Source organism: Capra hircus, chromosome 1 (assembly GCF_001704415.2).
Source record: "Capra hircus breed San Clemente chromosome 1, ASM170441v1, whole genome shotgun sequence".
NCBI lineage: Eukaryota > Metazoa > Chordata > Mammalia > Artiodactyla > Bovidae > Capra > Capra hircus.
The window spans coordinates 1,276,081-1,420,259 of NC_030808.1; the positions used below are offsets into that span (position 1 = coordinate 1,276,081).

At 42.5% G+C, this 144,179-nt stretch overlaps 2 protein-coding genes and 1 pseudogene across 14 annotated transcripts; 2 read left to right on the top strand and 1 right to left on the bottom strand.

Moving 5' to 3' along the window:
* SYNJ1 (synaptojanin 1) lies at positions 5,981 to 100,480 on the top strand. 13 transcript variants are annotated; one of them, XM_018047483.1, is made up of 33 exons: positions 5,981 to 6,063; positions 7,110 to 7,255; positions 33,580 to 33,666; positions 35,520 to 35,787; positions 39,244 to 39,469; positions 40,182 to 40,265; positions 45,494 to 45,555; positions 47,102 to 47,198; positions 48,668 to 48,837; positions 49,576 to 49,657; positions 52,413 to 52,565; positions 54,948 to 55,104; positions 57,353 to 57,376; positions 61,141 to 61,332; positions 63,650 to 63,734; positions 66,771 to 66,911; positions 67,959 to 68,151; positions 68,385 to 68,543; positions 69,703 to 69,859; positions 70,443 to 70,560; positions 70,660 to 70,875; positions 74,360 to 74,438; positions 76,767 to 76,929; positions 80,672 to 80,881; positions 82,043 to 82,186; positions 82,744 to 82,782; positions 84,606 to 84,653; positions 85,901 to 85,939; positions 86,074 to 86,144; positions 88,970 to 89,078; positions 89,357 to 89,574; positions 94,694 to 94,717; positions 97,537 to 98,342. In XM_018047483.1, exons 1-32 carry the CDS (start codon positions 5,981 to 5,983, stop codon positions 94,712 to 94,714), a joined length of 4,041 nt encoding a protein of 1,346 aa, XP_017902972.1. In that variant the 3' UTR covers positions 94,715 to 94,717; positions 97,537 to 98,342. The 13 variants fall into 13 exon arrangements, with proteins under 13 accessions (XP_017902972.1, XP_017902584.1, XP_017902992.1 ...); XM_018047503.1 differs by lacking the exon at positions 5,981 to 6,063 and adding an exon at positions 6,070 to 6,206 and having other exon boundaries at positions 54,939 to 55,104; positions 94,697 to 94,717; positions 97,537 to 97,623; XM_018047095.1 differs by lacking the exon at positions 94,694 to 94,717 and having other exon boundaries at positions 97,537 to 100,480.
* LOC102190169 lies at positions 21,510 to 21,890 on the bottom strand (annotated as a pseudogene).
* C1H21orf59 (chromosome 1 C21orf59 homolog) lies at positions 108,086 to 120,965 on the top strand. Its single transcript, XM_005674692.3, has 7 exons — positions 108,086 to 108,971; positions 112,108 to 112,275; positions 113,980 to 114,047; positions 117,164 to 117,322; positions 118,618 to 118,749; positions 120,257 to 120,352; positions 120,654 to 120,965. The coding sequence occupies exons 1-7, from the start codon at positions 108,833 to 108,835 to the stop codon at positions 120,762 to 120,764; spliced, it is 873 nt and encodes a 290-aa protein (XP_005674749.2). The 5' UTR covers positions 108,086 to 108,832; the 3' UTR covers positions 120,765 to 120,965.

Sequence of the window (144,179 nt, forward strand, 5' to 3'; positions counted from 1 at the left end):
GATGGCTGGATGGCATCACTGACTCAATGGACATGAGTCTGAGTGAACTCCGGGATTTGGTGATGGACAGGGAGGCCTGGTGTGCTGCGATTCATGGAGTCACAGAGTCGGACATGACTGAGTGAGTGAACTGAACTGAATCAAATTTACAAGTTTTTATACAGCAAAGGAAACCATAAAAGAAAAAGACACCTACAAATTGGGATATTTGCAAATGACATGACTGACAAGGGCTTAATTTCCAAAATATGTAAACAAAAACCCAATCAAAAAATAGGCAGGAGGCCTAAATAGACATTCCTCCAAAAAAGACAGATGGCCAACAGGCACATGAATACGATGCTTAATGTCACTATTAGAGAAAGGCAAATAAAAACTACAGTGAGGTACCAATTCACACTGGGCAGAATGGCCATCATTTAAAAAATCTACACATAACATGCTGGAGAAGCTGTGGAGGAAAGGGAACCCTTCTACACTGTTGGTGGAAATGAAAAGTGGTCTAGCACTATGGAGAACAGTACGGAGTTTCCTTAAAAAACTAAAAAAGAGTTGCCATTTGATCCAGCAATCCCATTCCTGGGCATATAGGGACAAAACTGAAATTCAAAAAGATATGCACCCCAATATTCATAGCAATGAAGTAAGTCAGAAAGTCCCTTGGACTGCAAGGAGATCAAACTAGTCAATCCTAAAGGAAATCAACCCTGAATATTCATTGGAAGAACTGATGCTGAAGCTGAAGTTCGAATACTTTGGTTACCTGATGTGAAGAGCAGACTCATTGGAAAAGACCCTGATGCTGGGAAAAATTGGAGGCAAATGGAGAAGGGGGCAACAGAGGATGAGATGGATGGCATTACTGACTGAGTGACATAAGTTTCAGCATACTGGCCATGTGATATCACTTATATGTGGAATCTGAAATACGGCACAAATGAACTTAGCTATGAAACAGAAACAGACTCAGAGAACAGACTTGTGGTCCCATGGTTTGGTGGGGTTGGGTTGAGAGTTTAGGATTAACAGTTGTAAAAATCCATTCTTTAGAATGGATAAAGAACAAGGTCCTGCTATATATACTGGCTTTCCAGGTGGCACTAGTGGTAAAGACCCTGCCTGCCAATGTAGGAGACTTAAAGAGATGCGGATTCAATCCCTGGGTCAGGAAGATCCCCTACAGTAGGGGATGGCAATCCACTCCAGTACTCTTGCCTAGAGAATCCATCCCATGGACTAGCTCAGCCTGGTGAGCTACATAAGTCCATGGGGTTGCCAAGAGTTGGACATGACTGAAGCAACTTAACACACAGAAAGGATAAAGAAAAGGTCCTACTATATAGCACAGGAAACTATTAATATATTCAATATGATATGTAAACCATATTGGAAAAAATATGAAAATATTGGAAAAAATATGAAAAAATGTACATATAACTTTGCTGTACAGCAGAAATTAACAACATTGTAAACTGACTTAATAAATTTTAAAAAGATATTTAGGCAAATGTACCTTTTACCCCATGCTTGACAATTAAAAATACATGATAAAGGATAAAAGATTTGACAAATCCTGTAGAAACCATTTTAAGCTACTTCACAAAAGCAGTTTGACCATGAAAGCTTACCTTTTACATGTACCTTTAGATGCTGAAATTCCACAGTGCCTGCTGTGTAGCCAGCAAGAGCCAGACGAACAATGAACATCCTACCACTCTGATCTTGGGAAGGCCAAGTCCTGTTATGGCTCTGGTCCTTTGATTTCCACAAGAATCCTTGTATATCATTAACACAAACCACTGAGCTCCCTTGACTGGGTCTCTTTTTTCCAAATGAAAACAAGTGTCACATACAAGTTCCCTGTATGCTCCAGTGGCAATTTCCTTAACTCTGGTATGTGTGAACAGTTTTTCAGTCTTTGATGTTTTTGATTTTATTCTCAATGATTCTGCTCTCAAACTTACATGTTTTCAACTGACAAAATTTCTGTCTATTTAAAATCTTATCCTTCATTTATTACTATGAACTTGTTCAAAGCAAATAGCTAACTAATGCTATTTGCAACTTACCATTGTGTTGCTCTTCAAGACCATTGTTTTCTCTTTAACAAGGAGTCATCCATGCCTTTATAATGGATCTTTGCAGATCTTGATACGGAGATCTGTATCTGTCTCCATAACCTGAAAGGAGCTATTAAAGATAACAGAATCAGGCTGTTAACATTCCCCAAATTTACCAAATGCTTTCTAGCATTTTTGGTAAGGAAATCCAGGAAAAGTAGGCTACTATTAATATATGTGAATATGTCAAAATTCATAGCCTTGTAACATGGTATATTTTTTATGTTATTGAGATAATCAATGATTTCTAAAGAAACAACAAATGTATGTTTCAACCTGGTACAGAGAATTGTCCATAGGAGACTAATTTGGTCAAAACCCAACATTTAAAAATCATGTTGTGGTTTTTTTTTTTTTTTTTGCATGTGGGATCTTAGTTCCCTGACCAGGGATGGGACCCATGCCCCCTGCACTGGAAATGCAGATTCTTAACCACTGGACCACCAGGGAAATCCCTAAAAATCATAGTGTTTGCCTTCAATTAATCAAAGCTATGGGAGCTGTTATCTTAAAACATCTATCAGGTTGTTTCACTGAGCTCAGTTTCTCTCCTGATGGAAAGTTACATTGTCTTTTATTAGTTGTCTGTGGCTGCTGTAACAAATTACCACAAACTGTGTAGATTAAAACAGCAGAAATTCATTTCCTCACAGTTCAGGAGTCCAGAGATTTGAAATGAAGATATTTGCAGAACCGTGCTCCCTTCTAAGACTCCAGGGAAGAACCCTCCCCACCTTCTGGTGGCCACTGACATCCCTTGGCTAGTGACCACACTGCTGCAGTCGCTACCTCTGTCTTCATGCTGTCTGTGTGTGTAAGCGTGTGCATGTATGTGTGTGAAGTCTCCCTCTGCTGTCTTATGAGGGCATTTGTGATTGCACTTAGGGAATACCCAGATGATCCAAAGTAACTTCAAAATCCTTGACACAAACATCTCTACAGAGACTTGTTTTCCCCAGAAATTAATATTCACATGTTCTAGGGGTTCAGTTCAGTTCAGTCGCTCAGTTGTGTCCGACTCTTTGCGACCCCATGAATCTCAGCACGACAGGCCTCCCTCCATCACCAACTCCAGGAGTTCACTCAGACTCACGTTCATCCAGTCAGTGATGCCATCCAGCCATCTCATCCTTGGTCATCCCCTTCTGCCCCCAATCCCTCCCAACATCAAAGTCTTTTCCAATGAGTCAACTCTTCGCATGAAGTGGCCAAAGTACTGGAGTTTCAGCTTCAGCATCATTCCTTCCAAAGAAATCCCAGGACTGATCTCCTTGCAGTCCAAGGGACTCTCAAGAGTCTTCTCCAACACCACAGTTCAAAAGCATCAATTCTTTGGTGCTCAGCCTTCTTCACAGTCCAACTCTCACATCCATACATGACCACTGGAAAAACCATAGCCATAACTAGATGGACCTTAGTCAGCAAAGTAATGTCTCTGATGTGGATATCTTTAGGAGGTAGTATTTTTCATCCAACCACAGGCCTCGCTGTTCATTTTCAAGGGTCAAGATTGTGTCAGCCCATCTCCATAGGCCCTTAGGACTTCACTGAGAAGTTTGTGTATGCCATTTAACCTGTATTTTAAAGTCAGCCCATTCCAAACTTCAAATTTGGTGACAATTTGGCCAGCTATTTTCAAGTGTTGTAATATAGAAGTACAAATAAAAGAGAGACAAGATAAACAAGGAGTGACAGTTTTTAAAAATCACTAATAAAATGGCGCTTATGTTTTTAAAGAATCTGCCTGCAATATAGGCAGACCTGGGTTCAATCCCGGGGTTGGGAAGATCTCTTGGAGAATGGCTACCCACTTCAGTATTCTTGTCTGGAGAATTCAATGGACAGACCATGGAGTTGCAAAGAGTCAGACAGGACTGAGTGACTAACACAAGTATGTTTTTAAACCCTGAGCATGTGCTTATTTCATGACTACAATGATCTGTTTTGAAAAGATTTGGTAAAGCTGTGGCCTTCTGACAACTCTTGAAAAAGAGTCCAGTCTAATTCAAAGAAAAAAGCAGCAATTCAGACTCAGAACCAAGAAATGTTGACCTAAATTTCCTTAGTTGAAATCCAAAGGAACCAGGAATAAGCAGATCATTGAAAAGAGCCTAGCACTGATATGGAGTGGGTAAGTTTGGTGGTCCCAACCCTACTTCAAAGTAATTTTTTTGTTTGTTCTTTTAATTATTTTTTTAAAATTTATCATCACACTGAGTAACTTTTAACAAGTTAACTTTTCTGGGTCTCAGCTGTCATAATAAAAAGAACAACTTGCCAGCATCATACTCAATTACATCAACACATCTCCTGAAGCCATAATCTTCCATAAGTTTTTCTGGTGCCTATCTATCTGCTATTCCTTTGGGGCTATACAAGTAATATACCTAGAAAGGCAAAAAAAAAAAAAAAAAGTCCATTCTCACTCCCATTTCATTTTTCTCTGTCCAGTGGAACCTCCAATCCAAATGGATTCTTCTGGTTACTTCCCTGGTGGTTCAATGGTTAAAACTGGCTGTGGTTTTAACAGCCACATTCAGTTCACTCCCTGATCTCAGGGAACTAAGATCCTGCATGCCACAGGGTGTGGTCATAAAAGAAATAGATTCTTCTGGAGAGGAAAAAGAAAATAAAGCAACCATAGACCAGTAGAGTGTCTTAATGAGTTTAGTTCTGAGGCTACTGTTAGAAAGCACTACAAAGAGCAAAAAGAGTTTTTCTAAGGAGATGGTACTAAACGAGAGAAATCCCCTCCGGTCCTCAAACTAAACCTGTGTCTTTGCATATTTCCTTCCAGAAAAGAAGTGGTTTCTTTGCTAATGAATTGTAGCTAGTTTGGTATACTGAAATCCGGATGGTTTCAGATTCTCTAAAATGCATGAAAAAATGTTAAGTCACATGACAGGGCCTGGAGGGGAAAATGATCTCGTGCAATACACTAAATTTAAATTCTGCTTTTGTTGTTAATAAAAGCAAGAAGGGAAAGAGGCAAAGCAAGAGGAAATGATTTCCTGAGGTGGAGTTCTTTTGAGTTTATTCCAATTCCTTTTCACCTTGTGGGTTTTGACTTCATTCCCAAGTTTAGGTCTATTAAGTGGAAATGGACTGAGAAGTCCATGGGACAAACTGATATTATCCAGGAAGCATGCTTTGTTGGAAAATGAGGATAGCGTGAAATGATACGATGCCCTGAGCTGTGAAATTACACGGTTGGCGAGAGCTATTCGCCATCCGGTGACGACCCAGAGCTACTGCCTGGGCCTCAGTACGGCCGTGTGGAAGTCTCGAGATCCTGGCTTGTGATTTCAGACAGCAGACAACTCTTTTACGGTGCTCCTGAGAGCTCCAGAACACACAAGAAAACTGCAGCGAACAGAGATGTTCCAAAGCGGGCAACCAGCTCTTCTGCTACCTACCCAGACGCCGTGAGACACCATGGACAGCTCTTCAGGCGCTGCCCGCTTGTCTGGCGTGCTGCCGTCCCCAGGCCTAACCCCGAGCCCGTTAGGCCGGTGCGGGTGGCGGGGGTAGTCCTGACGCCTTCTGGGCCAAGCCCCCGAAGTTTTCCTCAGAGTCCCTCCCTGGCACCCTAGGGGAGGGTCGGTAAGCTCTGAGGAGACCACGCGAGGGGAGGCGGGGGAGGCCGCATCTAAGCTCTCCCGGCATCCTCAGCGGTGGGACCTGCAGCCGCCGCCTGGGGAAACACGCCGCCCGAAGCGAAGGTCGCCGCGCGCGGAGGCGGCGGGCAACTCATGGACAACCGACCCACGGCGCAGTCAGGGAGTGGGGCGGGACCTCCCACGACGCCCCGCCCCTTCCCCGCTAAGAGGGCGGGCCTTCCGCCCCTCGGCCGCGGCGCAATGCGGAAGAGATGGACGCGCCAGAGCGGAAGTGACGGTTGCGGCGGCGGCGACCGCGGAAGGAGGAGGAGCCGGAGAAAGAGGTGAGACAGCCGGCCTGTCGGGGGGCGGGGAGCGGCCGCGGCCAGACCCACCGGCGGCGAGGCTCGCGGGCCGGCGCTTCCTGGAGCAGTCTCCTCCTCCGCAGCCCGGCGGCAGCGGTGAGCGGCCACCGCCGGCAGCCCGGGTATGGGAGGGCAGGCGGGGTGGGTGGGGGATCGCCGGTTTCATGCGGGGCGCCGCGCCGGGCGGAGGGGGTACTGAGGTGACAGCGGCTGTCAGCGTGCCTGCCCGCGGGAAAGGCAGCGAGTCCGTCTGGGAGCCGGGTCGTCTCTTCTGGCGTATAATGGAGGAATGGGGCTTCTTAGGCGCTTGCGTCCCCTCCTGAGAAGGAGCCGCTTTCCGGGCTGTCGACGGCCCGAGGAGCCCTGGTCCAGTCCCGAGTCTTGACTCTTCTCCCCACCCCGGTGGCCATTGATATTTACCTGCCCCCGAACCCGTCAGCCGGCGGTGCCCAGGGCTTGGGCGGCTTGTTTTCACTGCCGCTCCCCGCCCCGGGAGCTCCTGTGGTGTCGGATAATCCTTTCTCTTCTCTCACCCCTAAGGAGCTTTGAATCAACCCTGTTCACCTTTCTTTCCACCTTCGTCTCCTCCTCCGCGCCCCCCAGCCCAGGGGATCGGTTTGAAGTTTCCGAATCGTTTTCCCTTTCAAACGGCAGTGACAAATCCCGAAGCAGAAAGCGGATAAACCACTCCCGAGCGAAAATAGACTCAATTTTTTTTTTCGTTTTTGGTAAACGGAAAGGGGAAACTCATCTTAACCAAACCGTTCTTGGAACTTGGAGTGATAAGAGAACCCTGTCTTGCCTTGCTATGAGACCGCTTTCCCTCTTGCTTTTCGGTAAAAAATTAAGTGACGACTTATCTTTTGGAATAAACCATTCTGTCCCCTAGCTCTCTCCGCACTCCCTCCGCTTTTTTTTTCACCCCCCCCCTCATCAAAACCTGGCAGGGAGGGACTTCGTGATGGCTTGCAGTCCTTGCTGCAGAAGGAAACGTTAGCTTCATTTGCTTTGCTTGGTTTTCACAGGGCTGCCTCCGAAGAAAGGAGAATGGCGTTCAGCAAAGGATTTCGAATCTATCACAAATTGGATCCCCCACCTTTCAGCCTCATAGTGGAAACCAGGCATAAGGAAGAATGTCTCATGTTCGAGTCTGGAGCTGTAGCGGTGCTCTGTAAGTCTTCTCTCGCAACCCAGCTCATCAGGATCTGTTTGCTTGCAGTAATTCAGATTCAACCTTTTTTTTTTCTTTTCTTCAAAAGAAGATTCTGATAACCCCCTCATTGTATTTCACCTCACAGGTCATGCTTTTATTTCCTTTTAAGCAGACCGTATTGTTTTTCAAAGTTTTCTTTGCGTGCTGAAGGTTTTTGATGAGAGTGGGGAGAGATGCCAGTTTGGGTACAAATTTTTGCTTTCTTGGGTTCTGCTGCTGCTTCTAAAAGTAAATCTTTCTTTCCAAAAAAATATGGTTGCAATGTATAGCATATCATGTAAACCTGTAAAACAGTTTGCCTGACATTTTTGCGGAATGAACAGAATTTCTTATAGCTCAGGTATAGTCATGGACTATAAGAATATTTGTTTATTATTTTTGGAATATCTTATGATGAGTCTTTTATATTTTCATTAAGAAAATTTTAAACCTTTAAAATTTCATGTAAGGTAGGTAGGTGCTTGATTTCATATTGGTTAAGAAATTATTTTGATAGTTTATTATAAAGGACTACTGCAGCACAGGAAAAATAGTAGATTAGTAAGGTTTGGGTTATTTTGTGGGCAGATGGATGAGATTAAAAATATTAATTTGAATATTACATTTCTTAGTGTAAGATTTTGACAGGTAACTTCAGTTTGGGATTATTTCAAATGTGATTATTGTTAGAGGCTTTCTTGTGATAACTACTTGTCCTGTATTATGTTTTTGCTATGTAGGATCAGTTTGAGTATTGGTCATATTTTTAAAAGTTAAAAATAACATTTGAAAGGCATACTTACAACTATAAACCCATGAGCATTTGAGTTTCTCCAGATTTGGTAGGGAAAGGCTGAAGACCGTAATATCTACATACAGAATATTAACATACAGAATATTATGATCAGTTAAACCTGATCTTAATACTCAAAAATAATAAAATTTTACCCTGATTGTGGAAATAGTGACATAATGGAAAATCTTAAGCAAAGAACAATGTATAAGAAATACGTATTTTTTGGTAAATACAGTAACATGGTTTGAGTGAACAGGAAGAGGTTATATGTTTTCTAAGAAACAATTAGTAGCATGTGTTATAAGCAGTCAGGACTTAGTTCGTTTACATTGTTATTTATACTTAAATCAACCAAACTGTCACTTGCTACAGTGTTAATTTGCAAAGTATGTTTCTTTGTACTACAAATCTCATACTGATGAATTCTATCTAGATCAAAGACTGTGTATGGGGAAAAGGTTTGTCTTAGCATATGAAACACTATTCAGCTGCTTGTGTTTTGGTGGTTTCCTAGTTTGTCTAAATTCTAAATGTTTCTTTAATGGTGATTGTTAGTAATACTAGGAAGTCAAATTTCTGGCTGCAAAGTATTTATTACCTATAGGTCAGGAAGCCTGAGGATAATCTTAATTCCAAACCTCCAGAGGTTCTCTTTTATGCCAAATAATGGTTAAAAAAAAAAAAAAAGTAACTCCCCAGCTATCCATTTTGGCATTGCTGCCACTGTACTCAGTTGTGAATGACTCTTTGTGACCCCTTGGACTAGAGCCCCCCAGGCTCTTCAGTCCTTGTAATTCTCCAGGCAGAAATACTGGAGTGGGTTGCTGTTTCCTACTCCAGGGGATCTTCCCCACCCAGGAATCAAACCTGCATGTTTTGTGTCTCCTGCATTGGCAGGCTTATTCTTTACCACTGTGTCATCCAGGAAGCCCATTTTTGAAGTTAGTGTTCATGTTAAGAAAATATTAAGAACATTGTCTCTACTACTTATTAACTCTCTTTATTTTCATTAGCTTTAGACTGTATAAGTAATTGTTTTCAGGAGAAGAAAACTTTGAATGTTGCCTCTCTCTATAGAGCTCACATAAATGGATATTTAATCTTCTGAGTATGTCATTAGCTTTTCTATTATAAAAGTTAATATTTAAAATATTAATATTTAAGAGCTAACAGACCTTTTTATAAATCATTTGACTTGTAAAATTAGTTTGACATTCTAGTCTGAATGCTACCAAGATGTGTACTGTGCTGTAGAATGTTCATTTTTAAAAGCCTTCACTTTTTTTTTGAATACAAAAAAAATGTACTCAGGGAATTGTGCTGGGAAAATACTGAGATGTTCTATTTATCTTCATCTATCTCAGTCCTTTGATTCAGTGCATCTTGCATGTTAATCTACCAGAAGAATCTTCTAAAATCATTTTTTATATTTAACCAAAGTGTTACCCCATTTTTCAGTAAAAGTTCAAACTCCTCAGCCTGTCAGTTGAGGCCTTCCATCATTTGGGCCCACCCCATGATTCACTGTTGACCTCCTTTAAGGGAGACTGGTGTTACCTTAGCACCCTCCCAAAGTATTTTTCTTTTTCCAACCCTCATCCTTTCTTCCTGGAATGCTGGAATGCTTTTTTCTATCTTTCCAGTCAAAGCCAGTCAGTTCCAGCTTCAGGAATCTTCTTCCTTCCAGAAGAATCTGCCCCACCCACCCCCTCCTTCTTATTCTTGTCTCTTCCTTCCATGAATTTTGTGGACTTTATCTCAAGGTGAATGCTTTTTTTGTGCTGCCTTCATTGTTCTCTGTATGCTTGTATCCAGTGGTGGAAGTGATCCCAGCAGGACTCAGCCTTCTAGTACCCAAAGTTTGTGACTTCTATAGGCTCCAGTTGTCCAGCTCTAAAGTTTAAACAATTAGACATCTTAGGCCATACATGTCATTAAAGATTGACAGTCACTTACTTTTCTTGGCATAGGCCAGAAGTGCCATGAGACACTCACCATGAAATGTTGTCTTTCCAATTACTGGCATATGTTAAAAAATAGGGTGCAAGTGAAAATCAGTTCCTGGATCCTTTTAGGGCCTGGGTATCCACTAATCAGTCCAGTCCTGTCTTAATGTTGATAAAGATGTTAAATCAGTCCTGATACTATGATTTAGTCAGTGAACCAGTGTCTTTCAGCTCTGGATGCACATTATAATTTCCAAATAGTGATGCCTGGGCTCCAGTCCCCCAGAGGTTCTGATATAATTAGATTGCGATGACTGTTTCTGAGCATGGTTTATGTAGGCTTTCTTATGATAGATTATGGCATAACTTTTCTGGCTTGCAGATTTTATCCAAAAATAACCATGTTTCCAGGATCTTAGTGCTGTTGTTGTCTACTGTGGGGTCAATATGGCAACTCCCTCCAGTATTCTTGCCTGGAAAATCCCATGGACAGAGGAGCCTGGTGGGCTACAGCCCATAGGGTCGCAAAGAGTTGGACACGACTGAGCACACACGTACATGGCGTCAGTAATGAATTTTCTGAAACCCTTAGCCTGAACCAAGTGCTGGTGTTTCCGTAGCACTTTGGGCCTACGGGAGCATCACAGAATGGGAAACTGTTTCTGTGTCTCAGTGCTGCTCTCCTCGAGGGAAAGGCCTGTATCTCATTAGAATGTTGTATCCCTAGTGTTTAGTTCAGTGTCTTACCTGTAATGCAGAATAAATGATTATGAAATAAATGGCATGGGGGAAGATTTGCCTAATCTAAATTATAGTATTCTATGTTGAAAGTGTTGTACCTTTTCATATAAAATTGATTCTGTATATTTTCAAGAACTGCTGGTTGACCAGTTGCTGATTTAAAACACATATATTAACACGTTATTTGGATTTGTTACTGAAAAATTCTGTTGGAAGTTTTAAATATTAGCATTAACTATTAACCACATCACTAAGGTTTTTATGAAATGCCAGTTAAAATCTGTGATGAATGTTGTTTATAACTTCATAAGTATGATTAACTGTTTTAAAATTACTTTTCTTTAGGTAGAAAAAAATTTGGTTATTTCTTTCATTGCATGTATTTAACAACCTTCTGAAACATTCTTAGATAATAGTTAATATGCTTTTTAGTAGCATGCTCATTTTTAGTGTTAGTCATTTTTGAAAATTACTAGTTCAGAAAAATGTTCAGTTGAACTGAAAATTTGGTGTCTGTGGAGCAGTGACCCAGGGTAGTGACTGTGACTAGTATACTGTACTGAAACAGCATAAGCAGCAAGTGTGATGGTCAACAAGTTATAACACTACATATTTCTTCCTGGAACTGATGTCGTAAGAGATAAAAGAAGACACTATCAGTTTTGTGTAGAGTTCAGTTTTTCTCCTCTCTATATAGTTGGGCACATGAAAAGACCATCACGAGGGAAGGACAAGCAGCCAGTCAGACAGACAGATGCATAAAACGCACAGGCTATCTCTTTGTTTTTCAGCCCATCTCATGTTTCTGTAAAGGGAAATAATTTGCTTTATAATTGTATCCTAAATAGAAGATGGAGTAAAGAGAAGGTCAGCCCAGGGGAAATGGAGGATGATGCTCAAAATAGAATTTATGAATCACCTGTTTAAAAGATGGGGATGTAAACTGTTGATATAAATTCCTAACTCTTAAAAGGAGAGCTTCTGTTCTTTTCGGTATCACATGCTGGTGTTGTAGGAAGGATTAATTGCTTTTATCTGCCTAGTGGCAAGATTATTTTCAGGCCTTAACTCTGGACCTAGTTTTACCCCAGGCTGTTAGTCTGTTTTTTGTCTACCTCATTTTTTTTTTTTTCTCTCTTTTGTCTTATCATGGAAACATGAGCCATAAAACTTTGGGACAGTATTCTCTGTCACAGAACATGAAGTGAAACTGCATGCTGTGAAGGAGTCTTAATTGCCATTTACTGAAAGTTACTCTGCTAGTCCAAAATTAAGCCAGAGGTGCCTAAACTCTCTTGTCTCATGGCATCTTGGGGTTTCATTAAGTTTTTAACAGCACCCTTAAGTCACTGTTACGTTCATTAAGTAGTTAGGTCCAAATAATAAACATTTACATCCCAACAACTTTAGTAGCTGTTTGGAAAAAATGATGCCAAGAAATTGAAAATAATTTACTTTGTTCATAAATAACCACAGTTATTTACTTAAAGTTTGAGGGTGCCTGCTGAGCACTCAACAGCTTTTCAGACCTTGGCACCAGATTGAACTGAACAGCACCACCCTCATTGCGTGTTCCACATTAACTTTGAAGTGGAAGTGTTTTGCTTTGTTTTTTTTTTACCACTGAAAACCCAGCTGCCCAAAGATATGATGTCATAAAAGAATGTACTACAATCAAATGTTAAAAACTCTAAACCACCCCAGTTTAATAGTTTGGGCAGTTCTCAGCACGTAGTGAGTATTGCCATGTTTCCTTCCATTTAAAATATCCTTCATCTCTCCTGTGAGTTTGCTGAAGTGTCCTGGACCTTCTCAGCATAGAGTTTAGACTGTGGCACTAGACTTGCTTTATTTCATTAAATTTTGTGGGTTGTACTTTTGTCCCTGTTTCGAAAAAGTGGAAACTGAGGCTTGGAGAGATTAAATAACTGATCCAATGACATAGTCTTAGCATTTGCTTTTTCACTGTAATTATTATTTGGGCTGCTGTTAGGGTGGTGGTTATTGTTTGGGGGGGTTGAGGAATGAATAGCAAAAAGACAAGAATGCCTGTAGAATTTTAAAGTTGAGTGAAATGGGCAGCATTTTCTAATGAGGGAGGTGTTAAACTTGCTGTGTTTTGCCTACAAATTATTACTATATAAGGGAAAAAACATGGTTTGATTTAGCATTGGGTCATTAAAAACCAGGTTTCTTTGCCAGACCAAGTTAAATGTCAGCTTTTAGAATTTTGGATGACAAGTGTGGTAGGTGGTGATGACAAGCAGTATGCATAGTTTTTTCTTTTTTTTTTAATTGCCACATGCTACCAGTCACCATGATTGCCCTTTAGATAAGTTACAGTGTTTTATCTTTTTTTAAGAAAAAATTTCAAGCTGAAAGAAGTGACTTTTTTATAGTTGACTTTTGCTGCACAGAAAAATGAATGTTAGACTTGTTAGATATGACTTTATGTTAGGGTTGCAAAATTTCACTTTTTTTGTAAATAATTTTTGGAATGTTCGTGACCCAGAGAGATGTTATGGGGAGGGAGGAGGGAGGGGGTTCATGTTTGGGAATGCATGTACACCCGTGGTGGATTCATGTCAATGTATGGCAAAACCAATACAGTATTGTCAAGTAAAATAAAGTAAAAATAAAAATTAAAAAATTAAAAAAAATAAGAAAGTAAATAGCAACTTTTAAATATCAATGCTTAAAAAAAGAAAATTACCCTTAATCCTCCATCCTGGGCAGCAGGGTTGTTCAGTGGCTCAGTCGTGTCTGACTCTGCGACCCCATGGACTGCAGCACGCCAGGCCTCCCTGTCCTTCACCAACTCCCGGAGTTTGCTCAAACTCTTGTCCATCAAGTCGGTGATGCCATCCAACCGTTTCGTCCTCTGTTGTCCCCTTCTCTTCCTGCCTTCAGTCTTTCCCATCATCAGGGTCTTTTCCAATGAGTCAGTTCTTCTCATCAGGTGGCCAAAGTATTGAAGCTTCAGCTTCAGTATCAGTCCTTCCAATGAACCTTCAAGACTGATTTCCTTTACCATCGACTGCTTTGGTCTCCTTGCTGTCCAAGGGACTCTCAAGAGTCTTCTTCAACACCACAGTTCAGAAGCATCAGTTCCTCGGCGCTCAGCTTTGTTTATAGTCCAACTCTCACATCCATACATGACTACTGGTAAAACCATAGCTTTGACTAGACTTTGTTGGCAAAGTAATGTCTCTGCTTTTTAAAGTGCTGTCTAGGTTTGTCATAGCTTTTCTTCCAAGGAGCAAGCATCTTAATTTCATGGCTGCAGTCACCATCAGCAGTGATTTTGGAGCCCAAGAAAATAAAGTCTGTCACTATTTCCATTGTTTCCCCATCTATTTGCCATGAAGTGATGGGACCAGATGCTATGATCTTAGTTTTGTAAATGTTGAGTTTTAAGCCAGCTTTTTCACTATCTTTTTACCTTTATCAAGAAGCCCTTTAGTTCCTCTTTGCTTTCTGCCATAAGGGTTGTATCATCTGCATATCTGAGATTATTGATATTTCTCCCTGCAATCTGAATTCCAGCTGTGCTTCATTCAGCGTGGCACTTCACATGATGTATTCTGCATCTAAGTTAAATAAGCAGGGTGACTATGTATAATCTTGATACATTCCTTTCCCAACTTGGAACCAGTCCGTTGTTCCATGTCCAGTTCTAACTGTTGCTTCTTGACCTCCATACAGATTTCTCAGGAGTCAGATGAGGTGGTCTGGTTTTCCCATCTCTTTAAGAATTTTCCACAGTTTGTTGTGATCCACACAGGCAACGACTTTAGCAGTCAATAAAGCAGAAGAAGGTGTTTTTCTGGAATTCTCTTGCCTTTCCTATGGTCCAGTGGATGTTGGCAGTTTGATCTCTGGTTCCTCTGCCTTTTCTAAATCCAACTTGCACATCTGGAAGTTCTCAGTTCACATACTGATGAAGCCTAGGTTACCCTGTTATTATAACATAGGGCTCATAGTAGTTCCTGGGCTTCCCAGGTGGCTCAGTGGTAAAGAACCCACCTCCCAGTATAGGAGACACAGGTTTGATTGCTGGGTCAGGAAGATCTCTTGAAGAAGGAAGTGGCAGCCCACTCCAGTATTCTTGCATGGGAAATCCCATGGGCTTAGGAGCCTGGAGGGCGATAGTACATGGGTTTGCAAAGAGTCAGATACCACTGAGCAACTAAACAGCTATAGTAGGTCCTAAGTGCTTTCATTTTTTGCCAATTAAGTTTGCTATAAGAAAATTAAGGGTGAAGGGAAAATTTCTGTCTCACTGAATAGTAAAACCTAATTATGTGACCTTTTAAAAGAATATGTATTTATTTATTTATTTGACTGTACCAGGTCTTAGTTGCAGCATGTGGAATCTAGTTTCCCGACCAGGGATTGATTCTGGGTCCTCTGCATTGGGAGCTCAGTTTTAGCCACTGGACCACCAGAGAAATCCTATGTCTCAGATTTTCTAAATTGTCCTTAAAATATAGCTTAATGGCGTAACAGGATCTGGATTTGTCCTCCCACTTTAAATAATAACAACAAAACCCAAAAATGTGAAACAGTTGTCAGCCATTGAACCATAGGCAGCACAAGACACTGATCCCTGAGAGAAGAAACAAATGAGGTGAGCCTTGTTTGTGGGTTGCTGCCTTGAGAGTTTCCAGGCTACAGTAGCATCAGGAGGAACCCAGACAAAGCCTGGCAGTCTCCCTGAATTGAGACAGAGTAGGGACTTTGGGGAAACAGGGGCATCTAGAGTTCTCAGGACTGAGTAGCAGCATAAAGATATCTGCACAGAGCTCCTGAGATGCATGGTGGGTTGGTTCCATGTGGTCCCTCAGTTGAGTTATGTTTGGTGCCAGTATGAGAGGAAGCTACCAAGACCGGGAAAGAACCACCCAAAAGGAGCCAGCAAAAAAATTCCTGGAGCTCACCCAGGTCTGGGAATAGGTCATGGTCCAAACAGCCAGAATGGAGAAAGCTGTTTGGTTTGAGCACCGCAAGAGGGGTATATATTGCTTCATTAGTGGGGCCAAGTAGCTCTCGACCACATGCTGCTCTGATCCTGCCCAATAGGCTTCAAAGCAACACCCAAAGGGATCAAACTGTTCGCAGATAATTTCCAAATAGCTCAACTGTATCACAGAACACAGTTTAGCACTGTTCACAGGAACACAAAATGTATATACATATATCCAGCATTCAACCCTGTAAATTTCACAATGTCTGGCATTCAATTAAAAATTACCCTGCATGCAAAGAAGCAAGAAAAATATGCCACATAACAAGGAGAAAAGTCAATCTGTAGAAACAGATGCTCAAATTAATAAGAACATTAAAACAGTTATTATAAATATACTCCATATGTTCAGGAACACAGGAAAGAATGAGCATGTTAAGGAGAGGTATAAAAAATGTGAAAGACCCAAGTCAGACTTCCAGAAATGAAAACACAGTGTCTGAAATGAAAAAAATACACTGATAGGGATTAATAGATTAGACTCTGCAGAATAAATGAGTGACAGATTTGAAGATGCAATAATAGACAACTCAAAATGAAACATGGGAAAAAAGACTTAATAGATAAACAGAACATCAGAGGGCTGTGGGACAGTCTCAAGTGGCCCGATATATACACATGGGCTTCCCTGATGGCTCAGCTGGTTAAGAACCTGCCTCCCAATGCAGGAGACACACGAGGTGCAGGTTTGATCCCTGGGTTGGGAACATCCCCTGGAGGAGGGATTGGCAACCCACTCCAGTATTCTTGCCTGGAGAATCACATGAACAGAGGAGCATGGCGGGCTGCAGTTCCTGGGGTCGCAAAGAATCGGATATGAATGAAGGGACTGAGCACACACGCGTGTATACATAGTTGGAATCCTAGAAAGGAGGGGTGGAGCCGGGAAATATTTGAAGAAATTGTGGCTGATAATTTTCCAAAGTTGATGAAAACTATAAATCCACAGATCCTAGAAGCTAAATGAACCATAAGCAGAAGAAACATGAAGAGAAAGAACTACACATGGTCAAATTGCTTAAAACCAGTGACAGAAAAATCCTAAAAATAATCCAAGAAAGAAAAAAGACATGTGTATAAGAATGAAGATACGAATCATGATAGATGTTTCTTTAGAAGCAATTCAACCTGGGACTACCTGGTGGTCCAGTGGTTAAGACTCTACGCTTCCAGTGCTGGGGATGTGGATTCGACCCCTGGATGAGCAGCTAAGATCCCACATGCTGTGCAGCATGACTCAAAAAAAGAAAAAAGAAACGGTCCAACTCGGAGGAGAATGAGCTAGATCTTTAATATGCTGAAATGGAAAAAACAGAACAATAATGAAAAAAACAAAACCCCAAACCTGTCCATCTAGAATTCTGTACTCCATCACAAAGAAAGGTGATATAAAGACTTTTTAGATGTTCAAAAGCCAAAACAAAGTGAGCTAATTATATGAATAGCGGTTTAGATTAGTATTGCTTTTCTTTATATCTAGTGCCAGTATTTTCAGAAATTCTGAGGTTATAAAGACTGAGTCAGTTTTGTTACTTGTGTATATATGTGTGTGTGTGTGTTATTTGCTTAGTTGTGTCTGATTCTTTGTGATCCCATGTACTGTAGCCCTCCAGGCTCCTCTCTCTCTGGAATTTTCTAGGCAAGAATACTGGAGTGGGTTGCCATTTCCTTCAAGGGGGTATTTTCCGGACCCAGGGATCAAACACACGTGTCCTGAATTGCAGGCAGATTATTTGCCACCTGAGCCTCCAGGGAAGCCCATTTTGTTACTTAGTTATGTTTAAACTCTAAACTTGAAAGATGCAGAAAGAGTGGAATGGATTTGTGCAGTTGGGGTTAGCCTTGTGAGTAGAGTGTCAGGAGGAGGTTTATCTTTAAAAATTCTGTATCATGTTTTAATGGTGACAGAGTTGCTTGAGGTTTTTAATAGTTGTTAATAAGAATTTGTGTTTTATCTTTTTCCACTAAAATAGGTTTTGCCTGTTTGCCTATAATGTAAGCCACTGTTATCTCTCTGTGGTGTTACACAGTATGAGCAGAGCATTCATGTTGGCATATATTTTGTAGCCACTGAACTAATAGAATTACTGTGAGTGCATTTGGAGAGATGCATTAACTCTCCCTCGTCAACTGGACACTATTTAATTACTCCCACATTTCAGGTTGAAAGAATGTATGTGCCCTTTACACTCCTAGATGATTCTGAGATAACTTAAGTCAGTTAAAAGTGAAAAGAGGGACTTCCCTAGTAGTCCAGTGGTTAAGAGTTTGTCTGCCAGTGCACGGGGTGAGGGTTTGATTCCTGGTCGGGTAACTAAAATCCCACGTTCAGTAGGGCAAGTAAGCCTGTGCACCAAGACTGGAGAGCCAGCACACTCTAGAGCCCAGCCCATGCACCGTAACAAGAGCAGCCTGGCGCACTGCAGGCTGTGGGGCACAGAGCCGGATATGACCAAGCCACTGAACTGCGCTAAAGTCCGTAGGATGGGGTTTCCAGGTGGCTCAGTGGTAAAGAATCCGCCTGCCAAGCAGCAGACGCAGGTTCGATCCCTAGGTCTCGAAGATCCCCTGAGAAGGAAATGGCAGCCCATTCCAGCATTGTTGCCTGCAATATCCTGTGGACAGAGGAGCCTGGTGGGCTACAGTCCATGGGGTCACCAAAGAGTTGTGGACACAACTTAGCAACTAAACAGCAACAGACCATAGGATTACTGTAGTCTGTTGACTACCTTACTGAAATGTAGATAAACAAAGTCTTTTAATATCCTGTGGTTCATATTCTAAGCATAGGCAGGATGAATCATTAAGTAAATTGCTAGCTGCTGGTACATTAGTGCTTGTTAGTGGTCTGTCTTGGTCAACGCTAGGGAAATGACGTTGGAGAATGGCGTAGAGATGTAGTTACCAGATGTGTAGATGTTACAGCACTGTGTGGGATTGATAGAGAGCTGGGTAGAATAATTACTGATTGTGGATGACACAGTTGAGATCCAACCTTTTTAGACTGAGAAAATGGGTTAGAACCTAAAAAATGAAAAATGCACTTCCCCCTTGTGTAATTTTGTGTCCATTCCTGAACCATGTGCTCTGTCTGTAGGGCCAGCAGGGCTGCTTGGGTCAGACAGATGATCGGCAACAGAAGACAGAACTGTCTGTAGTTGTCTGCGTTCCCATAAAGCCCCCACCAGCAGGGTGCTACATAGTAAGGAAGGGTTGATGCAGGTACTGGGTTGATGGCCGCCTTGACCGCTGCGTTCCTTCAGACCTTCTCTTCCTTCAGTCTTCTTTACTCGGGGAGGTGCCCTCCGTCCACCTGGCTGTTTAAACCAGAATTTAAGAATCACCCTCTACCCCTCCTTCACTCTAGTTTTACACATTCACTCTATTACCCAATCCAGTCAACTCAACCTCCTAATTTCATTGAGAATCCATGCAGTTTACTATTTTAGCTGGTTTTACACCAGTAATGCCACTGCATTCTTTTTCATGGACTATTATAATTGCCTCCTTAACCGGTCTCCCTGCTTCCACTCTCCCCACCCAACTCTTCAGCATTTTAAAATGTGCAGTTTACTTTTAAAGTCTGTTTATTTTGGCTGCGCTGGGTCTTTGTTGCTGCGCCTGGGTTTCCTCTAGTTATAGCAAGCAGGGCCTGTTGTGTTGCGGGGCATGGGCTCTAGGCGTGCAGGCCCAGTGGTCATGGCGCATGGGTTTAGTCTCCCCATGGCGCTTGGAATCTTCCTAGCACAGGGAACTCTTGAGCCCTGCATTGGCTGGTGGATTCTTAACCACTGGACCACCAGGGAAGTCTTAAATACACAATGTAGATCTTATTATTCGCCTGCTTAATACCCTTCAGTGGTTGGCCACTGAACTTGAAATCCAAAGTCTTTAAAATGACCTGCAGTGAAATGGAGCCCCTGCCTCCCTCTTCACTCATACTGTGCTGTCTCTTGGTTTCTGCCTTCCAGCCACATTGGCCCTTTTTTAAGTTCTGAATGTCTCAAATTCTTTCTGGTCTCAGGGTCTTCACATATGCTGTTGCTTCTGCTCAAGATTTTATTTTTAAAAATAAACTTGTTCACACATGTGGAAAAGTACATAAGCCATAAATGTTCAACTTGCTGACTTATTACAGAGTGAACATATTAATGTTACCATTACCAGATTGAGAACTAGAACATTATTGCTGGCTCTCCTTTCCAATTATTATCTCCACCATGATATGCAGAGATCATAACTGCACGATTTCTTGCATCATAGATTAGTTCTGTCTGGTTTCCAACTTAACATAAATGAAATCATTCAGCAAGTATTCTCCTGCACCCAGCTTCTTTCATTCAGTGTTAAATATGGGAGATCCTGCTTGTGGTAGCGTGTAGCAGTAGTTTATTCATTTTCATTGCTATGTAGTATTCCATTGTATGAATGTTCTGGTGTTCTGCTGACATTGGCTTTATTTTCAATTGTTTCTATTACAGATGACTCTAGTATGAACATCCTTCTACATGTCTTTCGGTGCACATACTTTAATATTTCTGTTGGATATTCTTAGGAATGAAATTTCTGGTCTTAAGGTATATGGATGTTCCTGGAACACTCTTAACTCTGCTCTTCATGTGTCTAACTTCCTGTTTATTCTTCAGATACCAACTAAAAGGTCACTTCCACAGGCAGGCAGGCGGGCAGGTCTGCCTCCAACAAACAGTTTTAAATCAGGTTCTCATGTTGCAGTCTATTGGAACTCCATCATTGTACTTAATATAATTTTGCACTTGTGTGATTATATAATGCCTGCTTCCCAATGGAAGGTATTAGGGCACTGACTTTTTTTATTCCTGGAATAGGCATTCAGGACAGACTTATTGCACCAATGAGTGAAAGGTTATTTTGAAATGCTCCTAAGATTGGGATGTATAATTTATATAGAACACCCTAATTTGGACTGTGGGTTATCTTTCAGCTGAAAGTTTAGTTATTTAACAGTACAAAGAAAACCTTTTTTTTTTTTTCAAATAATTTTTTTCTTTATGTATGATAAAATGGAAGGAGGCTTTCCTGCCAGCTGCTTACATGATCTTAGATGAATCACTTAACCTCTAGTCTTTTTCTTCTGGAAATGAGTAGCTTCGCCTGCAGACCTCGAGGATCCTCTGACTTGAGGCTCTCTGCCTGCATGCAAATAAGCCAACCACAAACTGCGGTGCATGCAACCTCAGGCAAATTGTGATTCTAGGCAGGGTATGCCTATTTGTCATCTTGTTTTCATATTCTTATCGGCTTTCTTCAGCTTGGTCTTCTGAATCAGCTAAGGAAGGACATCTGTTCCCACCTGGAAAGCTTGAGCCACAGCAGAATGTTGACTTTGGATGGCAGGATCTTCACTGAGTAGTGTAATTATTTAGCTTGAGGGCTTCCCTGGTGGCTCAGAGGTTAAAGTGTCTGCCTCTAATGCGGGAGACCTGGATTCGATCCCTGGGTCGGGAAGATCCCCTGGAGAAGGAAATGGCAACCCACTCCAGTATTCTTGCCTGGAGAATCCCATGGACGGAGGAGCCTGGTGGGCTACAGTCCATGGGGTTGCAAAGAGTCGGACACGACTGAGCGACTTAACTTTTCACATTGTAATTCATCAGAAGTTAGAGGAATCTACATTTAAATGTAATCTTCAGAAATACCATGTAAGTTTTTAAAGAAATGACAATTTTTTTTATTACTCAAAAATGCTTCATTTTTTATTTAGCTTTCTGACTCTGCTTGTGCTTGTGCTTTCAACACTTCCACAACGATCTGCTCCTCAGTAAGGAAAGTGTGCTTGATTCTGTCACGGACACGTTTAGCACACATGGAACCACCATAGGCTTGGCTGACATGTTTCTTTGTTTTAGACAACCTCATGAGAACTTTAGGTCTCACAGCACGAACACCTCTAAGTCAGCCTGGACACACACCACATGCAGATTTTGGTGCTTTCCCAACCTTCTTGGTATAAAGGTAAACAATTCTGTTACCAGGGGTTCGGGACAGCCTGGTTTTGTTAGAGGCGATATTGTAGGACAGCCTACGATGGTATGTCAGATGCTGCGCCATCCTGAATGCCTCTACATGCCATCCCCGCAAGAGGAAAAAGGAAGTCCTTGCAGGTTCAAGAAATGACATTTTAAATTGTCTGATGATCTTAGATAATATGATCTAATTTTGCTTCTTTGCGTTCAGATGGTGGAGTTAGCAAGGCGGGTGTGACCACCATGTCACAATTATCCTGTTTATTAAGCCTCTATTTATCCTCATAACTCACGAAAGTCAAGAAATAGGTGTATGATTGTTTTCATCTGAATTTCTGTACCTGATCTTTTTTTAAAGTTTATTTAATTTCAGTTGAAAGATCATTGCTTTATAATATTGTGTTGGTTTCTACCAAATATCAGCCTGAATCAGCCGTAGGTTTACCCATGTCCCCTCCCACTTGAGCATCGCTCCCACCTCCCTCCCCCGCCACCCTTCTAGGTTGTTACTGAGCTCCAGTTTCAGTTCCCTGCGTCATACAGCAAATTCCCATTGGCTCTCTATTTTGCATATGGTAACATATGTTCCATGTTACTCTCTCCATACATCTCAACCTCTCCTTCCTCCCCACAGCCGTGTCCATCAGTCTGTTCTCAGTGTCTGTGTCTGCATTGCTGCTCTGCAAATAGGTTCATCAGTACTATCTTTCTGGATCCCATATATATGTGTTGGTATACAATACTTGTTTTTCTGCATACCTGTGTTTCATTATTTGCCATAAATTCTCATTTGAAAAGAGAGGTATAACACCAACAATGCTGAGTAATGCCAGTCATGTCATATGACATAGTACCATAAAAGTAAGCCAGTCGAACAGAAAAGGTGTTGAATATTGTGATAGAAAATAATTGGGAGGTTAAATTTTGATAGAGAACAATTGAAGTATTTATACACTGAGTGTTTTCTGTAGTCTGTAAAGAAATCAAAGAGTCTATAAAGCTGTATATAGGTTTATAGCTTCTATTTTCATTACTTTCCTGTAGCTTAAATAGGAAATGTAGATTAGGCCTACCTTCAGACATTAATTTGTTCAATCCAAAAACCGTGAAACACCCTCGGAGTGAAGGTAATGACTACAGTTGTAGGACATCACTAGCTCATGGCTTTGGTAGTTTTAAATACTTCCTAACTACTCCTCTGAAGGCAAGCTTATGGTCTTCCAACTATGACTTTGACAGGGGGCTCCCCTGGTGGCTCAGTGGTGAAGAGTTCGCCTGCCAATGCAGGGGACACAAGTTCCATCCATGTGCCAGACTGCGAGGCCACAACCACTGAGTCACCTGGGAACCACCATCAGCATGAAAAGGACTGTTTTTGTATGAGAAATAAGCAAAAGATTTATGACAGAATATTAGCAATATATTTCATCCTTAAATATTTTTTGGAGAGTACGTGTTTATAGCACATATTTTATTTGCTTTAAATTCTTTTCTGTGACCTGATTCCTGTTGGCATATTCAGTAGGAATAGAATCCTAGGGCCTTCAGATAATCAACCCTAATGATACGAGATTATATTTAAAAATGTAACTAAAGTTATAAATTTACAGTGAAGGTAGCTCTGTGTTCTCTGAAAATGCACATTTGTATTTAGAGTGAAGACTAAGATTTAAAGCATGAATGAAAGATTGTTTCAAACATGAGAAGAAAAGTTTTGCCTTTAAAAAAATTTTTTTTAATTTATTTATGGCCACATGGCTTGTGGAATCTTAGTTCCCCAATGCGTGATTGAACCTGTGCCCCGCTGCATTGGAAACACAGAGTCTTAACCACTGAACCACCAGGGAAGTCCCAAGTTTTTCCTTTTAAAATAAGGAAAGTAAGAATGGAGTTACATACCGTTGACGCCCGAGGTGTCATAGCAGTAACTTCAGAAACAGGGCTCTGACTTACCTTCCTTGCTTAATGTGTGAGCTGAAGAGGTGGGGCCTTCTTACTTCAGCTGAACTGCTCAAGATCCTGATTGGCTCACAAGGACTTGGAAAACAATGGGCTTCTTGGCCATTCATTCATACCTACTTGTGGTTAGAAACCAGTCACTTGTAAAAAGGAAGGCTTGACTTTCCTAGCATTTCTTTTGTTTAATAGCAACAACATGAAGAGGAAAGGGGAGAAAAAAACACCTCTCTTACAAAAAGCAGTCTGTTTGCCTCATGGAAAGCACAGTGGAGAACCTTGTTATCAGCAAGACAGCACTTCCTGGAGAATGAGCGGCCTGAACGTCTGCACCAATTCGCTTCCTGGACTTTGAGCTCTGCTCCTCCTCTCAGTTTCCTCTGAGCTCTCTGCCCCCTCTGCCACTGAATGTGCTCCACAGCATAGATCCTGGTTTGCAGTCATCTAACGGTGCCCATCTTTCCCACCTCTGCTTCACCCCTCACCACAGACATCACATTCAGAAATTTCCACACTTTACTGTGAGGAATTGTTAAACTTCAATGATGAAGGTTTTCAAATGCTATCAGTGGTAAGATGTAATGTTTATCTTCTTTGCATATTATTTTAAAATTAGCAAACCATTCCCTTTTACGCCCAAACCTCTTTTTTTTTTTTTCTTGCGAGCTAAGTTTTATTTGTTTCAAAATGAGGACTGCAGCCCAGGGAACAGTGCCTCAGATAGTTCAGAGGAAATGTTCCTCTCAATTTTTTTTTTTCTGTTAGATGAAAATCTAGTCAACAGTTGCAGTATTCAGAGGCTCTGGGTTAGGTGGTTATCGTGTTGAGATATAAATCAGTAAGACCTAGTTTCTGTTGCTATTAGTAGACAAGAGATTTCCTTCCAGCCAGAGTACGCAGGGAAAACTTTAGGAAGAAAGCAGCATTTTTGCTTAGGTACTGAAAGGTGACGGGCTTCCCTGGTGGCTCAGTGGTAAAGACTCTGCCTGTCAGTGCGGCAGACCAGTTTTGAGCCCCGATCTGGGAAGATCCCACATGCTGAGGAGCAGCTAAGCCTGTGCGCCACGTCTGCTGAGCCTGTGCTTTGGAGCCTGCGGGTCGCAGCTACTGAGCCAGTGCGCCTAGAGCCTGGGCTCCGCAGCAAGAGAAGTCACCTCTATAGCAGCCTGCGCACCACAACTGCAGGGTGGCCCCACTCGCCCCAACTAGAGGAAAGCCTTTGCAGCAACGAAGACCCAGCACAGCCAGATAGACCAGTGACTAACAAGTATTCAGGATAGAAAGAACGCTGTGAACAAGGAAAAGGTTGCGGGGGGAGAACACAGAGCCTGTAGGAGGCGAGCACATACTGGTTTTGGCTGAAGCTGGGATGCGAGGGTAGAGTGTTAAGCAGACAAGAAAGATGGGGATGGACTGAGTAAAGTCGTGACAAACGCTGCATTTTATCTAAAGGTTATACACATTATTTTAAAGTGTTATGGCTTTCCTATTTTAAGTGATCTCTTTTATAGTAGAGATTCTCAAATTGTTTTCTAGAAATTAAATAATCAGAAATGGAACAATAATTTAGTCAGGTCCCTCCTAATTATATATTTCTCAGTATTTCATAGAGTTTCATAAAATGTGGGAAACTTTTTTTTCCCCTCAGTTAAAAAATACATATATGAGAAGGAAATAAAATTGTATTATAAGTAATTATCTTAATGCCATTTAGAGATACAGACTTCTTAATTTAGGAATATGCACATGTATTTCTAACAGCTGTTTTTGCTGGCTACATTAAAATTAAAAAAACATTAAATAATGTTACATGTATGGAAAAGTTGAAGTTCAGCACAAAAGAACTTTTTTTTTTTTGAACTATTTGAGGCTACTAAGTTGCTAACATGAGGTAAACAGGGTTTATCTGTTACCCCTAAATGCTTTATTGTAATATTTCCTAGAAAGGCATTCTCCTGCATAACTACCAGGTAACCGTCAAAAAATGAACATTGGTACCTGCTGTCTAATCCTCAGACTCTATTTTAGTTCATTAGTTGTCTGAACAATATCTTTCATAGCAAAAAGATCCAGTTGGATTGTGTATATTATATTTAGTTACCATGTCTCTTTAGTATCCTTAGATGTGGAGAAGTTTCCCAGTCTTTGACATTTATGACCGTAACATGTTATGGCTTTTGAAGATGAGGGCCAGTTGTTTGGTAGAAATGTCCCTCACTCAGAATTTGTCTGATGGTTCTTCCTGTTCAGAGTCATGTGGTGTTGGCAGGAATATTACAGAGCAGTGTGCTTTTCATTGTATCCTGTCAGCTGACACAGTGTTGACTTGTCCCATTTACTGTTGGTGTTCACTTTGATAACTTGTGTTGATGTGGTATCTGCCAGGCGTTGCTGGCCAGCTCTTTTTTCCTTTATAATTAATAAGTGTTTGAAGGTGGGGTATTTTGAGACTGTGTATGATCCCATTGCTCTTCAAACTTTAAGTTTATGGGTTTATTCAGGGATTTATAATCTGTTACTCTTAAAACTTGTCTTGATGCTCAAATTGTCCCAAATTTTGCCAGTAGAAGAAGCTGCTTTAGGCTGGCTTCTGTATTTTTGTGACGTGCCTTCATTGTTCTTTGAACACTCCTGTACTTTCTGGCACAAAGATTTGTTCTAGCCTTGTCTTGTCCCTGCCGTTCTCCTGGAATCAGGCATTTCTCCATAGAGTCCTAGTTCCTTTTAGTGGAGAATGTATTAGAAAGCAAGATCTGAGTGCTGACTGTGTTGTCTGTTTTTGAGTATTGCTGATCACAGGTCCTGTCAATTGATAGTGAAGGAAAATGTGTAAGCATGTATGTCTATGCAAGGGTCTCCCCCTGCCTCAGTGGTGAATAATCCGCCTGCAGGGCAGGAGACACAGGAAGTGAGGATTTGATCCCTGGAAGATCCCCTGGAGGAGGAAATGTCAACCCACTCCAGTATTCTTAGCAGAAAACCCTGTGGACAGCGGAGCCTGGTGGGCTATAGTTCACAGGTCGCAAAGAGTCAGACACGACTGAGCACAAGTGGGTCTATGTGTGTGAAAGTATAATTGTGCCCACCCATTTCTGTCTTTGTCTGTCTCTCTAGAAAACTGAGTCCACAGTGGTGACTCCAGCTCCAGTCAGCACCACAGTGTCCTTTCTGGCTTTCTCTCTGTGTTGGTACTGCCCTTCTCTGACAGTGAGAAACCTGCTCCGTGATTCTTGGCTGTCCCTCTGTGTGTAACCAACCACTCTCCTGTTGCCACCACAGCCTCCTCCACCCCATGGGTGGCTTCTTTGCCCCACCGGGGCTCCAGCACCCTGCTTGGAGCCTCCGTCCTACGCACTATACCCTCTCTACTCTCTCAAGCTTCAGCATCCTGTCGCAGGCCATTCCCACCATCCCTGGGTGGACACTACGCTCCTCACTCCACTCAGACTTCATCACCTCCTGCCCACTGCCTCTCCCCTCAAATGGAGTCTTTCTTTCCCCACCTGTGGCTTCAACTCCATGAGCAGGGACACCTTCTTACTCTCCCTGGACTCACAGCCTGCGAAGGACCTCCTTCCATTCTACCCCACACCTTTGAAGCATAAATGAAACAACAGGTAATCATCTACTGTCCTTTTGAGTAAAGATATTTGAGAAGGAAACACAGGTTTTCTTTTATAAATTTGGAAGGATCTAGAGGTAAATGTTCATATGGTTCTGAAATCGCCTTCACCAGTTCACTGAACATAAATTACTGAACTCCTCCTGGGTGCCAGGCACTGAGCTAGCCCACCGGGCACAGGCCAGTGGACTAGACAAAGCCCCTTCCCTCATGAAGCTGCCTTCTCTGACTGTTGGAGTATAGCAGGGTAGTAAATTAGTAACCTCCCCAAGCCTGTTCCTTCCTGTCAAATATTTGTCACTCTAAAAAGTAATTTAAAATTTCATTTAATATTTTGAGAAGAAACCAAAAAATTCCTGACAGGGAAAATGACATCTCATGTATTGTTTGAATCGTTTTTCTTTCCTCTATCATTATTTTAGTTAAGAATATACACTTTAATTTAAATTGTGTACGTTTGTGTGTGTGTCCTGTTCCCTGAACAGCACGACATTTGTTCACATGTTTGAATCGGGTGACAGTCTAATAGATGGGTCTTCACTGGGCCTGAAAAACAGGGTAGATTCATGTATTTGGAGCACAGTTATTGAAAAGGTAATTATTATGCATTATTAGAAGAGAGCAGATTTTGTTACATGGTAATTTAAGTTATAGAATGACTTTGTCTTTTCTAAGGGAAGGTGTATGCTTAGTTGTTTGGGCATGTCTGACTCTTTGTGATCCCATGAACTGTAGCCCACCAGGTTCCTGTGTCCATGGGACTTTCCCGGCAAAAGTACTGAAGTGGGTGGCCATTTCCGTCTCCAGACGGAAAGTGATGACTTAACACTAAAAATATATTTTCTTTTTAACCCTATTACTGGTATTTGAACCTAAATGGTTGGTGATAAAACTGATAGATATATCTGGTAATTTCTATATTACTCTACTAGTGGGAGTGTTTGAAATGTATATAACGTGTAAACTCTAGAATAGTATTTGCCCTGGAAACCATGCCTTCTATCATCAAAGAAATAACAGGCCTCTCTAAGGTTTGCTTTTGTACATTTTGTAATTGTAACAAGGCAAGATGTGAGAGAAGGGGTTCCTGTGTTACTTTAAAATTAAAAATTGTGTTGTGATATTTTCTAACTCTGTTCCTTGTCATTGAATGTTAGGAGTAACTTCTATAAATATATAGTGTAACAAATAATAATGGTAGGACTCTAGGAATGAAGACTGAAATTCACATCCCCATAACTTTAATGGCTTGGTGAAATCGTCCTCACTCCCTTACTTCATACAGGTGGTTTGATAAAGATAAAGGCCCACCACAGTAAAGAGCATACTAAAGAACTGTGACATCATCAGGTAATTGAGTGATTGACTCAGTCTTTTTTTCATATTTATTTATTTATTTGGCTGCAGCATTCCAGATCTTTAGTTGCCGCACATGAACTTTTGGTTGCCCCACATGGGATCTAGTTCTCTGACCAGGAATCGATCCCCGGCCCCCTGCATTGGGAGCTTAGGAGTCTTAGCCACTGGAACACCATTCAGTCTTAGCCTCTGCTGCCAACTAGCAGAGCGCAGCTCATTCAACAGCACAAGTAGGGTAACCAGGAAGAAGTCTAAGAGTCAATGGTCTGAAAAGAGGTGAGGCAGGCAGGGAAGATGAGCTGTCTGGAGAACCCTGGAGACGAGCTTCGAGACAAAGCAAAGAGCTTTAATGCAGAATACATGGCAAACCACTTCAGTATTCTTGCCTTGAGAACCCCATGAACAGTAGGAAAAGGCAAAATGATAGGATACTGAAAGAGGAACTCCCCACGTCAGTAGGTACCCAACACGCTACTGGAGATCAGTGGAGAAATAACTCCAGAAAGAATGAAGGGATGGAGCCAAAGCAAAAACAATACCCAGTTGTGGATGTGACTGGTGATAGAAGCAAGGTCTGATGCTGTAAAGAGCAATATTGCATAGGAACCTGGAATGTCAGGTCCATGAATCAAGGCAAATTCGAAGTGGTCAAACAAGAGATAGCAAGAGTGAATGTCGACATTCTAGGAATCAGCGAACTAAAAGGGACTGGAGTGGGTGAATTTAACTCAGATGACCATTATATCTACTACTGCGGGCAGGAATCCCTCAGTAGAAATGGAGTAGCCATCATGGTCAACAAAAGAGTCTGAAATGCAGTGCTTGGATGCAGTCTCAAAAACAACAGAATGATCTCTGTTCATTTCCAAGGCAAACCATTCAATATCACAGTAATCCAAGTGTATGCCCCAACCAGTAATGCTGAAGAAACTGAAGTTGAATGGTTTTATGAAGACCTACAAGATCTTTTAGAACTAACACCCAAAAAAGATGTCCTTTTCATTATAGGGGACTGGAATGCAAAAGTAGGAAGTCAAGAAACACCTGGAGTAACAGGCAAATTTGGCCTTGGAATGTGGAATGAAGCAGGGCAAAGACTAATAGAGTTTAACCAAGAAAATGCACTGGTCATAGCAAACACCCTCTTCCAACAACACAAGAGAAGACTACACATGGACATCACCAGATGGTCAACACCGAAATCAGATTGATTATATTCTCTGCAGCCAAAGATGGAGAATCTCTGTACAGTCAGCAAAAACAAGACCAGGAGCTGACTGTGGCTCAGATCGTGAACTGCTTATTACCAAATTCAGACTTAAATTGAAGAAAGTAGGGAAAACCACTAGACCATACAGGTATGACCTAAATCAAATCCCTTATGATCATACAGTGGAAGTGAGAAATAGATTTAAGGGTCTAGATCTGATAGATAGAGTGCCTGATGAACTATGGAATGAGGTTCATGACATTGTACAGGAGACAGGGATCAAGACCATCCCCATGGAAAATAAATGCAAAAAAGCAAAATGGCTGTCTGGGGAGGCCTTACAAATAGCTGTGAAAAGAAGAGAGGCGAAAAGCAAAGGAGAAAAGGAAAGATATAAGCATCTGAATGCAGAGTTCCAAAGAATAGCAAGAAGAGATAAGAAAGCCTTCTTCAGCGATCAGTGCAAAGAAACAGAGGAAAAGAACAGAATAGGAAAGACTAGAGATCTCTTCAAGAAAATTAGAGATACCATCATGCAAAGATGGGCTCAATAAAGGACAGAAATGGTATGGATCTAACAGAAGCAGAAGATTTAAGAAGAGGTGGCAAAAATACACAGAAGAACTGTACAGAAAAGATCTTCATGACCCAGATAATCACAGCGGTGTGATCACTCATCTAGAGCCAGACATCCCGGAATGTGAAGTCAAGTGGGCCTTAGAAAGCATCACTACAAACAAAGCCAGTGGAGGTGATGGAATTCCAGTTGAGCTATTTCAAATCCTGAAAGATGATGCTGTGAAAGTGCTGCACTCAATATGCCAGCAAATTTGGAAAACTCAGCAGTGGCCACAGGACTGGAAAAGGTCAGTTTTCATTCCAGTCCCAAAGAAAGGCAATGTCAAACTACTGCACAATTGCACTCATCTCACATGCTAGTAAAGTAATGCTCAAAATTCTCCAAGCCAGGCTTCAGCAATACGTGAACCGTGAACTTTCAGATGTTCAAGCTGGTTTTAGAAAAAGCAGAGGAACCAGAGATGAAATTGCCAACATCCACTGGATCATGGAAAAAGCAAGAGAGTGCCATAAAAACATCTATTTCTGCTTTCTTGACTATGCCAAAGCCTTTGTGTGGATCACAATAAATTGTGGAAAATTCTGAAAGAGATGGGAATACCAGACCACCTGACCTGCCTCTTGAGAAATCTGTATGCAGGTCAGGAAGCAACAGTTAGAACTGGGCATGGAACAACAGACTGGTTTCAAATAGGAAAAGGAGTATGTCAAGGCTGTATATTGTCACCCTGCTTATTTAACTGATATGCAGAGTACATCATGAGAAACGCTGGACTGGAAGAAGCACAAGCTTCAATCAAGATTGCCGGGAGAAATATCAATAACCTCAGATATGCAGATGACACCACCCTTATGGCAGAAAGTGAAGAGGAACTAAAAAGCCTCTTGATGAAAGTGAAAGAGGAGAGTGAAAAAGTTGGCTTAAAGCTCAACATTCAGAAAACGAAGATCATGGCATCTGGTCCCATCACTTCATGGCAAATAGATGGGGAAACAGTGTCAGACTTTTATTTTTTGGGGCTTCAAAATCACTGCAGATGGTGACTGCAGCCATGAAATTAAAAGACACTTACTCCTTGAAAGAAAAGTTATGACCAACCTAGATAGCATATTCAAAAGCCAACTAAGGTCCGTCTAGTCAAGGCTACGGTTTTTCCAGTGGTCATGTATGGATGTGAGAGTTGGACTGTGAAGAAGGCTGAGCGCCAAAGAATTATGCTTTTAAACTGTGGTGTTGGAGAAGACTCTTGAGAGTCCCTTGGACTGCAAGGAGATCCAAGCAGTCCATTCTGAAGGAGATCAGCCCTGGGATTTCTTGGGAAGGAATGATGCTAAAGCTGAAACTCCAGTACTTTGGCCACCTCATGTGAAGAGTTGACTCATTGGAGAAGACCCTGATGCTGGGAGGAATTGGGGGCAGGAGGAGAAGGGGACAACAGAAGATGAGATGGCTGGATGGCATCACTGGCTCGATGGACGTGAGTCTGAGTGAACTCCGGGAGTTGGTGATGAACAGGGAGGCCTGGCGTGCTGAGATTCATGGGGTCGCAAAGAGTCAGACACGACTGAGCGACTGAACTGCACTGAACTATGGGATGTTAGGCAAAGCAGTAGACTGAGACTATGGCTGTTTTGTTGGCAGTAGAGATCAACAGAGAAGACTGTAAGAATCTGCTTACAAGCATTTGTAAGGTGGAACACATACATATTGTTAAAACATATTCAATACTGTGATACTATATCAGAATATAATATTAGAATACTTATATTAATACTGTATTTTATGTGCAAATCTTGAAGAAATGAGAGAAGGGAAAAGGACAAGAGATAAAAGGTAAATAAGGAGTGAGCCAGTCATCTGAGAGGTGAACTGGGAGCTATGGGGTAGGCTGTGGATTAGGGAAGGCAGTGAAGAAGGAAAGTTCTGGAAAGGAAAGGATGGAACGAGAAAGAGGCTCCTGTCTTTCCAGATTTGTAGGCCTTAGAAGGTCATATTTGTAATAAGTGTGTTTGCTAAGAACTCAGAAGATTTTCCTTTAAAGCTTCAGGATTTGTTTTTGTTTTTTCTCAAAAGAATGACCATCACAGCCTGTCTTAGGGCAATTGTTCTGTAGGTTGTAGTGGTTAGTGGATGACATTCACGTCATAGCAGAAGAAATAAATCCAGACGAAGGCCAGACTGACGATTTCCCTGCCCCTGTGCTTGACTCTTGTGGTCAAGCATTGCCATTCACTTTCATAATGTAAGCGTTAGTAGTCTTACATGTGTCAAGCTCTGTCCTAAGTGTCAGCGATTAAAGAATGAGATAGACTTCGAGGTCCACCTTCAGGGAACAGGTTGGCTAATGAGAAAGACAAATGATGAATGTATTTTAAATGTTTTGGCAACATGAAGAGGAAGCTCTGTGAAAGACTTGTGCTTAGAGAAATAAAGGTTTTCAGAAAGTGACTTTGTGTCTGTGTTTTTCTAAGGTGAGTTCAGTTTTGGCCAGAGGCAAAAGTTGGGTCACGCCTTGCAGGCAGAAAGCCAGATCACTGTGCAAAGGCACAGAGACGTGGAAGCCATGTCTGGGCAACAGTGAGCGTCTGATGTGACTGGGGCATAAGGTGCTGGGCTGGGGAGGGAGGGGAATAATGAGGACGGAAGCAGAAGGGCTGTTGAGGCTAAATTCTGGAAGAGTCCTTGTTAAGGAGTTGGGTGTTTTCCTGTAGGGATATCAGGACACAGTGTGTTCCTCGTATTAAGATTAGCTAAACAGATCAAGGGGACAGTGGAGAAAATTCAAAAGCGACCTCGAAAAGATAGGAATATTATTAAAGGTACTTCAGGATCATTAGGCGAGGATGGATTCATGAATAGATGGTGCTGGAATAACGTTACTTCTTTGGGAAAAACTATTAAAGTTACAGGTTCGAAAAAAGATTTTATGCAGTACATTTATGTTAAGAATATCAGACTTAGATTCAGACTTTAGATTTTGGTAGACTCTGGCTTTATAGCTAAAGTGAATCTGATGTTTCAGGTCCTTTTTCTTATACTAAAGCTTTTTCTTTTTTTTATAGCATCAGCAGAAAAAGAGGCAATCAAGGGTACATACTCCAAAGTTCTAGATGCCTATGGACTTTTAGGTGTTTTACGATTAAATCTTGGTAAGTATTCAGTACAATTCAATCTATTTTTTCATTTCTGTTTTTGTAATTTTGAAGATTGATAGAGATGATTTCATAGACTCTGTATTTGATCTGTGAGTATAGAAGCCTCTTAACCTTGAGGTGATTGTTCCCTGAAAAGCCATGCTACATGCTTATGCTCTCCTGATATTAAATTCCAGAGGCAGCGTCCTGTCTGAACACTTGAAGAGATCAGTAACATTGTTAGAAGAGAAAAATAAGCGCATTGCCCTTTCTTTTTTTGCTTCAGTGCACTTAAGGAAAGATGTCTTAGAACACACACTGTTTCCCCTGGTTTGTGGTGGAAAACACATCTGTTTCATACTCAGAACATCTCAGCTTGAGCCTATCTGCCATTCAGTGTCACCATGGGCTGCAAAGTAACATTTGTGATCACCAGTTCTACAACAGTGTGACTGAGAGTGTGGCCCACGGACAGGTTACACTCCATGAGCTGTTTTGTTAGCAGTCTGGATGAGAAAAGAAGCTGGCGCCATCATGCAAATCAACACATGGCTTCCTTCATTGATAAAGTCTTACTGTGGAGAAAAAAAAGAAGTCAGCTAAACCAAATAGTGAACTTAGTGACGCAGTTTTCAGTTCTGGAGCAAGCACCTGTTCTCACTGAACTGGTAACTGGACTAGTTCATGGGTCGTACTTTGAGGAGTGCTGGTCTTGTCCAATGGAGATGCGCCATTTGTTATGACTGTCACACGTAAAGCACTGTGTGTGCGTGCGTGCTCAGTCACTCAGTCATGTTGACTCTTTGTGACGACGTGGACTGTAGCCCACCAGGCTCTAATGTCCATAGGATTTCAGGCAAGAATACTGGAGTGGCTTGCCATTTCCTCCTCCAGGGGATCTTCCCGACTCAGGGATCAAACCCGATTCTCTTGCATCTCCCGCATTGGCAGGCAGATTCTTTACCACTGTGCCACCTGGGAGCGCTTAACTAGTATTGTCCTGGATCATCCTCACAGTCCAATGAGATTTGTTTTAATCTCATTTTCTTTTTTTATTTATTTTTTGGCCACCCCTCGTGGCAGGTGGGATCTTAGTTCCCTGACCAAGGATCGAAACTTGGATCCCTGCATTGGAAGCAGAGTCTTAACCCCTGGACCGCCAGGGAAGTCCCTTAATCTTATTTTCTAAAGGGAGGATATCTCACGTTACATATGTTAACACAGGAAGTTGGTTCATGTAATAAGTAGTGGAGAAGCCAAGATGCAGGGCAATTCTGCCCATGTCAAGCCCCCACATGCTCAATTTACCACTGCTGAATTTCACCTTCAACCTCACTGCACAGGATTTTTGTCAAAATTAGCTGAAAAAAATCGCTATGAAAGTTTTTGTCAGCCAAATCACTTTATAAATTGTTACCAAAGACGTTTTCTTCACATAGCAGCAACAGCAGCAGCAGTTCACATTTAAATGCCATTTTTTCAACCTTACTGTTTATGAAGAACTCTCAATTCATTGTCTTGTCTGAACTTCTTACAATCATAAAGGAAAGATAGGGAAGATAACACCTACATTTAAAAATTTTGATAAATCTTACTTTTAGATTAAGTAGAGGAATAATTTCATAAATGTAAGATTATTCTGTTAATGTTTAAATGTTTCATCATACTAACTGTATTTAAACAAGGATTTTTTTCCCCCAACTTCTGCCAAAATCTAGTTGTGAACTTAAATATGTCTGTGATAAATTTAAAATAACCACACTGTCAGATTTTAAAAGGCAGAGACACGAGAAGAAAGTTGGAAGAAATTTTGAATAGTTTGTAGAATATTGGGACTTCCCATCCCATTAAGTCTTTGGTTTTTGCAGGTGATATTATGTTACATTATCTGGTCCTAGTCACTGGATGTATGTCCGTTGGAAAAATTCAAGAATCTGAAGTTTTCCGAGTTACTTCCACTGAATTTATATCACTGCGAGTTGATTCTTCGGACGAGGATCGCATTTCGGAAGTTCGAAAAGTTTTAAATTCAGGAAACTTTTATTTTGCATGGTCTGCATCTGGAGTCAGTTTGGATCTGAGTCTTAATGCCCACCGTAGCTTGCAAGAACACACAACTGACAATAGATTTTTCTGGTGAGTTTGTATTATGTTTCCCCTTGTGATCATGTGCAGTGCAGCCACTGGGTGAGCTGGAACATGGAAGGCACACCAGTTATTTCTAGAGCTGGCAACGGTGGGCACGGCCAATTGAGAACACTGCTCTTTACTGTTGTGGGATCCTCAGTGGAGCATAGCAGATATCTGCCATCATTTTATTAAAGTAGTCCTGTGATGTGAAATCCATTTACTCTTCCTGATCTAGAAGGACCTTCCATTTCAGACATATATTTAAAATATTTATTTTTAAATCAGGAAGGAATTAATCATAATAGAATTGTGTTACTCATATGTACGGTTCTTAGTTTGAGATCTCATCTCTGGCAACATTTGCCTTTCTAAGCCTGCATTCCCGTATTGTTTTTAATTGGAAGGTTGTAAGTAGATGATTTTGATTCAAGAGCAACCGACTGCAAGGAAGTAGTATGCTGGGATCAAGTTTAGTACTGTAATAAAATGAGACTTAAGTAGGTAACTGTGACATGTTTCAGGATTATGCAAGAAGGTGCTGTATTGTAAATATCCATTAATGGGGCAGCAGGACCCATGTGACTGTAATTGGTATCACTTTATTGGAACAGACCAGATCTCCAGTGTAGTCATTCTCTTGTCCACAGTCAGCATCGCTGTTGAGTTTTTTCCTTAACACAACGGACAAACTGTATTTCAGTTGTTTACCTACATTATAAGGCCAAAATCCAGGACTGTGCTCACAGCTTCCCTCAGTAATGCAGACTCTGGGGGTTCCCCACTGTATACTTTCTCTCTCTCCCACTTTCACTATCTGCCTGAATGGTCCTGGAGAAGGCCCTGGGGGTCAGAGGGCTCAAGGTCAGCAATACTAGGACTGGAAACTATATTTAGAGCAATAACTTGGTAGCTTGTAGCTCCCATAGAAGTGTCTTGGCCCAGAGTGGCATGGGGGAGCCAAGAGCGCAGAGGGAAAAGGGGCTTTGGAGCGCTGTAGCTGGAGACTTGGAGCCTAGCGGAGGGTGAGAGGATGGTGGAGGGGAAGGGAGGGCGTAGGAGAGACAAGTGGCAGTCCCGTCTGCTCATGTCAACCCTGCACTTTTCTGATGGAAGAGACACTGATGTTTCTGAAGAAGGTGATGGTGTTGCAGCCGGTCTTAGGGCAGCTGTCTTTACCTTTCTTCCCTCTGCTCTTTCTAACCCCACATTTCTTAGATTGAGAGAGAAAAGTTTCCCTGCCGTAATCAAAGTCCAGGCAGGTGCAGATGCATTGGCTAAATGGCCAGCAGTTAAGAATATCACGAAGCTTAATCCTTGGGAATAATTCTTTTATCTTTTCATTCAGTTATGGGTGGAGGTGGGGGCCAATTTAGATAACAGATTGAGGTTTATGGGCTGGAAACAAGGCTGAGCAAAGAGGAGGCTGAAATGCCAAAGGTGAGTTTTGCTCACTTTATAGTCTTTAAAGGTTTGCTAAGGATTAGAGTCTGGAGCTTCACTTTGCATAGAAAAAGGAAAGCTTTTAGAATTCATTATGCAAACCCTTGCAGCTTTGTAGAAATATTTCCCAAGATACAGCCAGATAAGTTCTGTAGCCAGAGACTGGCAAACACCTATCCCAAAAGCCCGTGTAGTTTTACTCCACTGGGGATTTGAGGCTGCTGCCAGTTGAGAGTCGAGTGTAAACTTAAATAGAATTAAAACAGCAAGGTGTTGACTGTGAAGAAAAACGAAAACTGACAGCAGAGGGAGAAATTCTTTCTGAACAAATACACAGCTCCCACTGCTATTTAAATGGGGGACAGTCAGTCTGTCCTGCCTCTGCTATGATCTGGGCCTCAGCTGTGGTGTCTGGACGAACTGGGTCACAGCCAGTTTGAGCTTTGCCAGATCAGATCAAGGTAGATAATAAGTAAAGTGTGGAAGCTGAAGTCATGTTTTTAAATTAGTAATATTCATCGGATTTAACGTTATCCCAGGAGTAAGCCTACTACTCGCTGACTTTCCAGTATGCTTTCTTGAATGGATAAGAGAAGCTGGGGTTATCTCTGGTTTATCAGGATTGCAGGTGGCTACCACCTGTTTGCCGTCCCCTGCAGCATAGCCTGAAGTGATGGGGACTGGGGAGACTGCTCCAACAGCATTGATGTAGATTCTTAACAACTCTAAGCCTTCAAGAAAATGCTGTCCATTGTTTTTATACCTCTTTAAGACAAGATAGTGCAAAGCACTTAAGATTTCCTCTTAAACTGGTAGTTTGAAAACCCAGAGAACCAAGCTTCAATATTCTAGCAACTTCCCTTTTGTAAGGTGCCTTTATTATCTGCAAGTCCCAGAGAGGAAGTTTTTCTGCACAACAGCATATTTTACTTGGTGGTGGCTCGGTGAGGAGTTTGGGAGGCCTGTGGTTCCAGCCTCCAGCCTTCCTTTGGAGAAGGAAATGGCAACCCACTCCAGTACTCTTGCCTGGAAAATCCCATGGATGGAGGAGCCTGGTAGGCTTCAGACCATGGAGTTGCGAAGAGTCGGACCAACTGAGCGACTTCACTTTCACCTTTCACTTTCATGCATTGGAGAAAGAAATGGCAACCCACTCCAATGTTTCTGCTTGGAGAATCCCAGGGACGGGGGAGCCTGGTGGGCTGCCGTCTGTGGGGTCGCACAGAGTCGGACACGACTGAAGCGACTCAGCAGCAGTGGTTCCAGCAGAGCCCCTGAGGCAGGCAGAGGGATGTAAAGATGGCCAGTGTGGCAGGTCCCCAGCCCCCATCCCAACTTTGGCCATGACAGCTCCACTTTTAGTCTGTTTTCTGATCATCAGGTTTTTCTGTGTGTTCATTTAAACAGAACTCTCTGCCCTGAAAAAGATTGGAAAGTAGGCCCTCTCTGTTACCTAGAGTATAGAAGTATTTGGAGCCCTGGGAAAACACTAGATAGGCATTAATGTGGTAACTGCTAGCTCATGTAACTATTTAAATTTAATTAAAATGGAGCCTTATAAAAGTCAAGGCTTAAGAAAATCTGTATATGAATTACCTGGAGTTGTGTGTGGAAACGCTTTTTGAAACAAGTGGTAAATACATTATGAAGAAGGACATAACAAATGGGCCCAAATGCTAAAAACATAGAATATGTGCTGCTTTTGCATGGCCCACCGATCACATGTCCGAGGGTCTCCCTGTCTGGCCCTATCCGCCAGTCCCTGGCACAGTGAGTGTAAGTAGGTTGATTTCCCTTTGGCGCCTCTGAAGTCCCAGGGGCGCTGTCTTAGAATGCACACCGTGCTGTGCAGGTGCTGCGTGTATGTGCTCATCGCTCAGTGCGCAGTCACGTCCAGCTCTTTGCGACCCAGTGGGCTGCAGCCCATCAAGTTCCTATGTCCGTGGAATTTTCCAGGGAAGAATACTGGAGTGTGTTGGGGAGTGCTTATCATGCTAATGCAGTCCTTTCTTTTTCTGTTAGGAATCAGTCTTTGCACTTGCATCTCAAGCACTACGGTGTGAATTGTGACGACTGGTTATTACGCCTCATGTGTGGGGGAGTAGAAATCAGAACAATTTATGCTGCTCATAAACAGGCAAAGGCTTGCCTCATTTCCAGACTAAGCTGTGAACGAGCTGGGACCAGGTTTAACGTCCGGGGAACAAATGATGATGGTCACGTCGCCAATTTTGTAGAAACAGAACAGGTATATAGTGTTTATCTTGCTTAATTCATGTGTTAGAGGGAAGTCACAAAGAACAGTTGCAAAGCAGATTTTTATTTGATTCAGAACTCATTTTGACATCTGTAATGCCATTTTATGATTACTCTTGGCTACTTGCGAGCCTTAAGAAAGGCTTAAAACAAGCTTATTTAGGTATGGCTCTTCAAGTAAGTAACAATTTGTTCTAATCAGCATGACGTCATCAGTGCCTTGAATTGAAAATCTTCATTTACAAAGCTAGACAATTTAAGAAAAGTGGGTTTTGATGAAATTAAGTCAAACTCAACTCTTAAAGTTAGGCTGAGTACCATCTAAAACGAGAAGTTACATTATTTTTGGCTATGTAACTATGTAATTGTAAATTCAGGCCTTGCCCTCAATCCAGTTTAAGTCTTCAGATTAGTTTTTAAAAATTAGAAAAAGGTAAAGAAAAACAACTAAATGAATTCAAAAGGATTCCTTTTTTTAAAGTTGTAATGCTAATGCTTATATTTTCACTATTTTCTTGGTTAATGTTTGTAGAACTATCACTAGTTGAAAAAAATTCAGCTTATTTATGGCCTATTTTGACTATTTGGTTAGGATAATTTGTTTATGAGAGGCTGGTCAAGAGATATAACTGTTAGTAGATTTGTCTCCTGATGTAGAGGTAACAACTTTGTGGAAGTACTTTACCCAGTACTTTTCTCTATAGGTTGTGTACTTAGATGACACTGTTTCTTCCTTCATACAAATCCGGGGATCTGTCCCATTGTTCTGGGAGCAACCAGGATTGCAGGTATGTGTTTTGATGTTTAGTTTTCTTTCTTTTTCTCTTCAGAACTTTTCATATTTTTTTTAAGCTTTCAGGTTAGCTTATTAGTTCCTTGGATAATTTTGTTACTCAGTCAAATAATGTTACCTGGATTTATAAATAAATTGTATACAAATTCTGGAACTGTCCTAGTTATTCTTTCCTTCAGTGTTCTTTCAAATATCCATAGGAGTTCAGCTCCCGTATTTCACATTAAAATTTCAGTGTTTTCATGGCTCGTTGATTTTCAAAGTGTTTCTGTATTTACTATCTCCGTATATAACAATTTAGTGTCTGTAGGCAGAAAAATGTAGTAGTTAAAACAAAGCTTCTGAAACTAAGCCTCTCATTTTGAATCCTTACACTGCTAGGCTGTGTGATCTCAGGCAAGTGATTTAACCCCTTTGTGTCAGTTTTCTTATCTGTAACATGGTAATATTAGTAGTTCCTACTTCTTAGTTGCTTACAACCCTTACCTAGTTCTGACCGGCCAGAACTAGGTAAGGGTTAGCTGAAATGACACCCCACTGCAGTATTCTTGTGGGAGAATCCCAGTCCATGGGGTCGCAGAGGGTCGGACACAGTTGAATGTCTGAGCACATTTGTTGTTATTAAGAATATATCTAGGAATTCCCTGGCAGTCAGTGGTTAGGACTCCATACTTTCACTGCTGAGGGCCCAGGTTAGGGGAACTAAGGGGAACTGAGATTCTGCAAGCCATGCAGTATGGCCAAAAAAAAAAAAGAGGAACATATCTGCTGATGAAATTTTACTTTGCAGTTTGTAATGACTTGGAACTTGTCATCTTGAACATTGTTTTCTGTTTTGCTTTCTTATCTTTTTACCCCCAAACTTTCCTTTTGTTTAGTAAATGTCTAATCTTTAAAATGTAAGATTTTTTTTCACATTAGTTCATAATATTGGATTGCCCATACTAGTGTGATTTTTGCATTTTATTTTTATTCAGACATGTTTAGTCCCTAAAGTATTCATTTTGGGCTTCTGATATATACTGCCTAGTAAATTCTGTGCCTTAATCTATACTATTGAGAAAAAATGTACAGGAAAAAGAAAATTTTGCCTTCATTTACTTTCATTTAGTTCACAGCTGGGTCTCTCTTACATTCTAGGATGGTTATTGTGGAGAAATTGCACACCACTTGAATCTTTTCAATAAGGGAGTTTATTCAAGACAGACTAAGAATTAACAAGGATTAACACTGGTGTTGCTTTGCTAAAATTCTCGAGTTCTTGTCAATACCAGTTTGAGTCATGTGGGTTTCATTTTTGGCATTTTGGCATAACTTAAATAGATACATTTCTTCCTGGGTCTCCCTTAGGAAAGAATACCAACCCTACCCTATTTCTGTTTTTGTTACCAGAGAAGGGTGTTTGGAATATTTGCTCTAAAAAATTTCTAAATCCCTGCTTTGATGGGAGGTGAATGCTTTTGGTTTAGAGATAAGCTAGTGTAAGAGATTCTTCTAGTCTATTTATAGACCCTCTGTTTTACTGCTTTCTGTGTTATTTTCTTAAGAAGTTCAGAATTACAGTGTTTGGTTATTCAGTAATGTTGGGTCCTGAGTAGTTACATGGAGGGATCCTCCTTGGATGGGACTTCCTTCTTTGTTCTGTGGCCTGTGCACACAGATAATCTGGCTGGATAATGTCATTTGATTATGGGCCGACAACTGTAGATTTGAAAATTGTGCCTTTCTTGATAGCGATAGTAATTTTTGAGACCTCAAGACAGTCCAGCAGTTCTGCCAAATCATCACTGAGCTGGCCTGTCATCTTGGGTTTGGTTGAGGGTTGGGTCAGTGGTTCCCAGGTATTTAGCGTAGTAGTTTTTAAAGCCAACCTTTCTTTGACCTGAGATGGGTTAGTTTCATGAGTATCTTTTATCATTTTCCCTACCACTCTAAAAGAGCAGTTAACAGAGGAATGAAAATAATAGAGACTGACTTTTTAAAATAAAAATACCAAGGCCCTAAGTTCATTTTTGACTTAGAGCAGTTGTTGGGTGTCCTGAGTGTTCTTAGGGCTGGAGTTTATTTTCAGGGCTCCTCCTTCAAGTTAGTCACTTAGTGAGCTGTTTCACTTCAGTGGTCACAGACAGAGAGTCCTTCCTTGGCAGTTGTCCCTTGTTCTACCTCTTTTCCTCCATGATACATTCTTCTCAGGTTCTTGAAATATTTTAAAGGAATCTTTGAGAGTGATTTTAAAATACAGATTCATGGCCTCAACTTCCCATCAGCTGAAGTAGAATTTGTTGGAGTAGGGCCAAGAAATCTGCATTTCAATCAGCTACCCGACCACTCAGATTAGAGAGCTTGCTGGTAGTGGATCCTGCCAAGGTGGCAGTGGATCAGCTGCTTTCGCAGCGTATGCAGACCGCCTGCTCCAGCGGCCAGCCTGAGCCAACCAAGGCAGCCCTGTGATGGGTAATCCCTGTGCTGTCTGAGGTCTTGGACTTTTCGTTCCCACTTCTGTCATCTTGGTTAAGATCTTCATAGTTTTTTCTTGCCTGAAAGATTCTTACAGATTTCTAACTGGTCTCCTCTCATCTTTCTGGCAGTTCTTAATGAAAAGTGAAGGGAAAGTGTCAGTTGTTCAGATGTCATCTGACTCTGCGACCGCATGGACTGTAGCCCGCCAGGTTCTGCTGTCCATGGGATTCTCCAGTCAAGAATACTGGAGTGGGTTGCCATGCCCTTCTCCAGGGGCTCTTCCTAACCCAGGGATCGGACCCAGGTCTCCTGCATTGCAGGCAGATTCTTCACCATCTGAGCCACCAGGGAAGCCCCTTTCCACTTTTGCTCTGTTACACTTATCAGATCTAGGTACCCATTTCTTCATGTTCTTGCTTCCTCTGCCTATCAGACTTCATACCTGGCTATTTTCTAATAGGAATCCTCTGCTTTCAGAATGAAGGTTTGATGTTCCTCAGTAGCCAACTCAGATTTCATGGAGTGGATTCTAGTCACTCCTCCACACTGATCTCTTCATGAAATTCTTGAGTTCATCTCCTGTGTGTCATTCTGTACACATTTGGGTAGATAATCTTGTATCCTATGAGAAATTCAGTTTCTATAGTGATGCCTCAGAGAGAGCTTGCAGTCTGTTTGGGGAGACAGTCCTTTTATGGATAAGGCAAATATCAGTATCAATTAGCTTGAGGCGTAATAAGAGTTGTCATAAGATGCTACACAGATAAGAGTGACATTTTAATTACTGGCAACTCATTAATTTTATTTATGATTTCCTTTCTTTGAAGTTATTTAGCATTTATAATGCGTAGTGTTCCTCTGATACTATATTATTGATATTAATTGCTTATATTAGTCTTAAAAGATGGTAAGCTTCCTGAGATTTATGCCCAGCATGGTATGGCACACTGAACTTTTGGTTGAATTCAAGTTCCAGAAACATGTGAACACAAAGCGGTAATATTGCTAGAAGATGATGTCCCGTACCGCTCTAGTATTCTTGCCTGGAGAATTCCGTGGGCAGAGGAGCCGGGTGGGCTGCCATCCTTGGGGTCGCAAAGAGTTGGATATGACTGAGTGACCAACACTTTCACTTTCACCACCCATGAAATGGTTTCTAAAAATATCTTTGATGCAACTTTAAAAAAAAATTGGGTAAATGGAAAATTTTATTACATTTACGTAACTCTTAAGAAGTTTTTCTTTAACATTAAGTAGCAAAACTTAGTCTTGTCTAACCAACATATTGCTGTAAGAGTTATGAATTGTAGGTAGTTTCATATATGTGTTGGGGAGCAGGTAATAGGGAACAACTACAGCCATTACCAAAAAAAAATATGAGAAAGCTTGTATTTTTTTTCACCTTCTTGACAGTTAAGAGTACTAGTGCAAGATGAATGTTAATGAATAAACAAAACGCAAAGTCTTGGGCTTTTAGAGAGTTAGAGGGCAACTACCTGAGATGACTCCAAAGAAAAAGTATGAACTTCGTCTGACGTTTCTGTCTCCTAAAACGCACAAATGTGTCTTGGAACACACATCTTTCAAAGCTTAAGATTTTATACAGTCTATTGTGTACTAGAAATAAAATGAAATAAAGATGTGACATTTGGCTAATCAGTTTCTTACTAAGAAGGAAAAGCTCTAAAGAGAGTCCACTGATTTCTCAGGACAGTCATTCAGTCATCTCGGCAGGAGAGGGAATGCTGAATGAATGATAATACTGTTAATTCAGTTTGGGACATGGATGAGCATTTAGAGCTTATTTTCTGGTTTTCAACTGGTCATCAACTGCACGACTGATTTGGCACTTCTCCTCCACGCCACCTTTAACGTCACTTTATTCACAGATGAGCCAGGATGAATTCCAGGGAACCTTGGGCCCACAGTCTCAGGGAAATATTTACAAGTGAAACTCAGGGAAATAATCTGGTCTCACTGTTGTATTTCTTCTTGGCATCTTTTATATCTCTTGATTCTGCCTCATCTCTCTCCCACTTTTCCTATATGAGAAAAGAAAAACTGTAGCAACACACAGTAGGTAGTTATTTTCCATCTTGTTTAATTCTTATAACCCAAATTTCAAAATATGCTGTTGTTTTAGTTGTGTGCCTGAGAGATTGACTTGGAAAGTCTTTTTCCAGGAATGGTTATTTTTAATCTGTGGGATCTTCGGGTGAGAGTAGAGTGAATAGTGTATTCAGCATAACAGAGGAAAAAATATGTAGACATTGCGCTTGTAGGCAGTCTGAGAGAGTAGATGTTTTGGTCAGGAGGCCTTTATTGTCACGGGAATCTTTTTTTTGGAATGAATGATGTTGCTATAAGAGGACAGGTTTCTTCACTTGGCTGGGTTGGTTCTTTTGTTGCACGAATGACAATGTCTGTTGACTTACAAAGGGCATATGTTTAGAACTTAAGATAATGTATATGAAAGCACTCTTAAAACTATCTTACATAAATAAAAATTTCTGTTAGTTTACCAGTGTTGCATAATGCTCTGATTTCTAGTTTTTGTTGGTTTTTTTTAAATGAAGTTGTATTTTAAAAGATAAAAAGGAGAAACCCCTAGAATTTATTTTTTTAAGAGAATATCACAAATGACAATTACTCAGCTTGCTACTGTGTGCTTAGCAACTGAATTATTACATAGAGTAAACAGTGCTATTTCTTTTGTCTGCATGTTGGCTTCTGGTACAATTAAGTATATTTTTCTTGTCTTAGGTGGGATCCCATCGTGTTCGTATGTCAAGGGGATTTGAAGCCAATGCACCCGCTTTTGACAGGTAAGACTGATAACTTTTCTATATTGCTGTGAGTTTTGATGTTGCTAAGCAGTGAGATTAGTTGTATTTACTGCTTCATTTCAGTTTTTGAGCTCTTAAATAAAATTTCTTCTTGACTCTGATTTAAGTGGAAGACAGTGACAGTCTTAGGAATTCTAGGAGTGGTGGCAGTAAGTATGTGGGTCTTGATGTCTTGGCCTAAAACCTACCTCTGATGGTTGTGTTATCCAATATGGTGGCTATTAGTCCAGATTGAGATATGTTGTAGGTATATAATAGGTACTGGATTTCAGACCTAGTGCAAGAAAAATGCAAAATGGCAATATTTGTTTTATATATCAATTACATGTACAAATGATATTTTAGTTGTATTGGATTAAATAAAATATATGTAAATTAATTTGACCGTATGGTTTTTACCTTTTTAATTTGCCTTCTGGAAAATTTTAAATTATATCTGTGACTTACGTTGTATTTCTTGTGGATGACATTGCTTTCTAGCCTCTAGACTGATTAGAAGCTGGAGAGACTAAGGGATCCTGTGTGGGGCCTATTTATCTTAAGGCTGGAGCTGTTCAGGAACTCTGAATCCACATGGAGTAGGCAGTGTCCTCACATGTGAGGTGCAGCTCAGTGCCCTCTGCCCTCACTGCCTTGCCAACCTAGCTGCATGGCTCCTGTTTTCCATGTCCACCCAGCATTAGCCTCAGGGTGGAGAGGGGGCCAGATGACTCTGAAAGCCCTAGCATTAGCTCAGCGCAGTTCAGTTGCTCAGTCATGTCCGACTCTTTGGAACTGCATGGACTGCAGCACGCCAGGCCTCCCTGTCCATCACTAACTCCTGGAGATTATTCAAATTCATGTCCATCGAGTTGGTGATGCCATCCAACCATCTCATCCTCTGTTGTCCCCTTCTCCTCCCCACCTTCAGTCATTTCCCGCATCACAGTCTTTTCCAGTGAGTCAGTTCTTTGCATCAGGTGACCAAAGTATTAGGAGTTTCAGCTTCAACATCAGTCCTTCCAATGAATATTCAGGACTGATGTCCTTTAGGATGGACTGGTTGGATCTCCTTGCAGTCCAAGGGACTCTCAAGAGACTAATGGAAAAACCAAAGCTTTGACTAGATGGACCTTTGTTGGCAAAGTAATGTCTCTGCTTTTTAATATACTGTCTAGGTTGGTCACTAACTTTTCTTCCAAGGAGTAAGCATTTTTTAATTTCATGGCTGTAGTCACCTCTGCAGTGATTTTGGAGCCCCCCAAAATAAAGTCTGTCACTGTTTCCATTGTTTTCCCATCTATTTGCCATGGAGTGATGGCAAATAGATGATAAGTTGATAAGTCAGAGAGAAAATTGCATTAACTGACCTTTCACAAATTCAGAGTTTTGATTCCACGTGAAATGGGTTTGTGTATAGTTTTGCCAAACCTATGAGTTTAAAATACTGCCGTGTAGGTCCTGGTTTAAAGTGGGTTCCTGTTTATTGAAAAAAGTTTTTGACTTATCAGTTGACATATACTTACTTCCTTTCTACCTTTAACAGGCATTTTAGGACACTTAAGAATTTGTATGGTAAACAAATAATAGTAAATCTGCTTGGATCTAAGGAAGGTGAACATATGCTAAGTAAGGCTTTCCAGGTAAGTGATCATTTTTTCCTTCTGTTCTGGCCCATGGACACCTAGAATGGTATTTAAAACATAATAGTCGAATTCTTCCAGGAACCATTAGTTCTTTGAAGGAAGTTAGGCAACAATTTAGGGTAATCTTGCTGAAATTGGGATTATAGAAAGCTTTCAAGGCATTGACCCTGTTTTCTAATCTGCTTATTCATGTAGTGGAGAAGAAGAATACCCTCCTCCTAAAAAATGTTCATCAGTCACTGGCAGAAACATACCAGGCAGTTTCCCCCTTCATCTGTTCATTGTTTTGCCTAGTTCCTACAAACCATAGTCACTGTTTTAAATCTGTGAAATTGTGAATAAAGCATTTGTATACACACAGGACTTCTTGTACCAATGAAAGAAAATTTGAGAATTTCACATAAGAACCTAAAGAAATGTCTAACTTCTAAAGAAAACATATTTTTCATAAATATTTATTGGATCAGTAATGAATTGATATAAATTATAGTGTTATATAAGATCATAACCTTAAACAAAATGGCTAGAAAACATTTTCTCATATTAATGAAGAAAGTTAATGAAGTTAATGAAGTCCAGGATTAATTATTTGGCTATTTTGTTTGAATATCATTAATAAACAAGTTATACTTTAGAGAGTGACTTTTTATTGTAAGCTTTTAAAACATTTGTATATATTGAATGAAGGTATAAAAATGAATTCTTCAAATTTTGATGAGCTTTTCCTTAGAAATCAATTACTTTGCTTTGAGATTCTGTAATAGATATAAACAGTCATTATATTTTTATGGTAAAAAATGAAATGCTGGTTGTTGGAAATAATTTTTCATTTTCTAAACCAAATGAGAATGTTAAGTTCCCTGATAATAATTATATAAGACCTAACTAATCTCTCTGGAATAGTATAGGAGGTTTTAGGAAAGGATGCTATAAGATATTAGTAAGTAATTTTTCATTTTACTGCCAGTGACAATGAAAGAAAGCTTTGTGAAATTAATAAGATTTCAAGGACCTGCTTAGATTTTCATTTAAAATAAAAGTTTCATTTGTAACATTGTGTTGATACAGTCATATTTGGTTAACATTTAAATGAATATTTTCATGGTGGCTTGGATGGTAAAGAGTTCACCTGCAGTGCAGGAGACCTGGTTCAATCCCTGGGTCGGAAAGTTCCCCTGGAGAAGGGAATGGCTACCCACTTCAGTATTCTTGCCTGGAGAATTCCGTAGACAGGGGAGCCTGGCGGCTACAGTCCATGGGGCCGCAAAGAGTCAGACACTACTGAGTGACTAACACTTTCCCTTTTCTTGGCGGTCCAGTGAGTAGTTAAGAATCTGCAGTTTCACTGCAAGGGGCATGGGTTTGATCCCTGATTGAGGATAGGGGATCCTGCCTGCCGGATCTGCGATTTGCAGCCCAAAAATACCCTAAGAAGAATTAAATGAATATTTTCTTTTTATTTTCAGAGTCATCTGAAAGCTTCTGAACATGCTGCTGATATTCAGATGGTGAATTTTGACTATCATCAAATGGTTAAAGGAGGAAAGGCAGAAAAATTACATAGTGTTCTTAAACCTCAAGTCCAGAAGTTTCTGGATTATGGAATTTTTCATTTTGATGGAAGTGAAGTTCAAAGGTTTGACGTCTCTGTTTTTCCTTTCTTTAAATTGGAACTTTTCTGTAGTTATTTAATTTCTTTATTATACTTGAATTTAAGCTTGTTGTTCTTCCTTTCTAACAGTAGCTTACATTACTGGGCATGTGCTTTGCGTGGGTCAGCTAGTGCACTTAGTCTTTACAATAATTAATAACAGCTGTAGGGATGGGTTCTATTGTTATCCGTTCACACTGGAGGAAGTGGGGGCTGAAAGCTGTCATCTTCCCCACGTCACGTAAGTAGAAAGTGTTAGAGCTCGAATTCATCTAGCTCCAAATCTCATGCTGCTCTCTCAGAGGCTGTTCCATTTCTCTCGTAAAATTAATGTCATAATATTTCTTGGGCTCAGTAAAGATTATTTAATGCAAATAAAAGACATTGGTTATTGTTTGTTCTGCTGTAGAACTGCGTGGTTGTAAATCTGAATGTGTGTTTAGCTCCTGACTACTGGCCTCGTTAAAAATAAGTTGACTGGAGAGATAGGTGTAATAGAGAGTGGATGGCAAAATGTTAGCGCTTGTAGAATCTGGATGGTAGATATATGGATGATCACTGTAAAATTCTTTCATCTTTTTTGTGTTTAAGAATTATACTAGAGAATTGAAGTGGGGAGAAAGTAGATGCTACATTTTAATCAGCTTAATTTTTCTCAGTTTGTTTTAGCTTTTGTTATTTTTGTTTTAAACTGCCCATTTAGTTTCACTGAATTTGTTTCAGGTGCCAGAGTGGTACAGTTCGAACAAACTGCTTGGATTGTCTTGACAGAACAAATAGTGTGCAGGCATTCCTTGGTTTAGAGGTAAAAAATATATATATGTGTGTATGTAACTTAATATCAAATTCTTTTATCAGTGCTTTTGTAATATTTATGTTTGTCATTAATTATTTTTCACAAAATGAAGTTATGCTTCATTTTCACAAATGAAGTTTTACTTCTCTTTTATGTTTTTTTTTCCAAGTAATGTCCTTTTTCATTTAAATGTTTCCTTTATCTGTTCTAGATACTTTCTTTAGATAGCTTCTGTTTCCTTTTATTGTTCGTTAACTTTGCCTCAAAAAAAAAGGCCTGCTCTTTATACTGTTTTAGTAATTGTCTCGCTTGCCTGTCTTTTGGATAAGCAAAATATATATATAATATATATATATTATTCTCAGCATTGTCATTTAAAAAAATTATTTTATTTATATATTTTTGGCTGTGCTGTGTTTTCATTGCTGCATGGGCTTTTTTTCTGGTTGTGGCAAGCAGGGGCCACTCTCCTGTTGCGGTGCTGGACTTCTCACAGCAGTGGCCTCTTGTTGTGGAACACGGGTTCCAGCGTGCTCGGGCATCAGCAGTCGCGGCTCCTGGGCTCTAGGGCACAGGCTCAGTAGCTGCGGCCCACCAGCTTAGTTGCTCCGCAGCATGTGGGCTCCTCCCAGACCAGGGATTGAACCTGTGCTTCCTGTGTAGGCAGGTGGATTTTCTAGCATTGAGCCACCAGGGAAACCCTTGTATTGTCTTTTTAAAAGTCCTTTTGGAATTAAGGAGGATCTATTTCCACATGTAGAACCCTATAGGATTTTTAACAATCTAAACCAGTACAGTTTACATAGCAGTTTTTAAAAAATTGCTACCAAAACCAGGATCAGTTGAAAAATGTCATTGTTAGAATAAAAGTGAATGAAAGCCAACTTCTCTAACACACTCTGTTTAAAACTTTTTCTTTAGTACTTAACTATCAAACTCAGTCTAATTTAGGCATAATCTCAGCTGTGTGACAAACTGTGTAGCAATGCTTAGATTTCTCAGTCTTGCCTCTTAAGCAACTGTCAGGGTCATAAGACTATGGTGTGTCTTCATTTAGTTCCGTAGGAACTTAGCATAGTTCTCCAATACTGTCAAAACAGGAATAGAAAGTAAAAGGTCCTTATTTCCTCTAGCAAATGATCTTAAATTTGGCTAGAATATTGGTTAATTAGTCACTCTGCAGCTGAGATTCATTCAGTCTCAAAAGGAGAGTACCATGTATAGAATTTCCTACTAGAAAAATGTATGTTTGATTTAACTAGATTTTACTGCTTTGCCTTTTTTGAAATCTGTTGTTGAGGATTATCGTTATAATTTAGAAAATATGACAGAGAAAAAAAGTGAAAACAGGCATTTGATTATTGGGATTGAGTTTTATGAGATGTCTTGGGTTTGTGTTGAGTTCTCTTCTTAAGTGGCTAAAGACATTTAGTTAGAGTAAGCTTGTGAAACACTTGAACATCTTCACTGAACGCAGAACAAGTGTTAGTTTTCAGAATCTGTCTTAGTGGACTACTCACTGTTTGTTATTAATATTAGGTGTGAGAGTACTTACTCCCCTAGTAGCTTGACTGGTTACAAAATACACTGCAAGTGTAAGTAAAAGCAAACTGCTTGTAGTGAAGACCAGTTTTGCCCAGTTCTTTGAAGAAAGAGCAGATGATAAAGGAGAACCTGGAGGCTTGTTTGCTTTATTCTACATGCCAGCAAAAGAATAGCCCTGGTGTAAGTCTAGGCAATTGGATTAGACCCAGTAGAGAGTTTTTAATATTATTTTAGTTTTTGATCTCTGTGTAATTATGGATAATCTCCATAATATCTTTATCTTATAGATAAGATAAAAGGAAACACAAGTGGGAAGGAGTTAAGTAAAACCACAGGGGCATAGACTATGACTGGATTCCAAATAAGAGAAATAGACTGGGTAAAGATTATACATTGCTTTGATTTTGCCAGACTTTAAGGCTAAGAGTCGTTCAGACAAAAGACTTCTAAACACATATACTGTGATGAAGGAACTGTGGTAGCCCCAAGATCCTTGCATTCTTCGAATACTGTGTTCCCCCTAGTTCTCCCTTATATACTTTACTGATACGTATTCAGTACATTCAGAGCTGTCATGACTTTGTTCAGAAATATGACTTATTTAAAAATTTTGATATCACTTCAAGAGCAGCTCTGCTTTTCTCATAATCTCCTGATCTTAATTACCCAAACATATAGAACCAAATGCAAAAATTAAAGAAACTTGGTTATTTGTATATATTTGTAAATAAACTAAATATATTTCTCTGCTCCAGTGGGTACTGTTGCATAATTATTATTTTAGGTGAACAAGATAAACTAGTCTGATTTATAGGAACTTTTTTTTTCCTTTTTTTGGCCCCACGGCTTGTGGGATCTTAGTTCCCCAACCAGGAATTAAACTCAGGCCCTCGGTAGTGAAAACAGGGAGTCCTAACCACTGAACTTCAGGGAATTCCCTAAAGGTTTGGGACATTTTAAAAAGCTTAAAATCATTTAACCAGAAAAAGTTCTTGTTACTACAAGGATTGAGTTACCTGTAGGTTTCATTGATGTGATAGTTACTTTAGAAATTGGCATGGGGGGAAATAACAAAGCCTATTAAACTTGAATTTTAAGAATCCAGACCGACAGCATCCTGTAGCTATAAATTTTTGGTTTGATTCTGGTAGTTCTTAAAAGGTCACATCGTAATAAATGTATTTATATACTTATAAAAGTTTCTTTTCTGCTATTTTAGATGCTGACTAAACAGTTGGAAGCTCTTGGTTTAGCTGAAAAGCCTCAGTTGGTGACTCGCTTTCAAGAAGTTTTTCGATCAATGTGGTCTGTGAATGGTGATTCAATCAGTAAGATTTACGCAGGAACTGGAGCCCTTGAAGGAAAGGCTAAGGTAGATCTAGATTATAAAAGATCCTCTCTTTTCTTCTTTAATAAAACTTTAAATGAACTCTTTTAAATTAGTAGTTTTTTTTTAAGGTATCTGTTTTAGAATTCTTTTTCATCATGTTTTTATGTCCTCTTTATTAGCTCCTTCCCTAGTGGATACTAATAATTGAATGGATAGTTATTTCCCTAGGTTTGAGAGGTATATTATATATGTATGACATATTTAGTTGTTTAGTGATCTACTAGGCTTACATATGTATTCTGATTTTTTTAATGATTTTTCACTTATGTATGTGTTTTAATTTTTATACTGTTTATTTTTATTAAAAATATGGGTTTTTTTTAAGCCTTTGCTTTTCTTTTTTTTTTCGGTCATACAGGGCAGCATGTGGATCTTAGTTCTTGGATCAGGGATCAAACCCAGGCCCCTGCAGTGAAAGTGCAGAGTCCTAACGACCAGACTGCTATGGAATTACCCAAAATATGTTTGTTTGTTTTCAAATTAGGGCCGTCTTTGGTGGCCCAGTGGTTAAGATTCCATGCTTCTAGTGCAGGGGGCGTGGATTCGATCCTTAGTTGGGGAATTAAGATCCCACAGGCTGAGCAGCACAACCATAATTAAAAGAAAAGTTCCTCCCTCCCCAAATAATACTCTTACCAATAAAGAGTCTTACCTTATTTGCCTTTGTGTCCCCAGTACTTGGCACAGTACGTACAGTTGGATAGATGTGTGGCAAGTGCTGGATGGACAAATAAATCAATGGGTAGTTTATGCAACACCACCTATGAACCCAGTGCTATTAGGGCTGAAGTTTTTATTCTTTTTCTTATCTTACCTTGACAAGGAGGCAATCAAAAAATGTGCCTTTGCAAGTGTGAGGTGTGGATGTAATTATACATCTGTATGTCGTCATTACTTTTTATTTGTTGGTATTATCTACAGACTGCTTCTGCTTTAGTGTTTGTCCCTTACTGAGGGACTTTGGGTACATACTTGAAATATTTTCATTATATCCTTAAATATTGACCTTTTGTGGCTTCTGGATTCAGCTGAATTTATTAATGTACTACAGCCCTACAGTTTCTCAAATTACCCCAGGAATAGAAACAGAGACATTTACTACTTGTATAGTTTCTTATTTAGTCTCTTCAGTATAGCAGCTGAATTTCATCATCTCAGAGTCTTCTGTTTTCCACCTCTTCCTCTTCTTCTGTGTCTCATAAAATGCCACGCCTCTGTTCAGAAGTACTGGCCTTAGCTGCAAAGTTCCTTTTGTTCAACTCAGAAATAATTTGTATTGACATTTACAAATATTTACTTCTTAAATGGTCCCTATTTTGAAAAACCTGATGTTGTTAAACTTTCATGTATTCTTTTTTTAAATAAACAACATAATTCTTGCTTTTAAACCGGAGTCTCTACAGCTATTGCTTAAAATATTCTTTTATGTTCTGCCTCTTTGTTTCTGCAGTTGACTATGTACAGAGGTTACATATATTTTCAGTGATCTTTTCTAACAAACTAGATATGAAATTTTATGTATTAAATATACTAGTCTGAATTGACCTGAAATCTAACATCTGAACTGCTCTTTCTTTTCCTTTCTCTGGGTTCCTTTTGATTAATTGCCTGATAATGTGAATGGTGAGTCTCTTTTTTAAAATAATGTCATTTACATTTGTTTTATGGAAGGAAATAACATTTTTACGCCTCAAATCCTTGTTATTTCTTTGAGGAATAAAAATTACATATTGCAAACTAAAGTTTTTTTTTTTAACTGTTTTGGCATACATTTTATATTTTTATATTTACATAGGCAAAATGAGCTAAAATAGAAAACTGTAGTTTCTATGTTACAGGCTAGACTTTCACTCTCATGCTCAGTTTTGTTTCTAACTAATATCAGTTACTTGGCAGCAATCTCAGTTTTATTCTCTGCTGTTGTGTGCTTTGGAGTTTTTCTGAGAGTGCAGAAGTGCAGCGTGTCCTCTATCTCCTCTGCTTCTCCCCACCCGCCCCATCCACCCCAGGCCTTACAGTCACAATGGGAGAAGTGATCTCCTTGTCTTGAATAAGCACATCTCAGTCTGTTTCCTCTCCAGTAAACAGTTACACACGTTTACTGCTCTAGATGTCATCAGTGGATGCAGCTGTGGCACTGAGCCTCTTCTGTCTCTCTGCAGTGCTGTTATCCAAAAGAGGAAAGGAAGCAGTGACATCTTAATGTGCCATTTTAATGTGACGGTTTGATATTAAGAGTGGAACGATGAGGTCCTTCTTACTACAGTGAAGTCGTATACAACTTATCTAAAGTTTCAGAATACCTGTTGAGTGAAAACAATGTAGAATGAAAGTCCATGCTTTTTTCCCCAACAGGCTGGAAAGTTAAAAGATGGTGCTCGTTCAGTTAGTAGAACAATTCAGAATAACTTCTTTGACAGCTCCAAGCAAGAAGCAATTGATGTTTTGCTCCTGGGAAATACTCTAAATAGTGATTTAGCTGACAAAGCTCGAGCCCTTTTAACTACTGGAAGTTTGCGTGGTAGGCGTACTTACTTTATATTTTACTTTATGTTGTCTATATTCCTTCTAAAAGTCCAAGAGGTGAATGTAAACTTATTTACATATACACTTTCTGGTTTGAGTTGATTAAAACAGTTTTTTGAAGGAATTTCTATCAGTGTAATTTTCTAAAATTCCATTCTCCAAAGGAGGTTTGATTCTCCTAAAATATTTATAGCATTAGCAGAATTATTAAGCTGTAAACTGAAGCCCATGCATGTTTTCTTTTATAGGTTATGATTGAGGGGGGAAATGATTTAAATATTGCTAACTTTATTTAAGGCAAGATTTCATAAAATATTCAACTAGTACTTTCAGTATTCAGTAACCTACCTAATTATGTAGAAAGCATTGCTTTATTGAAAAAAACAATACCTATTCTGGTTATTTTACTAATCACCACCCCAGACTTGGTCTTACTTTTTAAATGCTGCTGTTTGAATAAGCTTTAAATCATATTAATAATTTTTAAATGTTGCTTATTATTGGACACTGTCATCCCTAGTTTTAATATTTGACATAAAATATATGTCAGGCTTTCAGAATAGCTGTTGATTTTTCACTGTGTTTCTTTAAAACCAAAAGAATTTGAGCTCATGTCAGTGAGCATATTAAGCAGGATCATGGGAAAACTCAGTATACATTGTATAACTTATTAAATTAGACGCCCTTAATTTCATTTTTTTTTTCTACTTTAGCTTTCCAGCACTCTGAACATTTTTTTTTTTACTTCTGTTATTCCCCCAAAAGAACCCTTTCAGTTTTCCCTGTTTTCAACTAGGAGAAATTATTCCTCAAATAACCTCCTCATGGGTTATCACTTGTTATGATGGATTCTTTCAGAATTCTGCATGGTGCTAAAGGTAGTTAATTACAGTCAGCTCCTCGGGGATCTGTGAGTAGGCTGGGGGACTGAAATCTACTAAAGCTCTGAACACCAGAATCTGATCATAGCTACTGCTTTTAACTTCAGGCTTTCTTCCAGCAGTAGACACTGACTCATTTGCGTCTTAATCACTTCTTTCCACCTGTGCCTGCTTTGATATGGCGGCATTAATCAGCAACCACTGAAAGTAAGCTATTGAAGGAAAGAGAAGTGAGGGACCTGAATAATTCCCAGACTTGATCATTAATTTTTTAGTTTCCTGCACATTTTACTGTGAAAAAATGTACCCTTAAAAAACAGTACAATCAGTTCTGCTATAGCTCTTATTCTAAGAATGGGAATTTATTCCAACAGGGATGCTATGTCAGGAAAAATTGTGAGCATAACGCCAATTCTGTAGTAGTTCATGCATGTTTCACTGGTAGTAGTAGTGCCAGCGAAATGCCGAAAGCTGCGTTCAGCGTAACTGAGGTGGATAGAAGTACACAAAACACACATGTGCATGTGCATAGACCTGTCCCTCCCTCTGTCCACCAACTGTGTGATGGGCCAGATCCTCCCATATCCGCTGCCACAACTTAATATCCGGTTTCAGAGAACCCTTCCAGTATTCACAGTTGCTCAGGCCTCTTCCTGCTCATTTCTATAAGCAAACCTCAAGTCTTTTTGAAGATAGAGTACCATATGTTAGACGTATTTGTCCATTCCTTAGCCGTTTAATGTGTGTAGGGTTCTGCTACTGTTTTTATAGCAGGTTCCTGTCTTGGCACATCATTGCTGAAGTGTCTGAATGTTGTGCCCAAACCCAAATATTTTTGCCATGAACCCCGTGCCTGTGGGAATTTGCACCATCTTGCATAGCATGGTCATTCTGTTGGAATGTATGTGTTTTTTTAATAACTGAACTGATTGTACCTGTCAGCTGGTGAGTCCCAAAAGAATACTCCAAGGTGTGCATTAGGGCAGTATCTGCAATATTTCAGTGTCCTCCAGCCTCTTAGGTTTTCGGGTTCGTATTCTCCCTCAAAAGTATGTGCACTTGCACACTCAGCAGACGTACATATAGGACCGGCCTGGAAAGCAGGCCTAGAACCTTCTGATTGTGAAACTGTACATCACTATGTCCCCATAGGATTTTTCTTAGATACATACAGTGGGTTTACATCAGTTATTGTAATTTATTTTATCTTTGGTGTCCTCCAGTCATCAGAAAAAAAAGTCATCAAACTAAATCAAAAGAAAAAAATGAAGCTGTCTGAGGTTTTTTCGTAACACTCTAGACTTCAACTGTAACTTACTGTGTTACTAATGATTCTTTGTTTTCTTCTTGATGCATCCGTAGTTTCTGAACAGACATTGCAGTCAGGTACAGTATAGAAAATGAACCTGTCAATAAACGCAACTTTTTCTCAATTTTTTTTTTAAAGTGGATGTTGTATATAAATAGAGCCACAAATAAATGGAAACTTTATTTTGCCCTCTGATTCTGACAGGATAAATTGATGCTTTGTTTTAATCTGAGAAAAGGAATTTTAAGTTTGAGAAAACAGAGTACTTCATTTAGAAGGAGCTATGCCAAGCTCTTTGTCTTCTTGTAGCAAGTGCTTAATTGCAATTAAATATGGGTCATCTAGTTTTAATTTTACATTTCAGTGAACAAACATTATTAGTGTTATATTTTACCCTTTATTGTTGTTTAGTCACTAAGTCATGTCTGACTCCTTTGGTACCCCATGGACCATAGCCCACCACGTTCTTCTGTCCATGGAATTTCTCAGGCAAGAATATTGGAGTGTGTTGCCATTTCCTCCTCCAGGGGACTTCCCAGCTCAGGGACCGAACCTGCATCTCCTGTGTTGTCAGGAGGATTCTTTACCACTGAGCCACCAGGGAAGTCCTGGAAAAAACCTAGATGTGACTCTTACAGATTAATGTCAGAATACCACCTGTGATATTTACAACTACTCAATAGCACTTTTCACACACATAACATTTTTAAAAAGACATTGACTCATTTTCTCATATGGTGTGTGAAATATTTTCTGAAACTGGAAGACCTGCACTAAAATGTGATCTGAAACCTTTTAAAAAGCATTAAGATTGCTAGCAAAGTTAGAAGAGCCAAGTGTGTAAGACCTAAAGGTCTTATTTTTCTTGCCATTCCAATTCTTAAAATCTCATACCTTCATTCTCTGGACAAGGTTTATGATCTTGTGTTTAAACTTGAATCTGTGGCAAAGGGAACTCTTGCCAGAAACTTTGCTGAAAAGGCATCTTTTCTTCCCTTCACTTAAGATTTGGTATCACTTAAGATTTGTTTCACTTAGTTATTTTTCTGAGTGTTTTAAGACACTATAGGTGAGTTTTTTGAGAAGATGGAGGTAGAGAGCACTTGTATTTATTTTTGAATTAACATCATGAAATCCGTTTGCTGAAATGATACCATATTTAGGGATGGACATCTGTTTGAACAGAGACACATTTCTTTCTGCACATTAAGATGCTAACCAGTTTTTTTAAAAAAGAATAAACTAGGAATTTTAAGACTTTTTATTCCCATTTATAAACTGGCTTTAGTAGCTTACTCAACGTGGTGACATGTTTTTCTTCACACAATTCATTGTATGTCTTGCTGCATATTTTAAGCCGTTAAATAATTATAGAGCTTCTGTTTTCATGTAGAAAGGATTGTAGAAGCTGTTTTCGTAGTAGTAACAATGGCAGTGACTTCGATTAGAAAGACCAGTGTTGATCTGTGGTAATAGAGAAGGATTCTTTATCCAGGTTCAGCCAACTTTCAGGTAACCATATCAACAGGCCAGAAAAACAATCTGCTTTCATTCCCACCAGACACCTCTGTGCAAGTAATGAAATAACAGAGTTAGAAATGTATACATGTGCCCCTAGGACCAATGAGGATGTGCTTGTCACCTGAATCTGCAGTTCTTTTGTGGGATTCACAAGTCAGACTATTTTCATTCTAATCCAAAAATGTGATATGCCCTTTTCACTCATTCTTTCACAAGCCTGCTTGCTGTACCTTGATATCCATTCCAAAAATAATATCATAATAAAATAAGATCACTTGGTGAAAGCTGAAGATCATTTTGATTTCCGTCTCCTCTTGGCAGTTAACCACCCTTTTAAGGGCATATTCTCTATCATTATTAATAGATTGAAGTCCTAGAAAGTTTCTATTTAAGTGCCAGGATTTGACTTAATCTAAATGAAGTGTGGTTTAGAAGGCAGAAAGTTAGGTGGAAGCCAAAAAGTAGGTGGAGAAGAGAGATTGAGGATTCAAAATGTATTTCATGTTTATTCATTTAACCATTATTTACTGAACACTCAGTAGGTACCAGGCACTCTTATAGTCTGGAGATACTGGAGCAAATAAAATAGACCAAAACTGCTGTATAGCACAGGGAACTCGACTTAATGATCTGTGGTGACTCAAATGGGAAGGAAATCCAAAAAAGAGGGGATGTATGTATACATGTAGCTGATTCCCTTCGCTGTAGAGTAGAAACTGGCACAGCATTATAAAGTGACTATCGGGGCTTCCCATGTGGCGCAGCAGTAAAGAATCCGCCTGCCAGTGCAGGGGCACAAGAGATGCGGGTTTGACCCCTAGGTGGGGAAGATCCCCTGGAGGAGGAAGTGGCAATGTGCTCCAGTATTCTGCCTGGAAAATTCCGTGGGCAGAGGAGCCTGGTGGGCTACAGTTGCAGAGAGTCAGACATGACTGAGCACATACACACACCCCCCCCCAATAAATAAATAAAATGAAAGGATGTTCATTCTGTGTGTGTTAGTCACTCAGTCATGTTCTACTCTGTGACCCCATGGACTGTAGCCCGCCAGGCTCCTCTGTCCATGGAATTCTCCAGGCAAGAATACTAGAGTGTGTTGCCATTTCCTACTCCAGGGGATTTTCATGACCTAGGGATTGCACCCGGGTCTCTTGCATTGCAGCCAGATTCTTTACTGTCTGAGCCACAGAACTATCATATTATCAAGCATATCCACTTCTGGATATATATTTGCATACTGAAGTGGATAGCCATTCCGTTTTCCAGGGGATCTTCTTGACCCAGGGATCAAACCTAGATCTCCTGCATTGCAGGCAGATTCTTTTACCATGTGAGCTACCAGGGAAGCTCCATTCATTCTGGTTCCCCCCCACACACACAAAAATCAGATTGACCAACATTTCTGCCCTTGTGGAACTTCCATTTTCAGTGAGGGGTGACAGTTAACAGAATAAATAAATAAAATGCATAGTTTGTACATGGTAATAAACACCATAGAGAAAAGTGAAGCAGGGAGGTGATGTGGACTATAAGAGACAGAATGTGCATTTTAATAAGCTGGTCTGACGGAAAAGCCTCCCGGCAGAGTTGATGCCTGCAGGTGGTGAGGGAAGAGTGTTGGAGCAGTGGAAGCAGCCAGTGCAGAGGGGGTCCAGGGTCAGAGCAGTGAGCGAACAGGGCTGGGATGGCAGCTGAGGGTAGAAAGGCAAGGCAGGCTGTCTGGGGTCTTGTAGAACACTGGTGAAGACTTGGCGTTGCCTGTGAGCTGGGAGGCTTTTAGTAAGGTCTTCATTCTCCAACATCTCATTATTGTCCGTAATTTGTGTTTGTGTCAGGGAGCTGTTTTTTTCATCAAGCTCCCTGTCGGTAGCTAGAGTCCTATATGTCATGGTTCTTGAACATCTTTCTTTGGGGAAAAATAACTTATTTTTACTAGCTTCCGAATGAAAGTTTTCTGAAAGTCAGTTGCTATATTCCTTAAAATTTGCAACCTCTGATTTTGTGTATCATAAAATAATGCACTATTTCACTGAAACAGAACTGTTTTGCATGTTTTATGTTGCTGCATTAATTTTGTAATAGTTTTTTTTTACTTGGGCTGTTGTACTTCACGTAGTTGATATTTTAAAAGTGTATTGGTTACTTGCATTGTGCTGGGCTCTGTGTTCAAGGCTTATCTCTTTTGTGCCTGTGCATGTATTTGATGCTTGTTTGTGCTGACGATGGTAATTGTACGTTCTAGCCATCGTCTCTCAGTTACGAAGATCAATTTTTGTAAATGTTTTCATGCAGCCAAAATCTTGTATTTTGTTTTTATCAGCATCTTCTAAAGTACTAAAGAGCATGTGTGAGAATTTCTACAAGTATTCAAAGCCCAAGAAAATTCGAGTATGTGTGGGCACCTGGAATGTGAATGGCGGGAAGCAGTTTCGCAGCATAGCTTTTAAGAATCAGACCCTTACGGACTGGCTTCTTGATGCCCCCAAGTTAGCTGGCATCCAGGAGTTTCAAGGTTGGCATCTTACAATATGGATTAATTAACCCTGACTCTGATGTATTAACCTAGAAAACAAATGCGACACTTCACAATATGCATTACTTTATAAAAGAAACTTCTATGGCACCCCACTCCCGTACTCTTGCCTGGAGAATCCCATGGATGGAGGAGCCTGGTAGGCTGCAGTCCATGGGGTCGCTAAGAGTCGGACACGACTGAGCAACTTCACTTTCACTTTTCACTTTCATGCATTGGAGAAGGAAATGGCAACCCACTCCAGTGTTCTTGCCTGGAGAATCCCAGGGATGGGGGAGCCTGGTGGGCTGCCATCTCGGGTCGCACACGACTGAAGCGACTTAGCAGCAGCAGCAGCAGCATATATACATCTGAAGACCAGCATTCTTCTTAGAGATCAAATCTCTTCAAATCTTAGGTCTTTTGTATTCATAGACCTTTCTCTACTACTTCATAGGAACCCATGGTAAAGTGAGAAATCTTTTTCTTTGTTATTTGATTCTCAGAAAATGTAATCCATACGTGAGTAGATAACTCTTTTGTGTGTGGGTTTGTGTATTTATTTTTTTAAGATGTGATTCTTTTTCCTCCTGTTTTTATTCTTTAAACTGATGCATAGCAAATTTATTTTGTGATTGAGAATTTTTCAAACCTAATGTATTTCATTTTTCAAATATAGTCCTTCATTTGCTAAGATAAGAAATAGGGTAGGTCATGAGTAGGTTTACAAAACTCATTTTGATATTTATTGTCCCTTTATACAGAACAATACTGATTCATCCTTATAAAAACTCATCACTGAGTTTGGGTGCTCTACCACCAAGCTCTTAATAGCCAGTACCAAGCATTAAGCTGAAGATGCTTGTATTAAGATTTTTAACTAGAATCATGAATTTGAGGACTGTTTGCTTCGACTTGAATTCCTTTTTAAAATGGTACACATTTACCAAGTGTTATTTATGAAGGGGATATGTATAGGAAATACTGTGAGATACAGATTTTTCTTTTTTAGTTGCCTTTAGTCAGTCACACCTGAAACCCTGGGAATTTCCCTAAACTTTTACTAAAATGCTGCTTTTCATTTACATTGAACCGAACTTGAAATTGCAGCTGTAGTATTAATAGTAATAAAAATAATAAAATAACAGCTAACACTACTATTATGAGTACTTGACATCTATTCATTTAATCATTATGACAGACCTGATACATAGTCACTATTAGTATTTCAGTTTCCTAGATGAGGAAACTGAGACACAGGAAGAGAAGTGACCTGCCTACCATCATGCAACTAGCAGTGACAGAGCCAGGATTTAGGGATGGACATCTGGCAGTTTGGTTCTGGAGTTGTGCCACACTGCACTTTGTGTGTGAACTTGGGCAAGTTGCTTAGATTTTTCAGAGCCTCAGTTTCCTGTCTGTAAATAACAGGCAGATGTAATCTGTCTCATAAGGTATCTGTAGTAAGAGAGAAGATTCACATGTAAGCCTTGCACATAATAGCAGCCAGTAAACACTTAAAAATTTTTATTCCTCAGTATTTGTTCATAGTATTTATAAGCTCTTTCTCGAGCTATTTGTCCCATTTCTGAACACTTGGGCCACCCAGGCTGCCCTGGGCTTGCTTATGTAAAGCAGCTCTGTTCTCCTTTGGTCAGCCACGGGAGAGCTAATGGCTCGAAGAGAGGGGTTGGTCTGAAGCCCTGACTTCCCATTTTCCTAGATAGCTTCTACCTAGGAATTTCCAAATTAAAGTGTAAAATTCCCTCTCAGCTGTTTTCCTCTAATTTGAGTTGGTTACTCACCCACCTTATTGTTTGTGCTCTTTCTGAAAAATTTCTTGGTGGCTAAAGAAGGAGTGGATTTATGTATACTTAGGGTTGATTTGCATTGTTGTACAGCAGAAACCAATACAACATTGTAAAGCAATTATCCTCCAATTAAAAATAAATAATTTAAAAAATTTTTAAATCATCCATTTGGATTCACCTGTTAGCCTTTGAGAAGCAGCATTTTTCTCTGCTGTCCATGGTTCAAACTTTGGCAAGAGTTCTTTCAAAAATGATTTCTGAAAGGACTTAAGAATCTTCAAGAATAATAGTCTTCAGGAAAAGCAAACTTAGGTCACCTAAATAGAAATAGAAAGTAATTTTGTCCCCCTCATAGTTTTTTGCCTTTAATTTGCTTTTGGCTAAACTTGAAACACAAAAATGGACTTGTATGAGATCTGATGTTCATCTTAGTTCTGTTGGGGTAGGGAAGTTGCCATTTAACTAAGGCCATCTTTTAAAAGCCTTTCTTGGATGCTTAATTTTAGATAAAAGAAGTAAACCAATGGATATATTTGCAATTGGTTTTGAGGAAATGGTCGAGTTGAATGCTGGAAACATTGTGAATGCAAGGTAAGCCAGCCAGGTAACACCCAGGGAAACTTTCTAGTTGATGAACATGGGGGTCAGGTAACTAAGTCCTTGTTACAAGCATAGATAAAGATAATATACGTGAAGATGCTTTTTAAACTGTAATTCAAATAATAGTTCTCAAACTTTTTGGTTTCAGGTCTTTCTACACTCTTAAAACTGTTGAAAATATTAAAAAACTTTTGTTTATGTGGTTTTATCTCTTGATAAGTTATCACATTAGAAATTAGAGACAAAAATTTTTAAACATTCAGTTCATTTAAAAATAACAATAATAAACTCATTACATGTTAACATAAGTAACACATTTTTTTTTTCTGAAAAGTAGCTATTTTCCAAAACAAAAATTTACTAAGAAGGATGGCATCAATTGATAGTTTGCGAATCCATGTAGTCTGGTTTAAGATGGCTGGGTTCTCACATCTACCTCTGCATTAGTCTGTTGCAATATGTTGTTTTGATTGAAATATATGAAGAAAATCATATGAATATGCAGTTGGAAACCAAAATATTTTAATAACCTTTTTGGTTTTTTTATTCTCTGATAATACTCAGCAAATAGTCATTTTTAACAGTTAGTTACAGTGTGGAATCTGAAACCATAGTGATGAACTTTTTGTGCTCAGTTATACTAAAACATTGGTCTGTCTTTTACCCGTGTATGATTTTGACACGTCATTCATTAGGCATTTGGAACATAGTAGTAGTAAACTAATTATATGTATCTTTCAGATCTTTCAGAATTATGTAGATCTTTCAGATTTTGATACATGTCATTATATAATATCAAAACATAATATTGGTTAATTTCAACACCAAAGTAATTTAATCTCTTCAGCAAATTCTTCAAGTATTGGGAAGCTTCAAGATCACAGTAGCAAATACAGGTTTATCAAAATTCCCCCTTTTCCTTCAAAATATAAATTTTATTATTAGAAATATACACCATAGGTCATGTCCTTTGAAAACACAGGCATGGTTGAAAACATGTTTGCCAGATAATCTAAACCTGAATAACCATAGTATGTCTGTCACTATTTCTTCCAACTAAAAATTGTATTCTATAAAAAAAGAAGTGGCATTTCAGCTGTGACCTCAGACTTGAGTGCTTTTTTCTGAAACAACCATCATGTATGTGTTCAGTGTGCAGCAAAAGTGGTTGGTTTGTATTTTTCCATTCATTACAGAGAATGTAAAAAGATAGGCTTCTAGGATTGAGCTTTGACAAAACTGGAAATGTTACTGCTTCATCAGGATGTTCTTAGGTGAAATGGCTGTTTTTGCTTGCTGTTGGAGGTTCTGGGGGTTTCCCTGTTGGCTCAGACAGTAAAGAATCTGCCTGCAATGCAGGAAACCCAGGTTTGATCCCTAGTTTGAGAAGATCCCTTGGAGAAGGGAATGGCAACCCATTCTAGTATTTTTGCCTGGGAATTCCCATGGACAGAGGAGCCTGGAGGGCTGCAGTCCATGGAGTCTCAAAGAGTGGGATGCGTCTTGGGCACAAACTTATTACTCTGAAAATGTATAAAGAGAAAGACAAGCATTTTTCCTACCTTCTTTGTATAAACATGTTCCATAATAACTGGATAGTTGATAAAAGCTCTTTACATAAGAATTCCAATTCATTACAAATGCTCATGGAATGCTGAAATTATGAAATGAACATGTTGTAACCTCTGTTGATGGAGAAGGAAATGGCTGCCCACTCCAGTATTCATGCCTGGAGAATCCCATGGACAGAGGAGCCTGGCAGATTATGGTCCATGGGTAGCAAAGAGTCAGACACGGCTGAAGCAACTTAGCACGCAACCCCTGTTGAAATAATGGGTCTAGGCAATGATTATCAGTTGATGTTAAAACCTTATAGAAGGATCAGTGGAGGAACTTCTTTACAAAGAGTTAATTGCCACAGTCTGAACAGCCTATTAGATGTAATATCTCAGAGATTACTTGCTTCCTGCTGTGATGCAAGACTGACTATACCATCATGAGGTTATTTTTGCCAAAACAAATCAATAAAATTGAATCACGCTTCTTTAGTTACCAGTTTAAAACAAAGCTGACAGAAGTACAAGGTATCATGAAGACACATCAGGCAAATCCAGACTGTTAAACATCTTGCAGACAAATAACCCAGCTTCTTAAAACGTAAAGAGCATTAAAAAAGAGGATGGGACAAGCTGAGAGACAGTTAAAGACTGAGAGAGACTTGAGGAGGCAACAAGCACATGCAGTGTGTAGACCGTATTGAAACCTTGTTTTAAAGAAACCAACTATAAGAAACTTTTTTTTGTATATAACAGGGAAGCGTAAATAGCTCAGTATTATATGATATTGAGGAAGTGTTAATATTTAAGTGTGATAATGGCCTTTTGATTACAGAAAAATAAAAATCCTGTTGCATTAGTGATGCTTGGTAAAGCATTTTTGGGTGAAATGGGTAATTTTTTCTCAGATTTGTCATAAAATATTCCAAGATTAGAGAAAGGGGTAGGGAGTTATGGAAGAAGAAAGATTGGCAAAATGTGGATAATTGTTGAAGCTGGTTAATGGGTATATGCTGGTTTATTTTATGCTTCTCTTTTTTGTATATGTTTAAAATTTTCCATAATAAGTTTTTAAAGAGATTTTATAATCCATAGAAATAGGAAAAAGGGGAAAATGTTCTTCTCTGTCATCCTGATGAATAAATAAAGAGAAAATGAAGTGTGCAAGCTTGAGGTCACTCGCACAGTGAGCACTTATTCAATGAGAAAGCTCACATTCCCGTAAGGGAGTCAAAAAGGATAGGCTTTTGATGTGTGATGTTCTTTTGGCTCAGTTTTTGGTTTTCCTTTTTTAAAGGAGACAAAAACACCCAGCCCACATAAAGATCTCACTGTTGGTGTGGATTTCATGATGTCACTAATTTTATTAAATTTGGGCATATAAAGGTATAATTGATAACTGTCCTACAGTAATAGGCTGTATTACTGTCACTGTCTTTTTGAAGATTCCCTTGTTAATATTTTCTGGTAGCACAACAAATCAGAAGCTCTGGGCTGTGGAACTTCAGAAGACCATCTCCAGAGACAACAAGTATGTGCTGCTGGCCTCTGAGCAGTTGGTGGGTGTCTGTCTGTTTGTTTTTATCAGACCACAGCACGCTCCCTTCATCAGGTGAGTAGACAGATGGCTCTCCTAAGGCTGCCTCCTAACACCAGATAACCAAAAGGCCTGGCGTATTTGTGGCTTCAGAGAAACACTGATGCATGGTTCTTGTTTCTGAATATTCTTTTTTTTTTAATTGAAGTATAATTGATTTATATGGACTTCCCAGGTGGCTCAGTGGTAAAGAATCCACCTGCCAATGCAGGAGACACAGGAGACAAGAGTTCAGTCAAGGGGTCGGGAAGATCCTCTGGAGAAGGAAATAATAACCCACTCCAGTATTCTTCCTTGGGAAATTCCATGGACAGAGGAGCCTGGCGGGCTACAGTCCTTGGGGTCGCAAAGAGTCGGACACGACTGAGCATGAACATGCATGATGGGTGATAGTTGATTTAAATTGTGTTAGTTTCAAGTGTATAACAAAGTGACTCAGTTATACATTTGTGTGTGTGTGTGTGTGTATATATATATATATTCTTATATATATATATACTTTTTCAGATTCTTTTCCGTTATAGGTTATTACAAAAAATTAACTGTAGTTCTCTGTGCTATATAGTAGGTCTTTGTTGGTTATCCATTCTACATGCCCTCTCACTCGCACCTTCCCTTTGGTAACTGTAAGTTTGTTTTCTATGTCTGTGGGTCTGTTTCTATCTTGTAAATAAGTTCATCTGTATCGCTAAGTAGTATTCCATTGTATTTACATACCACATCTTTATTCACTCATCTGTCAGCGGACACCTAGGTTGTTTCCATGTCTTCATACTGTGAATGGTGCTGCAGTGAACATTGGGGTGCCTGTGTTTTTTCAAATTATAGTTTTCTCCGGATATATCCCCAGGAGTGGAATCCCTGGATCATATGGTAACTCTTGTTTAAATATGTTCTTGATTAAAGAATTGCTAATAGTTTCTCTCCACTATTTCACAGGCTTCCCCTACAAAGTGCCCATGATGTATAGTGCTGTAATTATGTAATAGACATTCCTCATTTCTTACACACGCAGAACTATTGAAATTTCTGATCTTTGATTTCGAATTCTTCCTTTTAAAGGGATGTTGCGGTTGATACTGTGAAAACTGGAATGGGAGGCGCAACTGGAAATAAGGGAGCAGTTGCAATACGAATGCTGTTCCACACCACAAGCCTCTGCTTTGTCTGCAGCCACTTCGCTGCAGGACAATCCCAAGTCAAAGAACGAAATGACGATTTTGTAGAAATAGCACGGAAGTTGAGTTTTCCAATGGTAAACTCTTGCTGCTTGTTTTCAGAAAGGAAGCTTTGAACATATTTCAGTTCACCCCATATTCTGTATCAGGTTTTGAAAAGTTGGAATAACTCCTAGAAATGTCAGCAAATAGATATCTCCTTGTGTTATTACTGTGGGGTTAAATAAATCAAACCTGGCAGGGTAAGGCAAAGAAGAAGTTGTAAAACATTTTGTGAATTGATTGTTTGAAATTCTGTTTCTGCTTCCAGGGAAGGCTGCTCTTCTCCCATGACTATGTGTTTTGGTGTGGTGATTTCAACTACCGAATCGATCTCCCTAATGAGGAAGTGAAAGAGCTTATCAGACAGCAAAATTGGGATTCTCTTATTGCAGGAGATCAGCTTATCAATCAGAAAAATGCTGGACAGGTATATATATACCTAAGATACTTGCATTGGGAAGAAGAGGATGTCTGATTATGAAAACATGCTTTCCCTAAAGTTTTTGTTTTCTTTTTTTTTTTAACAACCTCTTGGTGTCTATACTTAATAAGTATGTGCTAAGTCACTTCAGTCATGTCCTTCTCTTTGTAATGCTATGGACTGTAGCCCACCAGGCTCCTCTGTCCATGGGATTCTCCAGGCAAGAATGCTCGAGTGGGTTGTCATGCCCTCCTCCTGGGAATTTTCCAGACCCAGAGATCAAACCTGGGTCTGTTATGTTTCCTGCTTTGGCTGATGGGCGTTCTTTACATTAACACCACCCAGGGACCTTTACTAAGCATATATAGTTTAACATAGAAAATTGCCTTCTCTTTTTAAAAAAAGGAAATGGAAAGGAAAACTTATAATAATTTCCAGGAGGAAAAGTATACCATATCTCTATAAAATTCACTTTCAAGTAGAAGAATATACTTTTTTTCTTTCAGTAGTAGCAAATTTAAGATCTTACTCATCAAGGCTACTGCTGTTTGGCTCTTAAGATCTTATGGTAGTCTACTTTAATTTTTTGTTATTTATTTATGGTCATGCTATGTGACTTCTGGGATCTTAGTTCCCTGACCAGGGATCGAACCTGCACCTTGCCCTGCATTGGAAGCGCAGGCTCTTAACCACTGGACTGCCAGAGAAGTCCCTGGAAGAATTTATTTTAAAAAAATGTTTAGGAAGAGGTGATTGAGGCCACATGATATATGGTACCTTTCTGGTCATTAGACTTAAAATCTGATGGATACCATGTAACTTTCTTAGGCCTCAGTTCCTCTTGAGAATAAGACATCACACAATGCGATTTCCAAAATCCCATGCAGTTCTAAACGTTTGATCTGCTTGCAGGTCTGGTGGAATTTCATCATTCAAAAGTTTTTGTACTTTGTTTACTCAGACATCAAGTGAGTGAGATGATAAAGCCCACGTCCTAGGTCATTTTGCCTTAAGCTCTGTTCCATTCAGTTAGAAGTGTTCCTCAAAGGCACGTAGATTTCATGAGTCTCTAGCACATGATAGACATTTAGTGCATGACTGCCTGAATGAAAACAGAATGTTTCTGCCTTTTTGAAATAACTTCCTTTATGTATGTTTATTTTAGATTTTTAGAGGATTTTTAGAAGGAAAAGTGACCTTTGCTCCGACGTATAAATATGACTTGTTTTCTGATGACTACGACACTAGTGAAAAGTGCCGCACCCCTGCATGGACAGACCGTGTCCTCTGGAGAAGACGGAAGTGGCCTTTTGATAGATCAGGTGGACATCTTCATTTAAATAAGTCAATGCAAATTTTACAAGGAAGAGGGGAATGATATAAATACCAAATAAGGCCAAGAGGACTACATTTTTTTCTCAGCCTAGGTTATCTAGAATAAAATAAATACAATTTACATATAAAACTAAAAAAAATTCTCAGACCTGCTTATAATAAATACTTTGATTTTTCAGTCTATTTTCTTTCAGTGAAATAGTGTCATATAAAGAAAAGCAAGGGAAAACATTTTATGCAATTAATAACTGAATACTAAGTAAGATTTCTAACTGGAATAACTCAAGTGGTTTTGCAAATATTTTGAACTGCTACTTGTCTGTTCAGTTATTTATTGAACTCTGATCATGAAGTCTCAGAAGTAAAGGCTCATCTTAGTTTTAACTAAGTAAAGCATAATATGATGACCTCACCAAAAAACCCTGACTTAACGGAGTCTAGACTTCATGCCCATTAGCAAGTGTCTGGTGTCCCAGCCTCAGGCAACTGAAGCTAGTGAAATGAAGGAGCTCCGTGTGGTCTGTCATGCTCAGGTGACTTCTCCTGTGTTCTGTTTTATTCTGACTACAGCTGAAGATTTGGATCTCCTAAATGCTAGTTTTCAAGATGAAAGCAAAATCCTCTATACATGGACTCCTGGCACTTTGCTGCACTACGGAAGGGCCGAGCTGAAGACTTCTGACCATAGGTTTAAGCAATCTCCGTATTTCTAATCGCGCTTGAAGTTTATTTGAAATACGTCATTTCTGTAATGTTCCTAACATGTCTCCCTTCCTTTATACTGAAGGCCTGTCGTTGCCCTGATTGATATTGATATATTTGAAGTTGAAGCTGAAGAGAGGCAAAACATTTATAAAGAAGTAATCGCAGTTCAGGGTCCACCAGATGGTACGGTGTTAGTCTCAATCAAAAGCTCTTTACCAGAAAATAATTTTTTCAACGATGCTTTGATTGATGAGCTTTTACAGCAGTTTACAAATTTCGGTGAAGTTATACTCATAAGGTGAGTAATGTAAAAAAAAAAGCAACTCATGATTCACAAATAATATCTTCTGTATTAAAAGTTAACTTACTTAGTATTTGACTAGAATGTGAGTATTTGTGGAAATTCCCTGGTAGCTCAGTCAGTAAAGAATCTGCTTGCAGCCCAGAGACCTGGCTTCAATCCCTGGGTTGGGAAGATCCCTTGGACAAGGAAATGGCAACCCTCTCCAGTATTCTTGCCTGGAAAATCCCATGGACAGAGGAGACAGGCAGGCTAATCCATGGGGTTGCAATTGTCACACACGACTTAGTAAGTAAACCACCATGAATATTTGTATCTTCTAACTAAAAGAAAATCATGCTATAGAAATATTATTCAAAGAACCCATGGGTTTTGAAACTGGACTCTCTACTTAGAAAATTTAAAGTTACGGAGAAGGCAATGGCAACCCACTCCAGTACTCTTGCCTGGAAAATCCCATGGACGGAGGAGCCCAGTGGGCTGCAGTCCATGGGGTCACTAGGAGTCGGACCCGATTGAGCGATGTCACTTTCACTTTTCACTTTCATGCATTGGAAAAGGAAATGGCAACCCACTCCAGTGTTCCTGCCTGGAGAATCCCAGGGACGGGGGAGCCTGGTGGGCTGCCGTCTACGGGGTCGCACAGAGTCGGACACGACTGAAGCGACTTAGCAGCAGCAGCAGTGAAACTTTAGGTGAACAACTGATGACAAAAATATGTGCACATTTACATATGTTCTCTTAAGATTCCTATGCACTATAACATGGAAGCCCTGTGGAAAAGTGAATGTGTGATATTAGTATTTTAGTTTTTTAAGGAGAGATAGGAGTAAAGCAGGAGAAGGCCATGGCACCCCACTCCGGTACTCTTGCCTGGAAAATCCCATGGACGGAGGAGCCCAGTGGGCTGCAGTCCATGGGGTCGCGAAGAGTCGGACACAACTGAGCGACTTCACTTTCATTTTTGACTTTTATGCATTAGAGAAGGAAATGGCAACCCACTCCAGTGTTCTTGGGTAGAGAATCCCAGGGACAGGGGAGCCTGGTGGGCTGCTGTCTATGAGGTCGCACAGAGTCGGACACGACTGAAGTGACTTAGCAGCAGCAGCAGGAGTAAAGCAGGATGACTTTTCTGCCCTCCGTTTAAGACATCAGATGTTCTCAGCAATTTTAAGTGATTTGATTTCCATCTGGTGGAGGAGCAGTGCTGCCAGGCAAACAGTTAGGAGTTATCCTTCCCTGTCTTGGTTTCCGGCATTGACTTAACCATCTGCCTTTTGCAGAACTAGATGCCTCTTGCATTGTTGAAAAAAATGTTCTCTTCCCAGTGTACAGCAGTTTTGACAAACTGAATAACGTGTGTTTGAATTTCATAGGGAAGAGGTACTATTAAATTCCTTTCTGTGCTGTTTTATGTGTTTATTGAGGGATGTTTTATAGCTGTTGAGTGGGCAAGTCTCTATACTGGGTGCTCTGGCAGACAGAGGAGAAATTGAAGATTCAGTTCCTATTTGAAATCTAAGAAAGATAAGCGTGTGTGTAATGGCTTCCTTAGGTGTTTACCAGAACAGCCCACAGAATGAAAATGGCTTGGTTTCTTGCAGGGTGAGAAGCTTGCCTGAGAAGCCTCCTCTCCTTTCTGAGAGTAAATGGGCAAATAGAGAAGAAATTATATTTAGACTTACCTCAAATTGTTTGACAAAGATCTACCCCACAGGTTTAAAATGAAACAAAAAATCTCTAGAGATCTTAAGACTCCAGCAAGTACATGGTGAAATTTCCCAATGACAGTAAGCATTACCAAGTACAGAAATGCCAAACCACTGGGAACATCACATGGACTGTGTGAGTAGGCAGCACAGAAGCAGATAAGTGTTCCTGGGAGCAAGTGTAAACTCTTGCTGAGAGTTTACAATACTTCCAATAATAACAGCATTTTGAGGAAAGCTTTTGGTTGCAATTTAACACTGTCAGGAGAGTGGGTAATTTTCCTTGGTTTTATGTCGTCACAACAGAAATTTGAGGTGATGGACATTAAAGCCCTTGGCACATCACAGCTCTCAGATAGTGTTACAGCTCCCTCGGTTTTATTTAGAAAGTAAAGGAAGATACATCCTCGAGGCATGAGGGCATGCCGACCCAAAAGAAGGGACGAGAAAAGAGAGAGCGAGCGCTCTCTCTGGGTAAGAGAGAACCCAGAGTGTACATAAGGGATGAACGACTGACGCAGGGATAGGACCTTCCTGCCTTTTTTCTAGTCTCTAAAGAGCATGGTGTTATTAGGTAGTTAAGAATAGGAAAAAGGAGTCCAGAATGGTGGTGACTAAAAAGGGAAAAGCCCTCGAAAATAGGACAAAAGAAGGTCCGAGGACGAGTGAGGACCTCAGGTAGAACAAATAGCGCTCCTGGCTAGCCCCGTTTACGTAGGGCAGGCCCAGAGGGAGAAAGAAACACGTGAAAAGAGGAGCCAAAGGGCCGGGAGTCTCTCCCGCGTGTGCACGCTCGTCTCGCTCGCTCGCTCGCTCTTTTATTGTCCCGTCTTTTGGGTCGGCATGCCTTCATGCCTCGAGGGTGCATCCTCCTTTATTTTCTAAATAAAACTGTGGGAGCTGTAACACTGTGTGAGAGCTGTGGTGCACCAAGGGCTTTAACGTCCATCACCTCAAATTTTTGTTGTGTCGAGACAGAACCAAGGAAAATTACCCACTCCCCTGACAGTATTAAACTGCAACCAAAAGCTTTCCCCAAAATGCTTGTTATCATTGGAAAAAGTATTGGTAACAGAACAAGTACTGGTAACAAAATAAGGGTAATGTTATCCTGACATAAAGAAAAACCATGTGGTACCTCCTCACCTAGAATATTCTGATTGTTCCACCCTAAGACCACCAAGGTAGAACAGACAGGGGAGACACTGAAAGTTAAGGAGGACAGGAATCCTGTCCCCTGTCACCTGTAGGCTAGACTGATCATCACCTTCAGCTCTAGAATAAGCCAACTGTTAGGGAATGACTGAAGTCACATATGCAAATTATATGTAAATAAGATTTCCTGGAAATGTAGATGGGGCCGGCTACTTATATTAATTGGGGGGAAAGTCTAGAATGCTTCTGTCCTATTGAGTAAAAATAGGAAAAAAGTACAACACACATTTGGAGTTCCACAGATCCATTCCTTCTGACAGACGGTAACACTGTATTGGGTTGACGAAGAATGTCGTTTGGATTTCTCCATACCTTCTGAGGGGGTGGATCCCAAATGAACTTTTTGGCTGACCCAGTATCTAAAGGAATTTGAATGCTTTTAGGGAAAGAGTGCCCCCTCCAGGTCACCGCTGGCCCTACCGCTCCCAGGCTTGTATTTTTGCTTCCTGGCCTCTGTAAGTCCTTGCTGATCAGTAATCATTGGACGAGTTGTTGGGCTGGTTATATCTGAGGTATTCATTACGTCTTTTTATTGTTTGTTTTTCTCTTCCTTAAAGATTTGTGGAAGATAAAATGTGGGTTACGTTTTTAGAGGGAAGCTCTGCCTTGAGTGTTCTGAACCTGAATGGGAAAGAGGTAAAGTAGCATTTGTTGAATCTAAATCATTCAATGATTTAGTGTCTGAGGTATTTTTAAGATACATGCAGTAAATTATATAAACATGTTTCGAATATTTAGTTGCATGATGCCTCGGATTACCTAACATCCAACATCCTAATTATTTTTTAACTTTGACAGTCTGAAAAACTAGAAGTAGTATGTCACTTCTGTGTTAAGATTTCAATGGAGAGTTTTTCAATTAACTGGTTGTTTCATACTTCTCTGGCAAGCTGTTTATGACCTTAGCCTGTGTTCCCCCGGGGTATTCATCTTCTGAAGCTCCCTTGATGTTAATTCCTTTTCATAATGTGCTGTACTTGTTCTTCCCAGTTCATCTTGTGACTTTGTTGTTTCACCATGTAGAAATTACTGATTTTTTAATTTAATTCTGCCTTTAATATGTTAAGCTTTTCCTTCTCCCGTGGTGTCATTAATATTTAAGAGCAGCTCTCAATTTGCCATTCCTTGTCAGCTTGTACTCCTTTTTAGAATCTTTCTTTTGTCTTTCCCCTGGTAATTTTCCTTGTTTAGTTTTTTTCCTGCCTTCTTTTTCAGCTCTGTCTCTCACCCTCAAGTCTGTGTTACACTTTTAGAAAGTACCCACCCTTAGCTCCCTTAAAAGATTTTCAAAATTCTGAAAAAATAATGTTTCTAGAGAACACTTTGAAAGTCAGACATTTCCAAACCTCTCCTCTGTCTTTGTTATTACAGTTGTTTCAGCCCATATCTTCTAGATGCAAGTAGATCGATAGGAACTCTTCCATTTCAGGGGAGAATCTGGGAAAAGTACAGTGTAAGCAGAGCAAACCTAAAGGATAACCTTCTTGAGTATTTTTTTCCAGCATCTAATTTCTTCCTTTTCATTTGGTTCTGATCTCTGCCAAGAAAATATTCTTGATTAAGTGCATCTTAAGTGGCCATGATAGTGACTGAGGCTTAAGAAGACTTGTTATTATTCTTTGGTGAATGCATAACAGAGGTTGTTGACTTAAAAAAATAAATGGTCCATGAAGCCTATTGCCTAGTTCTGACTTCAAACCTCAGCATGGATGCTAAATTCCTATTAAACACAACTGTGCGGTTCAGGCCAGCAGCTGTCAGCCTTTCCAGACTGTGCCATGAAAGAATTCTGATGTCAGTAGCATTTAAGGAAAGTATTTTTAATGTGACAGAACAGTGTAACTTGATTATAATACATTGATTGTTTTAGACTATACTTTTGTCCAAAAGCTTCTCAACTTTTTAGGAATAGCAGTGTGCCAGTTTCACAGATACCAGGCTTGGTGTTTTCAGAATGGTTAATTTTTGTTGAAGATTTAAAATGATCTTAGATTCTCTTAAGTATGCTTGTGACATTTGAAATGCTGAAAAGTCTAAATGAACGAGAAAGTATTTTAAGAATTTTCTGTCATTTCTTTGGTTGTCTCATGTGGAAACAATTAATCTGTGGATCAAAATCAAAAGAAGTATAAATTTATGTAGCAAAGTTGTCAGTGAATTTAGATCTGGCATCAGAGAAGGTAATGGCAGCCCACTCCAGTACTCTCGCCTGGAGAATCTCATGGACGAAGGAGCCTGGTGGGCTGTAGTCCATGGGGTCGCTAAGAGTCGGACACAACTGAGCGACTTCACTTTCACTTTTCACTTTCATGCATTGGAGAAGGAAGTGGCAACCCATTCCAGGGTTCTTGCCTGGAGAATCCCAGGGACGGGGGAGCCTGGTGGGCTGTCGTCTGTGGGGTCACACAGAGTCGGACACGACTGAAGTGACTCAGCAGCGGCAGCAGCCGGGAAAGATATTTACTGCAGCAAAGAAAACTTAAATTTGTGTGCATCCTAGAAAAGAAGACCTGAGATTAGCAGCAGTAGGCTGTTTTGTTTTGGCCACACTGTGTGGCCAAATCTCAGTTCTGAGGTCGAGGATTCAACCTGGACCATAGCAGTGCTGGCATCACCAACTCAAGGGTCATGAGTTTGAGCAAACTCCAAGAGATAGTGAAGGACAGAGAAGCCTGACATGCTGCAGTCCATATGGTCGCAAAGAGATGCACATGACTTAGCAACTGAACAACAGCAATGACAGAAAGCCTGGAGTCCTAACCACTAGGCCACCAGGAAACTCCCTAACAGGTTTTTAAAGGGAGGATTGGGGACATTATACAGTATCTGTGAAATGATTGTGTTGAATGAATCTAGCTGAGTTAAGCCTATACTATTGTTATAACTTAAACAGACACTTTATTCCAAGATATTTAATTTTCTTGCCAATGAATTTTTAATTTTGTATCTCTTTTACTCAACCAGTTACTGGGTAGGACTATAACAATTACTTTAAAAAGTCCAGACTGGATCAAAACTTTGGAAGAAGAAATGAGCTTAGAGAAAATCAACATCCCCTTGCCATCATCAACCAGCTCCACCCTCCTAGGTGAAGACGCGGAGGTCACGGCCGACTTCGATATGGAAGGTCTGCTCATGGAACACATTGACTTCTATCCTTCTAGACAGGTTTCCTTCCCATCAGCAAAGTCTCAGTCTCCAAATTTATCCTTCTCTTTCTTCTTGTAACACCCAGAGAAGTAGTAATCAGATTTGGTTTACATCGTATTGTGTGTTTTTTGCTTGTTACTCAGACTTCAGATGTGTGTGCCCTTCTACCATACAAAGGTCAAGACCTTTACAATAGTTGGTTTACGTCCTTGTGTGATAAAAGCACAAAGTGGTGTTTTTGATGTGTGGTTTGGTCCCACTGATTGTAGTTGAAATAGAAGAGTAGGAGCTCTGTGCAGAAATGAGCTCAAAATATTTACAACCAAAGAGGATATATTTCAAAGTCATTTTTAAAAAATTCTTAAAGTGGCTGGGAACACATTTGAAACTGAACCCACTCATGTAGATGTAATCATCTCAAGTTTAAGAGTTGGGCCAGGTTATCTTAATATAATAATTTCCTTAAATGTGATTAAGAAATGTGTTTGCTTTTTAATGCTGTATCTGCTATATTATTTTAACGTATTTTCCACTAAAATGCATACCTTAGTTTATAAAAGGGCAATATATCATATTGTGATGTCCTGTACCTCTAGGTAACACATCTAAGAGTTGAACACCTTAGAAGATCAGCTTGTTTTCACATTTCTCTATTCATTTGTTTGCTTAGTCCGCACGTTTATGTAGCACCTTTTATATGCCAGTTACATGCTAAGTGCTGGAAATTCAACAGATGGCATCCTTGCCGTCCCTAAAGTCACAGCTCAGTGGGTGTTACATACAAGTAAGCGGACAGTGCCATCAACACACTCGTGAACGGTGCTGCTGTAGTTCTTGGGGCAGTCGCCTAACTTAGAGTTGGACAGCCAGAGAAGTTGAAATTGAAAATCTGAAGACTGAGATTCAGATTAAAGAGGATAGACAGACATGAACCAGGAAGAAGGAACGTGCAGAGACCTAAGGGGACAAAAGGATCTAAGTAGACGATGCAGATATGCTTGTGCAAGAGGAAGGGAAGAAAGAGCAGGAAGAGGACTGGGTGTGGATGGAAGGTGAATTTCTCTTCTGTTTTGTTTGAAGTATTTATTTATTTGGCTGCACTGGGTCTTAGTTGGAGCATGCAGGATCTGTAGCATGCAGACTCTTGGTTGTGACATGTGGGATCTGGTTCCCTGACCAGGGATCGAACCTGGGCCCCCTGCGTTGGGAGCAGGGAGTCTTAGCCACTGGACCAGCAGGGAATCCTGAGTTTGGTTTTGAATGTGTTGAAGTTGAGGCATCTGTTGGGTGCATCGGCTCCAGAAGTAGGCTGTGGGCATGTGGGCCTGGCACTCAGCAGAGAGCCCGGAGCTTTGATGATAGGTAAGGCCCTGCATTTGGATTTGCTTGGCCAGAAACCTGATACAGAGATGGGAGAGGACTTCCTGGGATGGAACCGAAACGCAGACTTTGAAGGACAGGCAGAAGAAGGCGGCCCATAAAAGAAAAAGCAGAAGAAACGACTAGAAATGTCAGAGAGCCAGGAAAATATAGCACTTAAAGACCAAATGAAGAAAAGATGATAAGGAGAAGTGATCTATAGCGTCTTCTGTCGCAGGGCGAGAAGTGAGCACCACATCTTGCCCTTTGGGCTTGGAACCAGGGGAGGAAGCTGTTGGTGACATTCAGGAGAGTGATTTCAGTGGAGTGAAGAAGCCAGATGGTGGTAAATCAGGGTGTGGATGGAAGACAAGGAAGTGCAGAAAGTGCCTGTGGACAACTCTCTACAGAAATGTGCCTGAGGCGGGAGAAAGAGAGATGAAGGCAGTTGCTCCCTGAAGTGTTGTTTTGAAGTGGAGACACTTGAGGAGCTTAATCCTGATGGAAAGGGCTGATGCTGCTGGGGAGGGGCAGGGCAACCGGTGGGCAGAACCCCACCCTTTCCACCCATAGATATGGTTAGGCTACAGCTGGGGGGCAGGTTGTTGAAGAGAGGGGTTCCCACCTTAGGACTTCCCTTTTCTCTGTGAAGTTTAAGGAGGCGGGCAGCACACGGCTTTAGGAGGGTTGAGAAGGTTCAAGACAAAGCTCCTGGGAAGCAGTCAGATGGGGAGCCAGCCAGGAAACTGTGGGTTGGCCAGGAGGCCATGGGAGCCCAGATGAGGCTGAAACCACAGAGTTAACACGGCTGCAGTCCTCAGGACCACACGGTTGTCTGTCTGCAGCACCCAGCAGCCTGTCTGCAGTCATGGAGAGATTAGACTGCAGAATTGATGCAGGGGCGACAGAAGACTAGTGCAGGAGGGGACCGGCCGTGGCAAGGAACCAGAGGATGTGAAGAGAGCTGCAAGGAGAGCTGCAAAATCCAGTAGGGGCTCAAAGAAGAGGGATCGAAGGCCTGGGTCCTGGTGAAGTCAGAAGTGGGGAAAGAGTAGCCAAGGGAAAGACTGAGAGGCTGGAAGGCGGTCAGATAGAAGTGTTTGAGTTTATTGCTTCAGAGGCACTGCGGTTCCAAGGGGTGTGAGTGTGGAGTAGAGGAGCACGCCAGCAGGGTGAAGCGTCAGGTTGGTGGGTTATCCAGAGAGGCTTCAGTGTCACCCAGAAGGATGGCGGGGCCCAGCTTACCGTCTCGCTCTCTCCTTGGTCCTCAGTGAATGGGTTCTAGTGACCAAAAGGGTGGAGGTGGGAGATTATGGCGGCAAACAGGGGTTGAGGGTGTTACACAAATTCTGGAAGGCATGGCCTCCAGAAATAAAGAGGCCTTTTTGTTCAGGCTTGGAAGATTAAAGTTTTGGAATTGGAGTCAGGTGGCATGGGGCTCCCTGACGCCACTTCCCGACCCTGTGGAAAACGGAGGTGAGGAGACCTCAGGGAGAATCAACTCCCCCCTGTTAAATTAAAGCAGAGAGGGTTACATGTCAGGTGGGGGCGCCCAGGGCACCAAGTAGTGGGGAGTCTTCCAGGGGAAGGGTGTAGTGTATGACTGTGTCTGCCGTGAGGGGCAGTTCCATAGACTAGCAGGCAGGTTTGAAGGGAGGGCAGTGAGCGTCCGACTCAGCCAGCACTGAGAGCGCTGCTCAGGGCGCATTGACAGCTGTGGAGTCAACCCAGCCCCAGATGTTAGCCACCACTGGGCCTCCTGTTGCTCTGAGACGAGACTTTTTAAAAAATTGTTATTAATAAATGTGTTTATTTTTAATGGAAAGATAATTGCTTGATAGTATTGTGCTGGTTTCTGCCAATATCCGCATTAAGCAGCCATAGGTATTACTGTGTCCCCTGTGACTGTCTTTTTTTAAGTAATCTAATTAGTTAGTGGCTGTGCTGGGTCTTGGTTGCTACGGACAGGGTTTCTCTAGCTGTGGTGAGCAGGGGCTACTCTCTGTGTGGTGCACAGGCTTCAGTATTTGTGGCATGGGCAATCTTCCCAGACCAGGGATTGAACCCATGTCCATCTGCATTGGCAGACAGATTCTTCACCACGGGACCACCCGGGAAGCCCAGGGGGCTCTCTTTAATTACTTTTTCTACGGTACGAGAGCATTTGCACTAATTCTAGTTGTATACATATAATCTCTTTATATATACCCACATGCTTAACTTACACATGTTTGCAGTATCATCATGTTAAGGTGTTTATTTTATATATTTAACCCCTTAAGCCTAGACTGGCGGGGGCGGGGAGAAATCTCTGAGAAAGTTAACGTGCTGGTAAGGTGGCCAACCTTGTGTTTTCTCAGGTGATGTGGATGACTATAGTGCTGAGGTAGAGGAGATCCTTCCTCAGCATCTCCAGCCATCTTCCAGTTCTGGCCTTGGCACATCCCCCGGTTCTTCACCCCGGACCAGTCCCTGCCAGTCACCTACCATATCGGAGGGGCCTGTGCCTTCCCTCCCAGTGAGACCAAGTCGAGCTCCGTCCAGAACACCCGGGCCCCCCGCTTCACAAAGTATGTGTTTTATTTCAAGTTTTGTATGACTTCCCAGGCTGATATGTTTGATTTTAGATGGTTAAACCTCTGATGCCTTAAAATCTCCTTTGGAGAGCTATTTTTGCTTAACTTTCACATCCATAGGCTAAAATGTAGCATGTTTTCTGTGTCTGCAAAAGAGGAAACTTTGTAGATGGTTCCGCCCTAAGTGAAGAGGAAGCTTGTTGCTATCACTAGATGAGAACTTCACTTCATCCTTTTTCTATGTGGCAGCTTTGTCCATGGCTTATCACTGATAATTTTTAAGCATTATGGTCAGAACCCATAACTCTTTGGGCTTAACTATCTGTACATTACCTGCTTTATAACAGGAAGCAGAAAGAGACAAAACAAGTATTTTGAATTCAGCTTGATAGTCATGACTCCTCCAAAGTCAGAAGGTTTTTCTCTGTAAGTTGTTACACCACACAGTTCAGTCACTGTTCCACACTAACCAGTATCCTTGAAAAATACCTTTTATTTCAGCAGTTTCTCGAGCTCCCCCATGCTACTCTTAGGGGACCGTTGTTAAATAGTCACTGAGTCATATCTGACTATGTTGCAACCCCATGGATTGTAGCCTGCCAGGCTCCTCTGTCCATGGGATTTCCCAGGCAAGAATATGGGAGTGGGTTGCCATTTCCTTCTCCAGGAGATCCTCCTGATTCAGGGATCAAACTTGCATCTCCTGCATTGGCGGGTGGATTCTTTACCACTGAGCCACGAGGGAAGCCCTCTGAGGATGGGCTTCCTTCAGTAAATTCAGGATAAGTCAAGACATAGAAAGAAGAGGCTCCCTTTGCTTTTTCTTCTCCTGGCCAGCAGATTGGATTGCAAATGACCTAACTCACACGATACTTCATGCCATCTTGTTAGGGCCACTCAGTAAATCCCCTTTCAGTACCCGGGGCCTGGATAAGAAGTCCAGAGAGTAACCTGATTGCTCCCATAGTACCACAGGGTAAGGTAATAGTGTAAGGTAATAGCATAGCTGCTTGTGTTATTGATACTAAAAATGTGTGTCATTCCTCTATAGTACAAATTATTTTGCTAAATAATTTATCATACACCTATAGAAAGTACCTGTGTGCTCATCCCTTGGAACCTGATCCTCTTACCTAAGGTACTTTTTTCTGGTAGGTTCTCCTGTTGACACTCTGCCAGCAACACAGCTGCAGCAGAAAGATTCTTCCCAGACCCTGGAACCCAAGCGGCCTCCCCCTCCCCGCCCAGTTGCTCCTCCTGCACGTCCAGCTCCCCCACAACGACCGCCTCCGCCTTCAGGTGACAAATCCTTGTATTTCCATCTCTGCTGGATTTCATCTCTCTGCTGAAAAATGTTTTGCATGTTTTTGAAACGCTCGCTTTTAGATTTTATCAGTTTTCTGTCACTGGTGCTGCTTCCTTAGTTAGCTTTTCTCTAACAAACGGCATAGGCGTGACAGAACAGCTAGATTCCTGTAACATGTTTTCAGAGCTGGCCTCTTACAAGCATGCAGGAAACATTTGTTTTGTTTTTGCTAATTTGATGTGGTTGTACTGATTTCTGTAAAATGCATGATTATTTAAAAAATGAAAAAAAAATTTTAATTAGAACTGAAGAACATACATCTTTATGTTTACAGTTTTATATATTTGTTTAAATGTTCTTTTAAAATAAGTATAGTGTTGTTTCTGTTAGAAGTATTTGCGTTACATAATAGCTTTTTTATAGCACCAAGATATGAATATGTACTCTACATGATATTTGACATCTTGGAAACTATAGTAAATCTTTGACATTTCAATTCTTTATTTAATGTCATTTCCTTTCTGCTGCATATTCTCTTATGAACTATAAGGAGCTAGGAGTCCTGCACCTGCTAGAAAAGAGTTTGGAGGTAACCATTTATATTTGTTATAATGTATGGATCTTGGTTCATTAATTTTTTTGGAGTTTGAGCCCTGTAACTCAATGACACTTTAGGTTGCTCTGATGAAAGCCAAAATGAATGACATTTATATGCCAACTTAAAAAGAACTCCAAACTTTCATTATATTTCTGATAAAAGATTAGAGCCTGATTTTATTAGTGAATATTATTAGAATTAACAAGACCTTCTATTTCCCAGATAAACAGAGTTGAATTACTTAAGGCCTGATATACTTTTTATTAATAAATATAGTCAATTCAGTTATAAAGATTAAGTGAGTCAAACATGATGAAGATAGGTGGTTTCCCAAGGATTTGATTATATTGAATTATATTAGAACTCTAGTCGTCTTGCCAGTCGCCTATGAATTAGCAAATGTCCTAGGAATGCAATTTAAAGTTATCATAATCATCTGAAATATAGCTTTCATTTTGCATGGCTTTATCATAACTTGTCATAACATTCATGCTTCATTTTTAAAGTAGAAGAACAAGTCTCTGTTATAAATTTCGATAAAGAAATTCTTCTCAACACATGGGTCACTTTTTGTAGTTTACTTGTTTTACGTGAAGACTCTCACGAAGCTCGACTAGAGGCTTTCTTTAATCCAGTTCTCAAGAAAGGCTGAGGCACAATGTCTCCGTCCCGCAGAGGAGCTGTTGCTCACCCAGTGTTAGTGTCCTTAGGGCTCGCTGCACAGGCGGCTGGTCTCTCCCTGCTCCAGCTGCCGGAGCACAGTGCCGACCGACTCACATGCTGTCAGAGTGACTGCGCTGTGTGCAGGCTTTAACGACTTTGGGTAATAAGGGTAACAAAGTTCTTTGAGCACCATTCTGTAAGATACTACTGAAGGATAACTTTTCCACTAACTTAAAGAAGACATTGATTTTTTTCCCATTTTCAACTTGTGCTTTGATTTATAGCTTGATGGAAGATTTTATTTACCTTCCCCTTTAATTAGGAAACCAATCTGTAGAAAAATAAAAATTTTAAAGAAATTTGTGAAAAGCTATACATACTAGCAACTCAGTGACTTACTTAGAAATCTGATGTAGTTTTTTAAAAATTGCTTCTCTTCATAATTCTTTTGTAGGCAGTCTTTGCAGCATATTTTTTTTTAACCCTATAAACCAATAACTGCTTGAAGGCAATAACCTGGAAGTAATTATAGTACTTCTGGAGTTTTTTTTTTTAATAATGCTTTGAAAATTACCTTCTGAGGGACTAACATAGTCTCATAGAGATTTAAAATGAAATTGGAACTTTCAGATTTTTTTTTTCCTTTATGACTGGCAATGGAGCTTTTGTTAGTGGTTTAATTCTGAATATAAAGAATGAGATGATTAAAAAGCAAAGACTTTCATTACACATATTTTCACATTCCCTACCGCTAGTGAAAAAGTGAAAGTGTTAGTCACTCAGTGCTGTCTGACTCTTTGGAAACCCATGGTCCATAGCCCACCAGGCTCCTCTGTCCATGGGATTCTCCAGGCAAGAATGCTGGAGTGGGTTGCCATTTCTTTCTCCAGGGAATCCTCCCATGATGTCAGATATAAAAAGAAAACTATTTTCTCCTTTCAGTTCTAACTGAAGAAAGGGCCAGGATCAGGTTTGGGCCAGACATCTAGAGGCACTTTGGTTTATACAGATATCCTTGAAGAAATTTGAAGCAGTGAAAGAACTTTTTTGCAAAAGGACATTTAACTCGGAAACTGTTTTGTGTGCGCCTGCCTTTCCCTCTGTTCTATGGGCCCTGAACAATACACAGCTTCTGTTCTCTCTCTAAAAAGGTGTTGGAGCCCCTCCCAGTCCGGGGGTAGCTAGGCGAGAGATGGAAGGTAACAAGACGTTTTCATCCTAGAAATGGATCTCTCATTTTATTCCTAAATGTCAGCCCCTCTGATGTTTAAAGACATACCAAATCTTTTCTTGGTCCAACTGTAAACTCCCCCTCCCCCTCCTTACGTATATCTTGTAACTTTGTATTTTTTCTCTCTTCATTCTGTGTTGTGTAGTTTCTGATGGTTGTCCGTTTACTTTCTCTGCAATTCTTAATGTTGTTCTGAGCTGATTTGTATATACATATTTCATATACACTTAAGATGTGAAATTAATGGGCAGTATTATTTTAAGAAGAATGCCTTCAAAAATCTTTTCAGAATAAGTCAAATGTTTAGACATGTACTATACTAACTCTGAAGTTTTAAAAATGAATAATTAAACCTTGTTAATTCAGTCCAAGGATATAGTATTATTTAATCAACTTCAGATAACATAAATATGCTGAGTAAATTTGCTTAAAAGGCTATTAAAACTGGAAGCCATTCATTAAGATTACAGTTATTAAAAGTCTGATGGGTTTTATATAACAATTACACTTGAATTTCCTTTCAAAAAGAAGAAATATGAGATGCTGACCTTAATAGTGTCTCCTATTCCTTTTGGCCCCAAAAGTAGTTTATTTCATTTCAGTCTTCTCGTACATTTCGAATGAGTTTGGGCAGTATTTCAACGCTGTCTTGCATAAGGCAGATATTGTAATAAGTAGTGCCCGCCTTCTACTTTAATGATAGGGTTTTTCTGTAGAAACCCAAAAGATCTCGTTGTAAGAGTCCCTGTCCGTGCTGACGTCTACAGCATGAAGCCCTGAAACAGTGCTGTTTGATGTCTTGTGTGATTCGGAAAGTGCGTGTCTGTTGGTCCTGGAGCCGTGAGTCCACCAAGCTCTGGGAAGCAGTGGGGCCACATCTTGTGACCGTTCCCCCAAACTGACCATGTGTTTTCAGGATTCACAGGAAAGAGCTCTGGTGGGAAAGTTACCTTCCAAATGAGGTATCAGACCAGCTGCCAACTTGTCCTATCAATGTCACTCTCAGTAGTATAAATTTTTCTCTTTTGGGGGTATTTTCTAAAGGGCTGTTAATACCCTCCAGCATTTCTAAAGCAGAATAGTTTGTTTTGGTTTTCTTTTTCCACCTCGTGCCCCCATTTCTGCTGGTAATGAAACAGAACAGCTAGCTAGTATTATATAATATGACTTGATTGTTTACTTATGGGTAATTTTTTTTTCCTTCCTGCTTCAAAGCACCCAAAAGCCCAGGGACGACACGGAGAGATAATCTAGGTAAACATTCGAATTCAGCTACTTAACCTTAAAGCTGGACCATGAATAGACAGTGTGGACATAAGTGCATGGTTTCTTGTTTCTTTCTTTAAAAACAAACACCTGAGCTACATGGTGTGATGCCTTTGTTCCAGGACGCAGTCAGCTTCCACCTCAAGCCGGACTGCCAGGCCCGGGACTTGCTGGACACAGTGCAGCCAGACCGGTAGGCAGCGCCTCCCTTGCGAGCCAGGAGGTCTAGGTCCTGGGTCCCAACTTGCTACTAATCAGATGTGTTACCCTGAAGAAATCACGGGCCCATTAGGACTCCGATTTCCTCAATTCTAAACTGGGGGAATTAGACTTGATGCTCTTTAAGGCACCTTTGTGTGTGTGTGTGTGTGTGTGTGTTTTACTCTCTGAGTTGTATGTGTGTGTGTGTGTGTGTACTTGCTGAGTTGTGTCCCACTCTTTGCAACCCCATGGACTGTAGCCCATCAGGCTCCTATGTCTATGAAATTTCCCTGGTAAGATTACTGGGAGTGGGTTGCCATTTCCTTCTCCAGAGGATTTCCCCAACCCAGGGATCAAACCCGCTTCTCCTGCATTGAGAGGCAGATTCTTTACCACTGAGCCACCAGGGCAGCGCCACCTTCAACTCGAATGGTATTCTAACATCCTCTTCAGAAGGAAAAGCTTCCTTCATTATTTGAATAAAAGTGGTACAGTTAAGTGATTACAGTCACTAAATAAATATCTTAGAATCTTGAAATATATGGGGAAGTGATGTACTAGGGCAACTTTTTACGACATTATCTGAGTAATTAATAAGGTAAAGTCACTCTTCAATCAGAAAGGTTATTTCCTTTTTATTTATTTTTGCCACACCTCGAGGCATGCGGGATCTTAGTTCCCAAAACAGGGATTGAACCCGTACTCCCTGCAGTGGAAGTACAAATCTTAACCGCTGGACCGCCAGGGAAATCCGGAAGGATTTTAAAATTAGATTTCAGGAAGCCCATTGATGATAATCTGTCAGCTAAAACCAGTTCTAAAGGTTTAACTGCAGGAGAGCAGATGGCGTTGCAGGGTTTCACCCTGCGTTGTAAGTCTGTGGTTTTCTGCATGTTTATCTGTGTTTTGTTATACACAGAATTATTCTGTAATTCACCCGCATGAAAATTTTCTCTGGGATAGAACAAGTAATTCAAAGAAAAAAAAAAGAGAAACCAGTGTCAGTCTGGTGGAGCCTGGGCTTATTAGGAGGCCACTAGCTGAATCCTGGGAACTGTGACTATACCTAGAAATGAAGAAACTTCTGCTAATGAAACTACTTCGAGTCTAAGAAATTCTCATAAGATTTCTAAGACAGAGATATTTTGTTTTTTGTCTTGTAGCCAACCTGAAGTCCTTTTCTATATATAATAATATGCTCCAAAGTAAAGTGTCTGTGGAATATACCTAAAATAGCCATTATCCACTCCCCTGTTTGCTTTTTTAAAAAAGGAGAAATTGTTATTCACCGACTGTACCACTTCCCACAAAGTACTTTGCTTACTGAATATAATAAGAATAGGGAAGGAAAGTCAGGATTTTGTGCGATTACATTTGTAACTTTTGCTTATGCATGGAATCTAGAAAAATGGTACTGATGAACCTGTTGGCAGGGCAGCAGTGGAGACAGAGAGAGAGTGAGCAGACTTGTGGACACAGCGTGGGCAGGAGAGGGTGGGACTGATTAAGAGAATACTATGGAAACATATATATTACCATATGTAAAATAGATAGCAGGTGGGAATGGGGAGCTCAACCCTGTGCTGTGTGACAACTTAGAAGCCTGGGAGGGGGGTTCAAGAGGGAGGGGACATGTGTGTACCTGTGGGGGATTCAGGAGGGAGGGGGCATATACCTCCATGTGGCTGATTCATATTGATGTATGGCAGAGGCCAACATATATTGTAAAGCAATTATCCTCCAATTTATAAAAAAATAAGGAAAAGGTACTGAGTGCTTAAAGCCTTCAGCAAACATGTAAAGGTAGAAAAGAACGTTATTTCCCCAGTATATCTTCCAGCCTTTGTATTTCAGCACATTGAGTTAGCCATTCCAAAGTTTTTAACCTCTGTGTTTAATAAAGAAAAACAGCCTCAGTGTAGTTTTTGGCAAGCCTCATAGTTCCACAGTGTATGTCCTGCTCCATCTCCTCCTGACCTGTGAAATCGTCCCACTAAGGCAGTATGATATAGGATAAAGAACATGGGCCCTGAGTTTGGCTCCTGGCTTTATTTTCCAAGTCTGTGGCTTTGGGACAGTTGTATACATTTCTTCATTTAAATTAGAGATGATAAAATAATACCTTACCCCCCAGAGCCATTTGGACATTGAAATGTAAATTCATACCCAGTGCTTAGTTAACACAGTGCCTGGCACATAGTAAACAGTGAAGAATAAAAAGGAAGATTTTTGAAGCTTAAGGAACAAAATTGGGTCATTTGTAGAGACGTGGATGGACCTAGAAAGTATCATACAGAGTGAAGTAAGTCAGAAAGAGAGAAACAGTATTGTGTATTAACCCATATATGTGGAATTTAGATAAATACTATAGATGATCTTATTTGCAAACCAGTAATAGAGACACAGACATAGAGAACAAATGTGTGGATACCAAAGGGCAGGGGAGGAACTGGGAGATTCAGGTTGACACATATATATATATATTATTGATAGCACAGAGAGTTCTACTTAACGCACTGTGATGACCTGAATGGGAGGGAAATCCAAAAGGGAGGGGATATATATATATATGTATGCCTGATTCATTTTGCTGAAGAGTAGAGACCAACACAACATTGTAAGGTAACTATGCACCAATAAAAGTTAATCCGTAATAAAAAAAAACAATGAAACTTATGATTATGTGGCAATAAATAGAGCCATTGGGATGACAAGAGGCTGAGGAAACGATACAAGATGCATAAACAATATTCTCACCAAATCTTGTCCGTTGCAGATAAGGTAAATGTCTCAGTGGTTTTTGTTTCCCATCTTTAGATTATTCCGCCCCGTGCTGGAGTCATCAGCGCCCCCCAGAGCCACGCACGGGCATCTGCTGGGAGACTGACTCCTGAAAGCCAAAGCAAGCCCTCCGAAGTACTGAAAGGTAGACCCGTAATGGAAACAGCAGTGCCGTTCTGTATCCTCCCCTTCCGCTTCTTGTCTCTTCTCTTTCTGCAGTCTCTCACTTTATACAACTTACTCAAATTGAAGTAGCCTTCTTTCTTTCTCTCTCTCTTTTTTTTTTTCCTGTCTTTCTGTATGCCATAATAAAGGAGGCTACTGGGGGCCGGGACAGGGACAGGAATCTCCTACATTCCCTGAAAGGAAGGATAAACTCGGTTTTCCAGAGAATGCCTAACATCTGGAAATGACTTTCTTTAGGGTCAGCTCTTCTTCCCGAACCCCTGAAGCCTCAGGCTGCCCTTCCTGCGCCGCCTCCTCTTGCGCCACCTGTTCAGAAGATGCAGGAGCCTCTCATCCCGGTGGCCGCACCTCTGCCCCAGGCTGCCCCACAGCCCAGCCTGGAAACGCCCCCGCAGCCACCCCCTCGGAGCAGGTCATCCCACAGCTTGCCTTCTGAGTCTCCGGCACAGCCGCAGGTAAGGCCTTCCAGTGGGGAGAAAGATCTGGGTGTGGGTATGGGTGTGTGTGTGTGTGTGTGAAGGCCTTTGTTTACATTTTGTTTTGTTTTTCCTTTTTTTTTTTTTTTACTGAGGCATATTTGATGCCCTTGCTGTAGTCTTTGAACATACTTATTTTAATTATTAGCTTTAGAAAAACAGCTAAGATTTGATTTTTAAAAATTTCGTCGTTTGCTGGTAATAACATGTTTAGATGTGACTTCAACCAGTGAGTGTCATTTGGCATCTCAGACTTGTCACACAACAAACGCATGTTTGGCTGTTTCAGGGTTGGGTTTTTTTTGTTTGTTTGTCCAACCTGTTGTCCGCATCAAGGGTTCACAGAGAGTGACCCTAGATTAGGGCTCTTTCCCTAAAGGCTCTTCTCCCTAAAACTTCCAAGTGGCTCCCAGGCTGTTTTACCTTGTTTAAAGTGGAGGTGATTTTTTTTGTTTTTTTTCCGTGTGTAATTTTCTTTGGATACTTAATTAGAATGGACAGTAATAATTTAGTTTCTTTTTGTTCCCAGCTATTAGATTAGTTTTGGCCTTTACCTCCTGGACAGAAGGGCAGTCAGGTCAATCCCTGGCCATTGGCAGTAAATTTCCAATAATCCTATTTCTCTTGATGCTGCAGTTAGCTCTTTTCTGTGATGGAGCTGGCACTGGGCTTCCTTGGGGATCTCTAAGTTTCAGACACTACTGGATCCATTTAGATGTTTCAGGCATGCAGCAGCAAGCTTATTCACCGAAGTATAAGCCATCAAAATAATGTTCTCATGAATACCACATAGAAAATAGTGCCCTTGCCTTGGTGGGTGGAAATCATGGGATCACAGGGACTTTTGTTACCCAGAGTGATCTCACACTGGAAAGCCTTCTGGTGTGTATACACAAAGTTGTTTCAACACAAGAATATTCGTGCGAGTTGAATTGTTTTACTTGGAGGTTGTTTTACTTAGTTTCTATTATATACGTCTCAGTAAAATCATTAAAATAAGGTTTATCTTTAGTATAAGGTTTATCTTTATATTTCTGTTGTCTAGCCTCACATTGAATTTTATCCAAAAGTTTTAACTTGAAAATGCCATCAAGGCCAAAGAACTGAAGTTTTAAGTCTGCTTTTATTTTGGAATAGTCTAAAATACAGAAATATTACACTGGTGATGGCCCTTAAGCATGTTTATAATAACAGTTTGCATTTATTTTGCAAACTATTATTTGCATTTATTTTGCACTCACATATTGCAGATATGCGAGTATGTCCAGCTAATTGGCAGAAGTTAGCAGTTTCTTATGCTTTTTCACAGTGAAAAACAGATTATAAAGTAAATATGAATCTTGAAACAATATAAATACTTAGCAGTTAGCACTTACTTATTAGACTATTGGTCACATTTTTTAAAAAGCTAAGACGGATATATAATTGAGAATGATGTTCTCTTAAGCTAATTAACACCAAAAAGTGTTATGTAATTGGGGACGCTGAAGATACATAGTAGTTATAGAAGCCCTTCAAACAATAAATGTCCATTATTTTCTCTTTGCCAGTCTACTTTTAGTGCATGATGATTTTTTCTTTTCATTTTCTTATAAGGTATAGTATTGTATTTATTTATTTATTTTTAGTGTAATTGGAGGGCAAGAAACTTTCACAGAAGCCATCTTAAAGCTTTGTATTACTACAGTTTTAGGACAGAAAGTGATCATGCTTTTCACAGAAAAGGTGAACGCTAATTCCTAAAACTCTATAAAATGTTTTCAGTATTGAAAGTAGGTGTGGTACTCTGAACAACTTCAGAAAGAACACGCTGTCAAGGAAGATTGCAGTTCTCAGCAGACAGTCATCTTATGACACAAATAGTATAGGATGAATATTCCATGACTGCCATGTATCATTTTCTTAGGTGGTTTTCCCCTGTTTTGCTTTCTGATTTTCATTGGAATAGGTGTGGTAATTTGCTGACATTGTGTATGGTTTAGTAGGTTGTATTCTTGACTCTTATATTCTGCTCATCAGAACTGTGAAAGGTGTTTGTTATAAGCCTTTTTTTTTTTGCCTCAGTCATTGATATCAAATCCTTCTACACATTATATGCACAAGACACACTTTTCTGGGGAATGGAGGTCTTGTTCATGTGTAGACTGCCTTTGTGAAAGATCACAAAGAGCTTAGTCTCCTCCTGGGAGCTTACAGTCAGAAAGACGGGGAGGCATTTTACCTTTTGTGCCTTTCTAGTTTTGAACCATAAAAATAATGCCTATTCAAAAAATAATGAACATCTAAAGTCTTAAAAATTCTTCTGTAATGGCTATAACTTGAAAAGGGTGAGTTAGTAAAATAACTCACATTTTGATATTTTGGTAATAATATGAAACAGTCTTAGAATTGAACACTTACTAATTTTTACAAGTCTTTATTAATTCTGCCAAAAATATACAAGGTATTTAAAACATAGAATCACACATGACCCAGCTTTACTTGTTATTACTATTTAAGTTATTTGATTCTATAATTCTATATAGAAAAGATTCTTCTAATTCAAATGATTATATATGTTATATACCCTTTAGAAAATGTAAAAATGCGCCACTTATCTGACTTTCAATGTCTTAGTCATCTGATTATCAGCTGAAAACCAGAAGTCAGGAATCCAATGGGAAGTAAAGTAATAGCATCACAGCTATACTATTTTGGAGTGACAACTGATAGTGAGGGAAGAGACCAAGTAGAAAATCTCAGGACTTCCCTGGCAGTGCAGTTGTTAAGACCCCATGCTCCCAATGCAGAGGGCATGGGTTCGATCCCTGGTCAGGGAACTAAGATCCTGCATACCGCACAGCACAGCCAAAAAAGAAAAAAAAAAAATCTCAGCTTTCTGGATCAATTTAATACCATCCTCCTGCATCTTAATATGAACCCATTCCCAGTTTTTATCCGACTCTTCCAAAACTAATGCATCAGGATCATCAGTTCAGTTCAGTCACTCAGTCGTGTCTGACTCTTTGCAACCCCATGAATCGCAACATGCCAGGCCTCCCTGTCCATCACCAACTCCCGGAGTTCACTCAGACTCACGTCCATCGAGTCAGTGATGCCATCCAGCCATCTCATCCTCGGTCATCCCCTTCTCCTCCTGCCCTCAATCCCTCCCAGCATCAGAGTCTTTTCCAATGAGTCAACTCTTCGCATGAGGTGGCCAAAGTACTGGAGTTTCAGCTTTAGCATCATTCCTTTCAAAGAAATCCCAGGGCTGATCTTCAGAATGGACTGGTTGGATATCCTTGCAGTCCAAGGGACTCTCAAGAGTCTTCTCCAACACCACAGTTCAAAAGCAGCAATTCTTCGGCGCTCAGCCTTCTTCACAGTCTAACTCTCACATCCATACATGACCACAGGAAAAACCATAGCCTTGACTAGACAGACCTTAGTCGGCAAAGTAATGTCTCTGCTTTTGAATATACTATCTAGGTTGGTCATAACTTTTCTTCCAAGGAGTAAGCATCTTTTAATTTCATGGCTGCAGTGACCATCTGCAGTGATTTTGAAGCCCAAAAAAATAAAGCCTGACACTATTTCCACTGTTTCCCCATCTATTTCCCGTGAAGTGATGGGACCAGATGCCATGATCTTCGTTTTCTGAATGTTGAGCTTTAAGCCAAATTTTTCACTCTCCACTTTCACTTTCATCAAGAGGCTTTTTAGTCCCTCTTCACTTTCTGCCATAAGGGTGGTGTCATCTGCATATCTGAGGTTAGTGATATTTCTCCTGGCAATCTTGATTCCAGCTCGTGTTTCTTCCAGTCCAGCATTTCTCATGATGTACTCTGCATATAAGTTAAATAAGCAGGGTGACAATATACAGCCTTGACATTCTCCTTTTCCTATTTGAAACCAGTCTGTTGTTCCATGTCCAGTTCTGACTTGCTTCCTGACCTACATACAGATTTTTCAAGAGGCAGGTCAGGTGGTCTGGTATTCCCATCTCTTTCAGAATTTTCCACAGTTTATTGTGATCCACACAGTCAAAGGCTTTGGCATAATCAGGAAAGGTTAAATTCAGGAGTCTCATGTTTTGTAGTAACACATTTTATATAATATAAATATATAATAAATATATTATTTATAAAATAATTTATTTTAGAATGGTGTCTCTCGAAACTGTCTAAGTGAGTTTTGGTATTTTAAAATAAGGTAAGCTTTAAATATTGGGGAAGATTTGTTCAAACTGTTTCTTAAGAATACTGTAGTTTTTTAGAGTACTGCTACTATATTATAGAGAGATTGTGAGTTCATCTTTAGTATCACCCTTCAGGAAATTTGAATGATAGATTAATAGAACAAGCCTGGATCCTGACCATGTTAAAGTAAATAACCAGTTTTCACTTTTCTGCAAAGTAGTGCCGTTTTGCACAACTTCTCTAATCATGATGAACCCATAGGCTGCCTTGAGGCTATGTCCTAACCTTGGGCTGCCGTAACAAAATGCCATGAACTGGGTGACTCAGGCAGTAGAAATCTTTCTTCTCAAGTTCTGGAGGCTGGTAGCTGGAGATCAGGATGCCAGCATGGTTGGGTTCTGCTGGGGCCTCTTCTGTGCCCACATGGCCTTTCCTTGGTGCTTACACAAGGGAAAAAAGAGCAAGCCCTCTGGTGTGTCTCCTCCAAAGGGTGCTAGTTCCATCAAGAGGGCCCACTCTCGCAACCTCATCTAACCCCAGTCACCTCCTAGAGACCATGTCTCCAAATACCATCACATAAGGAGGTTGGGGGTCAGCATATGAATCTGAGGGGACACAAACATTTCATCCATAGCCTGCTGAAAATGCTTCAGTGCTCTAATAATGTTTTTGGAATTACTACTTTGAACTAGTTAGTAATCAACCTCAGATAAAATTAAATCCTGAGCCCTGTTACAGCAGCAGTACATTTTATTGTCTCTTGATCTTATACTGTGACCTGCAGATCTCACTGCTCTTGGATTTTGTATGTAATAAAAACTGAAAGTGTTTTGAAGACTGAATTGTTAGGGTTGCTGGTTGGTCTCAGATTGTCCTCCTAACTCTTTCCCTTGATGTCTGTGTTTCGTTTCTCAAAGCAGGAGCAACCATCAGGGTAACAGGTATCGGATTATTTCTCAATCTTATATGTGCTTCTCATCTGTCTTAGCACATTAGATGTATGAACCTTTTGCTTCATACATCTAAATTTTCACCCATTTTAAAAAACCACCTGTCCACATTAATAAATTCTGTTATCATACCATAAAACCTGCTTTTTTTCTTAGTATTTTGAATTCTTAGGAACCATTTTAGTTATTCTTGCTAATGCTTTCCCATTTTTTTTGCCTTTTTTTTTTTTTTACAAAAATTAACAAGACTAAAAAGTATAACTTTACGAAGGTAAGCTTTAGATATATGAAAGTGTATTTGGCAAAACCAAGTTGGTTCTTGATTTTAGCAATGGCATAATTATGTAAGTACAAAATTCAATTTTTTTCCTAGATTTCTTTTGGGAAACTTAAAAAAATAACTACTAGCATGTAGATTATAACTAGTAGCACTAGTAGGTTTTTTTTTTGTTAAAGAAAAATTGATGATTTACAAAGATGAAAGTTAACATTATAGCAGGATTATTTAAGGGCCTTTCCAACACCCTTCTCTGTAAAAAATACCATCATCATTAATGTCAAGTCATCATAAATGCTGCTTAGATACATAGAAATTCATTCTAATGCAATGAATGATGATGTGGCTCTCATAATTTCAAATCTCATTGGGCAAAATGATCATGTTTCTATTAAATTATTTTGAAAGAAAAATTTGTTAATATATGAAAATAAAGATATTTAAATGTGCAACATTTATTTGGCAAAGGCCTGTTATTCTAAGCTGTACAAAGCATCAACCTCCTACCTATAATGTCTGTGTCATGGACTCTGTCTACCATGGGAGAATCAGGGCCCAGACCCACTCAAGTACTTCTCTTTTGTCATATGAATCGTAAATAACCCAGTCATTACTGGTAATGTATAGCTAATTGTAATTTTACAGTGTCTATAGTAAATTTGTCTCTCAGGTACTATAATACACTTAGAATACAGTTTAGAATCTATGACATGTCTGCTCTTTAATTTTGTACAAATTTATTGTCATATTAAGTTTGAAGAAAAATAAAACTTGTTTACTTAAAGTATACTATAGATTAGAGAGTGATTCACGTAAGGAGTTATCCACACCGTTTCCTTTTGCAAATGAGTACCCTTCCTTATTCTTTGTTTTTTTTTTTTTTTTTGCCACTCCATGTGGCTTGTGGGGTCTCTGTTATGTGACCAGGGGTTGAACCCAGGCCCTGGCAGTGAAAGCAGAGAGCCCTAACCACTGGGTCGGAAGGGAATTAGCCTTACCTGTTCTTAAGCACCAGGCTACTGTTTAAGAAGATACAGTTATGTTTTATTGGAGTTTCCCAGGCAGCTCAGTGATAAAGAATCTGTCTGCTAAAGAAGACGACACAGGTTCGATTCCTGGGTCAGGAAAATTCCCTGGAGAAGGGAATGACAACCCACTCCAGTTTTCTTACCTGGTAAATCCCATGGACAGAGGAGCCTAGTGGGCTATCGTCTGTAGTCATCTTGTGGGGTTGCAGAGTCAGATATGACTTAGCGACTAAAACAAGAACAGCAAAACAATGTTTTATTGAGACTGCTGCTCTTTTTTTCAACATATCTTATGAACTAATATCTTTAGTTACTTGCTGTAACAATGACCTAAATTCATTTTGGGTCATGCTCCATTTTGTACATTGCAAGTCTTTAGCTAAGTAAAATTCTCCCGCTCCTGTGCTTTTCTTACCTTTAATTTGGCATAAATATCCAAGTCATCCACCTAGTTTTAATAATTACATATAGAGTGTTTTTTTTTTTTTTAATTAAAATGGAGTTCCCTCCAAAAAAATAAAATGGAGTTCCCAATAAAGCTAGCTACTTTTCTCACACAGCCAGGCTTCAGTTCAGTGTTTCCCTTAGGAAAGTAGCCTGTGCCTGGTACCACAGCCGGGCTCCCCTCCAGCTGGCTTCTTTGTGAACTGGGCACACAGGGCGGATTTTTCATGACTGTGAAGTAGGTCTGACCCCTCCTCCTGCCAGTAACCATTCACAGCCAGCTCTGCGACGCATAGCTTTATTTTGGTTGAAGAATTACTATCCCAAATAGAAATGGAATTCCTCCCCATACCACGCCATCCAATTTTAAAGAATCATTGCAGTTAGTTATTAATAAACCTATCTAAAGATGAAGAAGGTCAATTAAAAAATATTTTCACATTCAGAATTTATTCTACAAAGGAGAGCTGACATTAAAAGGCAAAGAATGCTTTGAAAATTTTATTCTACAAGTCGAAAAGGAAATGATGCATTATCTTCAGCTTATGAGTACAGATATACTAATAAAATTAATTTTTATCCATAAAGTTGAATTTCCATAGTAACATTAACTCTCAATGAAAATATATTTCAAAAAACAGTGAAACCACATCATCATCACAGATGGGTGTTGGAAGTTTATTCATAGCAATTTAGCATAAACTTTGAATTGAATGTGAGTTTCTTAAGTTCATTTGATTATCTGATACAACCGGGCATGAACCAAACTCATCTGTTGATTCAGTGCTGTTCTCCATTTTACATATCAATACTTGCATGGATGAAATAAGCTGTATTTATAAAAGAACTTATTTAGCACAGTTAAAAAAAAAATATTTCATGGTACTTGTTTAACCACCAGAGTAACAGACTACACAAAGCTCCTTTTTTTATTTTTTGAGTATGTATACTTGACCCCCTCAGAATGAAGAATACTCGAGACAGGAAGCAGAAGGGGCATTCAAAGTAACTGTATCGCTTTTTGTTTGTTCTGATTATTCAATGGGCTCTCTCTTTCCCAGGTGAAAACAAACGGAGTCTCCGCCGTCAGATTGGACTCGCCATTAAAGAGTGACCCATTTGAAGACTTGTCATTGAACCTGCTTGCTGTATCAAAGGCTCAGCCATCTGTTCACACCCCAAACCCAAGGGGGTTGACGCCGTTGCCTTCTGCAACCCCAAGTAACACGAACACTCTGAGTTCTGTAAGCTGCATGCCGACAATGCCTCCAATTCCAGCCCGGAGTAAATCCCAGGAAAACACGCGATGTTCCCCAAACCCATTCATCCCAAGCTCGAGCAGCACAAATCCTTTCACCAACAGGACCGCCACCCCCGGAAACCCCTTTCGAGCTGAGTCTCAAGAATCAGAGGCCACTTCATGGTTCTCCAAAGAAGAGCCTGTTGCTCCGAGTCCATTCTCTTCGCTGAGGGCTCTGGGTCAGAACAGTAACAAGCCTTCATCCTCCCTGGATGGGTTTAATGACAGTTTTGATCCGCAGGGCCCGCCTGCACTAACAGTCAGCAACCCCAAAGGATGGGTAACCTTCGAGGAAGAAGAGGACTTTGGTGTGACAGGGAAGTCAGGGTCCGCTCGTCCAGACGTTTTCCTGGGTAAGCAGCCAAGCTCGTCTCCTGGCTCCAAGGTGACGCTTGGTGATGACTGGGGTAGAAGTACCAATGTGTCTCTCTGTGTGTTGCCAGCAAGAAGACCACCCCCACCGCCTGTCCCTCTGCTCCCACCTGGCACCACCCCTCCCACAGACCCTTTCACAGCCCTGGCCTCTAAGGCATCACCCACGCTAGACTTGACAGAAAGATAACGTCACACAGTAGAGAGCAGTTGTCCCTTTAGTTTTGGCCGGGTAGAGCCAGAAGATTTGGGCATTCGTTATTCATGATGTGCAATAAGTAATTGTTAAGTGCACTGATGTTGTCATGAAATACCACTATTTAATGTGTACAGAGTTGGAATATGTGTATATCAGAATTAAGGAAAAATCCTTCTCATTATTAACTGGAATTTTGGTGTGTTTCTGTTTGGATAAATAAGAGACAGTAGAAGCCATAAAAAGTGCTTGAAGCTAATTTAGAAAACAGTCCTCATTCAGAAATTATTCTTCAGTCTCCTTGAAAGCATCTCACAAAGCCCAAACAACTTCTAGCCGACACTGGTGCCAGCCCTTTCCTACTTGTCAACAATTGGTATTTATAAGTATTTACCAAAGAGCTGTCAAAGGTATACTGGAACAGAATTTAGAAAGACATTGCTTACAAAAAAAAAAAAAAAGTGTATACACACACAAACACACAAATGTATACACTTACATACTGGTAATATGCATCACTTAAATTCTAGGGTATAAGTCAGACCAAATTTTTACCTAAAAGTTGTAACAGAGTTCTCTTCTCCATATAATCAAATGGATGGCTGAAAATGAAATTTGGACATTTCCATTATCTTTCTTTCCAAATCTAGAGTAATCTCACGACGAAACCAGAATTTGCCCCCGTTGCACACCCACCCCTCCTGACACTACACCACACACCCTCTTGTCACTCTGGTCCCACACCTCTGCGTGCTTTTCTGGGGGAGGAGCTTCTTGCAGCCGAAAGCAGCATATTGTGTGGACCGACCCTCCTTCCTTTCGAAAAAGCGCGCTGGCCACAGATGGCAGGAAGGCATGTGCCACCAAATTCAGTGAGAAGTAAATGGGAGTTCAAGGTCCACGGAGGTGTCCGAGGATGGCCCTCCTTGCTTCTCTAGCTGGTGAGCCGGGCGGCCCCCACCCCGGGGGATGCTGAACTGAATCTACCGTGTGTTCCCTCTCCCCATCTGTGATGCTGCTTTTCGTTCTTAGAGGCTACACCTCAAATTAGCTGTGGATTTTGTCTCCTGCACTGCCAGTATGCAGCTGATCCTGCTTTTGATTAATTTTATGAAGACGTTCATAATTTATACAGAATGTAGTATTTTGATATCATTGAGGAATCCCAGTCAGAAAATTCCTGGAGCGATAGTGTTTTGTCGTCAGTTTGAAATCACCTTTGCCCATTATATTAGCGTTCCTTTCATACAAAGAGTTGTAAATGTCACCTGAATTCCATTGTCCACATTTAACCTTTAAACATGTGCACTGGGGGAATATCAGAAAATGGAGTTCAGGGCTAAGAATACGTAAGATGTAAAAAAGCACAGCAAGCTGCATTGCACTTAACCACATAAAGCAAATCTATTAGGAAAAAGCACTTTTCTAAATGCTCAAATGTTATCAGAATACTATATTTATAAAAGTAATTCTCTCTCTATTAATAGCCAGGACTTGCTATTAGAAATAACTCGTGAGTTTTATATTGTGCTTTTTGGGGAGGTCTAATCATTTCAGCAGTAGTGTATTTTAAACAGCAGTATTACTATAAGCAGTGTGCTTCAAAATGTGAATTAACTTGTTGAAACTGTGGCTTTAACATCTGTGTAATTAGTGTATATGGTATTTGCTCTCCGTTAGGAAAATAACTCATTATAAACTTGAGTGCGACTGCAGTTCTGTGAGCAATGTTTCCTATTGAATAGAAACAACTGTCTAAAATACACATATCAAGCAGCAGCTCAGCCTTTTTCAGGAAATTCTATCGATACTTGGCAAGTTGCTGGAAAAGTGCACAAAGTTATGACAGACAGTTAAAGGCACACTGCAAATTAGCCATTATTCTGCATATTATTAAAATATTGACCAGTTCTGTTAAAAGCAGAGCAGAAACTAAACACTAAGGATCTCTTTGTGAATTCTTTGTTCTCTGTAGTAGATTGCTGTTTATATGTAAGAATTTTATTGCTTATGTGGCACACAGTATTTATAACTATATACTTTATAGGAGTACAGTATTAAAGTCAGTGGCATATAAACACTGAACATATCCTGTGAAATGTGCTGTCATATGAAATAAATATACCTGTCTTTACCATACTGACTGCTTTGCTCAAAAGGGAAGAATTTTTCCAACTATTTTCCTTTAACTTTACATAGATGAGTTTGGCAACATTTGAGGATTAATTCTTACTGTCAAATCAGGTTTTTTTTAAATCAGGTATTTTAATTCAAGATGTTATTTTCATCCATTTGATTTCTCTGTGTGATTGTTGTTGTTCAGTCGCTCAGTCATGTCCAACTCTTGGCGGCCCTATGCATTGCAACACACCAGGCTTTCCTGTCCTTCACCATGGCCTAGAGCTTGCTCAAACTCGTGTCCATTGAGTCGGTGATGCCATCCAACCATCTCAGCCTCTGTCTCTATGTGATACTTCTGCTGAAAGTAGGAAGCGATTCTCAAATTACTAATCGTCATTAAGAAGTCATGTGCTTATTCTGTAAGAGAGGCCCTTATTCAAAATCTTGCTGGCTTGAAAATAACACAGGAGGCATGAATGATGATTTTCTGACCCACAGCAAGAGAAACAGCTGGGAGGTGGGGGTGGGGCAGGTGAGGGGAGCAGAGGGGAAGCAGGCTAATGAATAGCCAGACAAAAGAAGAGACCACCTTAAAAGACCCAAAGTAAGAGACTGAGGCTGGTGTCCCTGTGAGTATTGCCTTTTTTTCAGATTGCTATTTAAAACAATGACCTTGATTCTTAAATAATTCAATTACATTCATTAATCTCTGATTAAGAAGTTACAGATACAGAATAATAGGCTTTGTAAAAACTTTTTAAGGTAACTGTAGATTTGTATGGGCTTCTGTGGTAGCTCAGACAGTAAAGAACCCACCTACCAATGCAGGAGACAACAGGTTTGATTCCTGGGTTGGGAAGATCCCCTGGAGAAGGAAATGGCTACCCACTCCAGTGCTCTTGCCTGGAAGTCCCCTGGACAGAGGAGCCTGGCTGGCTATACAGTGCCTGGGGTCACAAAGAGTCAGGCACAGTATAGCAACTAAACAGCAACCTGCAGTTGTTAACAGATAATACAGAAAGATCCCAGGTATCCTTTATCCAGTGGCAACATTTTGCAAAACTACAGTGCAATACCAGAGCCAGGACTTTAACACTGTTATAAAAGATGATTCCATCTCCCTGAAGATCCTGCGCGTTGCCTTTTCCCCACTTCTCTCCCATCCCATGCCCTTCTCCTGTGTCCTTAACTTCTGGCAACCACTAGTCTATTCTCCATAATAGATTCTGTTCTCCATATTCACTATAATTTTGCCATTTCAAGAATATTACATAAATGGAATCATGTGTGTGTAACCTTTGGGGATTGACTTTATTACTCACCACAGTTCTCTGGGGGTTAATCTGATATTGTGTATATCAATAGTTTGTTCCTTTTTACTGTGATATAGTATCCCATGGTATGGATGTATCACAGTTGGTTTAACCATTTATTCATCCACTGAAGGACATTTGGGGTGTTCCCAGTTTGGGACTATTATAAATGAAGCTCCTCTGAACACTCGTCTCAGGTTTTTATGTGAACGTAAGTTTTCATTTCTCTGGGATAAATGATCAGGGGTACATGCTGGGTCATAGAGTGGTTGCATGCTTGGATTTTTAAAAAGCTGCCAAATTTTCTTCTAGAATGACTGAACCATTTTACATTCCCATCAGGAACCTATGAGTGACCCAATTTTTCTTCGCCTGAATTTCATCGTGGTCTTGTTTTTACCCTAAGAGCTAATGATGCTGAACATGTTTTCATGTGCTTATTTGCCATCTGATGCCTTTTTTGGTGTGTGAAATATGTGTCTTTTGCCCATTTTCTAAATAGATTGTTTTTTAACTGTCATGTTTTGAGGGCTCTCTGTATATTCTAGAGACTCCACCTCTGTTGAGTATGTGCTTTGTAAATATATTTCTCTGTCTATCGCTTATCTTTCACCCTCTCCACATGATTTATAGCCAGATCCTAAGCCCTGCAGGTCCACAATTACCAGCATGAGTGATTGACACAGGAAAACCAAACTCATGTATAAAGCAAAATGCCACTTTATTAATGTTAGGAAAAAAATCTGACCACATCAAGATATCAAATGGGGAAAAATGGGAACTCATACATTGTTGGTGAGAGGGCAAATTGGCACATCAATTCTAGAGAACAATTAAATAACATCCAGTAGGACTTCCCTGACGGTCCAGTCATTAAGAACCCACCTGCCAATGCAGGGGGACATGGATTCGATCCCTGGTCTAGGTAGATTCCACATGTTGCTGAGCAACGAAGCCCACGCACCTCAATGCTATGCTACAGGAGAAGCCATCACCATGAGAAGACAGTGCACCACAACTAGAGAACGCTTTCGAAGAGGACAAAGACCCGGCACAGCCAAAGAATGATTCATTTAAAAATATATAAATCATGTCCAGTATAAGGCTCATATATTCTATCACAACATATTTGACTTAGAGAGAAATTCTAGGACAAGTCGAGTAAGAATGCACGTTGTTGGTAATGGTGAAAACTAGAAAGAAACTAACCATCAAGGGAATGGCGTGACCTATTTCTGGTGGAATGTAGTAGTGAAAATAAGTGAATGAAATTTTAGTAAATTTCATTATGGAGCCATAAAGCAAGGTACAAAATAATACAGTATGACATTAGTTACATCAAATTTAAAACATACCCAACAGTGTTCTCTATTTGTTAGGGATACATATGTGTGTCATGTATGTATGCTCAGTCCCTCAGTTTTTCACGACTCTGCGACCCTATGGACTGTAGCCCACCAGGCCATGGGATTTTCCAGGGAAGAGGACTGGAGTGGGTTGCCATTTCTTTCTCTAGAGAATCTTCCTGACCCAGGATCGAATCCACATCTCCTGGGTCTCCTGCATTGCAGCCAGATTCTTTACCTGCTGAGCCATGGGGGAAGTCCCACATACATGTGTTAATGGTATTAAAACAATTTTTTTTCAGTACAGTAAAAATTTTCCTTTTCTCTCTGGTTTCCTGATATTTAGCAGTCAACATGAATGCCCCATTAATTATCTGTACCGGAGTGTTTATCACTACTAATGGATTGCTTCAGCAGATACAAATGCTTATAAGATGCCCTTTACCCTAGAAAGGAAACAGTACCTAAAACATTTAGAGATAATAAGCCAAAGTACATAGGAACACACAGATGTCATATTGGTCTTCAAATTCAGAACCCACTTGGGTGACAATACAATAGGCTTTGGCATGATTTATGATCACTTAACTTTGATGCTGGGAGGGATTGGGGGCAGGAGGAGAAGGGGACGACAGAGGATGAGATGGCTGGATGGCATCACTGACTCCATGGACGCAGGTCTGAGTGAACTCCCGGAGATGGTGATGAACAGGGAGGCCTGGCGTGCTGCAATTCATGGGGTTGCAAAGAGTCAGACACGACTGAGCGACTGAACTGAACTAAAACTACAACGAGGAAAGTGAAGTCACTCAGTCATGTCTGACTCTTTGTGACGCCGTGGGCTGTAGCCCGCCAGGCTCCTCTGTCCATGGGATTCTCCAGGCAAGAGTACTGGAGTGGGTTGCCATTTCCTTCTCCAGGGTATCTTCCCAACCCAGGGATCGAACCCAGGTCTCCTGCATTGCAGGAGATGCTTTATCCCCTGAGCCACCAGGGAAGCCGTGAGGAAGAGCTACATACAAAATTTGTATGACACGGCCTGTGTGAGAAAAAAAGGACCTTAAGAAAACACGGAAAGGAATGCAGTGTAAGAATACAAAGGCAAATAGCAATGCTGACAAAGATTAAAGATGGTGCAGGTGTTTGACCTGTGACAATGTACTTAATGGGCTTCCATGGTGGCCCAGTGGTAAAGAATCTGCCTGCCAAGTCAGAGACCCAAGTTCAATTCCTGGGGTGGGAAGATTCCTTGGAGAAGGAAATGACAACCCACTCCAGTGTTCTTGCCTGGAGAATCCCTTGGACAGAGGAGGCTCTCAGGGTACAGTCCAAGGGGTTACGGACACAACTTAGCGCCTAAACAATAACAATGTAAAGTTAGTAAGTACATACCTAAACAGAACTGGATGACCAGTACAAACATGGGTTTTCTATTCTTTTCATTCCTTTTACATTTATTAAAAATTATACCCTGAGATCCTGTCTGTAATACATCAGTGTGTGGATATATGGTTCTCACTATCTAGAAGGCTATATATAAAGCAAGTTTTAAGCAGGAGTGGCCTGATGGATACTTAGTTGGATTCAGGAGAAAATCAGAGGAGGAGCTTACAGCCAGCAGTCAGGACGTAGGTGAACCCAGCAGACCCCTTTCTCCCTGTGGGTAAAAGACATTTCCCAGTCTGACCAGTACTGCATGTTCCAGGGTCTCAGTGATCCCTGCCCCGACAGTTCAGTTCAGTTCAGTTGCTTAGTTGTGTCTGACTCTTTGAGACCCCATGAATCGCAGCACGCCAGGCCTCCCTGTCCATCACCAAATCCCGGAGTTCACTCACACTCACGTCCATCGAGTCAGTGATGCCATCCAGCCATCTCATCCTCGGTCGTCCCCTTCTCCTCCTGCCCCCAATCCCTCCCAGCATCAGAGTCTTTTCCAATGAGTCAACTCTTCGCATGACGTGGCCAAAGTACTGAAGTTTCAGCTTTAGCATCATTCCTTCCAAAGAAATCCCAGGGTTGATCTCCTTCAGAATGGACTGGTTGGATCTCCTTGCAGTCCAAGGGACTCTCAAGAGTCTTCTCCAACACTAGAGTTCAAAAGCATCAATTCTTCGGCGCTCAGCCTTCTTCACAGTCCAACTCTCACATCCATATATGACCACAGGAAAAACCATAGCCTTGACTAGACAGACCTTAGTCGGCAAAGTAATGTCTCTGATTTTGAATATAGTATCTAGGTTGGTCATAACTTTTCTTCCAAGGAGTAAGTGTCTTTTAATTTCATGGCTGCAGTCACCATCTGCAGTGACTTTGGAGCCCAAAAAATAAAGTCTGACACTGTTTCCACTGTTTCCCCATCGATTTCCCATGAAGTGATGGGACCAGATGCCATGATCTTCATTTTCTTAATGTTGAGCTTTAAGCCGACTTTTTCACTCTCCTCTTTCACTTTCATCAAAAGAGGCTTTTTAGCTCCTCTTCACTTTCTGCCATAATGGTGGTGTCATATGCATATGTGAGGTTATTGATATTTCTCCCAGCAATCTTGATTCCAGCTTGTGTTTCTTCCAGCCCAGCGTTTCTCATGATGTACTCTGAAGATAAGTTAAATAAGCAGGGTGACAATATACAGCCTTGACATACTCCTTTTCCTATTTGAAACCAGTCTGTTGTTCCATGTCCAGTTCTAACGGTTGCTTCCTGACCTGCATACAGATTTCTCAAGAGACAGGTCAGGTGGTCTGGTATTCCCAACTCTTTCAGAATTTTCCACAGTTTATTGTGATCCACACAGTCAAAGGCTTTGGCATAGTCAACAAAGCATAAATAGATGTTTTTCTGGAACTCTCTTGCTTTTTCCATGATCCAGCGGATGTTGACAATTTGATCTCTGGTTCCTCTGCCTTTTCTAAAACCAGCTTTAACATCAGGGAGTTCACAGTTCATGTATTGTTGAAGCCTGGCTTGGAGAATTTTGAGCATTACTTTACTAGCATGTGAGATGAGTGCAATTGTGCAGTAGTTTGAGCATTCTTTGGCATTGCCTTTCTTTGGGATTGGAATGAAAACTGACCTTTCCCAGTCCTGTGGCCACTGCTGTTTTCCAAATTTGCTGGCATACTGAGTGCAGCACTTTCACAGCATCATCTTTCAGGATTTGAAACAGCTCAACTGGAATTCCATCACCTCCATTAGCTTTGTTCATAGTGATGCTTTCTAAGGCCCACTTGACTTCACTTTCCAAGATGTCTGGCTCTAGATTAGTGACCACATCATCATGATTATCTGGGTCGTGAAGATCTTTTTTGTACAGTTCTTCTGTGTATTCTTGCCACCTCTTAATATCTTCTTGAACGGTTTTATGAAGACCTACAAGACCTTTTAGAACTAACACCCAAAAAAGATGGCCTTTTCATTATAGGAGACTGGAATGCAAAAGTAGGAAATCAAGAAACACCTGGAGTAACAGACAAATTTGGCCTTGGAATGCAGAATGAAGCAGGGTAAGGACTAATAGAGTTTTGCCAAGAAAATGCACTGGTCATAGCAAACACCCTCTTCCAACAACACAAGAGAAGACTTTACACATGGACATCACCAGATGGTCAACACCAAAATCAGATTGATTATATTCTATGCAGCCAAAGATGGAGAAGCTCTATACAGTCAACAAAAACAAGACCAGGAGCTGACTGTGGCTCAGATCATGAACCCCTTATTACCAAATTCAGACTTAAATTTAAAAAAGTAGGGAAAACCACTAGACCATTCAGGTATGACCTAAATCAAATCCCTTATGATTATACAGTGGAAGTGAGAAATAGATTAACGGCCTAGCTCTGATAGATAGAGTGCCTGATGAACTATGGACGGAGGTTCATGACATTGTACAGGAGACAGGGATCAAGACCATCCCCATGGAAAAGAAATGCAAAAAAAGCAAAATGGCTGTCTGGGGAGGCCTTACAAATAGCTGTGAAAAGAAGAGAGGCGAAAAGCAAAGGAGAAAGGAAAGATATAAGCATCTGAATGCAGAGTTCCAAAGAATAACAAGAAGAGATAAGAAAGCCTTCAGCCATCAATGCAAAGAAATAGAGGAAAACAACAGAATGGGAAAGACTAGAGATCTCTTCAAGAAAATTAGAGATACCAAGGGAACATTTCATATAAAGATGGGCTCGATTAAGGACAGAAATGGTATGGACCTAACAGAAGCCCCGACAGTACTAGAGACGAAAACACACCTATCTCCCCTCTGGGCGCCATCCCACTTCTATCCAGTATCATTTTAGCGGTCTTCACATGAGGCTCTGGGTTGCCTCGACGCATTCCGAGGCCTACAGTTTCCCACTTTCTTCCTCTGCCTGGGAACTTCAGGGATACAGATTGAATGCAGGGAGTCAAAGTTTCAGGTATGCGGAGTGGCAGGTGCTTGTAAAATTCAAATCAATTCGTATTAGGCAAGGCCCTTCCAAAGAGACAACCAGGGGTGGGGAGCCTCGATAACTTTGCGAGCGCCTCGTGAAAAAGGACTCAGTGCAAACGTTACCCATCCCTTTAAGACATTCCTTGACCATCCTATCTAAAAAGTGAATCACCCTGTTTAATTTTTACTTTTAAAAATCTGCCTTATCCATTTATGTTTGCTTTCTTTTTGTCACTTACACCGAATATAAGCTCCATGAGAGCCGTGACCCTGGGCCCTGTTTGGGTATAAACAGCGCCGCCCACGACTGCCTTTAGTATTTTGCTGGACAGTGAATAACGACAGTTTGGGGAGCGTCGTTCCGGCGTCACCAGCGTCAGATACACTAGACTTGGGGATCCGAATCACCCGCATGAAGAAGTACGGGCACGTCCCCAGATTCCTCAGTCCTGAAGACCAAAGAACCAGCAGCCGACGGTCTCTCTTCAGCGATACGTCACAGCCTCTCTCCTCAGCGTTCCAGACCGGAAGCAGCCAGAGGCGTTCCCGGAAGTCGAGGCTGCGGAAGGCGGAAAGGCTGGCGAGGCCTGGAGCGCCGGTGGGAACACTGCTGTGGGGGCTCGGCGCCTCTGGGTGCCCGCCATCCCCTCCCATTCCCGGTCGAGCAGCCTCCCTGCCCCTCCCCTCCCAACTCCGTGGATGGGATCTCGGGCCCCCGGGGAGCCGACCGGGCGGCCAGAACTCCCCTCAGCCGGCTGGTCGGTTTGAGGGTTGCCACGGCCACAGCCACTTCCGGGAGCGGGGTCTCGGTGAAGTCGGCTCGGCCGGTGCGGGGGCCGGTCCGGGAGCCCCTCCCTGACTCTTTGCTCGGCTGCACCTACTGTCCTGGTAGTGGAGGGAGGCCCGGGTCCCCGCGCACCGTAGCTTCCCCACCCTCAGGGTCTGCCCTTGAGCCGTGGGCCACAACCTCCGCACTCAAACCGCGTTTCTCTGTTCCTCGCGTTTCTTTGTTGCTCCTGGCAACAGCCACTTCCGGGAGGGGGTGTTGTCCCCCTCCCCCCGCCGTGACCGTGTTTCTCTGTTGCTCCTGGCAACAGCCACTTCCGGGAGCGGAGCCGTTTTCCCCCCCTGTTCCCCAGCCCCGTCCCAGCACCGTGAGTGCTCGAACCCAGGGTTCCGGCCTCCCGGCAACCGTTAGTCGGTAATCTTCGCTGTCCGCCCGCGGAGGCGGGTGACCGCAGGCTGCTTGTCCCGGGCCTTCCGGCGAGGCTCCCGCGGCCACCATGGTTCTGCTGCACGTGAAGCGGGGCGACGAGAGCCAGTTCCTGCTGCAGGCGCCGGGGAGCTCGGAGCTGGAGGAGCTCACGGCGCAGGTGGCCCGGGTCTACAACGCGCGGCTCAAGGTTCAGCGCCTCTGCTCAGGTGCGGCGCGGGGCCTGGGAGGGGAGGAGAGAACCGGGCCCGCGGGGACGGGGCGAAGTTGGGCGGGACCCGCCAGGCCTCCTCGGGCCGGCTAGGGGCGACCGAGGGTCAGGCCGGTGAAGACTGCGAAGACGCGCAGCTGTCGGGCTTGAGATGGGGACCGCGGGTTTCCCCAGAGATGCTTCCAGGAGCGGCTGCACCGCGTGGGAAATCAGTCCTGAATATTCATTGCAAGAACTGATGCTGAAGCTGAAACTCCAGTACTACCTGATGCAAAGAACTGACTCACTGGAAAAGACCCTGATGCTGGGAAAGATTGAAGGCGGGAGGAGAAGGGGATGACAGAGGATGAGATGGTTGGATGGCATCACCGACTCAGTGGAGATGGGTTTGCGTAAACTCCGGGAGTTGGTGATGGACAAGGAACCCTGGCGTGCTGCAGTCCATGGGGTCGCAAAGAGTCGGACACGACTAAGCGACTGAACTGACTGCACCGCGTGGATGGGTGCTCGGAGCAGACGGGACGGGCCGCTCCAGGGCATGGGGAGTCGGGATTGGGGCTCTGCAAGCAAAACAAACCGACCTAAGTCCCGAAACCGAGGAGGAGGGGAGGGGGGACGGGAGGTGGCACGGGAGAGAGCCTAGAGCCTGGGCCCCAGAGCAGGTGTAGGGGATCTCCACAAGTGTGAGAGGTGGGACGATCCCCGGGCCGATTTTTAAGAGTGAGTGTTCTCTTTTGAGATTTTGGAGAGATAGAGCAGTCTCCGGGGGGTTTGGTGGGGGTGGGAGAGCCACACAGCTTTGGGATGGTTTTCAAGGGCGAGAGACAGTAAGAGAGCCTCGGCGTTCTTGCCTCCTTCCGTGTTTCCTGCTCTAGGAAGCAGCCTGATCCTCATGTTACAGTGTTTTGGTAACTGGCCCCCGCCCCACCCCCACCCCCGGAGCGGTGACGGCCAATGCAACTTTCCAGCGCGCCGGAGATGTTCCCTGGCGGAGCAGTGGTAGTTGCTATGAGTCGTGTACGACTGTTTGCGACTTTGTGGTCTGTCCACGGGATTCTCCAGGCTAGAATGCTCTGGAGTGGGTGGCCGGTATCACAGGTGGCTGTTGAACACCGCCAAGACACTGCATTCTTTATTTCAATTCATTTAAATGTAAATTCTAGCGGTAACCTAGTGCCTGCCAATGCAGAAGGCATAAAAGCCACAGGGTTCAATCCCTGAGCTGGGCAGAGCCCTGGAGGAGGACATGGCAACCTACTCCAGTAATCTTGCCTGGAGAATCCCATGGACAGAGGATGCCTGACGTCCATGGGGTCGCAAAGAGTTGGACACGACTGAAAGGAGTTAGCACTCAGAGCCTCTTGAAGCTCCTAACTGTCGCCTTGGGCAGCACAGTGCTTGACAGTGTGTTAGTCCAGGTGTGATCCACGATGTGATTGTTTCTGTAACAGGTGATTTTTGTACCATAGAGTACTCCTTAAGGATCATAAACTATCCGTTCCTTAAGAACTCATTTATGGGTCATACCTATAGTTTCTTAGTAAAATTTATGACTCCAGGCCAAGCTCAATTAAGTTTTATTTTAAAATCAAAGCATCTGGGGGGAAAGGGGCCTCAGCTTCTTTTTCTGTGAAATTATCAGTCGAAAAGTGGTGTTGATTGTTCAGAGTCTCATTAGTGAACGGGAAACCCATTCATTTAATCTGTGCTACCTGCTCAGTCGTGTCTTGACTCTTTGCATCCCCATGGACTGTAGCCCGCCAGGCTCCTCTGCCTATGGAAGTTTCCAGGCAAGAGTACTGGAGTGGGGTGCCCTTTCTTCCAGGGGAATCTTCCCAACCCAGGGATCCAACCCGCATCTGGCAGGCGGATTCTTTTCCTAGTAGCTCAGATGGTAAAGCATCCGCCTGCAATGCAGGAGACCTGGGTTCAGTCCCTGGGTCGGGAAGATCCCCTGGAAATGGAAATGGCAACCCACTCCAGTATCCTTGCCTGAAGAATCCCATGGACAGAGGAGCCTGGCGGGCTACAGTCCATGGGGTCACCAAGAGTCTGACACGACTGAGAGACTAGCGCACAGCGTCACCTGTCTATAGTCCTTATTATGGACCTATGTTCAGGCGGCTGTACCCGAAGACAAGGACAAATGAGGCCAGTTCCTTGTTCCCCACTTCCCTCGTCCCCAGATACTTACAGTCAGGTTGGGAGAGAGAAACAATAAGTATCCCATAAATAGCCCATTAAGTTCGACCATTTGTTCCATCAGTTCAGTTCAGTCGCTCAGTTGTGTCTGACTCTTTGCAACCACATGGACTGCAGCACGCCAGGCTTCCCTGTCCATCACCAGCTCCCAGAGCTGGCTCAAATTCATGTCCATCGAGTTGGTAATTTGTTCTGTAATATTTGTTCCATAGTATTGTGTTATTACAGGCCACCTGGTGTCTTCTCAAAGTGCTATGAAGACCCCACATACCTCTTTCATATGAAAGAAGGGAGCGAGAGAAGGAAGAAAGGCAATTTTGCAAGGTTAAAACGTGGACTCATTTTGGGGTGAATACATGTGGAACAGGAAAAATAGAAAGCATGCATCTGAATAGTGAACATGATACTAGAAAATCGAGGTCTTTTCCTGTCTCTGCCACCGCGGAAGGGCTGCAGTAGTAGCAGTGTGACCTGAGCAAGCCTCAGGTGATTCCACCGCGAAATGGGGAAGATGGGGATGGTGATAACTGTCTTGGCCTGCTTCACAAGGAGAAATTAAGATAATCTATGTGAACGCACTTGCAAAACCATAATGCTCTATGTGGGTATGTATTCAACCTGTCAGTGAACTTGAATTTATGCCTCCTGAGTGCCAGGAGGCATAACATAGCACAGAGGATTGGAGCACAGAAACTGTAGCCTGTGGCCGGTGGGCGAGCCCCCAGACGCTCTGCTTCTGTTGATCTAGGATGCGTTGGTGAGCATTTGTCAGAGGTCAGGGACAGGTATGCCATAGCAAGTGACATCTCAGTGTCTGTTAAATAAAATAGCCAACGGGCCCCTGACCTCTAGGAAGCTTCCATTCCAGTGAAGTGTAAGGTGTTATAATAATGACTGTGATGCATATTGTCTAACTTCCTTTTGTTTTTAAGAAATGGAAGAATTAGCAGAACATGGTGTATTTCTGCCTCCTAATATGCAAGGACTGACTGATGAACAGATTGAAGAATTGAAATTAAAGGATGAATGGGGTGAAAAATGTATCCCTAGTGGAGGCTCAGTATTTAAAAAAGATGACATTGGACGGAGGAATGGACAAGGTAATCCAGCATTTTTCTTCTCTGCGCATGCCTGAATATAACAGTCAGTGTGAAAACAGTCTTCAAGTTAAAAAACTGACCTCAATATTTCTATTCAAACTTAAAAAATACTGTACCACATAACTCCTTGTTGTTGTTCAGTTGCTAAGTTGTGTCGAACTCTTTTATGACCCCATGGACTGTAGCCCGCCAGGCTCCTCTTGTCCATGGGGTTTTACAGGCAAGAATACTGGAGTGGGTTGCCATTTCCTTCTCCAGGGGTTCTTCCGGACCCAGGGATTGAACCCTGGGTTTCCTGCATTGCAGGCAGATTCGTTAGTGTCTGAGTCACCAGGGAAGCCCTATTAACTCCTTGTAGCAAAACGCTCAGAGAAGGCAATGGCGCCCCACTCCAGTGCTCTTGCCTGGAAAACCCCATAGACGGAGGAGCCTGGTGGGCTTCAGTCCATGGGATCGTGAAGAGTCGGACACGACTGAGCGACTTCCCTTTCACTTTTCACTTTCATGCATTGGAGAAGGAAATGGCAACCCACTCCAGTGCTCTTGCCTGGAGAATCCCAGGGATGGGGGAGCCTGGTGGGCTGCCGTCTATGGGGTCGCAGAGTCGGACACGACTGAAGCGACTCAGCAGCAGCAGCAAAACACTAATCCAGGATGAATTAGATGGAAAAAAAGGCCTCTGTCTTCTTGCTCTTTCTAAGTTTCAGCTAGCTTTTAAATGTAGTAGATGAACCATAAGAAATTACCAACTTTATAGGCAACAAATGATTGAAAATTGGCATTTTCATATCATTCAGTTTAATAGTCTAAGGGGATAATCGTTGAAAATGTATTGCAGGGTATGTTTTGTTACAGTTTGTACATCAGAGTTTATTTAGCGATTCTGTGTGGAAAGAGGAAATGAATGTCAGCCCAGCAGTCTCCACTTGAATTGACGACAGGCCTCTCTTGTGCAAAGCAATTTAGGACAGGCAGAATGCTGAAGAAATTAATCTCCTTTTAGTATATGGTTGTTCGTGTGGGATTGGAGGGGAAAAGGGGTGATAACCTATTTTGATACCATATCCCTTTCAACCTGCATAAAAAGCTCCCTTGAAAGGATTATAATTGATCAGTTAACAAACACTTGAGTACCTATTATACCCTTAAAACACTCTTAAAAGCAAAAGAAAGAAAGTGTCCATGCGAAAGAAAGCCTTTGCATGCTCGGAAAAAAAAATTAATATTGAGGATAAGAGGAATTTCTATTAATGGTATTTATTTTGCACTTTAGCCTAGAAAATAATAATAGTTGGTTGTCTTCCACATCTTTTCATACCTAAATCCATTCTCAATTTGGAGAGATTTTTTTTTGCTTTTTAGCTGGAATTGCATCAAAGAACTAAATCATAGTGCTTATAAAAACAATTAACAGAACATTACGAGTTCACTATTCATCTTTAAATCAAGATTGTGTTAATCACTTTGTTTTAGTACAGTTTTGTATTTCTGGTATTTTCAATGACTAAGTACCAGTGTTATTTATTAAGAATACCAAGTTTGAGAACTTAACTAACTTCTGACAGCCAGCTTTCCTATGTCCTTTGCCTGGATTCCATTCTTGTACTTTCTCTCATCTCACTTCCTCCCTGACTCAGACAGAAGGGGTTAAGAAGAATCCTAAAGATGGCTGTTTCTCTCTCCCTTTCCTTTTTTTATTTTTAGCTCCAAATGAAAAAATGAAGCAAGTTATAAAGAAGACTATAGAAGAAGCCAAAGCCATAATATCTAAGGTTAGCTTCTTAAATGATGTTCTAAACCTTGTCTTTTGAAATACAAATTCCAAAAAGCCAGCCAGCTCTTTTTCATTCTTTCTTTTTCTCTCCTTCTCTTTCTGTCTGTCTCCTTCCTCCTCTCCCACCGCACCCCACCCCCCTTCCTTCCAGAGGCAAAGGAAACAAACATGTTTAGAGTGGGCCTTAGCTTGTTTTTTCTTTCCCTTTCTTTCCCACAATCCTCTCAGTTTCTTCAGGGCAGATAACAGTGGTTACTGGCTTGTGTAAAGGTGGCTCAGATATGGATTGGTGTGCATATGATTTCGCTCCCTTCGCCTTTTTTCCTGTCTAGTTGAGCTATTCTTGATTCACAATGTTGTGTTACTTTCAGGTATACCGCATAGTGGTTTTTCCCTTCCGATTATACTGAACATAAGTCCATGTGCTATTCAGTAAATCCTTGCTGCTTATCTATTTTACGGGGCATAGTTTGTGTCCGTTAAGAACTAAAGAAAGGCAAGTAGGGCAGATGCGAACCTTGTGGCCGCTCACTGGATCTGCAGAACCTGATTGACACAACAGGTGTACATTATGAGTTAGCACTTTGTAATCATCTGAAGTACTTACACACAAAATACTTCACTGAAGGAGAAACGTAAGTCAGACCGTTGACAGGCATAGGCTGTGAGTCTGGAGGACGGTAATTTAAGGGTTTTTCGGGAATTGAGTGGCTTTTATTTACGATGATTCTTGCCCGCACCCTCCTTCCACCATGGGTCTTCTTCCTGGATAACTGCTGCTTCTCCTGTTCCTCCCAGTGCTCTGGGTATCATTGTGATTCCTAAGCCAGCGAATCCTTTAAGTGATTCAGGGGAGCATGCTTTTCTGCCTGTCAATATAGGAAAGGCTTTGGTTCGACCCAGGGTTTACAAAATGCATTTGGCTGCAGAGACCTTTTTTTTTAAAGGATGAATGTGAAAGTCGTTCAGTTGTGTCCAAATCTTTGGGACCCCATGGGCTGTAGCCCGCCAGGCTCCTCTATCCATGGGATTCTCCAGGCAAGAATGTTGAAATGGGTTGCCATTTCATTCTCCAAGAGATCTTTCCAACCCAGGGATCGAACCTGGGTCTCCCGCATTGCAGGCAGACTGTTTACCGTCTGGGCCACCAGGGAAGCCCAGAAGGATAGATAATAACTAGTAACATGTAGTCAAGTTGGCCCATCCCAGAACAGGTTAGGAGAGCAGTGGCCTGGGCCCTCCCCCGCCCGCTGCACTCCCGCACGCCTCCTCCTGGGGAAACCCTTCCTGTGCGTTTATGTCACGTCTTCCCGCTGCCCGTGTGTATTTGTGTGTTGTCATTTCGTAGTTTAGAGACAGCTTTCACAGGTCTTCCACTCGCTTTTCTGCAGCAGTTTGCCCAAAGTGGCAGAGCCCGTGCGGCCAGGGCTCGATTCTCACCCAGGGCCCTTCATGTAGCCCCAACATGTAGCTGGCCGGGCTCCCACCTCCCCAGACCTGCCACGTCGGGGGCAGCTAGCCCCATGGGTCGGAACACGCGGCAGACAGGTGGGCACTCAGATCCCAGTAGCCCCACTGTACAGCCCCTGGGCCCCAAGCCTCCGCCTCCATCGCTCAGGTTCCTCCGGGGGAGTGTGGAAGGTGGTGGGACATCCAAGCTGGGGCCCCTTGAGGGCAGCAACATCTGTGCACTCATCCCCCTGGGACCCACCCTCCACCAAAAGCGGAAGCCCAGTACTGCAGGGAATCTGCCATCCTTGACTTTTTCTGTCCCCCGCCATGGTGCCTGGTCAGGACCACCACCCTTGGTATCAGTGGAGCTTTTGTAGAAAGTGACCCCCTGGCGCCCCTGTGGCGTTCTCTGGTCCGGACCCCCGGGGCTCGTGGACCCTCACACCACCTGTGGGCGCGGGCCCCTCCCGGGGAGGCCCGATACATGTGATGGGGGTTTCTGACTTGGAAACAATTTCATAAGCCGCCCTGGGAGTAGGTAAGGCAAGAGAGGCCCCCAGAACCTCAGGCCCGATCCTCCCAGGTTTCTGAGAACCTGGCCGCTGTTTTCTTTCCCCCCACAGACATGGCCACCTTGGGGCCCCCAGTGGCCCTCGAGCGGCAAATCCAGAATCCTCTCCCATCTGACTCCTGAATCACATCTGACTTTGCACCACATCCACGGGTCTCCTCTCACAGCTTCTGGTTGCTGTTTTCTCTTCGTCTTGCTGCTTAAATCCAGTGTTTCACCAAGTGTGTTAGCCTCAGCTCGCTTCTCTTTCTGTCCTTTCTTCCTTGGCATTTTATCTTCTCTGCCAAATACCAGCTTCCACTCTCTGCAGATAATTCTCCAGTCTCTGTCCTCTACCCCAGAACCCTTGTTTGCTTGCAACCTGGGTTTCTTTCACCTGGAAGTCCAGCCAGCCCTTCAAACTCAAGTTTTCTAGGCCTGAACTCCTGGATTCCTCTGCCGTGTGTTCTATGTCAGAGCTGGCCCTTCCTGCAGACTTTTCATTTCTGTTAACACAACCACCAGTGTATCAGGGTCCCCTTTGTCACTGCCCCTGTGTCACCCGAATGCCTTGTCTGGTCCACGCGCTCCCACGATGCCTCTTGAATCCCAGCTGCTCCCCTCGTTTCCACAGTTACCACTTTGTTTACGGTCCCCCTGATAGTCTTTGTGTTCAGATGTCAGCTGGGGGGCGCCTGCAGTTCAGTGCGGCTCTAACGCTGACTACCCAGCGCTCGCGCAGACACCATGAGCTAAAGCATGAGGTCCCCGACCAGACTTCCCTGGCGGTCCCGTGGTTAAGACTCCGCGCTTCCACTGCAGGGGGCATAGGTTCGATCCCTGGCCAGGAAGCTAAGATCCCAGGATTCTTGCCCTCGGAGTGTTCTCTGTGCTTCACCCCCTCGATGCCACTCATATTCTGCGTTATCACCGAGGCTCTGGTGGCCATGGCTCAGCCCCACAAATAGATCAGAGCCATGTGGGTAGCAGCACCATCTGATTCTGTTTGCTGCTCCGGCAGCAGCTGGCATGAGTCTTGTACCAGAACCTGATTGACGTCTGTTGAGCTGATTGGCTGCATCATAGATAACAGTGCCCACAACCACTTCCAGAAACAAGTGGAAGCCAACATTTGCATGACCATGGAGATGGTGAACGATGCCTTGGACCAGCTTCGAGGTGCCGTGATGATAGTTTATCCCATGGGGTTGCCGCCGTATGATCCCATCCGGATGGAATTTGAAAATAAAGAAGATTTGTCGGGGACTCAGGTATGTGGGTGGCTCTTGGGGTCTCTATAATGTGAGTTCATGCCTACCCCCGCCCCAGGGCAGAAGCCGCTCATGTTTGACCTCATATTTGTCCTGATGTAGTTTTTGCCTCATACACAGCTTTCCATCTTGCTAGGCTCGGCTTCAGAGCAGAGTTGTGAATTCAGGGGAGGGCCCCAGAGGTTTGCTCCTGGTTCAGGGCTTGGCACACACAGGAGCGGCAGAGGAGGGAGGAGCTGAAACTTTTCCCGTTTTCTTTGGGAATTGGGAAGCACTGGGAAGCCAGGAACCTCATTTGTGCCTGTTTCTGCCAGATGTCTTGGTCCCATTGATGGAATTTTGTGTTCTGGCCTTCCCTCTTGCTCCTGAATATCTTCCTAGCTTTATGCTCCACTTTCGCTTGTTTTTCTCATTTATTCCTTACCCTGTGGGGCAGTATCTTTTCCTCTGAGCCATCTTAAATAGGCGGGAGATGAAGAAGCAAACTGACAGCCCCGTTATGCCCACATGGATCCTCCTCAGCTTATGATGGGTTATGTCCCAACAAGCCTAACATAAGTTGAAAATAATTAATTGAAAATGCATTTAGTGCCCTCAGTATCATAGCTTAGCCTCTCACCTGCCTGAAATGTGCTCCAGAATACTTACATTAGCCAATAGTTAGAAAAAAATCATCCAACACAGAGCCTATTTTATAATGTGATTTACTAAATACTGTACTGAAAGTGAAAAACAGAACTGTTGTCTGGTACAGAATGGTTGTCAGTGTATCGGTTGATTACTCTGTTGATCATAAGCTCACCGCCATGGCCCAGCATCCCAAGAAAATATCACGCTGTTATCACTAGACTGAGAAGAGATGAAAGTCAAAATTTGAAGTATGTTTTCTACTGAATGTGTATCCCTTTCTGACACCATCATGTGGTCAATAAGTCACAGATGAAATCGTCGTGAGTCGGGGACTTTTATATGTAAGCACCCAGCAGGATCCCCGTTTTCCTCCCTGGCCGTAGTCTAAAAATCCGTCTCGGAGGGGCCTTACATCATGCACGGATGAGGGTGCCAGTGAGACAAGATACCCATACCCCCCAGAGCAGGAAGCTGCCCAAGTCAGGGCGTGAGTGGGGACTGACAGGGAAGGTGCCCAGGTGAGCGAGGGCGGTGAGTGGGCAGGGAAGCCGGTGCTCCCCGGGTCGGGAGGGCAGGGCACCAGAAGCCTGTCCCTCTCCGGGGGGGCCACTGGCCATGCCGATGCCCCGGAACCCTTAAAGCCTGTTCTCACCCGTGGCCCCCAGGCAGGGCTCAACGTCATCAAAGAATCAGAGGCACAGCTGTGGTGGGCAGCCAAGGCGCTGAGACGTACCAAGAAGCTTTCAGACTACGTGGGGAAGAACGAAAAAACCAAAATCATCGTCAAGATTCAGCAGGTAAGCGCTTTGACTTTAATGTGTCACTGTTGGTTTTTTTTAACTTACTTTCACACTGATAAAAATTTGCAGTACATCTGAAAGATTTAACACTCCCGAAGCAGGTACTCTAATCCTGTTTGGTCCAAGCTTAAAACTGTCCTCTTTATGGAGCAACGGAAACTGGAAGGAAAGGGGGATCAGTTGACAGTACCTGGCGTTTGTTTGTTTTTTCCAGTTTGAACAATGTATTATTTCCTTCTGGCGGGGCAGTATCTTCACTGCTGTGCGAGGGCTTTCTCCAGCTGGGCTGAGCAGGCCCTCCTCACTGTGCTGCCGGCGCTTCTCATTGCAGCGCAGGGCTCTAGGCGCTCAGGCTCCGTATTTGCGGTACACGGGCTCAGTTGCTCGTCAGTGTGTGGAATCTTCCGAGACAAGGCTTCGACCTGTGCCCCCTGCCCTGGCAGGTGGATTCTTAACCCCTGGACGACCAGGGGAGTCCTGGAGTTCCTTCTAACTGGGGGGAAAGGAGAGTGTACCAAGATGATTTCAGCTTTAAAAAATAGGGCTTACAAGTAACTCAAAACGCTTCTGGAGATGAAAAATGCAGCCCTGCGTGCTGGTCTCAAGGTTTTCAGAGTGCTGACGGCCTGTGAACGCGGTAGAGGGCTGGAGACCTGTAAAGACCTGGTGTAGAGCTGTGTGCCTGCAGACTGCTGTGTGCGTGCCCTCTCCTAAACCGTTTCTCTAAAGTTTGGGGGAAACAGGGTGGCCGCCACGATTATCGCTACCCCTTCCCCACTAGACCTGCGGTGGCTGGCTTGGGAATGGCTGTAACCAACACGCACTCCCCGGCCTCCACTGTGAGGGCCCAGAGCAAGAGTGAGACTCCCTTGACGATTTGCTGTGGATAATGAGAGATGCATGACCTGTTTCAGATCAGTTCAGTTCAGTCGCTCAGTCGTGTCCGACTCCTTGTGACCCCATGGACTGCAGCACGCCAGGCCTCTCTGTCCATCACCAACTCCTGGAATCTACTTAAGCTCGTGTCCACTGAGCTGGTGACGCCATCCGGCCAGCCCATCCTCTGCCGTCCCCTTCCCCTCCTGCCCCCAGTCTTCCCAGCATGAGGGTCTTCTCCAGCGAGCCGGCCCTTGCATCAGGCGCCCAGAGCACTGGAGCTGCAGCCTCAGCGTGGCCTTGTGTGGCCGCCCACAGAGGGCAGTCTGGGCTCTGGGCCCCGTTGCCCAGCGGCGGGCAGTCTGCCTGCCAGTGCGGGGAGCCCAGCAGACAGGGGGTCCCGCCCCTGGGTCGGGGAGGCCCCTGCAGTGGGGAGCGCAGCCCACTCCAGTGCTCTTGCTTGGGGGTCCCAGAGCAGAGGAGTCCAGGGGGTCGCAAAGAGTCGGGCCCACCGGAGCGCAAAACAGCAACCGCAGCAGCAAAGGCAGTTGTCAGACGTGAGCTGTGCCCTCCCGGGCCATCCGTAGAAGGCCCTCACCCACAGTGCGCTGTCCCCTCATCTTTTCAGAGGGGCCAGGGAGCTCCAGCTCGAGAGCCCATCATTAGCAGCGAGGAGCAGAAACAGCTGATGCTGTACTATCACAGAAGACAGGAGGAGCTCAAGGTACTGCGGGATGGGCTTCAACAGGGCAGACACTGGGGTGTTCACCCCTCTCCCCCGTGCCTCACCCAGGCCTTGGGGCAGCTGGGGGCCGTGGGTCCTGCAGGATGTGGCGGTGGCGGGGGGGGGGGGCTTCGGAGCTGCAGCCTCACCGACGCTGTGGGGCCCCTGCCCGGTGTCCCCCTGCGTTAGAGTCTGGAGGTGTCCTGCTTCTCCAGGGAGGCGGGGAGTGGGGAGGTTGGTCGTGGATTCTGTAGAACACTTTCCTGGAATGCCCTCCTGAGCGAAACCCATGTGTTTCCAGAAGCTGGAAGAAAACGATGATGACTCCTGTTTAAATTCTCCGTGGGCGGATAACACTGCTTTGAAAAGACATTTTCATGGCGTAAAAGACATAAAGTGGAGACCCAGATGAAGTTTGCCTGTTGACAAAGCTTTCCAAAATATTAGCTCACCTTTCTTTAGGTAAAATAATAATAACCATAGCTTAAAACAAGACAGCTGCCACCCTCTGTGAACGCTGTTGAAATCTCTAGTTTTCCTTTCAGTTTGAATTTTTAAAGTAAAAGTGAGTTATTCAAGGTTTTGGAACATAATAAACACCTCCTCAAAAGAATCTGGCTAAATTATTTTTATAATCTGTCTACTATTTGAGGCTTTTTATCTACTATTTGAGATACTGGAGGTATAGTTTCATTTTTCCTCCCTGATTGTTTGATTTTACATTCTCAGGATGTTGAAGGTACCTTTTCCTCCACAGCAAGTCAGGGGTCCCCTGTGATACTTGGCCGTCAGTGGCCACTAGAGGCCGCCCAATGCTGAGTCTTGTTTCAGAGACGGCCGTGATGGGCCAGAGGGTCTAACCATAGTCTCCCAGCTTCAAAGGTGAAGTTCTGCCCCAGGTTATCAGCCATGATAACCTGGCTGGCCTTGTCTTACAGGAGTGAAGGCCACACCTGTGAGGGAAGTTGGGTGGCCAGAGCAGGCTAGCCTTGAAACGGGACAGATCCCTGTGTCGTTTCTGGGCTTTTCCCGAAACCAAATGCAGACCCTGATGACGGACGGTTGTCCCGTGGGCTCAGCCTGCAGCTCCAAGCATGCTGAGCTTGGCCGAGACTGCCAGAGGCGAGCTGTGTTGGCTCGGTGGCCGTCTGAGCCCTGGCTCATTCACCATCCCACCTGGCTTTCTGGTTCACCTTTTTGAGTTTTAAATTCTCCCAACTCATCTCTGCAAGTGCGGACGCTTCGGCAGCTCAAGGACATCTCTCCGGCTGTGCCGCCAGGGGCGGCCCATGCATCTGGTCCTGCTTCATTTGGCCCATAGAGGACTCCTCCCAGTGGGAGGAAAGGCATCATGCTCACTCCGAGGAGGAGCGAAGCGACACAGATGCCCCCTGGCCTGGTCTTCCTTGTGCCCACTGCTGTGCTGGCGCCCAGGGCGGGAGCTGGGACTCTCGGTCCCCAGGCCTGGTCCCATAGTGTTAGGCAGAGACTGGCCAGGTCTGCCCCTGCTCTTCTCCACACGCCAGCGAGGCTCACTCAGACTCCTGTGGGTTGCCATTTCCTACTCCCAGAGCTGACTACCTATTCGCATTTCTGCTGTTCTTGAGACTGCATCTTCTAAAGTGGCTTGTAACTTGACTGTATGCCTTGACTGTACCTTACTCTTGATTAAGTGTCAAATTTTGTAAAATCAAGTTTGCATCGGTTTTCTTGTTGACTTCCATTCTTTTAATTTTTATTGACGTATACTTAACAATGTTAGTTTCAGGCGTAACGTTCATTATGATCTTAAATGTCTCCATGGAGAGCTTGTGTCCTTAGGTGATATAAAGTTTGCAGTAAGATCCTGTGACTTCAGTTGAGGAGCACCCGCTCTTGTCAGTGTCTAGTTGATGTGCAGGCATGACAGCCACACTCAACTTGCAAATAAACGTTAAGCCACAAGATCACAGTAGCTCTTCTTAAGAATCACTGTTTCCACGTCATTGTGAATTCTGGGCTTCCCTGGTGGCCCAGTGGTAAAGAATCCATCGCCAATGCAGGAGACGTGTTTCAGCCCTGATCCCGGAGGCCCCGCGTGCTGCAGGAACACTGGACCCTGGGGGCCACAGCCATTTTGCCTGCTCCTCTGGAGCCCAGGAGCGGCATCTGCTGGGCTCATGTGCCCAACTGCTGGAAGCTATGCTCCCTAGAGCCCACGGACCTCAAGTGGAGAAAAGCCAGAGCAGCTTCGGAGACCCAGCACAGCCATAAATAAATAAAATTATTTTTAAAAAATCACACCACACTCCTTTTATTGGATACTGACATGAAACGAACAATAACCTCTCTGCCTCATAACCCCCTGAGCTCTATCCATCCTGAAGTGTGGAAGTGAAACTCACTCAGTCACGTCCAACTCTGCGACTCCACGGACTGTAGCCCACCAGGCTCCCCTGTCCATGGAATTCTCCAGGCCAGAATACTGGAGTGGGTAACTTTTCCCTCCTCCAGGGGATCTTCCCAACCCAGGGATCAAACCCAGGTCTCCCGCATTGCAGGAAGATTCTTTACCAGCTGAGCCACAAGGGAAGCTCGAGAATACCGGGATGGGTAGCCTATCCTTTCTCCAGCGGATCTTCCCTACCCAAGCATTGAAGAGGGGTCTCCTGCATTGCAGGTGGGTTCTTTACCAACTGAACTACCAGGAAAGCCCTCACGCCACCCCCACCCTGAGGTCTGTCCGCCCTGAAGTAGTCTCCCCTTGAAAGCACTGCAGCTGCCCCTTCATGGTTGTCTGTCTATAAGGAAATGAGGTGGGCCGTCCTGGCTCGCTCTGGGCTTCTGTGGGTTGATTCCCTTCATGTCAACCCCTGAGGAAGCTGCTGGTGACTTCAGAAGGGTCATTTTTGGTCATGTTGCTAGTAAAAGTAGAGGGGCTTCCCTAATAGCTCAGGGATAGGCTACCCACTCCAGTGTTCTGGCCTGGAGAATTCCATGGACTTTATAGTTCATGGGGTCACAAAGAGTCGGATACGACTGAGCGACTTTCACTTTCACTTCAAGGGTAAAGAGTAAGGCGCCACGCCCAGGACGTTCCAAGAAATCAACTTAGCAGAAGTCATCTTGCCAAACGGCAGGCTATGAACCAGCTTAAGCATTAGGCCTTGATGTGACTTTAATTTTTAAATCCCATACATCTATGGATCAATATCAAGAAAACGCAGTATCAGCTGTCTGTTGGGGGGCCAGACTGGGTCTGTGATCTCATGCTACGTAACTTGTCTTCTCACACGATTGTTTCAAGGAGACCAGGAATGCTCATAATAAAATTTGACATCACCCCTTGCCCCTTCAACTAGCAAACTGAAACCCCAGGCAATATTTCTGTTATAGAATTACCTTGTTCCTTGCCAACTGCTCTGTGAAGAAAGTGCCATCAAGCTTGGAATCAGCTGCCACAATCTTAGGGCACAGTGTTTTGTTGTTGGGCAGTCACTAAGTCTTGCCTAAGTCTTTGCAACCCCATGGACTGTAGCACACCAGGCTTTCCTGTCCTCCACTATCTTCTGGAGTTTGCTCAAACTCATGGCCATCGAGTCAGTGATGCCATCCAACCATCTCATCCTCTGTCGTCCCCTTCTCCTCCCACCTTCAATCTTCCCCAGCATCCGGGTCTTTTCCAGTGAATCGGTTCTTTGCATCAGGTGGCCAAAGTATTGGAGTTTCAGCTTCAGCATCAGTCTTTCCAGTGAATATTCAGGGTTGATTTCCTTTAGGATGGACTGGCTGGATCTCCTTGCAGTCCAAGGGACTCTCAAGAATCTTCTCCAACACCACAGTTCAAAAGCATCAATTCTTCAGCACTCAGCTTTCTTTATGTTCCGACTCTCACATCCATAATGATGATTGGAATAGTCTATGTATACCTAGATGCTAAACAACGTGCTGGTGAACTTCGGGAAGGGAAGATCCATAGAACACACATCTGTGAAGGGTCCCAAACAGGGGTGCCTTCACCAGAACAGGCAGACGGCAGCCATCGATTATTTTAGTGTCTGAGGCCAACAGTGATGGGACCACGGGTCCTAAGTTTGCTTTGGTTTACCAGCCACTGAAAAGGGGGAGAGAGAATTGAGCCCTTTTTTTGGAGGGAGGGCCATGAGGCATGCAGGGTCTTAGTTGCCCAAACAAGGATTGAACCCACACCCCCTGCAGTGGAAACTCTGAGTGGAGTCTTAAAAACCACTGGACCGCAAGGGAAGCCCAAGTGAGCCCATCCTTGAGATGCTTTAAACAAATAGACACTTGGCTCAACTCTGAAACCACTGCCCTGAACGATTAAAAACGAGTCTGGGGTTGCCTCCCAGCTGGAGGAGGGACTCCAGCCTGCTGGGAGGCCCAGCACACGCTGGTCACAGGACTCTGCCCATAGGATTCTGGGCCACGCTCTTGTGGCAGAGGTTAGCAGATAAAAAATTCCCACAGGCTGAATCTCAGTCTATCATTCCTTTGAATAGATTAAATTCTGGGTTCAGAATAAGGAAACAAGCGCCACAGCTGTCTTGCTATTCCAGTCATAGGGCAGGATTCCAAGACGCCATGAGTCAGCATCATCACCAAATGCAGAATGCAAAGCGCCAAAACCTTATTTGCGGTTTTGTCACTGAAACCCCTGATCCTACAACCGGCCTTGCTGAGAGGCCGCATAACCACAGCTGTGTCCCTGCCTTGGCCCTGACCCCTCCCCTCTTTACACTGTGCCGGACCAGGGCTCTGAGAAACTGTGTGTTTCAGTAGTAAATTAGCAAAATAAAAAATGCACTCCTGCTGGGAATTCCGTGGAGGCCCAGTGGTTAGGGCTCTGTGCTTTCACTGCCAAGAGCCCAGGTTCGATCCCCGGTCAGGGAACTAGGATCCTGCAAGCTGTGCAAGTCAAAGCTATGGTTTTTCCAGTGGTCATGTAAGGATGTGAGAGCTGGGCCATAAAGAAGGCTAAACACTGAAGAATTGATGCTTTCAAACTGTGGTGTTAGAGTAGACACTTGAGAGTCATTTAAAGGACAGCAAGAAGATCAAACCACTCAATCCTAAAAGAAATCAATTCTGGATATTCATTGGAAGGACTGATGCTGAAGCTGAAACTCAGCTGAAACTCAGCGAGGTAAAACTGTGTAAATCCGACCCCCAAAACTGAGAGCTGCTCTAAGTTTAGCTGTTAGACCCTCACAAACTGAACTCAGCTCACCTGAACAGATGTCTGCATTTTCTTGCAACTATTTCCAGGTCTGAAAATGTTTGGCATTTCTAGAGGTAACTTACTCTTGATCGGAGGAGTGTTCAGGTGGCGTGGTTGTTGATTTTCCCTTGGAAGGTAAATCTGATTTAAGTCATTGAATATGGGATTTTATTAGCTTTACACTAAAGGAACTGCAAGGAGATCCAATCAGTCCATCCTAAAGATCAGTCCCGGGTGTTCACTGGAAGGACTGATGTTGAAGCTGAAACCCCAATACCTGGTGCAAAGAGCTGACTCATTTGAAAAGATCTGATGCTGGGAAAGATTGAGGGCAGGAGGAGAAGGGGATGACAGAGGGTGAGATGGTTGGATGGCATCACTGACTCAATGGACATGAGTCTGAGTAAACTCCAGGAGTTGGCAATGGACAGGGAAGCCTGGCGTGCTGCAGTCCATGAGGTTGCAAAGAATTGAATATGACTGAACAACTGAACTCACCTGAACTGAAAGGAAGTAAAAAGTTGACAAACATGTCAAAAAAATAAGTGGCACAAATTGACCGCTGAAAAAGTGAAAGTCATTCAGTCGTGTCCAACTCTTCACAACCACACCGACTCTAACACACCAGGCTCCTCTGTCCATGGGATTCTCCAGGCAAGAACACTGGAGTGGGTTGCCATTTCCTTCTCCAGGCAACCTTCCCATCCCAGGGATTGAACCTGCGTTTACCTGCATTGCAGGTGGATTCTTTACCATCTGAGCCACCAAGGTACAGAACTCATCGTGTGTAATAGATTGTCTACATTTTTTAAAGAAAACGTTTTAGGGACAGGCATTTACAATGGACTATTTCCATCAGCACAGTAGAAATGAGGGCAGCAGGTTCTGTCTGTTCTTTAAGGCCTCCCTCCAGTCCTGTGTTTCTCAAATAGAAAATCTCCCCAAACCTTCGTAGAACGTTTTTCAAATAGGAGAGGATGTCTCCAGGAAGCGTCCTGCTGTGCGTGTGGAGCTGAGGTGTGTAGAGGCCCACGCTACCCCCACCCCAGGGATGTACCTTCTAGAAGGAGGGTGGCACCCTTCCCCAAGAGAAGGTCTGGAGACCGAGACACCAACTTTGACCGGCAGTGTCAGATGGGCTGCAAGTAATGTTCCCACAAAGCTTTCCTCACTCCAATGAAACTGGTCCTGTCTTCCCAAGGCCAGCTCACCCACCTGCCGTCTCTGCACCATCCTCCCTGAGGCCAAGTGGCCACTTCCGGTCACCTGTGAAAACCGACCGACCTGGCCTGGTGAGGGCAAGCCCTACATCAAGGCCTGGGGAGCCCAGAGCATCTTCCAGTCAGAACCCAATTATCAGGCTAACTTTATTTATTTTTTGTTAATTTTCCCATATAATTTTTCTAAGCTGACATGTTGTATTTTCATTTTTACTCACTTCAAGAAATTGTCTTTTTTTTTCTTTTAGCTGTGCGGTGTAGGACCTTGGTCCCCTGTTGAGGGATCAAACCCATGCCCTCTGCAGTAGATTCTTAACTGCTGGACCACCAGGGAAGTCCCTATCTTTACTTTAAATGCCTATACAAGGGGACTTTTAACTGTGATTAATATGTGCTCAGTTTTTAAGACATTGGGGTAAAATAGGAAACAAGTAAAGAAGGAAATTAAAAATAATTCTAATACTACCACCTGGGGAGAGGATGTTAACTTTTTTTTATTTATCAGAAAAATGGAAATTTATCATGAAAGTGCAGAAAATAAAAATCATGATGAACCCCCAAGTACACACCATTCAATCTCAAAAGTGGTCAGTGTTTTGCTGATCATGTTCCCTCTGTCCTCCCAGGGTATCCATTCTGAGATCTGTCAAAAAAACTCCAAGATATCATTTTACTTCATCTGTAACTTTCCCTGCATCTAACAGATTTGCACATAGAGGATTCATGAAGAAAATTTTAAATTTCCTGAAGTATGAAAATGCAGCTAGCACTGTCCGATCACAGTGCAAACAAAACAAAACAAAACACAAACCTCCTAGAAATTCACATTAATGTCAAAACCAGCAAAAGGCCCTCCTCCTGTGCTTTCCTGGTGGCTCAGTTGGTAAAGAATCTGCCTGCAGTGCAGGAGACCAGGGTTCGATCCCTGGGTCTGGACAATCCCCTAGAGAAGGAAATGGCAACTCACTCCAGTATCCTTGCCTGGAAAATCTCATGGACAGAAGAGCCCGGTGGGCTGCAGTCCATGGGGTTGCAAAGAGTCGAGCACAACTGGGCAGCTGACACTAACACTATAAGCTACTTGTGAGAGACAAAAGATTTTTCAAAATAAAGTTGCGCAACTTCTAGAAAGTAATGGATAATGAAAAAGAACATGACAATTTATGAGTCTGCTGAAGCAGGAACTAGAAAAATATACAGAACTAAATATCAGAAACCATAAAAGTGGAAATAATCAGTTAAACAGCTAAGCAAGGAACTAGAAAAAGACCAAGAGTAAAACAAAGAAACCAGAAGGAAAGAATTAATGAAGTTCAAACTAGAAATTTAATGAGTTGTGTTATTAATACATCAAAAAACAGTAGTTTTAAAAAATCAACAAAATTGGAAAAACAGCTGGTATAATTTAAAAGAGGAAAACCACAAATACACAATGTAAGAAATGATAAAAGGAAAATAATTAAAGAGAAGAATTTTTTAAATTCAGCTAACATTTTTTACTAGTTTCAGTTCAGTTCAGTTCAGTCGCTCAGTCGTGTCCAACTCTTTGCGACCTCATGAATTGCAGCACACCAGGCCTCCCTGTCCATCACCAATTCCCGGAGTTTACCCAAACTCGTGTCCATCGAGTTGGTGATGCCATCCAGCCATCTCATCCTCTGTCATCCCCTTCTCCTCCTTCCCCTAATCTTTCCCAGCATTAGGGTCTTTTCCAAGGAGTCAACTCTTTGCATGAGGTGGCCAAAGTTTCAGCCTCAGCATCAGTCCTTCCAATGAACACCCAGGACTGATAACTGATCTCCTTTAGGATGGACTGGTTGGATCTCCTTGCAGTCCAAGGGACTCTTAAGAGTCTTCTCCAACATCACAATTCAAAAGCATCAATTCTTTGGTGCTCAGCTTTCTTCATAGTCCAACTCTCACATCCATACATGACCACTGGAATAACCATAGCCTTGACTAGATGGACCTTTATTGCCAAAGTAATATCTCTGCTTTTTAATATGCTATCTAGGTTGGTTATAACTTTCCTTCCAAGGAGTAAGCGTCTTTTAATTTCATGGCTGCAGTCACCATCTGCAGTGATTTTGGAGCCCAAAAAAATAAAGTCTGACACTGTTTCCGCTGTTTCCCCATCGATTTCCCATGAAGTCATGGGACCAGATGCCATGATCTTAGCTTTCTGAATGTTGTGCTTTAAGCCAACTTTTTCACTCTCCTCTTTCACTTTCATCAAGACGCTTTTTAGTTCTTCGCTTTCTGCCATAAGGGTGGTGTCATCTGCATGTCTGAGGTTATTGATATTTCTCCTGGCAATCTTGATTCCAGCTTGTGCTTCTTCCAGCCCAGCATTTCTCATGATGTACTCTGCATAGAAGTTAAATAAGCAGGGTGACAATATACAGCCTTGACGTACTCCTTTTCCTATTTGGAACCAATCTGTTGTTCCATGTCCAGTTCTAACTGTTGCTTCCTGACCTGCATATAGGTTTCTCAAGAGGCAGGTCAGGTGGTCTGGTATTCCCATCTTTTTCAGAATTTTCCACAGTTTATTGTGATCCACACAGTCAAATGCTTTGGCATAGTCAACAAAGCAGAAATAGATGTTTTTTTGGAACTCTCTTGCTTTTTCCATGATCCAGCAGATGTTGGCAATTTGCTCTCTGGTTCCTCTGCCTTTTCTAAAACCAGCTGGAACATCTGGAAGTTCTCGGTTCATGTATTGCTGTAGCCTGGCTTGGAGAATTTTGAGCATTACTTTACTAGCATGTGAGATGAGTGCAATTGTGCAGTAGTTTGAGCATTCTTTGGCATTATCTTTCTTTGGGATTGGAATGAAAACTGACCTTTTCCAGTCCTGTGGCCTACTAGTTTAGGCAAATAAATTTGAAAACCTAGATGAAATGGATACATTTTTAGGAAAATAAAATGTACCCAAATAGAGATAGAATATGTATACAGACAACTTCGATAGAAGAAAGACAGAAAATTCTAAATTTACAGGCACAGAGTAATCAGGCGACTCTATGAAGCCTTTAAAGACCAATTACTTGCAGATTTGCATAAATTTGCAGCAAATTGAAAAAGAACGTAAGCTTCTAAGTTACTTTTGTGAAGCTAATATAATATTACTAATCGCAACTGACAAAGAGAGTCCTATATCACTAATAAATATTAATCCAAGTTTAAAAAATAAAAATATAAGGAAATTGAATAAAAAATGCATTAAGTATGACATTTCATGTCCCAGTAGGATTTATTCCAGAAGGGCAAGGATGGTTTAATAGTAAGAAATCTATCGTATTAACAGAGCTAAGAGGAAAAATCACAGGATCATATCCATAGATGCCTACAAGGCATTTGACAAAATTCAAGTCCCATGTGCCTCTGGCTGTAAACCAGAAGCCACACTATACAGATGATGTTCATCCTTCCACACTTCATCCTGCTTTCAGATACTCTTCCAAAACGTGACAGGGATAGAATTCCAGGGTGGTGCTCTGGACGCCCCTTCTCCTGGGGGAGGCTGAGTATGGAGGATGAGGTAGAGGAGCTAAGGTGAGACAGGAAGCAGGGTAAACCCCAAACATGCAAGTAGCTGAGGGGAAAGGAAGACCTGGAGTCCAAGATCAAGGTGCTGGCAGGTTTGGTGTCTTCTGAGGCCTCTGTGGCTTGCCTTGCACCCGGCCACCTTCTCTCTGGGTCCTTAAGGTTGTTCTGCTGTCTACACACACTTCCTATCCCTATAAGGTGTCCTATAAGGAAGGTGTCTCTTCCTCTCCCTATAAGGACGAAGAGCCGACTCACTGGAAAAGACCCTGATGGTGGGAAAGTTTGAAGGCAGGAAGAGAAGGGTTGAAGGGCATCACCAGCCAGATTGACATGAGTTTAAGCAAACTCCAGGAGATGGTGAAGGACAGGGAAGCGGGGCGTGCTGCAGTCCATGGGGTCGCAAAGAGCTCAGTGCTACTGAATAACAACAAAGACACCAATCTTATTGGATTAGGGCCCCACCCTTATGACTTAGGGCTTCCCTGGTGGCTCAGATGATAAAGAATCTGCCCACAGTGCAGGAGACCCAGGTTTGATCCCTAGATTGGGAAGACCCCCTGGAGAAGGCAATGGCAACCCACTCCAGTATTCTTGCTAGAAAACCCCATGGACAGAGGAGCTCGGTGGGCTACAATCCACGGAATTGTAGAGTTGGACAGAGCGACTGACACTTCTCCACTTAACGACTGGTGTAAGCCGTAAGCCCTGGAAACTAGGCTTTCTCTGTCTTGTAATGTAAGTGCCTGACTTAAGCTTTGATTGAATAAACACACTGCCAGCCACAGGACTAGATAAAGAGCCAAAGCCATCTTCCCCCACTGAGGCTCTTTTGTTTTAGAGATCTTTCTAAAGAGCTTGTTTTTTCTCTCCAAGTTCCCACTCTTAGGTTTTGAACTCTCAGCAATAGTGAGCCCATGAAACCCTAGGCCCCTACCCTTGACCCCAGTAAAAGCAGAACCCCGGACCTGTGTTCACACTCTTTCTGCCCACAGCCTCACTGTCTGCCCCCAGGGGAAACCATATAATTTCTGGGTCCTGCAAATAATAGTGTTTTTTTTTTTTTTTTTTTTTTTCAGTTTCCTGATGGTTATTGCTGCAGTGTGTCTTGTAATCATAACCACAATGGCTGGTCCAGCCACAACAATGGTTATTAGCAGCTGAGACCAGCACACAACAATGACCTCATTTAACCTTGTCTCCAAATGCAGTCACGTTCTAAGATGCTCAAGGTTCAGGCTTCACCACATGAATTTTGGGAAGACACAGTTCAGTCCATAGAGGCTGTCATTTAAGAGCTGCCAGGCCTTGGATAATTTTATTAACGTTATAAGCTTCAGTTTCCTTCATAAAAGGAAATAAAAATGTTGTCTATTTCATCCATTAGGACGATGCACGAGACATGGGTTCGATCCCTGAGGGGGAGAGACCCCCCTGGAGAAGGAAATGGCCACCCACTCCAATATTCTTGCCTACGAAATTCCATGGGCAGAGGACCCTGGTGGGCTTCAGTCCATGGGGTCTCGAAGATTCAGAATGGCTGAGCACACACACATATGCACCAAAGACATAGTCACAGTAATTTCATCAAAATAGAGGTACCATTTTTCTCATATAACAGGAGGTTGGAGGCAGACAATTTGGGATTGGTGCAGCTGAGGACCCAGGCTCCTTCCGCCTTCTTACTCCATCATCCCGGGCTGGAAGCTTTCTGCTTTTATGCCTGGAAGTTGGCTCTCATGTCTCTAAGCGGCCGACTTATATATCGGGCAGGAGGACAGAGGAAGGGCAAAAGGCAGGAGGCTACAATGTGGGTGCCACTTGTGCCTGCTCCCTCCTGAAAAAGTCCCCAGGATCTGTTTCCTTCGTATCACGTTTGCTAGAACTGGTGTTTGCATCCATGTTACTACCTATTAAGCAGTACAGAGTAGTCAGTATTTCAGCCAGGTGCGTTACTACCTTGAATACAACTGGAGTCCCACTGGTAAGGAAGAAAGGAAGAATGGATATTAAATAGTTAACCAATCTTATCTGCCATGTCTAACCTCAAGGTTGTTGAAGGATTACTTGAGATGATATGTTTGACAGAAGACATAAATAAATAGTGGTGATAGTATAAAAACTAAGCCGTTAATTCAAGACACAAGGTCCTAAAACATCAAATCCGTAAAATGAAGGATTGCATTATTGCGCGACCAATGAAAGGAAGAGGACATTACTGGGCAGCCAAAAGTGAGAGAAAGTGAAGTTGCCCAGTCGTGTCCTACTCTTTGCGGCCCCATGGACTGTAGCCCACCAGGCTCCTCCATCCATGGAATTTTCCAGGCAAGAGTACTGTACTGGAATGGGTTGCCATTTCCTTTTCCAGGTGATCTTCCTGACCCAGGGATTAAACCCGAGTCTCCCGCATTGCAGGCAGATGCTTTACCATCTGAGCCACCAGGGAACCAGTCGATGGAATTCTGCAGGCCAGAATACTGGAGTGGATAGCCTTTCCTGTCTCCAGGGGATCTTCCCAACCCAGGGATCAAACCTGGGTCTCCCGCATTGCAGGTGGATTCTTTACCAGGTGAACCACAAGGGAACCAGTCCATGGAATTCTTCAGGCCAGAATACTGGAATGGGTAGCCTTTCCTGTCTCCAGGGGATCTTCCCAACCCAGGGGTCGAACCCAAGTCTCCCACATTACAGATGGATTCTCTACCAGCTGAGCCACCAGAGAAGCCCCTGGGCAGCCAAATGGCTGAGCAATTCAGGGCCCAAGGGCTCGATCCATGCCCATCCTGGTCAAAATTGAGATGTGAGGCATCCATGGGGTCTCCGATGCTTTGACCGTGGGCTTTTGCTGGCCCTGGAGGAACTTCCCGGGTTTGCTGATTCCTGGAGACAGCAAACAGTTCTTCTGGGAGCAGAGCTGTTGGGTACAAAGCAACAAATCCCAAGTCCACCCCAATCACTCCCTTCGCTGAGCTCTCAAAGGGCTCTCGCACTCAGGGCTGCTTATCCCCTTGCCCTAGTATGGGTGCCAGACAGCCCTGGCCTCCGGATTTGGCTGGAGCTATTCGCAGTAGCCAGTCCCAAGCCTGCTTGCCCTGCTTCGCCCATTCCTTCTAGTTAGACCACAGCAGAGGCTGTTTCTCACTTCTCCCGCACACTCCTTCCATCTCCTGATAGACCCTGGTGCTTCCCCATGTGGCTCTGCGTGGGGCCGTGTGCTCCCCTCTCCTCTTGGGAACTGTGAGTAACAAACTGCGTCTTTTCAGGGGTCGTTGTCTCCTCATCCGCTGGCTTTGCTGGCCCCAAGTAATAATAAAACCTATGTTTTAACACAAGAGGATTACATTCAGGCAAGAACAGGCAGTTTAGAGAACAGCTCATGCCTGGGAAGGACTCATGCATTGGAAGGACTGATGCTGAAGCTGAAACTCCAATACTTTGGCCACCTGATGCGAAGAGACGGCTCATTGGGACAGACCCTGATGCTGGGCAAGATTGAAGGTGGGAGGAGAAGGGGATGACACAGGATGAGATGGTTGGATGGCATCACTGACTCAATGCACATGTTTGAGCAAACTCCGGGAGATAGTGAAGGACAGGGAAGCCTGGCGTGCTGCAGTTTGTGGGGTCGCAAACAGACAACTTAGCGACCTAACAACAATGTGCCTAGGGGCGTGGCTGAGATCCTGGCACGCAACTTGGCTTCAGGTGGGCTACCTGCCCCTGCCAGGGTCTGATGGTGCCACTTCTTTTTCCATTGAGACAGGATGCATGGGGGGGGGGTCACCACATGGGTGCCCGCCCCTGCCTCCAGGGGTGGTACTTCTTGGCAGCTACCACCCCACGTTGCTATCTGACCCCTGCCTCATTGCCCAGCCCTACCCACCTCACTGCACCCCAGTCACGAGGCTGAGTTGGGTACAGTGGCCAGACCTTCGGCTTCCCAGAGCGCAGGCTCTAGCTGAACCCATATTTGGGGAACAGAGTAGGGAGAAAAGCTGCTAAGTTTAGAAACTCAAAGAAAAGTTCTGCAGCCTGTGAACCCAGATGTGTTCAGTAAGAGGAAGTTTATATAAAGCTGTGGGAAATGTGGCACTTCCTTGGATACAAACAGCCCAGTTACGCATGAGCCCGAGACCTTGCTGTCTTGAGAGTGAGTTTCAATAGCTGGAGACAAGCCGCCTCCCAGCAAGAACGTGGGTGGCCGGGTGAGGTCAGGGAGACTGGCTGGTTCTCCGCGGCTCCAGTCCTGGGCGTGGGGGAACCAGGCTCTCCCTGGACGGATGGAGCTGGTCTGCCGGTGGGGAGGTCATCCCACAGACGGCCCAGGGTGATAAACGGAACCGCAGGTCACACGTGGGGCAGAACCTCCCAAAGTCACACCTCCACCTCCTCCCTGGAGCTAATTATTCATCACCTCCAAGTGCGCGGCCAGCCGCCCCGAGGGTCGTGATGTTTTCCAGTCCGGCTGGGGGAACGGGCACCTCTAGTCCTCGTAGAGCTCTGGATGTGGTTCCTTCTAGGCCTTTCACATGGTTTTCTGGTCCTGGCTTCGGGTGTGATGAGCTCTCAACCACATTCTCAAGGGCGCTTCTGCTCACCTCCAGGTTCTCCCTCCCTGTGCCCGCGTCTTGTCCCCAACACCCTGGGCCTACAGCTGTGGTCCCCTTGGTCTCCCTAGCCCCTCATCTGTGTCTTCAATTCAGGTGGCCCACTGCAGCCCCCACCCCCAGGTTGCCCCTTTCCTATGCTGCCCACAAGGCAGGGGAGTTAGGGAAGCGCTGCCCCTCCTTGCCTGACATCCAGTGTCTTGGATGTCGTTTCACATAGGTTTAAAAGAATTTGATGTTTCAAGTGGCAGGGTGGAGGAAGGACGCAAGTCGGTGGGGCTGCAGTACGAGGGACTCCTCACACTTGGGAAATGACCGTTATGGTTTTCTGGGTGGCCAGGAAACATGATGCCAGCCCCTAGTCACCATCTTCTTTATTGGGGCTTCCGTTCACAGAGGCTCAGGTTGTGCGCCGCACACATGCTCCTGGCTGTGTGGGAGCTGAGACTCAGCGTGGAGCTGCATCTCCTTAGAGAAAGCAACTTTTCTTATGTTCCACAAACACTGTCCTGTGACTGAGCCATGTGTCAGGGACTCCATCCGTCTAGAGGAAGGGCACTTTCTGTCATTGTCACGGGGCAGCATCTGGGCCAGCGGGGACCCTTAACTGGTCCCACCTGAGACTCCTTCTACGTGGGTGGCTTGCTTAGTTTGGGGAAGCTGGATTGTGCATGGACACTCCTTTTTTAAAATCTTTATTTATTTGTTTGTTTTTGGCTATGCTGGGTCTTCATTGCAGTGGCTTCTCTTGTTGCTCAGCATGGGCTCTAGGGCACTTGAGCTTTAGGGGTTGAGGCACACGCACTCAGGAGGTGCGGTTCCCAGGCTCTGGAGTAGCAGCTCAATAGCTGTGGCACACAGGCACGTGGCATGTGGAACCTTCCCAACCAAGGCTTGCACCCATGTCTCCTGTGTGGGCAAGTGGATTTTTTGCCACACTCAGCCACCAGGGAAGCCCTATGCATGGCTGCTTCTAATAACTGGTCTGAATTCATGAGCAATGGGCCAAGTCCTGAACTTGACTCTCTGACATTGTCAAGGATCCTGCAGTGATTAGCTGGATGTCAGAATAAATAGAGACTGACAGGGACCCCTTAGTGCTGGCCCTCATCCCTGGCATGATGAAATAGAGTGGACTCCCACTTGAATTGGCTGGGAGACAAATTTAATGTCTATTTTTACCATTTAAATAGCAACGCCCTGTGTGTCCCACCTCCAGGCTGCTTCGGGGGAAGCATACGTCACCCTTAGAGCAACCAGCTCTGAGTACTTTGCTTACATATGATTTCCTAGCTTACCTTGTCCTCAGAGCCCAGCACCAGGCGCACGTATGTGTCCCAGTTCTTGCTGAACCCATGACCTTCATCTTCTTCCTTATAATGTCTGTTAGTCATTCAGTCCCGTCCGACTCTTTCTGACCCCATGGACTGTAGCCCACCAGGCTCCTCTGTCCATGGGATTCGGAGGCAAGAATACTGGAGGGGGTTGCCATTTCATTCTCTAGGGAATCTTCCCAACCCAGGGACTGAACCTGGGTTTCCCTGCACTGCAGGCAGATTCTTTACCACCTGAGCCACCAGGGAAAGAGTCTTTCTTATAATACAGAACAAACAGTAACTATAACAATTGTGTGGTAGTTTGAGCATTCCTTGGCATTGCCTTTCTTTAGGATTGGAATGAAAACTGACCTTTTCCAGTCCTGTGGCCACTGCTGAGTTTTCCAAATTTGCTGGCATATTGAGTGCAGCACTTTTACAGCATCATCTTTCAGGATTTGAAATAGCTCAACTGGAATTCTATCATCTCCACTACCTTTGTTCATAGTGATGCTTTCTAAGGCCCACTTGACTTCACATTCCAAGATGTCTGGCTATAGGTGAGTGATCACACCATCGTGATTATCTGGGTCATGAAGATCTTTTTTGTACAGTTCTTCCGTGTATTCTTGCCATCTCTTCTTAATATCTTTTGCTTCTGTTAGGTCCATACCATTTCTATCCTTTATCGAGCCCATCTTTGCATGAAATGTCCCTTGGTATCTCTAATTTTCTTGAAGAGATCTCTAGTCTTTCCCATTCTGTTCTTTTCCTCTGTTTCTTCGCATTGATTGCTGGGGAAGGCTTTCTTATCTCTCCTTGCTGTTCTTTGGAACTCTGCATTCAGATGCTTATATCTTTCCTTTTCTCCTTTGCTTTTTGCTTCTCTTCTTTCCACAGCTATTTGTAAGGCCTCCTCAGACAGCCATTTTGCTTTTTTGCACTTCTTTTCCATGGGGATGGTCTTGATCCCTGTCTCCTGTACAATGTCACGAACCTTCGTCCATAGTTCATCAGGCACTCTATCAGATCTAATCCCTTGAATCTATTTCTCACTTCCACTGTATAATCATAAGGGATTTTATTTAGGTCATACCTGATTGGTCTAGTGGTTTTCCCTACTTCAATTTCAGTCTGAATTTGGCAATAAGGAGTTCATGATCTGAGCCAGTCAGCTCCCGATCTTGTTTTTGTTGACTGTATAGAGCTTCTCCATCTTTGGCTGCAAAGAATATAATCAACCTGATTTCAGTGTTGATCATCTGGTGATGTCCATGTGTAGAGTCTTCTCTTGTGTTGTTGGAAGAGGGTGTTTGCTATGACCAATGCATTCTCCTGGCAAAACTTTATTAGCGTTTGCCCTGCTTCATTCCATATTCCAAGGCCAAATTTGCCTGTTACTCCAGGTGTTTCTTGACTTCCTACTTTTGCATTCCAGTCCCCTATAATGAAAAGGACATCTTTTTTGGGTGTTAGTTCTAAAAGGTCTTGTAGGTCTTCATAGAACTGTTCAAATTCAGCTTCTTCAGAGTTACTGGTTGGGGCATAGACTTGGATAACTGTGATACTGAATGGTTTGCCTTGGAAACCAACAGAGATCATTCTGTCGTTTTTGAGATTGCATCCAAGTACTGCATTTCAGACTCTTTTGTTGACCATGATGGCTACTCCATTTCTACTGAGGGATTCCTGTCCACAGTAGTAGATATAATGGTCATCTGAGTTAAATTCATCCATACCGGTCCATTTTAGTTGACTGACTCCTAGAATGTCAATGTTCACTCTTGCCATCTCCTGTTTGACCACTTCCAATTTGCCTTGATTCATGGACCTGACATTCCAGGTTCCTATGCAATATTGCTCTTTACAGCATCAGACCTTGCTTCTATCACCAGTCACATCCACACTGGGTATTGTTTTTGCTTTGGCTCCATCCCTTCATTCTTTCTGGAGTTATTTCTCCTCTGATCTCCAGTAACATATTGGGCACCTACCGATCTAGGGAGTTCCTCTTTCAGTATCCTATTATTTTGCCTTTTCCTACTGTTCATGGGGTTCTCAAGGCAAGAATACTGAAGTGGTTTGCCATTCCCTTCTCCAGTGGACCACATTCTGTCAGACCTCTCCACCATGACCCGCCCGTCTTGGGTGGCCCCAGAGGCATGGCTTAGTTTCATTGAATTAGACAAGGCTGTGGTCCGTGTGATCAGATTGGCTAGTTTCCTGTGATTATGGTTTCAGTGTGTCTGCCCTCTGATGCCCTCTCGCAACACCTACCGTCTTACTTGGGTTTCTCTTACCTTGGACATGGGGCATCTCTGCACGCCTGCCCCAGCAAAGTGCAGCCGCTGCTCCTTACCTTGGATGAGGTCGCCCCTCCTGACCTTGAACGTGGAGTAGCTCCTCTCAGCCCTCCTGCGCCCTCGCAGCCATCGCTCCTTGGACGTGGAGTTGCTCCTCTTGACTGCATCCCTAACCTCGGACGTGGGGTAGCTCCTCTTGGCCGCCACCCCTGACCTCGGAAGATGATGCTGTGAAAGTGCTGCACTCAATATGCTAGCAAATATGGAAAACTCAGCAGTGGCCACAGGACTGGAAAAGGTCAGTTTTCATTCCAATCCCAAAAAAGGCAATGCCAAAGAATGCTCAAACTACTGCACAATTGCACTCATCTCACACGCTAGTAAAGTAATGCTCAAAATTCTCCAAGCCAGGCTTCAACAATATGTGAACCATGAACTTCCAGATGTTCAAGCTGGTTTTAGAAAAGGCAGAGGAACCAGAGATCAAATTGCCAACATCCGCTGGATCATCAAAATAGCAAGAGAGTTCCAGAAAAACATCTATTTCTGCTTTGTTGACTATGCCAAAGCATTTGACTGTGTGGATCACAATAAACTGTGGAAAATTCTGAAAGAGATGGGAATACCAGACCACCTGACTTGCTTCTTGAGAAACGTATATGCAGGTCAGGAAGCAACAGTTAGAACTGGACATGGAACAACAGATTGGTTCCAAATAGGAAAAGGAGTACGTCAAGGCTGTATATTGTCACCCTGCTTATTTAACTTCTATGCAGAGTACATCATGAGAAATGCTGGGCTGGAAGAAGCACAAGCTGGAATCAAGATTGCCAGGAGAAATATCAATAACCTCAGATATGCAGATGACAGCAACCTTATGGCAGAAAGTGAAGGAGAACTAAAAAGCGTCTTGATGAAAGTGAAAGAGGAGAGTGAAAAAGTTGGCTTAAAGCTCAACATTCAGAAAGCTAAGATCATGGCATCTGGTCCCATCACTTCATGGGAAATAGATGGGCAAACAGTGTTAGACTTTATTTTTGGGGGCTCCAAAATCACTGCAGATGGTGACTGCAGCCATGAAATTAAAAGATGCTTACTCCCTGGAAGGAAAGCTATGACCAACCTAGATAGCATATCAAAAAGCAGAGACATTACTTTGCCATCTAGTCAAGGCTATGGTTTTTCCAGTGGTCGTGTATGGATGTGAGAGTTGGATTGTGAAGAAAGCTGAGCACTGAAGAATTGATGCTTTTGAATTGTGATGTTGGAGAAGACTCTTGAGAGTCCCTTGGACTGCAAGGAGATCCAACCAGTCCATCCTAAAGGAGATTAGTCCTGGGTGTTCATTGGAAGGACTGATGCTGAGGCTAAAACTCCAATACTTTGGCCATCTCATGCAAAGGAAAAGACTCATTGGAAAAGATCCTGATGCTGGGAGGGATTGGGGGCAGGAGGAGAAGGGGACGACAGAGGATGAGATGGCTGGATGGCATCACTGACTCAACAGACATGAGTTTGGGTAAACTCCGGGATTTGGTGATGAACAGGGAGGCCTGGCATGCTGTGATTCATGGGGTCGTAAAGAGTCGGACACGACTGAGCGACTGAACTGAACTGAACTGAAGTATAACAAAGTCTGCTGTGTGCCTCCAAATAGCAATTCTTTCCTTTTCTCCTAGCAAAAGAGCACTATTTTTTTTTAACTGGATACACTGCTGCCAAGTAAAACACTACATCCCCTAGTATTTTCTACATCCAAGGGTAGCCAGATAATAAAGCTTTGGACAAAGAAATTAAAGTGAAGGGGTGGAGATATCTCTGTCTCTTTAAAAGTGACTTCTTCCTCTTCTCTTTTCTGTCACCCAGAATGGAGAAGTAATGGCTGGAGCTCTAGCAATCAGATGACCTTGGAAAGGAAAGCCACGTGTGTTCAAGCAATGAGATAGAAGGAGCCTGGGTCTGTAACATCATGGGCCACCATACCATGCAGGAATGAATATTTGTGTTCTTCTGTATACATCAAGTCACTATTTTCAGGACAAAGTTACTTGTAGGTGAACCCAGTCTAATTGGTATAGCAACACAACCCGTGTCATCCTCCTCTCATGGCCTGATGGCCTCATTCCTGCAATGCTTAGCAATGTAAACAAGAGAAATCAGAGTAGGTATTGATGAGGTTGCCTCCGGCTCTGGAAAATTGAGATCCACTGAGCCAATGCATTGTGCTGGAGTGTTGAAAGACGGAAGGGCACGCGCCTGACAAAGGAAAACAGAGGAACACTTCAAAGAGTCTTCCCTGAGTTCCCTGCTCAAAAGAAGCCCCGAGCCAGATGCTGCAGCAAGGCATTGTCAGATAGACAAATGTGGGAATGTCTTATTGCTCCTGAATCAACGTCTACTCTGGCAACTTCTCTTTTTCCTCCACTGAGCATTTTCTGCCATATGATTTTTTTTTTTTTTTTTTTGGTTGTTGTATGTTTGTTTCGGCCACACTTCACAGCTTGCAGGATCCTAGTTCCTCAGCCAGGGTTTGAACCTGGGCCCCCTGAAGTGGATATGTGGCGTCCTAACCGCTGGATTGCCAGGGAATTCCCTTGGCAGTTTTGAAATGGTAAGTCGCCACAGCAAGCGGCATTTGGCCATTTAACTGAGAGAGAAGGGACAGTGAGACCTGATCACAGAGTGGGTCACTATAGAGGGTGGACGGGGAGTAAGTTTGGAATAGAAAGAAAAATCTTTTTACTCCAGAGCTGGGGTGATTGAGCAGCACCCCTGGTCTATAGAGATTTCGGATTAGGCTTTTCTGGCGCTTGCTTGTGATGGTAGCAGGCAGAGGAGCCTGGGTGAAGACCATGGGCTTCATGTTCAAATCCTGACACCACCACTTGCTGGCTCTCAAATCCAAACAAGCTCCTTTACCTTTGTCTGCCTCAAGGTCCTCATCTTAAAATGGGAATAATACACCTAATTCCATAGGGCTGACATGAAGATGAAAATAAATACTCCCTTTAAAAGCACTTAACATGGCACAGAGAAAGAGTTTCATAATATCAGTTATTTGTTCACAGTTTCAGGAGGTGCGATTTCAGGACAGTCAAACCTGCCAGAACCAAATGATAACTGAGTTCTCCTGGACAGAGGGATGGGCCTGGCATATCATAGCCTCAATCTCAGAACACAGGCTCCCCAGGAAAGATGTTTGTCAGGTTTGGATCCAGCTGGGGTCTCTCTTGTAGTGCCTGCTACAGGTCAAATTTTAATAGAAAATTGTCAGGAAAAAAATACTAGGACTAAAACTACACTATGACCCAGCAATCCCACTACTGGGCATATACCCTGAAGAAACCGTAATTGAAAAAGACACAGGTACCACAATATTCATTGCAGCACTATTTACACTAGCTAGGACATGAAAGCAAGCTAGATATCCATCAACAGATGAATGGATAAAGAAGTTATGGTAAATATATATGATGGAATATTACTCAGCCATAAAAGGGAACATATTTGAAACAGTTCTAATGGGAAAGCAAAGAAGAACTAAAGAGCCCCTTGATGAAAGTGAAAGGGGAGAGTGAAAAGGTTGGCTTAAAACTCAACATTCAGAAAACTAAGATCATGGCATCTGGTCCCACCATTTCATGGTAAATAGATGGGGAAACAGTGAAAACAGTGAGAGACTTTATTTTTGGGGGCTCCCAAATCACTGCAGATGGTGATTGCAGCCATGAAATTAAAAGATGCTTGCTCCTTGGAAGAAAAGCTATGACCAACCTAGACAGCATATTAAAAAGCAGAGACATTACTTTGCCAACAAAGGTCATCTAGTCAAGGCTATGGTTTTTCCGGTGGTCATGTATGGATGTGAGAGTTGGACTGTGAAGAAGGCTGAGTGCTGAAGAATCAATGCTTTTGAACTATGGTGTTGGAGAAGACTCTTGAGAGTCCCTTGGACTGCAAGGAGATCCAACCAGTCCATCCTAAGGGAGATCAGTCCTGGGTGTTCATTGGAAGGACTGATACTGAAGCTGAAACTCCAATCCTTTGGCCACCTGATGGGAAGAACTGACTCCTTGGAAAAGATCCTGATGCTGGGAAAGATTAAAGGGAACAACAGAGGATGAGATGTTTTGGATGGCATCACTGACTCCATGGACATGAGTTTGAGAAGGCTCTGGGAGTTGGTGATGGACAGGGAGGCCTAGCGTGCTGCAGTCCATGGGGTCGCAAAAAGTTGGACACGACTGATCGACTGAACTGAGCTGAATGGGGAGGATGAACCTAGAGCCTATTATACAGAGTGGGGTAAGTCAGAAAGAGAAAAACAAATATGGCATATCGATGCATATATGTGGACTCTGGAAAGATGGTACAGAGGCTCCTGTTTGCAGGGCAGCGATGGAGATGCAGATGTGGAGGATAGACCTGTGGCCACGGCGCGGGCAGCAGAGGGAGGCACGGTTCGGAAGGGTCTCATGGAAACGTATAGATTACCGTGTGTAAAACAGACAGCCGGTGGGAATTTCCTGCATGGCGCAGGGAGCTCAAACCCAGGGCTCTGTGACAGCCTAGAGGGGTGGGAGGTGGGAGGGAGGCTCAAAGGGAGGGGACATATGTATACCGGTGGCTGATTCATGTTACTGTATGGCAGAAACCAACACATTATTGTAAGGTAATTATCCTCCAATAAAAAAATTTTAAAAAGGCAGTTGTCGAATGAGGAACTTCACTAGAATGTAGAGTGTCCAGGGCCCCATAATCTGCTTGGGGACCATCCTAGGTGGTCCCATCATGTCCTTTATTTCCATTTTTGATGGTCCCAAGGAGCCGCAGAGTATGTAGCCTTCTCTCATGCTGACCTGACATCCTTCCATTAGGCTCTCGAGAGCCCGTGGAACATTTGCAAAATCCCTCGTACACTCAGCCTCCCCTTCAATGTCTCCTTCCGTGTGAAAGTGAAGTCGCTCAGTCATGTCCGGCTCTTTGCAACTCCATGGACCGTAGCCTACCAGGCTCCTCCGTCCACGGAATTTTCCAGGCAAGAGTACCGGAGTGGGTTGCCATTTCCTTCTCCAGGGGATCTTCCCGACCCAGGGATTGATCCCAGGTCTCCTGCACTGCAGGCAGACGCTTCACCATGTGAGCCACCAGGAAGGCCATCTCATTCCTTGCATCACATTGAAAGCCTGAGTCAGAATACACAAATTCTGTAATGTGCAGAATAAAATATAAAGAATAATATGTTCATCAGAGTAATCAAGATTAAAAGCTATAACTAGTATTTACAGAGTTCCTTAAAAAAAAAACGTTGGTGAGATTAAAGGAGTGGATTAAAGGAGTATTTGTGGATTCTTTCACATAAGCTCAAATCAAAAGAGAAAGAAAACAGAATAAAAGAGAAAGAAAGCCTGGCTCTCCTGTGAGCACGCTCTCTGCGCGGCTGTGAAGTGGGGGCCAGTTTCTCCCCACACCCCGATTTCCAGATGGCTACAGGTGATGTTCCCCCAGGTCGTTCTAGATCATAACCCTCCTTTTCCCCTCAGAGCCCTGCCTCTGACACCTCATCACCCCTCAGGGTCTTCAGATGGCTCTGTTAGCCCCCCTCAGCACCCCC

Bases quoted from the DNA above. Each gene is read 5' to 3' on its own strand.
- SYNJ1 (XM_018047095.1), top strand. From the start codon at position 5,981: ATGCGGAAGAGATGGACGCGCCAGAGCGGAAGTGACGGTTGCGGCGGC. The intron at 55,105-57,352 runs GTAGGCGTACTT...ATGCATCCGTAG, and splicing joins AACTACTGGAAGTTTGCGTG to TTTCTGAACAGACATTGCAG. The intron at 89,079-89,356 runs GTAGACCCGTAA...GACTTTCTTTAG, and splicing joins GCCCTCCGAAGTACTGAAAG to GGTCAGCTCTTCTTCCCGAA.
- C1H21orf59 (XM_005674692.3), top strand. From the start codon at position 108,833: ATGGTTCTGCTGCACGTGAAGCGGGGCGACGAGAGCCAGTTCCTGCTG. The intron at 108,972-112,107 runs GTGCGGCGCGGG...TTTGTTTTTAAG, and splicing joins GGTTCAGCGCCTCTGCTCAG to AAATGGAAGAATTAGCAGAA. The intron at 112,276-113,979 runs GTAATCCAGCAT...TTTTATTTTTAG, and splicing joins TGGACGGAGGAATGGACAAG to CTCCAAATGAAAAAATGAAG.